Genomic DNA, 109615 nt, shown 5'->3' with positions numbered 1-109615 from the left:
ATATGGCTTTTACCGAACTTACTCCTTTGAACAATGTTTAGATAGTGTCGCCTTAATTAAGTACATTAATATGTAATGGCATTCATTACGATCAACAACTTTGCAAATGAATTTTGATCGGAAATAAAGTATGGTCCCAAATTTTATATTTTGTATAAGAGGCATGTATCCATAATCGAATTATCACCACATACATGTATTTCAAACTCAAATCCAAAATGGTACAAATAAATTCTTAGTGTCATTTATTTATACTATCAACAATAGACAAACTTTGTTAGTTACTTTTAGGTTAATGTGCATATGTTGTTTGAAGCATGTAACAGTGTTTCTCTAAAGAAGTTTCATCAACGTGAAGGGACAATTATTATAAGAAACAGTGTTTTACTTAAGAAACACAGTGCAAATTATAAGAAGCATCATCAACCTGATCAGACAATTATTCTATGATGGATAAGGAGTTTAAACGCTCCCTAAAATAACAAAATTCTCGAACTCCAAGAAAAATTCAAAACGGAAAGTCCTTAATAAAAGGATGAAACCAAAAACTCTAAGACATCAAACAAATGGAATACAGCGGTCATATATCTGATTTGGTACATACATTTATTTGTGTAGGAAATTGTAGATAAAACTAGAGAGCGAAGACTCGCAATTAAATTGACAGCAATGTGTGAGTAAAACAAAAAGTCCTGATAGATTAAAATGTCAAAAATTTGGGTACAACTGTCAAATATTGTATTATAGTCTGTGAAAACAAATAATCAAAACTCAAAATGACATAGAAACAAAGAACATGAACAAAGCAGAAAAGACAAGAATTTTAAATTGACCATAGCACAATATAAAGTTTTCTTTTCGTTGTCGTTCAACACACTAGAAACAAATACAAATGTATACATATCTATAAGAAGATGTGGTATGAGTGCCAATGAGACAACTCTACATCCAGAGTCACAATTTATAATAGTAAATCATTATAGGTCAAAGAACGGTCTTCAACACAAAGCCTTTGCTCAGACCGAACAGTATTAAAGCTATAACGGACCTAAAAAAAAATTACTAGTGTAAAAAAATTGAAACCCAACGGTCTAATTTATATAAAAACGAGAAATGAAAACGTTTATGAACCATATCAACAAACAACATGTTCAACTACTGAACATCAGATTTATGACTTAGGACAGGTGCAAACAATTAAAGCGGGTTTAAACATTTTAATAGTAGAAAACGTTCACCCTTATCTGAAACAAAGTGTAACATCACAGAATTAAAAGACACACTATAAATTATCAATTGAAATGGCTTAACTCAATCAAAAGACATAATTTTATAATAAAACACAAGACAACATACACTAAACGAATAAATTTAATCTATGAAATAATCGATAAAATAAAAGATATTTAATTAAAGTAACAGTATCATACCGGTGTATACATCCATATGTGAGTGATGTATATTAACTGCAACACAACGCTTACATTTTCGAAATCAATATGACGTCTTAGATCCTGTATATTACATAACCAAGAGTAAGAATATCAACACTGAGTGAGGATGTATGACAAACAACAATGTCTTCGAAGAGTACCATATTTATCAGTTTGACATATTATTGTAAGGTTTAAGTAAAACTAAATTTATGTTCAACGAAAGAGGGGTGACAGAAACCGGACTTATACCTTTTTTTACGTCTAACAGCAAACAATGGTACCGTCGTTCCTACTTTTGAAATCATTCGGTTCCCTCTGTTTTGATTTTTGTATTTTCTTGATATATTTCTGAGATTTACATCTGCAAATACTGTTGTTGTTAATCTAAGGTATTATCTCATGACAGATACAGCTATGGGTAAAACTAGGTTCAACAAATCCCCCATGGTTTTCAAATGTTTAGATTTGAGAGTTCTCAATGACTTTATATCCCAAACATCGCTTTTACTCTCGAAATCTATACAGTTTTATTTCAAATTATTGATTGTTACAACTTTTCGGTGCTTCTGAAGATAAATTTCACGTACAAGTACAATTACAAAAAATACCATCATGGGCGATAGGTATGTAATATTAATGTAGAAATAAAGTAAACAAGTAATCAACACCCATACCTCATCATTTCAATTTAAAAATTCAATTAGAAACATACAATCAAAAGCAACGTCCTGTATGCAGATAATTTCAACTTTGAAATTCATCAGAAGATTTTACTGACACGTAACTATCGTGATACATTGTGAAACGTGCCATGAGGTGCACATCAAAACAATGTGTTCTAAAATTCTGGTTTTTTTTTACATCAAATAATTAATAGACCAAAAACATTTTATATCATATTTTCAGAGACGACTTTTGTTTTTGTTTTTAGAGTTGTAAATGATTCATATGTTAGCCGACATTGAATACATCGATACATCTAGATTAGACACTAAAAGAAGGAAGTACTCTTTCAAACATTTGTAGGCTCATAATGTTATTGCTGGACAGAACACTGCTTTCACCAGAGCAATGGTTTACAAATTTAGGTAAATGAAAGAGAAATATTTGCTCTCATAGGGCATAACTAACACAGCTTAGTGTTGTTTCATCCTGGAAATCATTGCAAAACAATATTAAGTGAAGTACATCAAATTTACATGGTTTTTACAGAGTGTGTGCACTGACAATACTCATTTCACTAACATCGACATAAACTGAGAGCCACAAAACTCCCTACAGCAATACAATAAGACAAAAATATCCCGTAAAACACAGTATGTATTTGTTTTTTAGAAGAGTTTGCTTCAGTTATTCAAGTTAACATATACGTCAACATTGAGATAACGAATATTGTCTTCATGTCACTTCCACCACAATATTACCAGTTGTTTTCCATTTGTTAGATGTTTTTGAACTTTTAATTTTGACATTTAATAGTGAACTTTCCGATTTCAATTTTCTTTGGAGTCGGGTATTTTTATTATCTCCCCTTTTTGCCATAGTTTTGTACAGAATGCAATTCCGAAAGTGACCAATTCACGACTTTCTCAATACGCGAAAAAAATAAAAGAAACTAACTGTTTTCCTCAAGCACATCAAGTATTTTAAAATTGATGTATTTCGACAATTTTTACTGCACGCAAAAATAAAATATGAACATGTTATCTCTGACTTCACTTTTAGATCGTAACAGTAGATAAATGGCCAGAAAATTTAAAGTTTCTGCTCGTTTAAACAAAAGCGTTCATGATGTGCTTTATTCGGTAATCACAACTTCCGTTACAGATAATTGCTATTAACTTCAATGTAATTGTGTCGTTTTCCTTTAAACCTGTTATTTCTAAGACAATCAAGAGAGCCCAATGTCTTAAATTAAACGTTACATTGTGTTATAATCCATCTAACGATGGTCAACCAGTTTAATGACATTTTGATTATAGTAATTAGATTTCCCTGTATTGATTTTAGGAAATGTAATCAACAGATGAACAAGACTGTATTTCTCTACCGTTTTTCGACTGCCAAAATTGTTGACTATTTCCACTCAAATGCATGCATGGAAATTAATAATTATACCCAATAGTGATTAGGAATTTTCTTGCTAGACAAATAGGATTCCACCATTACTTTTCTCACAGGCTATGTTCAAAAGTCAAATACTTGTTCAATTTTCATATTTACTGCATGTTTATTCAGTTCTTGCCTAATAAACAAATTAAAACAGTACTTCCGTATTTTGTCTTTGAAATGATGATGGTACTGATAATTGATGTTGATCTATTACATTTTCACCTTCAAAATGTGTGGTCGTCTAAAGACAATGCCGAACCTTTCTATTTTCAACTTGTGTATAACAATGTTCATAAATCTTAACGTTACATGCTTTTCATAACGTCTCTTGTGAATAGCTGTCGCATTACATAAATTACTCCGCGTCTTTATTGTGTTCTAAACGACTGTAATACGAGTGAGATGTTTGGCTAGCTATGAAACCAAGTTTGATCCACAATTTCAACACAACAACATGCCTGTACCTCGCCAGAAATAGGAAGGTTGTTTCCATTCATTTGGTGTGTTTTAGGTTTTGATTTTGCTATTTGATAAGGGATTTTCTGTTTTGAATTTTTGTGTGTTTACTTTATAATATTTATTAAGCAACTATCAGAGTTTAAATGTGGAAATACAATTTGATACAGTTTATGATAAGTAACAAATAAGTAAAGAATGTCCGATACCATATGGGTTTGGGGATTCATAGATCAGGAACCAAAATAAAAGACAGACATCTGACAGACATCAAATTAGTATGGCGTTCATTATCACTGAACTAGTATATATTTGTTTAGGGGCCAGCTGAAGGATGCCTCCGGGTGCCGGAATTTCTCGCTACATTGAAGACCTGTTGGTGACCTTCTGTTGTTGTTTTTTTTTATGGTCGGGTTGTTGTCTCTTAGGCACATTCCCCATTTCCATTCTCAATTTTATCAACAAATTGCAAACAATAGTCCAAATTAATCTCTACCAAAAAAAGTTACCAGAATGAGCCTTCTCAAAAACATCAAATTCATCAAAACCAAAGTGTTTCACATGTTTAAATAGAACCTTTATTTTACTTATTTGATTTGAGCGTAACCGACTAGTTTGGTGTGGACAAAACAAGCTTCATGCGTTTAAACAATCATGGTTTCAATGATGATTTTTTTTTTGTAATGAATCTAAAGTAAACATTAATTCATTAAGGTTTATTTTGATTAGCCATCGACTTTTAGAATGTTCGCTTCGGTTTCTGATTTTTTGAAAGATTTTCAGAATTTTTTATCCTTGTATAGTGCCCATAAAAAATTTGCCAACCAACCCCCTGTTTTCTTTTGATATTTTTTTTACAGACAGTTAAAAAGCCATTTTTTGAAAATCTTAAATCTTGTTTTTTCATAGATTTGAAAGGTTCCAATGATAAATCTACGAATAATCAAGAGAAAATTATTTCCCACAAAATTTCCAATTACTTATATTTCGAAAACAAGCCCACGGACCCTTCATTTTTTTATTTCTTTATTTCTAAACTATAAATTTATTACATTCATTCAGAAAGGTGTGTTTGAGTGAGACAGAGTAGCGAACATCCTTAATACAAGTAGTTAAGTGCTCTAAAATCAGCACTTTCTAATCATTTCGTTTAAGTTGTATGTTTTTATTTATCTTTTTCTTTTCGCCATTGACTTTCATACCGTGCATTTTTGATACATACGTTACTTTTTTTTCCCATGATACCTACATACTTTCTTAAATTATCTGTTTCGGGGATACCATGGTTATTTTTTTCTGGATTATATGCGTTACAAATCTTGTCATGAAATTCGTGAAGACAAAAACATAAAACAAACATCATAATAAATAAAATATTATAGTCCTAATTTGTTGATGATTGTTGATTAACATCCTTCCCATCTCGAAATCTATTTTTAATCAAACTTGTTTCAGATTTAAGATTTAACTTATTCCTATGGAAAATCTGTAGGATGGTAATTTAATACCATTTCGATTAAAACCTTCAAATTCAGTTTTAACTGCATCCCAGTTGGTAAATTAGCCTCGATTTATATAAATCAAAGTAGCTAGAGTATCGTTATAAGGTCGTTTATTGATTGTCGTAACAGTTCAAAGTAAAATTAATACTAGCAGAGTAAACAATAGCAAATTAAAGCAATCGAGTGATCTTTAACAGTCTTATCGCTATTAAAGACCATGGAATTACTAACCTCTTCAAAGTTCTCTCTAATAAACGCTAATAAGTACATTATGCCTTATTTATAACCTACCCTAGAGCTAAATACTTCTAGGAAACTTTAATCATGAATGGTAAAGGGTTGGATATGTATTAAATGTACAAGTATAATTAACTTCACAATACATGTATTCTCATTAAGAAATTATTATTTAAAACAATTACAAAAAAGCTTTCTTTGAAATTCTAATTTAATTACTTCCCTATTTGAATCTAAGTACAATAAGTTCCACTTTTTCGATCAGCAGATCAAGTGTGTGTGTATTTTAAAAAGAGAACACCAGTTGGTGATGATCTAGGGAATATTGTACAAAACACACAAGAAGATTCCTACACCACGAAAACAACAGAAAAAGTATGACATATTAGAATAGAACTATGTAGTTTGATTGCTAGTGAAATATTAACATTAGCCCGATGGACGAGGCTGTTTACCTTTTTCTCTAATTTTGGAATTTTGGATCCTCAATGCTCTTCAACTTTGTACTTGTTTGGCTTTATAAATATTTTGGTATTAGCGTCACTGGTGAGTCTTATGTAGACGAAACGCGCGTCTGGTGTACAAAATTATATTCCTGGTACCTTTGATAACTATCTAACCCAATTTATCAATTTCTTTACGTGTTGATAAATTTTATGTAATCAACGTGTGGTTCGTTTGATCTCAGTTAAATTCATTGGTCAAAATTTGATTATGACGTTAAGTGTTCTTGCTTTCCTCTAAATTTTCTATTTTGGCGTCATGAAAAAAGGCGATCATGTCTGATAGCGTCGCATAAAAAGAACACTTCTCTTTTGCAGATCATTTAAAAAAAAGGAATAACTATGTCTCCATTTTGTATAAAATCATTAGAGAAACAGATTCAACCACCGAATTTCGTGTCATACAAAATTTATTCAAATGGTTGTGGCGGAATTCCACACAAACAGGTGCAAGGCGCAGTCTTCAACTAGGAGGGAGATGATAGTTTGTGGGTGTTTGTTTGTTTTTGCTACGTGTTGAAGGCCTCACTGGGACTTAAAGATGAAGAACAACAATAAAAGCATTGTTCCTTTGCTTTTGGTGTGTTTTGCTGATTGTGTGTGATTTTCTCGTATATGAAACCGTTTCGTGGAAACAGTTTCTTATAGTCCGGCGGCTACAATCATATTTCAGACGAATTGTGCACATCCTGCTACAAGCATGAAATTTGGCATAGACCTTCTTAATTATTACTCTATTATTTCAGATAGGGAGGCATTTGAAAAAAAATGTCTCACTTCCGGTAAAATCCAAAATGGCGGACATCATACTTGAATCAGCCCTATATCGAAGGCTAGTATGTGAAAAGGTGTTATTACCATACTATTACATAATATGTGTTACCAACCTTTGTTATATACTACTTTTGGATATATGATACAGATAATATTATACTTTAAAGTGAGTATACACAATTTTAGAGATCACGAGTTTAAAACTACCATATAATGAAATGATATACTTCTTACCATTTCCCTTCGACTTATATTGTCATTTAATTTTTACGGTTGTATGCAATTAAACAATTAAATTGTGTTCATTATTACTAATTAATGGAAGCAAAAATCTGTAAAAGTTAATAATATCGCATTGTATACTTACAAGTACAATGTACCTATTGTTTCATCTTTTTTTGTTTTATATCAACCATTATGTTTACGTGCTTCTTAAATTATATGCCTATGATCATGGGGTCTGAAGTGTATCGGCATAGGTCTAACATCTTCCTCGTTAAGTAATCTATAAAAGAAAAGGAAATGTATCAAGCCCTAGTTTGGAATGAAAATGAAACAAAAAGACTTTACAGGCAATATGTTTTAGATCGTTGTTGTGTTCAGTGTTTGGTTATTTTGATGTGTTTTAACTATATCCAATGTAAACGAATACATGGTATAAACTACTCACAGAAACTGATGCTTATTTTTTAATTTATAACAATATATTGAATCGTTCGATAACATATAATCCAGAAAAAAAGTGTACGCCCTTAACAATAAAGTTATTGATTGATTGTTTGTCGTTTAACGTCCAATGACAAATAGTGCATACGTGTTCAGGGCAAGTACAAATTGACAATATTATAAAAAGAAGGTTATGACATAGAGGCCGTCAGAGAGGAAATTACGATTTTTTTAATTGCCACTGGAGAATGAGGGTACAGGGTTTTTTTCTGTGCAAAAGGCCACCTACGGACTATTAATGAGTGAAGCAATAAAAAAATCCATAAATATAAGATATTAAAAAAAACAACAATACCAACTCTTTCAAATAACATGAAATGTTGTTACATTTTTTTATAGAAAACCCTGTTGTTTTTATAAGGTTTATGTTCATTCTGTTCCCAGGTATAAAACGTAAAAAGGTCGATACATCTTTGAACCCGATTTCACTGCTTTCAGTTATATCGCTCTGAACATGCATGAAATATGTGCCACTGCACGTTAAGTAAACATCAACCAATGATCTAGTATAATCATACTGTACAATTAATTTTGAAAACGACGTATCAAATCTGCTTTGAACCTCGGTTATATTTCTTGTTTACGAACGAACACAAGGACTAAATGTCCTTATTCGTTACTTTTTAGTAAAGAGATACAATTCACAGATCAAGGTTGCGTTTTTAAAATATTTCTTTTTGTACAAAGGATATTCTTTAATGATTACAATGTATTTTGTACCCTAACCACTTGTTGTCTTCACGATAAGACATAGTAATTTCCTAGCTTCGTTTCTTGTCAGTAATCAGCTAAAAATCAAAACATTTGGTCTTGTAAGAGACATATAAAATTGGATTTAAACAATACTGTTATCTCCATAATTGTTTTTTATTGCTATAATATTTGCATATCAATTTAGTTTTCTCCTTATTGGTCTCATGTTGATTTCTTTTGCCTCCTTAAAATGGATCAGACACAAAGTACATTACCCTGCCTGGTATTTTAATCAGATTCGACTGTATTTCCAATTTATACGAAAGTTCAAACGAGATAATTCGTCCAAAATAGCAGCTGTTCTGTACTATTTATTTTTTTAAATTTTAAATTGATATAATAGCCCATAGCATCATTCTTCTTCCTTCATTTTTTGTTTTTGTAAAAGATATAATGAGCAAGGTCAACACAATAAATATTGCAGAACTCATTGTTTTCCTCCCCGCAAGGCCCCACAGATGACATTCAGTAAGCCTAGTTTATCTGTTTTATTGAATGCCAACATCAATTAAGTTTAATTATTCTGAGAATCGTATGTATCAAACTGTCTGTTGACAAATATTGGCTTACTGTCATATCACCCGGGTTGTGACTTGGTATTGGTTTACTGTCACGTCACACATTTATCTCATTCAGATTGCATTTAGATAAAGGGTAATTTAGATGACGCATACTGATTCCGAAAGACCGGAACAAGTAATTTCTATACTCAAAATATTTGCAGTCTCTCTTTTTTTTTTAGAAAATTAAACATTTTTATTTATTTCAAATCAAATCTCTTTTCATTTGTAGATAAATTTTGGGTAGCAAATAATTTTCCTTAATGAAAATAATCAATTATCAATTAAAAAGTCTGCATTGACTATCATACCACATGTCCTTATTTTATGATATTTCCGGCCGGGTCTAGGTCTCATTCCTTTTAGAAAATAGCTCTCATTCAAGTTGGATATTTTTATGGAAACTTAGGATCTGATAAAACTTAAATATATATGACTTTTATATATGTATTGCAATTATACCTGACAACATAGAATAGACAAATTGCAAATCATACACCTATATTTTCAGTTTATATTTTAGTAGTCGCGACCTTGACCATGCAAGGGAAATTAAAGATTTCTTCCGCAAACCGTACGCGTCTGCATTTAAATGCGTTCGATTTTTAAGAACTATGACCATGATGTTGGACTTCAAAGAAGTTTAATTTAACAAGGTAATTTTTTTGTCAAAAACAAGGTAACTTAAGATTTCAATCGGAAATGGTTTTTTTTTTCTGATCCTCGGTCAGAAGGACTGACGAACGAATGAATAAAGCGTCAATTGTAGATACATGCTCCCTAAATTTTTTGGAATATATATGGAAAGGTGATTAATAAAGGAACCAAAGGACACAAAAATAATATAGGTCAATGTGCTTGTTTTCGAGATATTAGCTATTGATTTTTTTGCAGGAAAATTTTCTCTCTTGACTTTTCTTAGCTTTATTATTGACTAGTTTAAGTTCTCAAAACTATTAAAAATACGTCAAATTATATAAGACTTTTACAGATGGCTTAACATACATGTAAAAGATTTATAAATAGAAAAAAAAAGGGGGGGGCAATGGGCAATTTTTTTTTTTTAAGGCAATCAAATTGATAAAGCCAGAGGATTCCGAAAATCGGACAAAAATTCCATACATGACAAGAAAACATCCTTAAAACAGATAAATTATGTTAATCGTGATAAAATGAAGACTAACCATATCAAGAGCGAGGCGTCATGGATGGGCAAAATATGGGGGAAAAGACTCAATCCATTTATATTACAACTCGAATATAATAATATATTACGACTAAGCAGCTAAAAAAAAATATAAAAAAGATGTGAGCAGCAAGCTATGATAAACACGAAGGTAATTTCAAAGTACTTTTTTTTAAATATTCTGAATCATTTCAAAATCGGTTCCTGTCCTTTATATGGTCATAGACCGATAGCTTATTATTATGTTCCTACATGTTTAATATTAGTTCCTGTATGAAATATAACCTTCGTTCTCCACTGATGATAATTAAAAGGGGTTTCGATTAATATTCAAATTATAACTCCATCACATGTTCGCCTAGCACAAGTCAGAAACCTCGTCATGTTAAAAAGAGTTTTGGCTTTATTTTGTTTTTGTCTAGGATTTTGTGCTTGATTAAGGGGGTACAGAACACCTAAGAAAAGATAACTCTTACTCATGGTCTGATTCATTGCTACGTTTTAAAATCATGTGCAATATGCAAGCTTTTAAAAGATCATGATTAAAATGTTTACATTATTTCTAAGAGCAGGTGTACACCTATTGCTATTCATTTAATATTTTAATCCATTTAAAGTTACTCATTTTCCATGAATTAATCTCCAAAGAGACATAATAGGGAAATTTCAGTGAAATAACTTTACCAAAAGAAAACCAGGACGTTAAAAAAGGAGGGAAACAGAAAGGTCAAAGGTTCAGTTCAGTTCAGTTTCTTGTATATTCCTCCATTAATTGTGGAGCACTACCCAAAGGGTATAGTTTTAGTAACTATGTACACCTTAAAACACAAGGAAACAAATACATTGTAATTATATACAGATGACTGAATTTGGTTATAATAATCACTAAATGATAAATATCATAATTAATTCGTAGGATTGTCATCATAAAGTTTTAAAAGATATATAATAATTCATATATGCTGGGTTGTAAGAAAATGTTAAGAGACAACTGCATATATTTACAAATAAAAAAGGACCATAACTGTTTTCGTTTTTTACTTGCCAATGCCTAGGTTTTACATAAAATGAAATAAAGTACAAAAAGTGAAAAGTCTAAGGATAATACCATTTGATTTTATTGCGGGGGAGGGGGAGGGGGAGGGCTTGAATTAAAAATGGTGTCCCGATTTTTTTTTAGTTGTAATCATTGGGGAGGGGAGTTTTTTAAAGCTCAGGATTTCGGGAACCGGGATTTTTTTTTCGAATTTCGGGATGTCAGGATTTAGATTTATTTAAACTTTGGATTTCGTGTCGTTAAGCCCTGGATTTCGGGATCAGGACCTTCCTACCTCCTACCCTCGATCCCTTATCTGACGTCATTTTCCTGCATTTTTAGTATTCATTCTTTAGGGACCTACAATTTTCATTAGTTTATCCTGAAATTGTTTATAACTAAAAACCAGTTGTATCTAATTTTCATAACCTTGAGCTCTGCAGAAATATTTAAAAAGTTCTATGTTTAACGATCTTGATTTCACAGTATAAGGATTTTGCACAGTCAGATCTATTTGATCTCTCATGAGCCGTGGTTCTTTGAACGAATAGTTTTGTTCTTAAATTTTGAATTGTATATTTATGAATCTATGGACCAATAAAATGAAAATCTTGATCATGTAAACATGTAAAGCAACTACAAACTTTAAAGCTTCTCCTTATGTATCATATGTATTTTTGGCTTGTCATGCTTTCATTTTCAACAGCTCGTATCTCAAATCAAAAATCAGTTACATCCTTTTTGGGGGAGGAGGGGGGTATTGTTTTACCCCTATCCATATGTCCTTCCGTCCGTCCCATTATTGGTATTTTGCATAACTCCTCCTACTGTTTGATTCCTAGGAATTTTTCACTTTGCTGTCTGTTGAGTAGTTAAGTACGTACACTGCGCTTCAATAGAAACTATTTCTTTTTCAAACAATTTTATGTGACCACATGTCCATTATGAATTCCGTGTGCATAGAATGGGTTGACATGTCATAAAATATGTCTATATTTTTGTATGGTCGATTGAAGCTTGTGAAATATGATTTTTAAAATAAATATGAATTCATAATTACATAAAAGTCATGGCCCGTACACGTGTTTCTTATCAAAAAACACAATTATCGTCCTCGAGGTCAAAGTTCAAGGTCACATGAAGGTCAAACATTAGGAAGGCACATCACCTCATGATGATACATCCACATGCCAGAGATGTAAGGCCTAGGTCAAAAGGCAAAGAAGTTATGGTCTACATGATTGTGGTTTTCACGAAAAGAAACAGCATAAAGTTGACCTTGAGGTCACATTTGAAGGTCACAAAAAAGTCATTATGATGCAAGACACTTAACCCCGTGATGAAACATGTACATCCACATGCCAAATATCTAAGGCCTAGTTCAAAAGACGAAAAAAAATATGGCCATTATGTACTTTTGAATAGATTTTGCTCTTATTTAATGAACCAATTTGAGGGTGGGGGTATTTTAAACTTAAATGCCTAAAAATCTAACGGTTAAATTTTGAAAAAGATTTTGCAAGAACAACCGACTAGTATAACAATCCAAATGCTTAGTTTGTTTAAAAAATTAAACGACACATTTTTTTTCAAAAAAAAATTCTTTTTCAAATACTAGAAGCACAGCATTCACTTTTCGGGGCTGATTCTGATACCCCCTATTAAAGTTCGGGCAAAATTTTAAATCCGGAATAAAAAACTTACGAGAAAAGGTTATGAGTGATTTAATATTCACCTCAGCTATCAATATTAACTACATTTTGTTATTGTCAATTTAGGAATATTTTTTTGAATTTTTAACATATTTAACCCTATACCCATATTTCAGAAACTTCCAATTTTGGTCTATACTAGTATGTAAAAGATGCCATATTTGAGTTGCCAAATCTTTTAAACCTACGGTTCAAATCTTTTAAATTTTTTACAAGATATTTAGGTTGGTCTAGTTTATCAATGAAATAAAATTAAGAAAAATTAAACGACAGGATTTGTTTATGATATAGTGTTGGGTTCCCCCTTTAAATGCAGTTCAATTCATTCGTATTTTCTGACGATTTTTGTTTTAATAACGCACTTAGAATTCTAGAGACAAATGTCTGTTTATTCACACTATATATTAGTCGCTTAGATCCTTTCTGGTTGTTGTGCAGTTAAGTTGCTTTCTTATTGACGAAACTAAAACATCTCCTTTAATTATATTGTAACATTGATAGAAAACAATATTGATTTGATCCATTATATGCGTTAGCTATTTGAAACATAAATTTCGTCAGTGGTCTCATCAGTAGTGCTACTCGGATCTAGCAATAGGAAATTCAACAGAATCAATAGTTTTGAGCCCTACACTGTAATCGTACATACTACAAACAGAAAGTAAGCGCCGGATAGAGAAAACATATTCATCTGCGTCACTTTTATTCTGTATTTTTACTGTTTTGATATTACAATGTATACTCAACATAACTTTGTACAGACAAAAAATATGCCTCACATAATCATGTTTCAATTTAAGTAAGGGTGACTTTGGTTGTATGAATTACAAAGATTAGACGGTAAATACGCCACAGCGAAGTAATAAATTAAAAAAAATGTGATTTAAGGACCATTTTGACCATTTTGACTCAAAACTATAATCATACCAATTTCAATATAAGGTTTGAACAGGGTCGTGTATTTGGAAACCCAAAATAGAATCAAATAAATCTGATGTTCAGTGGCTGTCGTCTATTTATGTGGTTCATACACGTTTCTGGTTTTTATATAGATTGGACCATTAGTTTTTACCGTTTGAATGGTTTTACACTAGTAATCTTGGGGGGCCCAATATACATTTTTTTAACATTTGTATCTTGCTGTTCGGTGTGCGCTCCGTATTGAAGGCCGCACCTTGACCTACAATGGTTTACTTTTATAAAGTGTTGCTTGTATGTGGAGGTGTCTCATTGTCACTCATACCACATCTTCCTATATCTAATATTAATTTAACACAAAACATTTGAAAGACTCGAACCTCGCCCTTCCAAGTTCGAAGCATTACAAAACAGTGGATAATTGTCTGACATTAACCTATCAATATGGTTTATATATTTATGTAGAACTGTCTAAAGTGAACAATCTTAGTATGTGTACATAACAACTATTTCAGGATTAACATATATCAAATCGTTTAATTTGAAACATATATTTCTGTCGAAAACCGCAAATTAAATGATTAATGGTCAATTAAACATCTGTCCGTCCCCAGATAATAAAAGTATCTTGTTTGCTAATTTTTACTTAATTAGAAAGGAGAGAATTATATTATGATTGATATTTGTTGACCGGTAAATAATTAAATAGGAGAAAATATCAATTGATACTTAACCCCTTGAATACAATGGAAGGTAAATATCATTTAGTGGTATAGTGTTCAGCAAACATATTTCTAAAAGTAGCTGATTCGAACCATTTCCAACCTGAATTCACACAAGAACACATTTATATGATTTAATGTCGTTAGCCATCGGGGTTGACAGCTAGGACGACCTGCTAACATTTTACATAGTTACAGTGTTAACAGCGGTTACAATGACACTGAAAATATCATACGATCGTTCAATTAAGCAATTCTTACACTTCACTATCCGGTAAGGTGTGACTGAGGCTTCAATGTATGCACAGAGATGTCATAATTAGTATGAAGAAAATATAACCTTGTGCAATAATTGTCAAATTATGAATACTTACTTTTTTAAATGATTAGATATGTTATTGTTATTAATACCAATATTTTGAAATTGAGGGAAAATAATAAAACTCTTACAAAAAAATCAGGATTTATAAGGAATGTATAATTGCAGACTTTCTGGATACTTACATTCTATTCACCAACACCAAAATTAATGTAGAGATACGACGAATGACAGCAGGTTTATCTGGAGACTAGATTCGTAGTAATTATGGTCTGTAATATGTTTAATGGTAAAGCTCTGGCTTAGTCTCAATGGTCATTCTTACTGATCTGTTATTGATTATTCCTTACTTTAATGATTACTGAAATTAAGAATGGAAATCGGGGGAATTTAAAGAGACAACTACCCGACACCAAAGAACAGAAATCAGCCAAAATGCCACCAATGGGTCTTCAGTACAGCGTGGAAATCCCGTTTAATCCCGTTTAATGAAATTAAGTTCATTTTGATATATAATCTTAAAATTCGTCTGTAAGGTTCCACGGAACCCTCTATTTTGCTAGACTAAGTGAAAGCTACTGACAGTGTGTAGAGGTGTAACGTACTCCATTGTCAGTACAATACAGGAAAAAGAAAATTCTGCAAATGGTATTATTATACTAAAGAAGCTTCAACTTGTCCATTAACAAGTTTCTTGACATTCCAGGAAAGTTTCTCAAAATTATTGATAAAAAAAACTATATATATATATATATAAAACGAAAACAGATATTTATTTTCAAATAAGTGTTTCATATGTTAATTTTTAATAATAAAAATGGTTGCATCAAAGTTTCAAAATTAGCCATGAAAATTAGATTTCTGCCATCGTCCACCAGCAGTGGCATCGACCCAGTGGTGTAAATGGTTATCAAAGGTACCAGGATTATAATTTAATACGCCAGACACGCGTTTCGTCTTTATAAGACTCATCAGTGACGCTCAGATCTAAATAGTTATAAAGCCAAACAAAGTTGAAGAACATTGAGGACCCAAATTTTCCAAAAAGTTGTGCCAAATACGACCTAGTTAATCTATTACTGGGATAAAAAAAATCCTTAGTTTTACGAGAAATTTAAAGTTTTATCAACAGGAAATTTACTAAAATGACCATATAATTGATATTCATGTCAACACCGTAGTGCTGACTACTGGGATGGTAATACCCTCGAATATAGACAAAAGTATGAAATGAAATGAAAAACAAGACGGTAGATTTCATTAAGATTTTTTCTTCAATATTGTTTCACTTTATCTCTTTGTGTTCACCTTTACTGAGCATTTATGAGGCTTTCTAAATGTACTGCGTCAACAAAACTTAATGTTTTTGATTTATTTAAGACCCTGTTCTAATGACAAAAATACTTTAATTGTGTCTTTACCAAATACAAATAACACACTACAAAATTTAGTGCGTCCAAGTGCTCCATTGGAATTATACTCATATCTTTCTTGCATTACATGTATGTCAACTATATTTTTTTTAATTTATATGCGCGATTTTATATATGATAACGCAATAATGTTATTTATTTTTTTAAATGTGAACAAGTATATAGAAGTCATCTACAGATGCGGATCCAGGAATTTGAATAAGGTGGGTTTGGGGCAAACTAGTATACGTTTGTAGTGGCACATGTATATAAAAATAAAAGTCAAGACAGTACCTAGATATATATAAGGAAGGAACGATTCTAGGTGACCCTGCCAACCTCCACCCCATTTTTTTTTTTTTTTTTTCAAAGGACAGCTTAGGGCCGGAATTGTGTTTGAAATTCAACTTCTGCGATGAAAATCCTTTTAATATTTGAAATTTCTCACAAAAATGTGAGTCTATTATATTGTGTTAATTTTTTATGTGTGCTGTAAGGAGTAAAATAAAAATCGTAAACTTCAAGGAAAATTCAAAACGGAAAGTCCGTAATTTAAAAATGGCGGAGCCAAAAGCGCAAATCAATCACACGAATGGATAACAAATATCATGTTCATAATTTGGTAGTGGTATATTTTTTGTGTAGAAATGGTGAATTAAACCTGGTTTTGTAGCTAGCTAAACCTCTCCGTTGCATGACAGTTTCATAAAATTTCATTATACTGACAAAGGGATGTGAAAAAAAACAGACATAATAAAACCTTCAACAGTTCTATGTTGACAACTGTATGCCTGCTTATGACATTTTTTACTCATTACATGTATGTCTCGTTGATTAAAGTATCTTGTTATACCTCTGCCCAGTGTTTGAAGGCAGATAAATTAACACGTTTTGCCCCAAGACATCATTTTGACTGTCCCCCTCCCAGGTCAGGTTCCTATAATTCAGATATCATGGTTGGTACCAGTTTTACATACATGTTTCTTTTGTTGATATCTTATATTTCAGACCGTTGGTTTTATTGTTTCCTTGTTTGAATAGTTTCATTTTTGTCTTGTCGGGACCTTTTATAGCTGACTATATGGTGTGGGGTTTTCTACTTGTTAAAGGCATTACAGTGACCAATTACTTTTGCTAACATTCACTTAATTTTAGCTAATGTGTATGTCAGATAATTGTCTGTCATAGTACCATATCTCCTTAAAAAGTTTTGTTTCTGAGTCGACGGTAATTTTTTCCAAACAGAGCGATTACATTCGGAAAAAAATAACTCGACTCGAGAACACATTGTCAAAGAAGAAGTAGTAGGATAGCCAAATATCTAATATAATTCATTGTAACCGTTTATAATTAACATAACAAATTATGATGCGTTTTAAACACGTAAAGGGAAAACAAGTTATCTGAAATTTCAGCAAAATCTCAACAAATTACTCTGTGAGTATGTGCCTGCTCCAAGAAGCCCTTGATTCAGCCATTGGTCTTCGTTTGTTGTTGTCTTACATGTTTGTTTTTTGCTCATTATTTTGTAAATACATTAGGTCGTTAGTTTTCTCGTTTGAATTGTTTTACATACACTGTACCTTATGTGCTATGCATATTGTTGAAGTCCGTACGATAGCCGATAGTTGATTAATTCTGTGTCATTTGGTCTCTTGTGATAATTGGCAATCATACCACATCTTCTTTTTTATATGTACAATAGAACATTTATTACTTCTCCTAATTAATATATCGAGTTTCAAAACATATATGCGTTTTTAATGTATAGCAATATAATATTTCCCACAGAAAGTAACCAAAAGTTAGCGTGCAATAAATTCTATTATCATATACTTAGACTAAATAACATATGATTTTTACCGTATGATAATAGCTTTAAATTAACGTATTTTCCATATTTTTCGAATTTGTGCTTAGCGGGCTGATATGAAAAGTTTATCACATGCTTCGATTGTTATCACATGCCTTTCCGTAACGTTATCACATGGCATTCCGGTGAAACTCGGCAAATTCCGGAAACTACACCTCAATGCTACGTTTTCAGTGAAAAACATTACAAAGTAGTGTACAAAACAATTATTTGAATACTGGAAAGTATGTTGTGTAAAATAATTAAATTAAATTAAAAAAAAAAAAATTTTTAAAATATATTGAATAAATGCATTTTGAAGTTTTTCTGAAACATTATTTAGAAAGTTACTTTAAAAAAGTTGACTTTTCTAAACAATGCTCATTATGTTTATTGTTGAATTATTTTTTTTTGTCGATTTGTCTATATTAAAATGTTTTTTTTTTCTCTCTGTTGAGGCATATGATAGAAAGATTTCATATTGAATGAACCAAATTTTGGTCCGACGTCCCTAAACTTTTTACTCTTTCAACTTCTTTTCGGGAACCACGTAGAAGGATCAATATATGAATCTGTTATTTTTCTCTACTGTTGAAGCATATGATAAAAAGATCATAACATGTCATTTTCATATCGCATGTATTATCAGCCCTCGGTCAATATCAGCCCTCGAGCCATGCGGCTCTTGGGCTGATATTGAACCTAGGGCTGATAATACATGCGATATGAAAAATGCCATGTAATAATCTGATAATATTGAACTAGTGCAATAAATCTTCAAAATTCATGACGTCATCAACGTCAAAATCTTAGTTTAAACCAATTTTTCTTTCAAATATTATATTGCTATACAATAAAAGGGTTATTGCATGATTATTGGGGAATATTGTCCCTCGTAGAACATATATTGCACTCCCAAGCTCGTGCAATATAAAATTCTACTCGGGACAATATTCCCCAATATTCATGCAATAACCCTATATTATTATTGAACAAAATATTAATACTGAATTTCATTTAGTTCTAAAACTATGTATATATGTAGCTAGTTATAATGAAATTTAATATTAGAATAAATTTTTGAAACACTACTTTTGGCTATCCGCATCTCCTGGTAAACGGGAAATAACTCTACTGTAAAAAAGTGTTCTTGAAGTCACCCGTTAGGAAGAGCGTACCAGAAAGTAACCATTTAAAACAACATAAATCGGTCGTTTAATTGCATATTTCACTTGTTCAAAAACTTACCTGCAAATATTAGAACGAAATTATCAACACTCTTTTAGATTCGGAGACAAATGTACTCGGTTAGTTTAAAGTCTCATATAGTTACATTGAATAGAAACAAATAAATGAAAACATAAAAACGAATGAAGTTCGAAATGTAGTCTTTTCATATAGGAATTTTGGTCGTGCATTTAGATGAAGGGTCTATTTATTTTTCAAACAAATCACTGTATGCGTAGTATTTTTGATTGTTTAAGTACTTTTTATCGCTAGTGACATACTGCTGTTGGTGGTTTGTTGAATTGTGCAGAACAACTCCGGAAACACGTGCTTTCTGAATGGTTGAAATTGATGTTTCTTATGTAGAAAGCAATGGGATGAATTTATGGATATTCTAAGTAAAATTGCCATTACACAAAAGAATGTACCTGGCTAAACACGTTTTTCAGCTAAATAAGACCCACTAGTAACGCACATATCAAAAACAGTTGCTATTCAAACATAAAGTTGAAAACTAAAAGTTCAAACAGGTTGTTCCAAATACAACTGAGGATATCTATGTCTGTGATTATAAATCTTGGTATTTCGAAACAGTCAAAAAATAGTAACAAAACTACCGATCTGCATGGTATATTTACATTAATTGATCTTTTGGGAAGTATATCATGCACGAGTAAAATTGCTGATTACTGGTCCTGCAAATGCAAGCAGTAGCATCGAATAGAATTCTTGCTTTTTGATGGTGATAAAATCCTGGCTAATGTGTTTAAGATATTCATTTGTAATCATATGTTTTTTGTTCAACTTTTCTAATTACTTTGACCTAAAATTCCAATATGCGTTTAAAATGCGTATGAATATAGAGTTACTTAGTATATTATATAACCATTTCATCTCTAAATGTCTGATAAAGAATTTTTAGCTTACTATAAATCTAAAGGAGATAACAAATGAACAAAAATGCATTGTGAATTTCTTGCGTCCGAAGTTCTTTTTTTAATATATCTTCATAAGAAAAGGTCTAAGCAAAATACTTAACAGTCAATACTGTATCAGAACCGAAACAGTTTAAGATCTATTGCACCAAAAATGACGTAAGATATCAGCAAAAACATCTTATGTGTCCGAAGGAATCAAAACCTTTGTTTCTTTATAATCTATAAATTTTTAAACAGACAAGTTCAGTAAAAACAAAATTAATACATCATGCCAATACATACAGAAATACTGACTATTGACCTGGTGCTAATTCACCATCAGCGATATTGAGCGATGTTGTACGAAATAAAATCATTTTATGTTCCGAAAGTTCTAAGTTTACCTTTATCATGATCACTCAAAGTCAAATATTTGAAAGCCAAGGTGTATAAAATAGTTAAAGGGCTATAGAATAACTAAATCGGACCAAAGATAATAGCCAAAAAAAAAGCATTTAAGATCTGCCTCAGATTTTGATGGGATTCATGTTCCTCAGTGTTAAGTTTTCTATGTTGTGTTTTTGTTAACTGTTGTGTGACTAATGAGTTTGAATATCCCGTTGGTATCCTTCGCCTCTCTTTTACAGTAGTTTTCAAGACAAACCCTTAAAAACTCCTATTTTCACTGTCTACCGTTTGATACTATTGCCCAGGGATGATACAAATAAAGTAATGGAACATTACTATATATAAGTTATAAATAATATTTTATTCTTACGATTGCATTTGTATCTTTTTAGTCTAGTTTTAGAAAGTTTCTTGTTTTTCATTTTTTTTTTTGTTATTTTATTTTTCTTTTTTTTTTTTTTCTTTTTTCTGAAATGCTCACATTTGTTCTGCGTATATTTTTTTTTAGATTTTAATATTCATGAGTATACATACTGTCAAATGAATACACATTTAATAAAATGTTGATATTTGTTTTCGAGAAATACTCTAGTTGTATTCAACTGTATTTTTTTTTTGTATTAGCAATTTTATCGACGTTTTCTATTCGATATTGTTGCTTCAGGATGATGACAAGAAAAGAAACATATTTCATCCTTTTCAAGTCCATTTTTTATTTATGTTGTAACATTTATATCTTTAATAAGTGTGGTTAAATTTGTATGTTTTCTTCGTGTGGTTATATTTCTATATTCTATTCGTGTTTTTTGCAATATTGAGTTTAGCTTCAACTGGTAGTTTTTGTTATTGTTCTTTCATTATTTTGTATGTTTATTTTTTTCCTCCAATGGTTATTCTAATGTTTTATATTTCATCTGTATGTGTTAACACAATGTCAAAATGACGTATACCTTTAAGTTTCCTTCTTCATTCATACATGGATACTTTGTACAGGTCTTTTTTGTTGTGTATATTCTCTAGTGTCTCCGATCTGTTGTTCTTTGTGTTTCTAACAAACATGTACATGTATCATTATTTGAATTGTGTCATTGCGGTGGATTTTCATATGAACTCTTTTCATTTCACTCATAAAAAGAAATCTATTCAAAGGAAAATAATTTTATTGTAATAAAATGTCAGTCAAGATGTGTAAAAAAGGAAAAACATCTACAGTGCAAATATGTTTTTGACAAAATGTCCCTGATAATGACGAACCGCAAGTAAAACTGCCCAGCAGTCATTTTGTCCATTTCGAACTTTAACATGTACATAGTAGAAACTGAGTAATGCTGCACATCATAAGAGTAATTCAATTAGCACACAAGCAAAACATGCATCGAAGGAATACATTTATTGCTTTATTAATAAACATTGTAATATATTTAACACTTTAAAGATTTAATGCGCCATTAGAGTCATTTCCTTTCACCAGAAGAGAACAAAACCAACCATTTGAATTCCAAGTAGGGAAACAAAACTCTTTTGTAAAAATCTAAATGACTAAGATATTCATAAACATAATATCCAAAATCTGTCAAAGGTCAGGTCCGTGAGGGATTTGGAAATTAAGGTTTACCATTATTCACAAATTTATAATTGGTAATTTGAGAAAGGTATTTCAAATGTGTTCTATTCAAATCATCTACTACCTTAAACACTCTTGCATGACCTTTCCACTGCAAAAAACATTAGAAGTGTCAAGCAATTCCCTTACTTCAACCGGATATCACAATAAAAGTTTTATTATATCAAAATTTTCAAGCTACCAAAATTGAAAAAATCATCAAACATGTTTCATATGTCCGTATTGTCTTTTTCGAAGGCTCCTTTCTTTCCGACAATATCGCATAGTGAATAACACTGAACAAAAATCCGATAATTGTAAAAGGATTTCTACTATGTTGCAGTTGGTATCAAGGTAATGCATCCAGTTTACAAGTTTACAATTTTACCTATTTTTTCATTTGCATCAAAAATACAGTATCCAGTTTCTGATCTTAAAAAAAAGATCAAGTCTACAATTAAGTTACAGAACAAATAACAAAAACATCATTGTACATGTTAAATAAAGCACAACCAAATTGCCTCAAGTGGTAATATAATGATGCATAGTCTTCGCTTCAATAAGATTAAAATATTGAATTCTGCATAGTAAAAACATCAGTTGAATTTTGTACTTTAAAGTTTTGAGAGTTACATGTTAAGCTGGCACAGGATAATGAGTAGTCTTTAACGTTATAGTTGTAAATATAGTTGTTTATGAAAGACAAGAATCATGCATAATCCAGACGACATTTTGTTTGCAAATATAGAGAAATAAGTATGAGAAACAAAATTTGTTTGACTAAGATCTAAAGATTGGTATTATCTGACTATTTTTTGGATGAAGGGACGGACCAAAAAGTAGTTTGCTCATATCTTTTTTCTTTTAATAGAAAAAAAAAGGATTATGCAGATATTTTTGTGATATCAAATGTGGTTCTATTACGGATTTTTGTTTCATGATTTCAAACAAACTCTTGTTAGGGACAGTGTTATATCTGCCCGAGTGATAGTTCTAATTTGTGATAAACTTATTTGTGCATGAAATTCCAGATTGGACTCCTTTCGAGAATATGGTTTCGATTTTTTTTTATATCTGCAGTATAAAACTAAAACACACTTAAACAACACAGAACACAATACAAACATACAATATTTACATTGAATATATTACATGTACAATTTTATTTGCTAAAATGACCAGCATTTTATATAAAGGGAATCGTTCCATTACTAAATCACTGTACGAAAGATACATCACAATTGTATAATTATTGCCAAACATTTACACAATGAAACATTCTGAAAATGCTGACACGATTGTTATTGCTTAAGCTTTGAACTCCATCGGAGCATATAATGAGTAAAACAACACTATATGTCTGTTGAATAGAATTACTCGCCCGTTTTACTACATTTGAATGTTTAATGAAACCCAAAATATTGTCACAAACCCTAATAAGGTATGTATTCTTAAAATCGATCTTTAAAATTGAACTTAATTAAGTTTCAAGCTGACGTGAACAACTCTCTCTTCATTTGAACTACTTGTAACTTATTCAACAAATTAACATGATTATTACATAGCAATTTCCGCACCTAAACCCTACACTGGTATCTAGTTAAATAAGCTGACACAATAACAAACATTTGAACTAAGTTCCAATTTGATTAGAAACAAATATTTAATGTAAACTAGCTTACACCAAAAAACTTAACTTGATGATTTCACGTTAGCGGTTAACTTGTCTCTCTGTCACTATTTTGTTCTCATTTAATTGGGGAAAAAGAAATAATTAACTGTGAATTAAAACTTAAATGTCCTTTGTACTCTTCTGTTGTTGGTACAACAGTGAAAAAAAAAGGTATCATTAAAAAGGACAAGTATATCAAGGGAATTTGCCTCACCAACATTCTTTAAGTAACTGTTTGCAATATATTAATCAACATCATTTTCTATAGGACTAGTAAGGAGGTCATCTTCTTTATAATAATTTACTTTGGACATACAATTTTGGTAAAACGTCGTCATGAAACAATTAATAAATGATATAATGTTCCAGGTGACATCACTTATAACATATTTCGTCAATGGGACATCACTTTACTAACACAAAACAAAAACAAAACATATCCTGAATGAATAAAATACTAATGACATATGTATCTTGCAAACAAATACTTAGTATTAAACATATTTCAAAAATGATGATGCACAATAAAAAACGGTATAAAACTTAATACATTTAAACTATCGAAACATGAAAACATAAGGCAAAATAAAACAATGGTAAAGTTTACGACGTAATTCATAAAAATATATATACATAAATCGGGATAACTATAACATGTTCGATAAAAATAAATTAAGGAACAACAAGAAAAGTCCGATTACGATATAAATAAAATGTATATACATTTAACAAAGTTACTTGGTGAATATATATACATTGTGTATAGATATTTTATCAATTATTAAAATAAACTTATTAAATTAGATTAAAAAAAAATACTCATCGAAGACACAGGGCTAATGGTTTGTACACCAGCAATGTCTTTCGTATAAACAAGACTTATCAATATGCCAAAAAGTATTTTGAACAATTAAAACTTTTGCAAACACTATATTTATAAATTTGAGATAGTATGTCTATAGAGGAGATGAAGCATTGTCATCTATTTAGTTCATAGTTTGTGGTTTGTTTTCTTGTTTAGTGGTTGTTTTTTTAAAGATTGAACATAACCAACTACTAGTATAAATTACATGCGTCCGAAGTTATTTTTTTTTTTAAGCATTTTTTTTCATCGGGAAAGCATAAAACCTAATGTTTGAAAGCCTATGATGTATACATAATGAAAAAATTGAAGAGTTCATTTTCTTTTTTGAACTGCACCAGTCAGTCATACAGTAAACTGTGTACAAAAAATTTGAAGGGGGACAATAACATATCGGAATTAGTAGTATAAGTGGTAATTGAGGTCCGTATGAACATTAAACAGCCTGTTTATGGATAAAATAAATACATTAAATACGTAGAATAAACATAAAAGGTCTGAATTCGTAAGAAAGAAAAATAAAAGGAAACAAAGTAACATATAACAAATCACGTTTTTAAAACAATCATGTTTTCATTAGTCAACTTCTGAATGACACGATCAATGCTTCGTAGTTTGCTGTAATCAAATTTAATATGATAAACAAAACACTATCACAAGATTCACAGTCAAACTGTTGAAGTTAAACTTCTTGAACGTCATCAATACTGTCGTTTTCGTTGTGCTTTACAGAGTTCCCATTCATAAATTTGAGACCACGAAAATCCAAAGATGGAATTGACGGTCTCGGAGAAGATCTAGACGACGATGGCAAAGTCTCGTTTTCACTTATTAGACATAACGATGAGCTGTCTAATTTCATTTTGTTCTTTCTCTTTCCAAGCGTTGCTATAAATGATAAAATGATAACATTAAGTCAATACAGTTGTTCAGACTTTTTCTTTTATATTAGTAATTCACAAGCCAATCACAAAGGTGTTTATAAACACTGATACGTTTTTTCCAGTGATAAATTTGCTTGAGTATATGACACATAAAGTTGTTCATATAATCTTGTCTTCCAGTATAGCAGTATTACAAGTTGCTTTGCGCAGTATATTCATTTACACTTGACATATCAATTACACTTTATGCATTTTTACTTTAATCTAAAATGATTTCATACACTTGACTTCTAAATACTCCGCAAACTCTTGAAACAGTATGATAGGGTCAGTGGCGGATCCAGAGGGGGGGTTCCGGGGGTCCGCACCCCCCCTTTATTTTGGCCAATCAATGCATTTGAATCGGGACATATGTTTGCACCCCCCTGCACCCCCCCTTTGTCCTGGGCTAGCACCCCCCCTTTCGAAAATTCCTGCATCCGCCACTGAGGGTCAACAAAAATAGAATTGAGAATGAAAACTGGGGAAGACATCAAAGAGCAGGAAAACCCCAAAGGCAATCAATGTGTCTTTTGTGCAGCTATAAAATCCTGCAACAGCAGACAGGCTTCAGATGGACCCTAAGCAATATTGTTTACAAGTTCAGCAAAAGTTCGTCGGCTTTTTGAGACTTTTATTAATGACCTTTCGGTTAACTCTTTATCTTTTTTTTTAATTTATTTATCGTCAACTAATTAACAAAATTTTTAACCTTATGTTGCATTGACATCCAATATCAAAAATAAAACTTTTTTTTTTATAAATCTGAGTTTTATCGAAATTCATTTATTCACCCACAATTATTTGTAGTCCATATCAACAAAACAATTCCTTTATTTTTTCATTCAGCGTATCGGTTTAAATTTGTGGAATGAATCTGGGATCAGTTTACAAGACAATTTTGAGAGAACATATTTATTCATTACGCATAATCTATAATACATGAACATTTCGAATTTGCCTTAAAGTTTGGTACTTATGTAGTTCTTTTTGAGAGAAATAAATCAAAAAGAAAAGGAACACCGAACGTTTTTTTCTGTATTTCATCCTGTTATTATTTTGAATCAGCAGCAGCCGAAACCTCATTGAAGTCCTAAAAGAGACACATATACCGTAGGGATAATTAATTCAAGTCTAAAATGAATTAAAAATGTTATGGCAGATATTGAAAAACAACCAAAACACAACATAGAATACTTATGACTAAACAACTTGAACCCTACTAAAATCTATACCAACAACATGTTGAACAAAGTTATTGCTATATATATATACGTATCATCAATGTTAACAATATAAGACATTATTAAACGTACACACAAAAATATACTTACACTGGAACTTCTGTTCTGCTTTCAAACATTGATCAACCTTCCATTCATCAATACCTTCTGCTAAACATAATCTTCTTAAAGCATTGCACTGATACTGTAATATAACATAAGACATTCATACAAAGAAAGATAACTCTAAACACTTACAAATATAAACTGCTATCACATTTTTGAAATTTATGCGACTGTCCAGTGACCAATGAAAGTTTTCGCTAGCTATAAAACCTGGTTTAATCCACCATCTACATAAGAAAATGACTTAACAAGTCAGGTGTATTACAGTTGTTATCCATTCGTTCGATGCGTTTGAGCTTTTGATTTTGTCATTTGATTAGAGACTTTTCCGTTTTGAATTTTCCTCGGCGTTTAGTTTTTTTTTGTGATTTTACTTTTAAAAAGAGAAATAACTATATCCATAATTACCAAGTTTAAAATGTCCCAACTTTTATTGAAAAGTTGTTTTTCGCATGTAAACGTTTATACAATATAAGAATATATTTTCAGCATCTGTTCGAATAATAAATTGTTGTATTGTTGTAAATCGTCATTATTGCCGAGTATACACAGTGTAATAGGCACAGCTTTACGTTATGAACATTGTAAAAGAAGTGATGCAAAAACGTAGAAGTAAATATGCTTGATATGCAAATAAAACCATATGTTTTTTATTCCAATTTTATTTCTTAGTATCTTTAAGATATTTATGTGTTACCTTAAATATTTGAACTTTAACTTCAGTATCTCTAAGAGTATTCTGTATTTTCTTTTTACGTCCATACAAAAGTTTTAGTCTAAAATGTTCATGATCTTTCACTGCTACCACTAAACCTACAATGGTAAACATTCATCAACATCGTTTACCTCTCCCACTCCAACTTCAATGGTAAAACAATTCTTATGATTTTTCACTGATACAACTAAATCAAAAATAGTTAAACAATTTTCATGATCTTCCATTGCTTTCACTTAACTTACTAGTATTAAAATATATAGGCAAACGGTAACTGTATAAAATTTTGTCTTTGGTTGATCGTGCATTTAAAAAAGGTAAGGTATTTTTTTTCATGGCATATTCTTTCTTTATGTTTTCACATCAGTTTTTATTATTCTGAGGTAAAAACTCAATACTCCTAATTAAAAATAAGAGAATATTATTTCAATCATAAACCAGCGCTTTCTAACATGACTCAAGGACGATTATTCGAATTCATTAGTATCTGCTGGTCAATTGATGATCTTCAAAGTGGAAATATTATGTTACAATTACTCTAAAACAAATCTTCAAATGCTAGTTGTACTAACATGCACACACTACCATGATGAACATATTAACTACAGTTATTTCCCTTTTAATACAGTGACAGTTCCGTTCACAATAAAGTTTTAGATGAGATTTAGTGAAAAGGAAAAATTGAATTAGTTAAAACTTCCTTTATACATGACTTTAAACATAGACGGTAGATCCCAAAAAGACAAACAAGTGTACAAAACACAATAAAGAAAGAAAAAAGACTGGGCAACACGAACACGACTAGAAACTTATGAATATTTCTGATGCTTAATGAGAGTTAGCAGATTCCGCTCTCTTTGTGGCAGTCATGTGGCCCATGGTAAGAATTAATTCGACGAAAAACCTTAACTACTTTGGTGACTGAATTTTCACGATTTGTATTTTTATGGTACCGACTGAGGTTGAAAAGGTTTTTTCGACATTGTATTTGAATCAAACAAGTACGACATCACATTTAGCTGTATATTATATTGCCGTTGCTAAAATAAATTCCATAGATAAAATTTATATTAAAAAGTGTAAACAAGTTAAATTCGATAGAAAAAAGACAAAGATATAAAAAAGAAGATGTGGTATGATTGCCAATGAGACAACTGTCCACAAGAGACCAAAATGACACAGACATTAACAACTATAGGTCACCGTACGGCCTTCAACAATGAGCAAAGCCCATACCGAAAGAGTTCAGTTTGCGCGCACGATCAAGCAATAATAATGTTTATTAACTCTAACGAAGTAAATGATAATCTGTATTGATCATCCTGCATTAAATGGTAGTTTGCACAAAACAGCTGATAAGCAGTTGTCATATTCTTTTCTTGCTACAGACATTTTAAAGGAAAAGTAAAGGCACACGCTCATGTTAGGCCACATAGTCTTACTTAAGTATTCATGTTAACTTGTTGTCTTTCCATTGATAAAACAAATCAATTATAGATGAACTTACTATCAACGACTCGTATGACTCTCCATGGTAACAGAAAGGCCAATATAAACACAAAATCTCTTGTACTGTATGTTGGGAAAGCAACTAGTAAAACAGTATCTGCGACGAAGGAAATAGTAACAACAAATGCATCAAAAACCTGCAAAACAAAGAAGTTATATGTCGTAACGGATATATAAATTAGAGATTCTTACATTAATTCCAGTAATTAATAATTTAAAAAAAAAGAATTGAGTCAGAGTCTAGTCTAGTCGATATGGGAAGGTTAACTATGATGCCTAGCATCCAAAGAGGGGAACTACTTATATCCAAAGAAATAATTGCAAAAACTCTTTCCTTGGTCTGTACGTGACCTACGAGGATGTCTCTTTTTCTATTGACAGTCAAAATGTTTCCTTTCATCTTTGGGAATAAACATAACGTCGATTGTTCTAGTGGTCAATGTGCAAACTGGACATTTTATTTTCTATCACACAATAATCAATTAATAAGTAGTAGCAGGGTATTTATTATGTGATTTTTCTTTTAGATTTAATACGGAATCATTTTGCTAAAGGTACAAACTGGAATGTCAGGAAAGCGATCATACTTTTGTCTCCACTTCAAGATTTTTGGTGTAATGAAATGTTTTGTGCATTTAACACAAGTAAGAGGTTAAGCTACATGTATCTATCAAACCAGGTTTAATCAACCATTTTTTACGTAATAAATGCATGTTACAAGTAAGGCATGCATATGACAGGTGTTATCTATTCGTCTGAAGTGTTTGAGCTTTTGATTCTGCCTTTAATTAGGGTCTTTCCGTTTTGATTGTTCCTCGTAGTTCAATATTTTTGTTATTTTACTTCTTGTATACGTTCTTTCTTTACCAACCCAATTGAGGAGTGTTATTTTGTATCGAACAAAATCCTATACATGTCAGTTTTGGCAAAGAGTATGTGTTATCAAATACTCTGCGTACGTTTTTTTTTGGAAAATACTTGAGTGTATGACTGAGGCATGACTTGCGATGTCGACTGAATAAATCTTGATATAATCTAGTTTGATATGATTTACCATGCAATCAAATTTAACAGCATAAACACAGTGTGACATAACACTTGCATAACATGTATGTTTTTTTTTCTCTTTAAGTTAGATTTTAAATCTTTATAACTTACCTCTAAACGTCTATGGAAAAATAAGGAACCAGCACACAGTGCTTTTAAAATTGTCTGAAATTCAAAGAAATTTCACTTTCAGTAAAGATCATCAATCTACTCTCTTACCTTCATATTGTATAATGTTGTATACAATCCATGGAGATTTAAGCGTACAAGTATTATTTCATTTTACAATACAATATATCCTTGTATCTATTGTTACAACTAAACTGTTCGAACAGTTTTTTATAAGAGAGCTACCATTTGACTTTTATGAGGGATAAATTTTGAAACAAAGGCAGGACAGGAGTTTTGAGTGAAATGATGAGATTCTATGCAAAAAAAAAAGCAGGATAACATTTAATGTAAAAGAAAGTAAGGATTAACTATAAAGAAAGGCAGAACCAAATAGAAATGAAATGCAGGACTGCGATAACAACTTAAACAATTTTTCATCTTATCCCCACCCCCTCACAAAATTCAAAGGGTTCCCTAAGAATAAAAATAAGGTTATTATACATCCTGTCATTGTGTTATAGAGCAACACCTCTATAAGATGGGTGATACACATTTTAAGTGATGTGTCATAAGTTCAGATGACTTTTAATAACCTATATACTATTAATGAACCTAACCGGAATATTTGACTTTCTTTCAGGTAAACAAAAACATTTATATCTCATCTCTTATTTAAAATTTGTCGGTCGAAGATACTTTGTAACACTGTTATCTGATGAAGCTGTTACATCAAAAGAAAAATCAGAAATACTCTAGCTCAATTGTTTTTAAGATAAGAAATTCTCCATATAGAAATATGATTGGTTCATAAATATCTGCTGTCATCTAAGAAGACAACGTTTTTTTGTATGTCTGTTGAAATCAGTCAGACTGTAATTCTACGCATTTTTTAAATGTTTTTTTTTTGTCTTTTTTTTTGTGGATTTTTGCTGTTGAGATATGCTTGGCAGTTTGAATTTAGACCTTGTTATACATTGAATAAAATAGTTCAATTCTTCTAATGAGACAAAATTATTTTACTTTTATTGATAAATGGATACGGTGATTTTAATCTTCAAATTTCATCCATAAAAAATAGTGATATTTCCCGATGAAGATATATTCAGGAAAGCGCTTCTATTTTAAAGGTGGAGAGCTCTTCGCGTGTTTCGACAGTTATACATCCTTTGGTTTCCGAATATTTGGCATCAAGTGTCCCTGGTAAAATACAAATCACATTATGAAATTTGCAAATCAAAATCAAACAGTAAGAATGATACCAGTGATACATAAAAGTTATAAAGTGGGGCTTATTGGTATTAGTAGTTGAACTACTGTATCTCTAGCCTGTAAACACTGAGGTTGTCAGTTTGAATCAAGCAGGTGTCAGATGCGCTTGATTTTAATTTTAATTGACTACGATTGTCAGTTTTTATACCGGTTCTTTCGATGCAATCCGGGTTTTTCTGTCAATAAATTAGCATAAAGTGCGCAAAAGTGATGAAAGTGACGTAAATACAAATTAACCAATCATATCAAATAAAGTGACATAGTAATTAATATATGACATACCTCTATTGAAACAATACCTAAAATTGCAATGCTAGCAAAATGACAAATATGAGCAATTTCTTCCTCTATACTATATTCCTTATGAGAATGTATCACAGTCTTGATATCAAACATACTATCCATAGTTCGTACATCCGGGTTTATATCAGTCACAGGAAGAATTGTTGACATTGGTAATGTCCGTTTCACTCGGACTTTGTATTGTATAGAACTATTTGTGGAATTATTTATCACATCATGATCAGAATAAGAAATATTCCACTGAATTGTCGCCTGTAGAAGCATGTTAAATATTTCCTGAGTTTGTTTTCCTTTTAGGATTTGCTCGTTTGAATGTCGTATTAGTGCTAGAAAATATTGTGTACTATTGGTGAAGTTTTCTGTTTCTTCTAGGGTTACTAAAATGAAATGGTATATATATTTGAATAACGGTACGGTATCAAAACCATTGTTTGTATGCTTTTGTTATGTACGTCTTTTAATCTAAAAAAACAAACATTGTTAGAATAGGAGTTTCGAAGCGACAATATTTATCTGTACTCTAATGATCTACCGGCAGCCATCATTACGACTCTAACTCGATCACGCGACTGAGGCATTAAAATCAAAAAACTGTATACAATGAACCTTGCACACACAACTAATCAACCATATTCCTGTATTCAAAACGAAGTGTCAATAATTGAGTGCGACTTATGTCACAGGATGTGAGAATTGGAACAAGTTAAAAAAAAAAAAACAAAAAAAAAACAATAGCCTGATGATCTTACGTGTTACTTTTCTCAGGCAATGTCAATCATTATGACAGAAATATTACTCTACATTTTAATTATTAATTGAATTATAAAACATCACAAATGTCACGAAAACGTGTGATACATACATTTTGAAATGAAGTGCCGTATTGCCTGTACAATATTGTTTTATGATTTCTCCAGATAACCATACATCTGTTATACTAGGAACCTAGCCCATATATAAACAAACATACTTATTCAAAGGACAATTTTGGATCGTACACACATCAGTTGTTTCCGTGTAAAGTCTCATACAACAGCACTTGTCAAGAATCGATATCGTTAAATATAAGTCAACAAAACAATTAAAACAGATCTTTATGATTCTTCATAGAAAACTATCATTTTTTAAGTTATTTTGCACATAAGTAAGTTGCAATACTTTTGTGATAAAATGTCTTGTACATGTGCAGGAAGATTATTCGTAAACATGAAGTGAGACTCTCTATTGAACTGCTTACCTTTGACCTTGTACAAATCGAGAGTTAATTCCCCTAACACTAATGCACAGTCTAAAATGCATAGAATTACTAGTGTTAAAAGCATGTATTTGCTTTTGAAAAATTCATATCCCCGTCGACGGATCCTGAAAAATATAGATAGATATAGAACAAATGCACATTAAAATCATTTTATAAATAAAATCCTATCAGACAAACTGGGGTTATCGTTCGTAATAATAGTCAATGAAACACACAAGTACCTTACCGAATTAATGGAGCAACAGCAGAATTAAGATTCCATCTTAATTTTTTTTTAATCAGATCCTACTTACGGTTCTACGTATTTGGCTTTTAAATGTTTAGGTTCATCAAAATTCATAAATTGCTAACAGTACTGTAGGTTTTGCAATATTTTATTTGTTTATTTGATATAATTGGTCAAGGCAGCAGTACATTTTGTACGTTTGACTTTACGGTACAGCATGTATAAAACGTCTCTACTAATCCGGAAGTAAGATTCAATTTGAAATACAACGGATGCTACATGTGGAACATGATCTGATTACCTTCCAGAGCACCTGAGATCACAACAAGTTTTGGTGGAGTTCGTGTTGCTTAGTGTTTAGTTTTCTATGTTGTGTCTTGTGTACTTTTGTTTCTCTGTTTGTCTTTTTCTTTTTTAGCCATGGCGTTGTCAGTTTATTCTTTATCTATAGGTTTGAATGTCCTTCTCGTATCTTTCGTCTCTCTTTTATATACATTTGTACATGTATGTTTAAAAAATTGAGTGACGTAAAAAATGGCATGTTTGGTTTTCTCATTTTGATTGTTTTGCGTTTTGTCATTTCGGGCTCATTTTAAAATTATTACTTTGTGTAGTGGTTTTACTAATTTATGTGTGCTGTGGTCCGACTAATTTGCAGCAATATATATGTACCGCATACTCTTAATTCTATGTTTCAAATTATAAGGAAACGAAAGCAGACTATGCAGTTTAAAAATAAATTAAGGAAATATTAGTTTAGATATTAAAAGCAATTGAAACTCCAAATTGAAAACAATTTTAACTGCAACAACATTTTGTATTATATTTTGCCCATAACGTGCTATTTTTCTACGCACTGTATCTATTATCATCACTGTAATAATGTGAGGAATTGTTTAAAGGGAATTTTGCTTTCATGATCTTCAAATTTTTTTTCATATAGTGCTTAGAAACTAAAAGTCATTATATGCACACTGTAAAAATACATGACCCTTGTCCTCCTACACCTTGCCAATTATGGATAATTACCATTTAAACTACCGCGTAATGTTCAATTGACGTAAACTGTCGGAACTTCGCCTCAACGATGTAACCACTTGTTATCTCAAAATGATTTATATACCTTGGATCATGTAAGACTCCCTGATGACTCTACTTTATGTACAAGAAAATAGTGGTTCTTCAACAAAGAGATAGATAAGTCATTTCTTGTTGTTTGTGTAATTGATTTGTTCTTTGAAAGATAAGACCTAGACGTCCTATTTCCGTCCATCTCAAAAGCAAGATTTTTCCAACAAAGCATTACAGTGTAAGGTTGACTGAATTGAAATTGTGAAATGTTTGAATTTTTTTAGGTGAAAAGTTTGTCATGACGTTGTACTTTATAATCATTATATTGAATTAAATGTTTCATATATATTGATTGAGCTATCATTGATATGGCCATACTCATAAATTAACGGTTTTATTTTCGTTGATTGTTTTGCCATAGATAAGGCTGTTGTTCTTTCATTTAAATTGGTTCACATTTTGTGATATTGTTGTTTCACTGGCAACCATACTTAATATCCTAATTCACCATATCGTGATAGCGTGCTTGCTATCATGTCTATCATGTATGGGTTCGATCCCTAACCAGGTCAAACAAGAATCTGATAAATTAGTATTTCGTTATATTTCCAAAAGAGCAAGATATCATGTTCCTTTAAGATGTTCGCTTCTCTGGTTTGTCAGATATCAAAAAGCTTCTAGTTTTATCCATGAAGTGCAATTAATTAATTTTTCATCAAACCTCTATTTTTTCATATTTTTTATACAAATTATTTCAAATGGCAATTTTTGATAGCTTCATATCCCGAAAGCATACTGGATATATTGAAATGGGATCCAACCTAGGCGTGGGTGCAAAATATGCAGGATAAAAAAATATACAGCTACGTCCAGTTGAAATGAGTTGTTTGTTGAGGATATCCGCGTTTTGCATAAAAATCTTTCATAAATGTTTGAGCTGTCCATAGGTTTTCTCCTTGCAGAGAACAGTATTTGTTCCTACAAAACATTCTCCCCTGTTTTAAACGACAATTAAAAATTTCAATTTTAAACTGTAATGTATTTAAATTGACGGAAATAAGACGTGTATGTTTACCATTTTTTTAGACTCACAATATCGCGTTACTGTGTATGTTTTTGTTTTGTCCTACATGTAAGTATGCAAGACTAGATTTCAGCTGCATAATTATCAAACTACAATAGATTAATCATAAGTTAAAATTAAAAATAGCACCCCGCAAACAATATAAGCATGTAGTAGACGTTAACATGAAATGATGTTTAATTTTTACAACACATTTAGTGTGAAAACGGATCTACAAGAACAGTGATTGATTATAACATATCTTAATTGTTTTTTTTTTAAGCTTTCTTACTTTCCAAAATGTTCATGAAGGTGTAAAGAGTCTTGTTGGAGTTCCTCCTCGAGTTCGTTCTCTATCTTTTCCACGTATCCATGTGTCTTGGCGAGGACTAAAGTTTCTGCTACCAAAGTCTTCAAAAGATAACAAAAAAATAATTAGCAAAATATACAATGATATTGTCAATTAATTTCAAAATTATAAATGCATCTCTATTTTTCTTCAACAGTAACTGTTGACAAATATTTAAAGACATTTTATGTAATTTCATCATTAATTAGAAAGAATTTACGTCAATAAGACACCATATTGATACATAATAATAAATAAAACAATTTACAGAGCACGCTAGTCTTAAAACAATGACAAGTCTCTCCCAAATATCAATATTCATAAAAGGTGCACCATAATGTTCCTTTTAACTTTGAAGTGAAGCAGATATTAGTTGAACATTTTTAACAGATTGCTAACTCAAATGGCACATTAGTTCTAGAATACATAGCTTTTGTACTCTTATTATACATGCGTAATACATGTGTAATCAATCATTAAAATTAAAAACAAAAGCGATCGTCAAGAACCTGTTTAGATCTTTGTCATTTGTCATAAAACAAAAATCAGTCACTCAAACAAAACCATAACGAAAACCATATAATGCATCCAATGATTATCTTTGTAGATACAACATGAAAGTGTGTCCAAATGTTACAATACTCCACTCACACTGTTTCATTTTCCATATTCAGTCCACAAACCACATCAAACACAAAACTTCCATGTTCAGTGAACCCAAATTTGACAATTAACAGAATGGTGTTCTATATATCTTAATTGATATGACCACAAACTACCTTAAATCGAAACCTAGGACGGACAGACATACACACTGGCGCACAGACGGAACACATGAACTGTTATATTCGGTTCTTATTATAAGATAACTGTACTTTATGGAAATTATTTTTAACATATACATTGTATATTACCCTGATAGCACTTTCCCTCCTCTTTCCATATTTGGGTTTGTTTCCTCCGCCATCAGGAGTATGTCCATTCAGAGATGCACCAAAATTAGGGAACATCGATAAAATTCAGTTGTACTTTAGAGCTCATCGGATCCTGTTAAATCTTTGATACAGAACAAACTTCCCTATAAAATAAAAATATAGAACACCGATACACTAATGTTTAATTAAACCGATAATTGTTTCTTTTGATTAATATTTGATGTATTTATCGCGTCGACTATCAATTTTAATGTACCCCATTATCATAAACGATCACAGAACAAATATAACCTACATTTTATCTACAGAAATTAAAAATCTTGTTTAGAAACAGCTTGAATTACTGGTATGTACGATTCAATTAATTTGACAAGAAGGATTGTTGTAAAGTTCGTACATGATTTTTTTAGCAAATAGTACCATAATAGATTAACAGGACCGTGGTTCCATATGCCACTAATAGTTGGAGGCGGAACCCAAACAACAATTGAATATTGCATGCAAATTGTATAAAAACAAGAGTTAGTGCAACAGTGATTATAACTATTACTATTAAAACCGTTCATGGAGATCGTAGATAGACATGCACATTGGCATTCTTACTTTCCCACGTTTAAATATTTGCTGTTGTCTTGCGTGTTATGAGTAATGATATTTTAATAACATTACACACAAAATAACAAAAATACCGAACAATAAGTAACATTCAAAACTTAAAGCTCTTATCAAATGGCATAATCGAAAGCTCAAACCTATCAAACGAAAGAAAAACAACTTTCATATTCCTGACTTGGTGCAGTCTTTTCGTATGTAGAAAATGATGGATTAAAAATGGTGACTGATATATGCATGGAATAATAATTCTAATGCAACAAATGTGTAACGTTCATTTTGATTGGATAACGTCATATATTTACATGGCATCAATTGACAATTGATGCAATGGGACGAACGCGCAAGCGCAGACGGCATAAATGTCAAACTTTAAATACATGTTTTAACGTTGTTTTCAGTCAGTTTCATTAGAATGGAGATAACAATATTGTATTTTAAGCTCCGACGGCATCAATTGGGGATTTGATGGTCGCAAATACCCGTTTAATGTCTCCGCTAACGCGTCGCCAGTAAACTTAATTTGCGACCATCAAATCCCCAATTGATGCCGTCGGAGCTTAAAATACAATACAGTTATCTCCTAAATAACGATTATGAACTTATTAAAACGACTACATTAATATATTGATACTTGGGGGTAACTAAAGTGGTAATATGTGTATCAAACCTAAAAACAATTTTGTATCTATTTGTTATAAATTGTAGAGTGACAGAGGTTGGATTAAGTTTAAGTGGACGAGACTGAGGGACGAGATCTGTGGAGGCTGTTGATATATAAAAGTACAGATTTAAGTCATTAGCACTAAAACATTATAACAAATATTCGATTAAATCAAGTTAATATCCTCCTATAGTTATTAACAAAACACTTCAGTTTCCTATATTTTCTAAGACGAAGTTAATTACAAAACATGGGATGTCTTGTTTTCTTGTTTTTCAAGTTGTTGTTGTTTTTATTGATTATTAGAAGTTGGATTTTTTTTTGGTGGAAAGGGGACGGGGTTGATAAACCGGAAATATGAACAATACAATATTCGTATTTTCAGGAAAGTGTATACCAAGCTGTAATTGATGCTTGGCTACTGATACCCTCGGGGATTTAGCAGAGTCATTTAAAAAGTGGTAATCATAACATTAATGGTACAATGGCTTATGCACAATCATTGCATTTTGACTATTAATAACTCTTCAGTGATGCTCGCTCGATGTCAGAAAAAGGTGAAAATATGTACGTTCATGGAGTCAGATGTATTCCGAATGAATTCATATATATGCCATTCTCTTATTTAAAAACAGACGTATTATAAATATGGTGTCACATATTCCGTATAGTGGGTTATTTTCGCGGGGTGTAAGTTTTCGCTTACTTTCGCGGATAGAACAAAATCGTCAAAATAAATTCCGACAATATAAAAGTCCACATGCAAAGGTATTAACAAATGATCGAATCTGCCAAAATAATAACCGCCAAAATATTTTGTATACCTTATTCAATAAAAATCGTATATTTTTACACTCGCAAAGAAAACCCCGCTATACGGTATATAGTATACACCTATTGACTGGGTGTGAGGGTAATAGCAAGTTTGTTGTCCCTGAGGTACCAACTATTGCTCGAGGCAAAGCCGAGAGCAATAGTTGGTATGCGAAGGGACAACAAACTTGCTATTACCCGCCCAACCTGTCATTAGGTGTTTTATTATACTGAACAACACAGCCATTAAGTGTTTTTATATACCAAATAACTAATTTTCTAAAAGTGTATATATCTCATCTGAAAGAAAGAAAAACTGTCACATAACTTTACATGTACATGATGAACTTTACTTTTTTTATAATTCGTTTTGTATTTATAAATATTTCATTAATTTCAATCAAGACTACAAATACTTGTGTTAAACTTTCCGTGCTTATTATAAATCCTAGTTAAAGTACACCAAACGCAAATTCACTTTTAATATACGGAGAGCGAACCCATATTATGAATAAGGTACTATATTTTAGATCTTTTAAAAAATTTCCATGAAGATTTTCTTTCTCTTTTATAATTGCTTCTTGTAAGTGAAATTACAATCAAAACAAACAGATTCCACCGTTTACAATATAAGAGTGAGTTTGACGTTGCAAAGCATACGTAACCAAGCAGAGTAGTCAATGACATCATTATCGTCCAATGAAAAATAAGCATGGAAAACTACGGGAAAGATGATTATGAAACTATTAACCGGGGCAATAGTCTTTGAAACTATTGACTGGCAAATGGTTCTGTGAAATGAAATAGCACAACTATTTCATTACTTTTGATATAGAAAAAACATACTGAGGTATAATAATATACATTTGTGTATTCTTTTCAATTTTGATAACAGTAAAATAACATACCACAATATCTGTTTTTGTCACGTGTAACAAAGTACTGGCTATTTGGATAATGATTTAATGTATTGTCTTCTTTTGATAGATAATGAATGTGTTGGGAATATTCGTAAATCGTGAATTCAAAACTATAATCAATCAGTTATTATTCGAAAACTTTGAGCAGAATATGTCTACGGCACAAATATAGACTTTAATCATCAATTGTGTCACCAATTTACGTCCGTTGTGTCATATGGTTATTCTACTTATTTGCATTCGCATATATTTTTCTGAATTTGGCCTAAATGAATCAAATTAGTGATAAAAATGAGGAGAGAAGATAAGGAGATCAATGCAAAAATCAGCAGTAAAAGAAAAGCAGATAAAATATGACATAAATTCAAAAACGAAGAAAACAAACGTCAAAAAATAACTACACAGAAAACTAAAGCTTGAGTACCACAAACATATCTTGTCTTTATTAACACAAACACAATTTGTGTTTGTGTTACCCAAGCTTTAGTTTTCAGTGTCAAATACATAAACAAAATAAACATATCAATTTCTTTTAGATTCATTTCAAAGTTAAAATAAAGATCAATTAACAACACTCTAAAATAATGCTTTTATTAATTTACAAATGTAAGTATATATACATGATATATGTTTGTGTGAAATGTGAATGACGTCTGTATCAATTTATTGCAATCTACAATGTATATAAATTAATACTTGTCTTGCTGTGATCTGTTTTGTTCAAAACTCTGGTGTATAATCAAACGTTATTCCTTCTCCTTCAATACTTATTAATGAAATCGTCATTTTTATTAGTTTTTTACGTGACGTATTGAACTATGCAATTCATCATATTTACGTCAATAGATTAATGCTGATTCTGTAAAAACGAGGTTCTATTAGAACGCGAGGAACCTAAATGTCAAAAATTTATTTATGCCAATATATCTTTTTAAAGCAGACGTATTATAAAAATCGTGTCACATATATATAACAATATTTTATTCAATCGGCAGCTGAAAGAAACTTTACGTATTAATAACAATATCTTATCTTATTAGAAAAGTTCACGTCACCTCAAAGCATTGTATAGATGTTACCTATAAAATTAAGAAAGGAAATGGGGAATATGTCAAAGCAACAACAACCCGACCATGGAGCGGACAACAGCCGAAGGCCACCAATGGGTCTTCAATGTAGCGAGAAACTCTCGCACCCGGAGGCGTCTTTAAATTCATATAATTTTATAGCCACGGTGTTTAATCAATACCGTTTCATGTGTTATGAAAGTTTAACTGTTTAACTATTTAGTTTACGAAAATACGTTTTGTTTGTAATAAGAATCCCTCCTAACCTCCCTTCCAAACTCCATAAACTTTATAAAAACTAACGTGCGTAAGATGCCAAAAAGGACATTTAAAATTTATAAGTAGTAGAGAAACTCACATTGTCATGGCTAAAAAAAAGATCAAATGACACATGACAACACGTAGAAAACTACAGACTGAACAACAGGGGAAAGATTTACATATACGCAAAAGCGAATTGGTAACCTTTGTTTAAGCATTTACGCCAACACTAACTTGTGTATATTCATTTAAAAGGGTGTGAAAGAAAATAGAAGGAAACTCCCCCATTGGACCCCTAAAATGCCATGACTATAAATTAATAACGCTTGTCTTTTTGTAATTGCAACCTGAATTTACAACTTATTATGACTACTGAGCCGTTCTAAAACTAGTTTCTCTATTTCCGGTGTAATTTTCTCTATACTCGCTTTGTTATTATGAATGTGTTGTCAATACTAGCACGTCGTTTGGAATCATGGTATCATTTCTACAGAGGACAAGGAAAGACAATTTATAAAACCACGATCAAATTACGGTTCACTCATCCATATCGTATTCAATCAAAATATCTTATCTTTTTTACATTATATATGCAGATTAGTACTTTCCGTGACGAGTGAGCATTTGATGTCGCTTGATATAAACTTTATTTAATCTTAATATGATAATAAACCAGCCTTTTTATTGTTATCTATAACGTTATTATTGAAATCAAAAATCGCGAGTTGATATCAAGTTCTCAAGGGTTGTTATACCAGTTTTTCTTAAGGTAAAAAATCATTTATAGTATAAAATGATCTTTAAAAACATAACTCTTGTCTTTGGATACTTCATAAATCAGTTTGACGTAAAGGTCTGTCTCTGTTGTCGAACGTGAAGGGCTCGAACGCGTCAAAGCTGTTTGTAAACTTGAGAATGGAAACTTTGACAATATGGTGAAAAATGTTAGCGATATGTATAACATCTGGCAGTCATTGCTAGAGAAAAGGGACTTAGTTAATGTGTTTGTATTGTATTGTTTGGTAATAGAGCTATTCAAATTTACAGAAAACCGTATTCCTTCCCAATGCAAAGGAGTAGGACTAGTAAGACACTATTTTGCCCCAAAGTATAGTAGTTTTACAAAATTGTTCAAATGTAAAATTTTAGCTATTTATTCGAAATAAGAATACTTCTGTTACATATATTTAGGCTGTTTTTGACAATACAGTGCACATATATCGGGTACTAGTATCATTAAGTCATGCAATGTTACTGAAACCTTCACAATTTTAGCATTTGAAATTTAAAACAGTTTCCGTCTTAATGGAAGTGGCCGCATGTGTGTTCATTCTTAATATTTAAATGCAAGCTGTATTTGACGATAATACATAACAAATACAAAGGTTAAGAGTGAACGCGAATGTGCCCACTTTCATTTTTGACTAAAAACAAACATCTCAAAAGTGCATGAACGCTTGAATTAATGGTACTAGTACCCGACTTAATCAGTACATATCCTTTACATAAACTTATTTAACCGACTGAAGTAGACACTTAAAAGTGTTCAAAAAAAGTCCAAAATCTTTCATCAGATGAACCAGAAATTTGAGGCCAAAATCGGCCATTATCGGACCTACTCCTTTTTAAGCCGATAAATAAAAGAGTTTGGATTCACCAATACATAATCAATCTTTTTATCAATTCTTCTTTCTATTGATTTTTGTAACTGTTCGGATGATATTGTAAAATGTACTGTTTAGTTTTTCTCATTGTGAATGATGGAACAAATTATATAATGCAAATGAAAATATCATGACCCAATATTCACCTTTTATTTATACAAAGTCAAATAAAACGATGGGATAGGTTTCAAAAAATAACACTAGAATTTTAAATTGTTATGGCATTATATGTGTGTAGCATTCCTTGATATCGAAATTGATATAACTACATGTAGTTTTACATGTCTATTCATTGTTAAGAACCACAATAATAATAAATGCACACTCGAGCTCAAATGTTTGCATTCGCATAATTAGAAAATGAATATTGGGTCTTGATTAAAAAAAAAATTGCAGCTTACAATTTGTCTGTTACATTATTCAAATTTTTAAAACAAAATACTTTTCCAAAATCTAAAAGACCATATAAAAAGTTATGTTAAGCAGAGCTAGATTTTGTATATTACTTTATAAATCCTTACGAGTTGTATTTTTTTAAAACACAATCAACTGAAAATAAGGTGCGATTGAATACAAGATATTTTCGTATGTTTTTTTCAAGTAATAATGCACTTATTTTATGAGAAAAAAAAACAATGCATAATTCATAAAATAGATTAAAGTTACTGTAGTAAATGCATCTATAAATTTCCAACTAGCTTCATTAAGTTCTCATTGTTAACATTTACTACAATTCTACATTGAGTAATTTCCATGCGATAAATAATAACGTGCATCATTAATTATAGATTCATAATGCTTTTATGCATCTTCTATACTCGGTAAGATTCATGTACCAATATTCACAGTGGTTTGCAAAGAAAACTTGAAACGTTATCGAATAATTACGGCTTAATGTTTGTTTCTTTGACAATGTCTATGCATTTAAATATCTTTTAATTTGCTGCAATATAGTTTTTATCAGAATAAGATTTGCCCGGCGGACATACAAATATATTAGGCCACTAAATAAAAATATACATCATTCAAGTCATATGTCAAATTAGTTCGAATCTACACACTAAACACCTGTCATCTTCATCCTAGACTAATTCTACTAGAAGTCAAACAACCAGCTGATTGGTACTATTGAAATATCTATAATATATCTAGTTCGATCAATCATAGAATATGAATAGGTACTGATGGTGTGACAGAGAAGCACACACACTGTCCTTGAATTTGATATAAAATAATACTTCGAAAGTTTAGTAATTTTGATGTCAAAATTTATTAAATCATACTTCAGAAAATATATTTGCATTTATATAATACCGATAGCTAAATATATCATATGGCAAGGGGCGTTATATTTATGGTTTCTGAAAATTGGCCAATTTCTGCAAATTTATTGGGTTTTTTTTCAATGGGAATTAGAACAATCTTTGTTTCGGCTTAAATAAACAGATTTATTTCTGTTGCAGACAAACAGCCAATTCATCACAATTTAAAGCAATTATTTAGATCAAAGACGTTTCAGAACGATTATAGCATAATACTTTCATAGCGCTGAACGATTTGTTTTAAATATATCCCCATTAGGGAACATTTGATAATAAATCTCTAGGTTTTATAGAGAATAAACGGTGCGTCAGATTTCTACGAGATATGAACACTATTTATTCAAATGTCAGCAGTCAAGAAATTAAAAGCAGCGTCATATAATTTCAACACATGATTCAATAGAACATCCGGTATAAGAAAAAGGGTTGCCAACTTTATTCAAAGTACTAGAACATTTATGTTTTAATGAACCCTTTGCATATTTTATATCTGAACATTTCTTTCACGTTCACATGCATTTGCAAGCTTCAGCTGAACATTTTGTATCGGTAACGTAAAGAAAGCTTAAATGAAGAACGAAAGGAGAATGACCACCCGACCAAAGAACTGAAAACAACCCAAGGCAACAAATGAAGAATAAAGAATCAAGAACCCGATGACGTGTGCTTCAGCTTCCAACATAACAATCATGTATATACTATTTCAGTAAAATGGACGCAACACTACATTTAGAAAAATATAAATGAAACAAATCTTAAAAAATACATCACTGAAGACTTACAAAAAACCGAGGTTCTTGCATTGAAACAGTCTCAAAAATGTAGGCGGTTATACATGTTTTTTAACTCTCAACCTATCCCCCTACATAAAATATATGTTGCAATAAAACCATTCTTCGATTTTTTGTACTATCAATTTATGTCTTCTTATGGTTTATAAATTGATTCTTATCTATGTTCATAACTGATAAAAGAATATGGCAGCTTTCATGACCTTTGTTTATAACGTTTTTGATTGGAGAGTTAGACTGTCATTCACTAGATTGATAAGATAAGATTTTAGTACAATCGATTTATAATAAGTAAGGAGAACATCACCCGCAAGACAATTTCCCCTGAGAAAATATTGTTATATAAGATAAACTGCCAACTATGGGCAACTGGACTGTACATATAGCAACAAAATTATAGTCTAAAATGGTCAGCTATGCGGTTTAATTACCTTATCCTGTCACAAACAAATCTCTGGAGAAATATCAATATGATAAATGAGTCTAAGATATATTCATCTGGTATTGTCTATATAAAATCTGAAAATAAACATGTTCAATCTATGTGATTCCTATTACACAATTAAACCGTCTGCATTTTTTTCTAATGTCATTTGAAAACCTTGTTTGATTGCTTTCAAAAACTATAAGTATAAGAACAAAAAGGATTGAATGTAACATTATGCGCATGTTAATGCGCATTTTAATGATCTCAATCAAACAAAATGTTTCTTATTGTCCCAGTGTTCTCATTAATACATTCACAACAGTTATCCAAATCATACTCGGCTATTTTTCTTTTTTGTCCGAGATTATGCTTTATGTAGTATATTTGGCAGTAAAGAGTTATATTAGACTATACACAAACATCATGATGACGTCAGTGGTAAAGTTGAAATGTTCTTTCCTTGTTATTTTGGTGTTATTGGTTTAAGGGTTGTTGTTTGCATGTTTGTCTATCAACGTTTGTTCATCGCTATGGTGTTATCAGTCTTTTTGTATCCCTCCTTTTTTGTCTACTATCACATTTTTAGTAAACCTGCACAGTAGGATGGATGTTTGATGAACACATTTGCCATTTACATGAATTGAAACAATTACCAAAAAAGTTTAAACAACCTCTGCAACTTTCCTTAAGATTGATCATTGTTCACAGGTACAGTCCTCATTTTTGTATTTATATTGATATGTACTGAATGTATACTTTAAAATAGTACCATACACCTTTTCGTGCTTACATGTTTTTCGTCACAGATGTATGTTAAGGTAGTTCAGAAGTACCGGTATAGAAAAAAAAATTACAGATTGTTTTTTAACTTTGCCAAAATGGAGAGTTTACCTTGCTTTTTTCTTTAAATGATAAAAAGTATGAGTACAAGTCGTTAAAAATTGCAAAAATTTGCTTAGAATGTTATTACAAAAACTCATTTTTGTACATAGAACAAAATGTAGGTGACAGAATTTTAAAATTAGATATGAGAAGATAGGTTTTATCATATATTTTAAGAAAATAAAAAGACAAAATGGTGTCATCGAACTTGTTTCGTTGCTACACGTAAAAAATGAAAATTTCCCTACATGTGTAGTACAAATTCTGTACTAAAAGAGTTATCTCCCCTTAAATGGCTTATTTGAAAAAAAACTAATTCCAAAAAAACAAAAATATTTGGTGATGCAATGAATAACTAAGTTTTTTATATAAATAAACAGAGTAACCAATAAATTGAAATCAGTCTTCAAATTTGAAGATTTGGGCAAAATAATGTCACGACAGTCGATATGTTACATTGTTACTTTATATTCGTTTATTTTGACTTATACGACTGGTATTTTTGGCCAATGTTTATGCTGAACCAATATCACTAATAGTCGAGAAAAAATCAAATATACATAAATATAGATATAGAAATATTGCATCTGACTAATATATTCTCATATTTATATATTCTAATAAGATAATTTTGTGAAAATACAAAGTCAACATGATGCAAAGAGCATACGTAACAAGCATCTATTTATTTTCATCCATTTTATTGAAAAATAATTTTAAATGATTGATTGCTTTAATAGCTATCACCTTCTCTTCGTGGAAAACTTGTGTTGTGCAGTAGATATATCGATATTCTGAGATGTTAATATCATTTCATGTTATGCTTTTTTTAATGTAATTAATGTAGTTACTAATGCTACAAAGACTTTTTTCAATATTTTTGTTACATTTCATGCTTCCCTGATTTTAGATATAGTTCTATTATAAATACAGTTCCTCATAACTAACTAATTTGAAGATGTTTTTTTCATGTTATGATGTTTATTCATCAATGCATCAGAGTAGTGATTTGTTAATGCAGATAAGAATATAAATAAATGTTGTTAAAAACCACAACAATTATGTCGTAATGATATCTTACTACCCTGCAAATGTGTATTTTATTATATAATTTCTTTTCAATTATATATAGGTATCGTCAGGTAAAAATAAACATTTGGAAAATAAGTGAATTGCATAATTTTAACGTGATGAACCATGATATGTTCTGAGTTTGTACTGATGCAAGTATCAAAGGAAATCACACAAGTGGAAGACGTTGGCAGCTAAATCCAGTTATCTGTACGTATTTTGCTCATAGTTTGGTACGTTAGAGGCATGTTTCATTTACAGTAGAATCAAAACAAGTGAATGGCTAAATCAGACACGAAATCGTCGTTTTTTATGCTCTACGACTTCGTGTCTGATTTAGCCATTCACTTGTTTTGATTCAACTGTAAATAAAACATGCCTCTAACGTACCAAACTACGAACTTGGTAACGAAGATGCGTTTTACAACCCAAGTTAAAAGTAACGTTCTAGAATCACAAATAAGACATATCTTATTCTGTCTGATTTTTCAGTTTTAACTCCAACATAATTGTAACGACTCGTCATTCATGATCAAGTACTATAGAGGTAAATTCAGTAAATAAATATATGTCATAAGGGACCACCCATTTAGGGGAGAGCTTTCTGTATAACACTGAAGTCATATGCTCTTCTGATTGGTAGGTAATGTTTGTAACAAATATTTTTTGACAGATGGATCAAAACTAGATTTGAAAAAAATAAAAAAAATAAATGCTGAATGTACTATTTTTGTTTTACTACAGGGTTGTTTTTTACTACAGGGTCAGTATAGGAATTCAGTGCGAATCTACATTGTTTGTAAACAAGGCCATGTGAATGCCCAAAAATGCCGCATGACCCTATGTTTTTATTGTTGCAAAAGATAGGGCTACATTTGTACTTTCATGAATGTTAGTTGAAAGTTTCCAATTTTTAAAGGCAAATCAAGTATAAATTTAATTCCATACATAGATTAGCATTCAAGTCAATGGGAGATCTTTTACTGAATTTACCCCTATAGTATTCAAAGTTGACACCAATACATGCTTTGTTTACTTCCACTTTTAACTTTGATTGCGTATATCATTTGTAAATAAAAGTAGGAAAGTGAGGACAGAAATAGAGAATAGGATATGAATGTGTACGTCCTCAAATAATCGTAATCCTCTTAGAGTGTTGCATTTGATGTATCATAATCATTAACCGTCTCGAAGGGTAATAAGCTAAATAGGGACTGCTTACATATATGATATAATATAATACAGAACATGTATGGACACATTTTTAAATTTCTTAATTCTGTTCTGGATGATTTTTGCAATGATGAATTTGTTGCCATTTGCGAGTTAAATTTGGTATCCGACAAAATTGTTTTTATAAATACTAGTAAAGTATTGATAATTGGACACTATATGGTATTAGGTATGTAACCCTATAGGAAGATATTTTGTTTTGTCTAATTAAGTTCCCCTCTATGGGTGGATGATTTTTTAAAGACTAAAAAGTAAAATCACAAAAAGTCCCTAATCAAATAGCGAATCAAATGGCTTGAATACATGAAACGAACGGACAACAACTGTCATATTCCTGGCTTGGAGCAGGCATTTTATTATGTAAAAATTGGTGGATTAAATCTGATTGTATAGTTAGCTAAACCCTCACTTGTATGACAGTCGCATACAATTTTATTATTCAGACAACGATATGTAAACAAAACAATCGGACATACAAGGTTAAATTGTCAAAAATAGGAGTACAGCAATCAACAAAGTGTTATTATCTTAATTACTTTAAACACAAACAAAATTTTATTATTAAATATCACACTAACTGATGGTCATTTTGCTGTGTTCAAACTATTTCGGAAATAGTGAGGCTACAACAACATTCATTCTGAATAAACTCTTTTAATGACACACAATGACCATTAAAAAGAAACACTCAACAAACCAATCAACAGGGCCATAAGCGTTACATGAAGTTATAATAATGTGCAAAACCCATAAAAATTGATAACTAAAGAATTAAAAAAACGGAAAATCAATGGTATAGTTAAGTTCATTTGTTAATTGTAAATCACCAGGTTGATGTTCATCTAAAAAAAAAAAAATGCAACGATTGACTAAAGTAAACTCAGTTAATTTTATCAATAAATAAATTGTAAAGGGAAATGACGGGTGTGTCAAAGCGACAACCACCCGACCAAAGAGCAGAAATCAGACGAAGGCCACCAATGGGTTTTCATTACAGTGAGAACATTAGGCACCAAGAATCTTGCTTCAAATTGCCCCTAAATAGAAATGTGTACTAGTTAAATGAAGATGGACATCATATTAAACTCCAAAATATATAATAGTTATGAAAGGTACCAGGCTTAAATTTTAATATAAATAACCAAAATTGAAACTTATACAAGACTATCAAAGGTCAGAGGCTTTTGACTTGGGACAGCCTAAAAATGCCGACGGGTTTAACATATATTGTGTGATCTCAACCCCCCTCCCCCTTATACCTCTAGCCAAAACTAACACACTGCACCTACAATAAGAAAAACTCAGTTTAAAAGAGGTCCGAGTTCAATGTCAGAATAGATGACAAAAGAAACTAAGCAAAATTATAATGATACATATAAATATTCTTTACAAAGCACAAAACTATCAGTATTCACCTCAAAAGCTAACAAAATCTTTAAATAAACTTATTAAGAAGGGATATAGTTACGATACTGTTGTCATGTTATTAAACATAGCATATTTTGGCGTTAATATTGATTCACTTATAGGGTCTTTGCATCGGAACTAGACACACTAATTAAAAAAAAAGCAGTTGTTTGCATGACACTGGTTATGTTCTTCTCATATTTGTTATGATGGTATGATACTAAACCCCTCACGGGAAGGATTGTGTCTGATATTTATATGATGACGACATAATCATTCAATTAGTTAAATAGAAGTCTCGAGCTGGGATGTCATTTAACTGCTAGTAGTCTGATTTTATTTATGTATTATTGTCATTTTACTTTTCTGCATTGGCTAGAGGTATAGGGAGCAGTTGAGATCTCATAAACATGTTTAACCCCGCCGCATTATTTGCTGCATTGAAGACCTGTTGTTGGCCTTCTGCTGTTGTCTGCTCTTTGGTCGAGTTGTTGTCTCTTTGACACATTCCCCATTTCCATTCTCAATTTTATTAACAAAGGACTACTAAACGTAACTGACATGTCAATCACTAAAGTTAATTTTTGATTTTTTAACCCTGTTCACCACCATTCCCCATGTGAACTTGTACTTTCTTTTTAAAATACTTTGAACGACAAAATTATTACATTCTTCCTATGTGACGTTTATATTATCGGACGTCATACACACGAAGCAATGCTTGAGGTTTTTAAATTTGATATATGTTTTTTGTGCTTTTCAGTTAATTGTTTGTTTTCAGATTGTGACACTAAGATGACTGCTGAGACTATCTTACCTATTATGTCTTTTTTGTTCACACATCGTTGTGAATATAATTAAATTTAATGTGGCTGTCATACAAGGTAGAGGTTAAGCGCTATAAAACCAGGTTCAATCCACAAGTTTCTACATTTTAAAACGCCTGTACCAAGTCAGGAATATGACAGTTGCTGTTCATTCGTTTGATGTATTTTAACAATTGATTTTGGCATTTGATATGGGACTTTCCGTTTTGATTTCTTTTGTGATTTTAACTTTTAAATTTGTTATGCTAAACAAATAAAAAAGATTGATATGACAATTTACAGCTTATAACTTTATATATGCTATTCAATAATGATATGTCGATTAAGAAAACTTAAATCCGGGTCAAACTCCTATAAACCGGAAGAAACACATCAACTATAAGCTGAAAACAATGGAACAACAAAAACACTCAACTACAACAGCAAAAAAAAAAACACCAACAACATACATAGAAACAAACTGTTGATAACACTTGCTATATTTCTGACTTCCTTCATGGCATTTTAGGACAACATGGTGGAGTGAATCTGGTTTTATTGCTAGCCCAAACCTCTCGCTGATTTGACAATGATAAGACACCGCTAAAATGACAACACTACTTAACCGTCAAAATCATATTACATGTTACAACTGTTTATTTCAAATAGCATGTGAACCTATTGATAGCTGCATTTGTACAAAGAGAAATCTACCAAATTTGTGTTTTGAGATAAATTTAAACAAATGTTATTTTGACATTGGTTCCATGATATCTTTTTTCAGGTTTGATAATTGTCTGAAGCATAGATATAAATATCAAGGGAGATTTTCTATAATTGATGATATTTTTTTCAATTGGTTTTCTAAAATTAGAAGAAAGATATTTAAAAAAAATACAAGCTAACGACTGAGGCCAAGTGGTAGTGGGTTTATGATAAGGTGAGCTAATAATAACATTGTTTTTCTCGTTACGAATGTTATTTCAATATTTTATTACATGCAATGCATCAGCTACATCAAAGACTTATATACTTTTAGCATGTTAGCGTCATGTGGGGAATGTTGCTTCGATGCAGGTTTTTATTGTGTTATAATTTGTAATAAGGAGCTGAAAAGAAATGTTTATTATCACCTGATAAGAAAGGTCGGTGCACTTTCAAATATGTTTGACTGCTGTATGCAGGAATCTATTATAGGATAATAATATATGCCATGCATTCATTTTTAAATCATTATGCATAAAGTAGTAAAGTGATCTCTCTCCAAGGATCTGAATTAGATTAAATATAGGCTGGTAGAAGATGTAGCCAAATTCACAAACTTTTGGTATGATCGTAACCAAATACAGATCAATAAACCTTTTCAACGTTACTTTGTTTGTTTGTAACCTCAAGTTAAGAACAAAAACATTATAGATAATTCGGAAGTCAATGAACATTTATTATAACGCTACAAGTACCCATGTACTGCATTATATGGCTAGTGTTCATGGAGCATAGCGATCCTACAAATACGATAGTTGTAAAACTGATAGAAAAAACGTGGTCTTTATAAAGATACGTTAGTGTTATTGAGGGGCATAAGAGGTGTACCGATGTCTAAATCTCATAAATCTATTCCGAAAATACAATTCAAGGTCAAACAAAACAAAAGCAATAAATTCACAAGGGAAAAATTTATAGATGTGAAATTGTCGTTAATATATCAATAGAAACATTTAAAACATATGTAGTAGTTTTGAATTATTTAGTTTTAAAATAAATTGAACAGCCAACAATATGACAGTAGTAATTCAAATTATGTCACAATTCAAAGCACTCAGAACTAATATAACACTTCTCTCTTCGATGTTGACAGTTATTTGAATACAGTTTCAACTTTCGAATGCGGAAATGATATATAACAAATAACCATAAACAATTGTAATCAAATAAAAATAATTTTCAATAACAATGATAATTATAAAATTGACCTCTGAGAATTGTCAGTTTTAGGTTACATTTGTTAAAACATACATATGCCTACCTTAGAATATGCAATCCTCGTAATTATAATCCATTTACAATGAACATATTGATTGAAAAAAATCTTAAACATAAATGTGAGATTATTTGCACGTCATGCTCCTACGGTTCAATTTCGATATATATCAACTTAATTTAATCAATGACGTAATCAGAAATAAATCGTGTTATTATAACGGTTGAAGATGCATTGTTATTCCCAGGTGGATGATTGACGATAAAAAGATGCATTTCAATTTACAAAAATATATACAGAATAGTTATTTGAGTTTTATAAATCTATTATTTTCTGTTATTGTTACTATTCTTTTTATGACTTTGGTTCTTTATTATACATGTAACAATAAATCATGTTAAAAAGATTAAAAAATTAGATAAGCATTTTCTGAAAAGAAGGCACTAAATAATTAGAACAAAATTGAATAAAGTTGCGATAAAATCGTATCGTGCATCTTGGGAATTTAGTTAAAACGTTGTACTATTTAGCTTTTTATTGTGTTAATGTAATAATATAAAGATAACACTTAATACAGTTTGTGTGTCCAAACATATGGATGTTTTGCAATCATAAAATCGATTTAACCATTGCTTAATTAAACAGTACAAGTACGCACTTCTCTTGAAACATGAAAAAGATGTAGCGAAAGATTGCCTTTGTCTACTTATCTATTAGTAATGTTTTATAAATTAATTATAGTGAGAAACAAAAACGGGTGCGAGTCTTGTAGGACCGAGACTGTTCATATAATTGAAATTACTTAGTGTAGCCAGTAGATTGTCAACGATGAATTTCAACCTGTGAGAGCTTTTCGGAATTTTCAGACACTCAATTTTGTCACCATACCAGTGGGGGTAAGGGAAAACGGAAAACTGTAGTATGCATTCCTCTAAAAATACCAATACATACATATTCTAATTTTATCATTTTTTATGATAAAAACTTGGACAAAACAGTTACTTTTGGTTTAACTTTTGTATTAGAAATTAACACAAAAACAAGTACAACTTATTTTCACATTTAACTTTATTTATAGCATGTTATATGCAAGAAATTTTATCGATTCTTTACGATTCAGGAAATAACATGTAGCAAAACCCGAGTTAAAGCGACACACCTAAATAGAGTTAAGTAGACAGTTTGGTTAACTCAATGTTTCCTCTGAATAAGTTTGTAGCAATTAGATTGAAATTAGAAATGTTCTAACGCAAGGAATTCTACGTTAATTTAGCAATAAATTTATCTTTGATTACGTGGAAACATTTGCTGAAACTAGATGAATTGTTCATTAAACAAGTGTCGGGGTTGAAAATGTGAATAAATAAATAAGGCTCTACTATAGAAATAACTATGTATTGATTGTCCCATTTGTATCATGAATCCCTTTTTTTTCATATATACGACGGCTTTTTTATTCTTGTGTTACTGAATAGATATAAAGATTGAAATAAGTAAAAAAAAGAATAAGAAATGGATTTAGTAATGTCTATTCAGAGCCACATTACACAAAAAGGATCATAACTAGTTGTTGTTTAAAATTAATAAAAGCACAAAATCAATTATGAAACACGTGTAAAAATGTTTCAACATTCTTGTGAACATATAATCAAGCTCTCAATAACCATTTCAACTCTTGTAACCACCATAGAGACATATGTGTTATTCATTTAAGTGTTTGAAGTGGTAAGTTAATTATAAATACCATAAGATAGATATAGAACTGATATACAACGGTCATTGATCATTGAAAAGGAATACTTACATGTGTAAATGTTGGGGTTTTTTTTCTATAATTTTTCACAATTGTACATTCAGCAAACTGTTACAATCTATCTAAGGTTCAAAGTGTAAAACAAATCATTATGCCAGGTACATTATGATACAGAAGAAAGTATGCCCTCACATAGCCTTTACAGTTAGTAGTTTTAACATACATGTAGATGTAAATACAATAGAAACATATGATTTACAATCTGCGATCCTTTATTAACGCTAAGAAATATTCGAATCATTCCAATGCACAAGCAAAAGACACCTGCTATTCATGATACTGTATCCTATGCAAAGAATTAGAAAATATTGACATTAAGATCGTATGTCTAGATCTAAAAGAGCCAAAAACCTTTAACAGCAAAATATGTTTGATAAAGATTCCAATTTGTTTAAAATAACGTTTTGGTAAAAACTTTTCATCCTTTGTGTTTTGTCCAAAAGCTCTGTGTAAAATTACCACTTTTGTCCAAATAAATCAAATACAATTTGTTTATGATTATGAATGGCCTTTCTCACCACAAGTTCACAGAGTATTCAATATTAATCTGTTTTTTTTATTGATTCAATTAACGATATTACAAAAGTCGAGCAACTTTTACTCTACATGTAATTTCACTTACACATTATGTTGAATGTATTTTATGAATAGAAAATGACTGAAGAAACATCCTTTATATATCTATACCTATCTTAAATTTTGCATGAATAGTCAACTGAACCAAATTGTAGGCTTTTTTTATAATATCCTGCATGATTTTAATATTTAGTTCTCTCTTTAATAATCAATCATCATCTATCCAAATTATTTTTAAAACACACGTTTTATTAGTCAGGCAATCCTTAACATCACCAAATGACTATGGTGTTAAGGGGGTTGATGAATAAAACAACATTTAAATAATTGACTATCCAGGAAGATGATACATAAGCAGCACATTTGCACTTTTTGTATTATTTTACCAATAGATGTAGGTGATACATTATTAATCACCATGCACTTCAGTATTCATTATTAATAACCTACTAGTAAGTGGAAAAAGGCTTTTAATTGATAAAAAAAATAGATTTTGTTTATGACAAAATACCGCCTATGATTAATAGAAGACATGTGAACTGCTATTTTGTTGATATATTACGAGGTAGGAATCATTACCGTATGTTAAGACTGCCATTTGTGTATGTACACAATATCTAAAAGGGAAGGTTTAAGTCGTTATTTTCAAAGCAAGCACTGAATAAGAACATGTAGAAAGACGTATTATTACTTATTAGATATATAAACAACCTGTAACGAAGGTTTTGAACCACTGCGAAATAGGGAAATAAAAATAGTGACATCACGTTAGACTGCCGGAATGCCGTTAAAGTCAAGTTCACTTTAATAAAAGTAGGAGGTTTAGCTACCTATAAAACCAGGTTTCATCCATCTTTTTCCACATAAGAAAAAGCCTGTACCAATTGCAATTCAGAAATATGACAGTTGTTATCCAGTTTTTTGTCTGAGCTTTTGATTTTGACATTTGAGAAGGGACTTTCCGTTTGGAATTTTCCTCGGCGTTCATTCTTTTTATGATTTAACATTTTTCGATATATGAGATAAACGCTTCCTTAAAAGTAGATTATAAAGTGACAGCACTTATATCGAAGATCTTGACAAGATGCATACTTCGGTAAATGTTTTGAAAGAAATCCTTTTCATAAGAACAAAAAAGAAACAATTCAATCAGACAAGGGTGCACAATTAGTACCCATTGGAATAACTATTAGATGAATAACAATAAATCAAACTTAACAAATAAGTTGTCACTCAAAACATATATAAACATATTCAAAACATCGTTTTCTACTAAAATATTATTGTCATCTGTCTTGTTCTCCAATAAGGAAGACTTTTCGTAAAATTAACCTACAAGAGTATATCTAATCCGCTCATTTACTATCATTGGTAGTATGTTAACCTTTTTGCAACTTAACCGACGACAGTGGTGGTCGTACCTTTTTATAACGTAGTATTTGTGCCCTTTTTGTACTCGGGACGATGTTAATTACTGATGTTCTTTTATGTATGTTGCTCTCATGTTGCCTTTTTATGTTTATCTGTTTAATTTGTTTAGTTATCGTTCGTTCTTTGATTATGAGGTACCCAAATATCAGTATAAACATACACAGAAATCAGCAAACATGTAAGAGGTATACCCAACCAGAAAAACCAAAGCACACATATAGTCCGTTTGACTTCTATAAATCTTCAAAAAATAATTCTTAAAAATTCATTTTTAAAGATAAATATTTTTTTCTTCATGTATGTTAATGTATGATATATACGAACTCTGACTATGAATATCATAATTTTAAACCTATAATCAAGAAAGTTACTCATTAGGTCTCTATATTACTTCAATTTATTTTAATATAAAATACTCAATGGAGTACGTATGAGTAGTGTAACAGCCTTCCATTCAAAACAAAAACATTAGACATGTGCTCTTAACCCCTTTCACTGTACCATGTGGCTTTACTCATTTAAATAACTCTGGTCATGTGTGCATGCTTTTGTATTTCTCATTGAATACAGAAAGCTCAGTAATCAAATGACCAGAGTTATTTAAATGAGTAAAGTCACATGGTACAATAAAACAGGTTTAGAGCACATGTCTAATGTTTTTGTTTTGAATGGAAGGCTGTTACACTACTCATACGTACTCCATTGAGTATTATATATTAAAATAAATTGAAGTAACATAGAGACCTAATGAGTAACTTTTTTGATTATAGGTTTAAAATTATGATATGCATAGTCAGAGTTCGTATATATCACACATTAACATACATGAAGAAAAAAAATATTTATCTTTAAAAATGAAATTTTAAGAATTATTTTTTGAAGATTTATAGAAGTCAAACGGACTATACAACATTAGCTTACACAAGAGCATGAGAACTGTACTAATTAAATTTGTTGTAAATGAAACCACTAGCTTCACACCATAAAGTCATTTATGGGTATTTCAGTAACACAGCATGGATTACAGTAATGGCAAGCTAAACACAAAAACCACAAGTATTCATCAGACACCTATATTACAGAAATGATGTCTATAAAACAGGCAATATTCATTTACGAACTGCATGATTTTACAAATTATTGATTGAGATTGGAGAATATTATTTTTCCTACTTTGATTTAATTATAAAAATAGATGGAGAAAAGATAACACAAATGTTTTACGTGCATGCTGCACTAAAATATATCTAAAGAACCTGAAAGATCAAAGCTTTATCTAAAGAGAAATATGGATTGATTAAAACAATGCAAGCATGTAGAAAAATTACAATGAAAGTTTCGAACAGTCATTTACATTTAGCGTATTTTACTAATAAAGGAAAGCTTGTCTACTTATAATTTGAAAAACTTTTGGCTGCTATGTAAAATTATAACAAATGTACTAAAACAATTTCCCGATTTAAGACGTAGGACAACAAAGGAGTCAACGTTTTGTTGTTTAAATAATGAATAGACGAATTTAATCCTGAAACTTTAGAACAGACATGTACGATTGAATATCGCTATAATGTGAAGGACATGTTGGAATAGACATTCGAGACATATAATGACAATGTATTTGGACATTTTAGACATGCACAATGCAAATAGCCCAAACGAAATGCTACAGATATTGAAATTTGATGTTTTAAAAATTTTGAAATTGAAAGATTTATAAAAAAGGATGTATTATACAATTAACAATATGCTTTAACTTTACGTTCCGGTATATAGATGATGTTATCTCACTAAATAATACAAAATTTGGTGACTATGTTGAACGAATCTATCCCATCGAACTAGAGATAAAGGATACTACAGATACAGCTAAGTCTGCCTCATAACTTTACTTACATCGAGAAATTAACAATGAGGGTCGCTTGAAAACAAAACTTTCCGACAAAAGAGATGATTTCAGCGTCCCAATTGTGAACTTTCCATTTCTATGTAGCAACAGTCCAGCAGAGCCTGCAAACGGAGTATATATCTCTCTATTGATATGATATGCACGAGCTTGTATTTACTATCATGATGTCCTTGATAGAGGATTGCTACTCACAAGGAAGCTATTAAACCAACAATTCCAAATGGTAAAGTTGAAATCATCCCTTTATAAATTTTACGGACGCCATCACGAGTTGGTTGACCGTTATGGAATTACCGGATTTGTAATAACATACATTTGTAAGTAACACGACGGGTGCCACGTGTGGAGCAGGATCTGCTTACCCTTCCGGAGCAACTGAGATCACCCCATGTTTTTGTGGGGTTCGTGTTTCTTATTCCTTAGATTTATATTGTTTCTTCTGTACTATTATTTGTCTCTTTATTTTTAGCCATGGCGTTGTCAGTTTATTTTCTATCTATGAGTTTGACTCTTCCTGTGATATATTTCGTCCCTCTTTTAGAGTATTTGTACGAGGTTGATACAAGGATATGTTGACCTTAAAGAAGTATAATGACTGAGGATGAAGTGGCTATATCCTGTATTAAGGTAGATGTGGTGTATTCCTCCATCTTGGATTTTGAAATACTAGAAAATAATCGATCTAGATCTCTAAAAAATGTGAAAATTTTGAGAGTAGTGGGTAATTCATTTTGATATAGAAAATGACATGTTTTATCATATTTATGGGTTGTATTTTATTACAACATATTACCATTGTTTGATTCAATTTTTTCCAACTTTGCCACATGAGGAGAGGCAACTCAAATGTAAGGGCAGATAGTTCAGATAAAGTTACTTTTACAATAGAATGTGTTAAGAATTTGCCTATTTTATTATGTAGCAAGAAAACGGGTCCCGTCTTTTTCGTATCTGAAAGCACAATATTAGAGCTATCTTCCCATATTTTATCTGAAAATTTTATTGTGTTAAATGTTGTTTTCCATGCATGATCTATACAAAATGTGTCAATTTTGCACAACCTGTAGAGTGAAAATAATTCCCGTGACCCATTTGATTTATTCTTTTTTTTAAAGCATCTACCTTAACGAGTACAAAGGATACAGTTTTTATGTTATTAACTTCTAAACATAACTGTTTCATAATTTTTAGTGCATTACAGTCATGTTTTTTTTAATCGTTTAATTTTGTTGGAATTTTATAAATATCGTATTGTCTCTTTGACAATACCAATATATATGTTGATATTTCAATTATTTTTTTATGATTTGTTTTTGCAAAGTTATGATCCATGTTTTTTTTCTTCAAATAATCAATCATAACTATTAACGTTTTAAAATCTTTTGATTATATCATGAAATTCGTTAAATCAGGTCACAAAGTATATCGGTTTTTAGATATTCTAAGAATATTCATTTTCTATTCGCCGTCTTCAGTCGACCTTTGAAAATATAGTTTTGCATGCGACTAATTTTGAACGAATCAAATTAGTAAATATATTTGTACAACTTAACTATATGCAATATGATATATAACGCCTCTTTTGATTGGTTGACACTGTATTCATTTCTACTATTCACACACAGTTCTACAGGTCCTCATATATCAAATTCAACATGAGCATTAAAACAAGTTGACGAAGTCCCTCATTTCCTCTGAGTTCAGTATTTTCGTGATTTTACTTTTTTTCAGCTTGTGCTAGACAATGTTAATAAGAAATAAAAAACTGATGTCCTACAGACCGAATTCTCGTGAATACCAGATACATAGATTGATAGATTATAATACTGTTTAATTTTTCGAATTCATGGAGCAGAACGTAGCATCATAGAATCGCGTCCTTTCCACATGACATTTCCTATTTACATCTTATAATTTGTCAAAAGTGACAGCAGTACAAATGTATTAAAAACATGTAGATTACATATTAAGAAACATAGGAATAAATTCAGTAATCAAAAGTCAAAAACTGACTACTTGCTTGGATACGCTTTCACTATAGAGGATATCGTAAGAATATTTGAATTTAAACCAAGTAAGGAAAAAAAAAAAAACTTGTCAAAAAGTGGAAAGATTAAGATACACCAAAAATGTGCTCCTAAGGCTCATTCAATTTAATTGCAAACATCAAATGAAGTTTTTTTGTTTTCTTTAAGAATCCGAACAAGTTGCCGTGTTCTTATCACAATGTTATTCATCATTGTTATGAATAAACCTAACTACTATTGATTATACTAGAGTTATCAACGCTTGACGAAGGCAAGTGTTACATAACTGAATATTTATGTGTATTCTGTTATATTAAATCATGAAGGTACTGTTTGGATGAAATGGATCAAATCATAGCTCAAATAAGAAATGATTAATTAGAAACACAAGTGTACCTAAAAGTCGTTTGTATCAAATAAAGCTGGCATATCTGTTTACTCAATGGCATAGTTAACAGCTCTAAACATCAAGCACAAAGATTAATTCTAGAGAAAGGTGTGAAATAATTTGGGATGAGGCTTAAAAAAAGGCGGTAAACTCTTCTTGTATCTTTGATGAGTTTATGACTATTTAAACTGGTGAAGTATAAATTCGAACCCTATAATCATTATAGTTATGTAATGATCACGATCAATGAAATAAATTGCGTTGATAAGAAGGTAAGGTAATGAATTCCTTCCATAGTTTAGCTTGTTATGATGATTAGTTAGATAACGCTAAACGATGAGTGACTTTCATTTAGAATCTTCAATCTTGAAAAACCACACATTCTTTTAAAGCCATACCGTTAAATACATAAAAACTGTTGTTTTGTGTGAAGCCAAAAGTCAATATAACATGATCTACATAAATAGATATTTGTTTAATAATGACATTATATACAAATGTATAAACAATTTTGTTTTTGGTATCATGATTGCTCTGGTTACAAAGTGTCTATTATATACCAAAATAATGCTTGTTTTTTGTACCATCTGAACATGAACAAAGTAATAAAGGAGGTTATCACAAATACTTTTAGGCAAAGGATAAAGTATTATGGTCAAATGGTAAGCTCTAAAAAAACAGCTAAGCAAAAACAACAACATCCGCGAATGTCTTTGATTACGACGTGTTCTAGTACGTAGAAAGATAACTTGTAGTTTCGTGCATTCACCTTTTTATCAGTCGGATCTAAAAGATTCTTGGAATTTTATAATGACATAGTGTTATTATTATTTTGAATATAGTACAATAGTAGGAGGTGAACAATTGCATTTGTACTTGTTATATGGGTAGTCACTTATAAAAGAAACAAGAAATAAACGTTCTTTCTCAAAATTTATCATTTTCCAAGTCACCTGCAGTTTACTTCGATACGCGAATGTTAAACTGATACAATTTGATGATAAATTTTATGTTCGCAAATATGCAGATGTATAAATCAAAGATTGATAGCCTTTAATGAAGAATGTGTGTTTTATTTGTTCTGAAATAAATGTCACACATTTTGGCCGAAAAGCAAGTCGTACATCCCAATTCTTCCAACCACGTTCATATTGCTCAGAGCACGTGCCTGAATTCCACGGGGAACATTTATTTTCATCGTGTTTCATCATTCTATTTTTGCAGGTATTTTGGATTTCCGGTTCGTAACCCTTAACTTAATCTTGGATCAATTACGATTTCCTATTCTTTCAATTTGAACTGAAAATAGAAGTGTACATCAATTGTCCGATAATGTCAAATATAACCATAACTGCTTATAGTATTTCGATCGGTTCGTTTACAAAAGATCAAATGGTGTATTGTAATTCAATATTCAGGAACAAATAGTTTTAACAACTCATTTTAAAATCAAGAAATTTGATACAAAAAAACAAATTTCTAGAAACTTTAACGTATTAAGGGCATACGATACAGTTTTGATCCCGTCTTAAAATTTTGATGGAAATTTCCATATAGGCAATTTTTTGGCCTGATTAAATCAAATATGTAATAAAAAATATACCTTCATCTACTTTTTGAGTACAATGAGGTCGAAATTTCACATATTTACTCAAAATTAGGATTTGTGAACGTATTTTTCCTTTTGACAGAGTGTTATAATGTGTTTTACTACAGTGAAAACTTATAACATAAGTGTGTTTGGGACACACAAGACAAGAATAACTTCTCTCAAAGTTTTACATCTGTTTTTTTTTCATTCTCAATTTTAATTTTATACATTTTTTTTTTGTACTTTCTTATATAAAAATAAGATGTGGTATGATTGCCAATGAGACAACTCTCAACAAGAGGCCGAAATACACAGAAATAAACAACTTTAGTTCATCGTACGGCCTTCAACAATGAGCAAATCCCAAACCACATAGTCTGCTTGAAAAAAAAAACCGAAATTACAAATGTAAGGCAATTCAAACGAGTAAACTACATAATAACGAGCTAAAAAAATGGTGAAAAAGGCTCAACTCATCAGTTTGATACAAACATAAATACATATAACAAAACATAGAGTGGACGTGGTTTTGAATTTTAAAAGAATATCTCCAAAAGCTCCGACTCTTTCCAGCAAAGTTAAGCTAAATTGAGTTACTTGGTATTCTCGTCAAGACGTTAAGGATTGCATTTGACCTTGTTAAAATAAAAATGAGTGTTATCGTATTGAACAGTTGAGCAAAAAAACTTTGCATACATTTTGCACCAGAGACAAGCTCAAACTGTTATTACATAAGATTTTCAACGTACATATAATGGATTCTGCCAAAAAGTTCAAAGAAAATGCCAACACCCATATCAATCTACTGCATCAGTAAAAGGTTTTACAGAAAGGAATGCTCAGTAACGCGCTTATCAACAATTATAACGAGTTCATCTTCAACACACAAAAAATCATGCCAATCAAAAATTGAAATGGTATTGTTATAAATAGATTCATGATTATAAAGTAGAATATGGGTGAAGGGTAGTCTTTATTAATGATCTATTACATTTTAAGAAGGATAACGAAAGTCACGATGACATGAACATTCAGCTTAACGAAATCAAAACAAAATAAAACAAATCCAATAAGTCACGGAACTGAGCGAACTTATTTAAATAAGAAGACTTCTAACCTAGATCCCATCATGAATCTATTTTTATGTTTTGATATGGTGTAGTTTATGTTTATTTTATTTTGTGAACATTAATTGTAATGTGCTTTTAAAATAAGGTATCATAAGCTTATAATGGAGATTACGTAATTTCTATTTTTTCTTTTTTGTTTTATGTAAAGTACCGCTTTAGTAAACTGCTTAACAGGTAAGATGTTGAGATCTACAATTAGCCTAACTCTAATTCTGTTGCTTTTTTTGTTATATTTGGGAATAACGGGTTGATTTATTTTTTTTCTAGGCCCTGCTAGATTTATTCACAACTTTGTTTTTGGACTTGCAAAGAATGCTTTTTATTATGAACAAATTATTTGACATATTGATGGCATTTGCTCTTTGTTTATCAACTTGATTTGGCCTTCAATTTGTTTTTATCAGCGTCACTCATGGGACTTTTGTTGACGAAACGCACTTTTAGATTATAAATTGTTCAGCCTGAATTTTCATTTTTTTTTATATTTGTCTTACTGACGTATATTCATTTTTCTTCCAAACGAGAAATTCAGTGAAATGAAACAATGTAAATACACATATTAACAATAATAACACAAAAGAAAACGTAAGCCTAAGTTGTTTATGTATTTCAACTATTTTAGACGAAATACAATATCGGAAACGTAGCTATATCGGATACATAGTTGATATTGTATTTCATTTAATATTTGTTCTAATTTTTTACAGTAATTTAACAAGTAAACATCAAAATGATTAAAGGACAATTCACATAATGAGAGAATCAATAAATAAAACAAAAAAGATCTACAGAATTGTTTAAGTCAATCCATAACTAGAAACCTAAAGGTTAACAGCATTTGTCTAACATCCAGATAGATAGAACACTAGCTTCACTGCTGTTCTAGTTTGGGTTCCAGAAATATACTTCATAATGGTACAAAACCATCATGTAAGAACGTGCTCCTTCTACAGTGTACTTGAAATTCTGCAATAAATCTATTATTTTTCGATCAAATTTTCATTACAGTCTTTCAACAAGAATCAATGTTTGCAGACTTAGTGACGGGAAAGTAAATGAAAAGAAAATGTAAATAAACTATTTCACCGATAATCTCAAGCTGAGGAAAGATGAAATACAATGTTATTTTGTACTTTGAGTCAGCTTAGGTACATATGTAGCTCAGTTGCTTTTCTTTGTTACTTTGTTATACATGCATTGTGTAGAAGCGGGGGAGGGTGTAATTGAGGGATTTCATGGGTATATTCTTTGTATTTATTTGTCGCATAAATCTAATCTCTTCAATATATACGATAAAGAATGTTGTTGAGACAAGTATGTTTAAGTATGTAACGCTCTTTAACACCCTTAGTATAAAAGTTTAAAAAAAATGCAAATAAAAGAAAAGCATTCAAAAATATTTAATTTGACCTGGTCATTTTTTTTTTCTATTCGAGGGTCACTGGTTGATGAGGTGAGAATTTTGCAGACGAAGTTTTTTTTCTTTTTCTCTGGTGAGCAGTGAGTGTTTGACTTTACTGATTAAATTGTATTGATAGGTTTGTATCCCACTTGTGTCTAAATGTCTTACTACTCATGTTAGTTCAATACATCCGATTCCCTTAGTTTCTGTCTATTCCTTCGGTATGTCTCGTAATAGTCGATTAACAAGATCTGAACATCGGTTGACTACTGTCGTCTTAATTTAGTACTAGATAGTTTGAACTACCGAAAGTAGGTTATATCTGCACTTTTCTAAGAACTATAAAGTTTGAACCTAAACTTAGAAGTAACGAAAGTATGTTATATCTGCACTTTTCTTAAAACTAGAAAGTTTGAACCTAAAATTAGAACTACCGAAAGTATGTTATATCTGCTCTTGAATTAGTATTAGAAAGTGTGAACCTCAATCTAGAACTATCGAGTCTATTTCGTCTTAACGTACATGTATGTTGTTATAAAAAAGAAGATGTGGTATGATTGCCAATGAGACACAAAAGACCAAAATGTTGTTAGACTGTTTGTTATTAACGTTTAACTTATATATCCTTTTGAATGCGCACATGTTTCAATGATTCTAAGAAAACGTTATTACATTAAATTTAATGTATTGAGTGCTCAGATATAGGTTATATATCTTACAAGATTGCTAGTTGAACCGTGACGTATATATTGTTAGGTTAGGTATACTACCCTTCTGTAAGGGTAGAAAAGTCTGACATAAAACCGACCTTCTGTCTGTAGGACTAGACTACTCCGAAAGAAGGATAATTTCCTTACCAAATAATGACTTCAAGGTTCAGCTAGCAAGTAAGCTAGTACAAATGTCTACACATGAAATACATTTTGCTGTAACTCGTTATTAATCTTTTCTGTGTACCATTGCATTCACAAAAGGAATCATAGGTAACAGTTACAATATTCATATTTGCCTAGCTCATCAATCATAGCTTAAATCCACAAATTTCTAAATTGCTGACGACATTTTCGAGATACGTATGGTGTAACTGTATCAATTAATCCTGCATTGTGATACCAAAAATAGTAAAATAGAAACGAAGCGTCCATAAATATTGTGTAAATACGACTGAAACTTGAGATCTTAGTCACTGACTGTTATGATAATATCTGCACAGTAATAACACTAACCTATAGAAATCGATTTGCATATGTACTTTTTTAATCAAATAATAATATTAATACAAACTGGTTTATTCAAGTGTAAAGCTAGGCCTGATTGATAATTTAACGGTTTCAGATTTTTAAACGCAATAAAAAAACAACTAGTTATACGGTTGCCAATTATAAATCTAAGATATTAATTACAACTTTAGACAAAAACACCCTTAGATTGAAAGACGATAGCTGAGCAGCATAACAGATCAATCAATCTTGACTTTAGAAAGCTTAGGAATATTTATATTGATTTTAGATAACATTAAGTTGTTTAAAGTAGTAATGAAAGAACACTCCAACAGTTTGACATTACTTTTCTCAAAATGGATATGTTTTCTTTCACCATTCTGTTTGGATGAGTATTAATAACTGGTACGTGAGAGCAAAAATTGAAGGCTACGCAAGTTATTGATCAATGAAAAAGAAACTATTGGCTTGATTGATTGAGTATTTCTTTCCAATGTCATTTCTACTATTTAATTAAAGTTTATCTACTGATTATTACTTATTGAATAAATGGAAGTAACAGGTTATATCAAAACCGTATCAATTAAAACAGAATATTATAATCTAAACAAACAAGTTTAATACTACCAAGACATGTTAAACTGTCCCTCATTCTGTATGTGCCTGTCCAAAACAATATGGCATGTAACTCAGATGTTGTATTATACATACATCAATCCGTTGGTTTTCTCATTTGCTAGTGTTTGCAACTTTTAAAGCTTGTTTTTCTAATTGTTAAAGTGACATAAAGTTACTGACAACTACCTCATCTGTTCTTTGGTGGAAAGTTGTGTAATTGGCCATCATACCACATAGCCACCAATATAGTGTGAATGTTTTACTGTGCGTTCGATTTTATGGTTTGAACATCAAATGCTTCCACTGTCTGTGTTCAAATTAATCATGCCTTTACAAATAACCCTTGCAAGTATTTTAATAATTGATTGGCGGAGATAGACTTGAACTTGTTTCAAAATTCTATGAAATCAACATCGCACGTGTTGCCTTTTTTAAATAAAAAGCAGATGTTCTCATTTTGATGGTTTTCCTCAGTCAGACCTGTATTACAACTGTTCTGATTCAATTCTTTTTTCAATATCAACAAAAGGTCACCTCAATCGATATGTCGGAGACTAGGGTTTAAAAGATTAAATTGTTAAAAATCTGCAGATATCTAATTTAAATTTGAAAACAAATATATCTTCAATTTCAAAGAAAATAAAGCAACATATTTTGAATGTGTTTATTTGAATATATTTTTAGTTTCGAACGCAGCCATTTAGTTGAAACGAATAAAGAATGTGTGGTACATGTATATAGTTCAATGAGACAGAAACTCAGCATCACAACTAAAACATTGGAACAGTTTTACTCACTCTTTCTATATCGATAGACATTTATAAAAATTGATAACACCGTTTGGAAAAGTTATATAACTAAACACGGCTAATGATGCTTAAATCGGATGTTAATAGTGATACTAACAAGCACATTATAACAAAATCAATTGGAGTATCTTTTCTTCATAAATTGACAGGTTGAAAAACATATTTGATCAATAAAACTGAGATACATATAAACAAATAGCTAATCATCTGGATTTTCTTGAAATAAAACTTAGACTTAGAATCCAACGATATCGGAAGTAGAATTAGAAGAGATCGGAAGTATATAAAAAGTATCGCGAACGTATAAAGATCTCAGTAAAATCTTTTTACAGCGTGAATATCTTCCATTAATAAGAATTTAATAACAGTGCTGACCTGATCAATCCTTAGATAGTATAGTTTGATGGATTGTTTATAGTCCTAATAACAAACTCTGTCTATTTCTCAAAGACTTTATTTGGTGATTTGCCATTGATTCAATATTATTAATAATATTGATGACATTTACGTAGTTGTTTATTTTACGTGGTAGATACTGGTGGTGATGAAGTTAAACAATTCTATGCAATAGTTGAATAAATGGTATGCTTAGAAGTTTAGAATTAATGCAAGGCCGTAGCTACCATTGAGGCAAGTGAGGCAATTGCCTCACTAAAATTTCGACAGTGATTATTTTTTTTATACATATATATAAATATAATAGTCATTTGTTGTTCTGTCTCAACCTTAATTTCTATAACTTGTCATCATTAGTTTCAAACTATTCTTCCTGGATATAACTAAGCATCTCAACGGGTGATGTTTCTCGATTACATTAACCTATAGTAACGATAATCATCATTGATCTTGAGTTAAAAACAGGCTCTTGCAGAAAAAGGAAAAGCGGCACTGAAAGTAAAGAAGGAACAATTCTAGTAAACTATTTTTTTTAACAGAGTCTGAGTATAGCATATAACTTCATTAGAACAATCAAAAAACGATAAGTAGACTGACAAATACAGTACTGGTCTTCGGAAGGGGGCAGTCCTGTCTGCGTATTCATTTCTCCGTTTCACCAACTTTTGACAAATCAAGTACTGGGCATCGCAAGGGGGCAGTCCTGTCTGCGTATTCATTTCACGGACTTTAAACTTTCTCTTTACAGATAAATGAAATATAAATAATATGAAACATGAATGCATGGATTTGTTTTTATCCATGTTTCTTTAACCTTAAAAATTGAAAGAATATCCCATATTCCAATTTGATATTATTGAGGAATGGTAGAACCTTTAACACAGGATTTTGTCTTTACTTATTCGGGACTACGGAATTTCGTTTCTTTATATTCGGGGTTTCGGAATCGGACACCCCAAACCCTAACCCCTAAATTTATAGATTCTGGAACTAAAATACCACCAACTATTTCCAGAAATAATTTGAAATTACGGAACTACATGTACAAACGTCAAAAAATCCATTCCAATTCTCCTGTACCCATATATACTTACTCTATAGATAGAATCATATACATGTATCTTATCTCATTCTATCCCTAGTTTGTCTACTCTTTGTCAGCATAAAATCGAGTTTAATATTTTGTAACTGCGACTGTATGATGGTGCTTACAGGAAAGCTTATTTCCCTTTTGCAAACAAAACTGTTACTACCGATGCTGCTACCAGATTGCTGATGGAGAAGGAATTGGAAGAAGACATTGATCATTGTGTTGATGATGATGTGCTACCTTTAAAAACACAGACTGCCCTGAAACAACTGAAAACTTGGAAAAGAGCATGCATGAGTGGCGCGAGATTGTGCGGTCTTGCCATGCTCCATGTTCATCGCGATAAGGATATCAGCAGACCAAATAATGATTCTGAAACGTTTTGACTGAACCGGCCATGGAAAACTCTACTGAATCGATGTTTGTTCTATGTTCTGGCAGCAGACTCAAATCAGTGATATTTGGATGATTATCTTACATATAAATTTAAATAAAGTTGTTAAAAATTTGGTGTTAGAAAAAGCAAGGATTTGTATAGTAAACTATACAAATCCTTGGTAAAAGTCTAAAAAAATGAAAAATTTATATAAAAAGTGTCCAAATTCAAAACATTATCAAACTCTCTAAAAATGCCTAGAATGCAGGATTTTGCACCATTCATTACATACCCTCCAAAAAAAATTTCGCCTCGCTTCGCTCGGCTCAATTATTTTGCCTCACTAAAATAAGATGCCTAGCTACGGCCTTGTAATGAAGATGATAAAATAGAACTAGATAACACAAAAAAATCTATACAAAACATATACTATTATCCCATCCTTACCTTGATTCATATAAAGTTCAATAAAAAGAAAACCTTCTTCACCATGTTCACAACAAGGCAAGCATATTTTTCAAGACTGATTTATTTTAATTTTCAAAATACTGTTTGATGTTGTATCACTTTGTTTTCTTTTTCTGAGAGTACATGCGTGCTACAGTCAGAACTCACAATTAAATTGTAGCCGACAAAAGACACAAATCGATAATAAAATTTAACAAGATTTATTATACAAAAGTTTACAAGAAGTATTACACAAATATTACTGTCAACTTAACTGTCAAAATATGAGTCCAATCTTTTATCTTTATCTGTATCCGGAAATCTTCTCGGAATCCAATCTGAATATTACGTTCACTACTAAGGTCACAATCCAGTATAATGTTGTTTGTAGAATAAAAGTGTCAATCCAAATGCTGTGAATACTAATGTCTATCGATGTCTAAGTCTCAAAGTTTAACTTTAGTGTCTGTATATATAAAGTTGTCACGGAAATTTCTACAACATTGTGGAAAAGGAATATCCTAGTAAACTTCAACAGAAGTTTCTGGAAAAACGTAGAAGATAAAATAACGCATCTTTTATTAGGATCATTCTGGGATCGTTATATAAGTCAAATGGAAAGTTCCAATCATTCTATCAGTATCTGTGATTGTTCCAGTGATTTCTAAACTGCACAGTTATAAGAATATTTTGTAAACAACTATCAGGCCACATAACATAAATCAGGCCAACATAAATAGATGCAATATTAATTACAATACCATAACAGTACGTTTAACTAAACGTAAATTTGTTATCCAATGCTTTAGAAAATTTACTTTAAAAAAATGGACATTGTTTTGTTTTTGAAAACCCTGTGTTTTTGGTCATGTTCGTAGTTTTTGAAGAACCACATTAAATCAGAATATAAGATAGAACATAAAAGTTCCAGAGTTTTTATTACAACATTTTGTTTAGTTTTATTGTTTGATATTTTAACAGACAGTCGGTTTAAAATACATATATGACGTGACTTTGTACTTTTACGTCTTCGTGTTTTTGCGCTATATGGTAAATTTTTGTGTTCTTGTCTTTAATTTTTGCTAGTATGATTAGTCTGTATGCCATTTTGTACTTCTTTATTCCGTATTTGATTGGGTTTTTTTAGTGATTAAGATTATAACGCAATACTGACTGACGTACGCCTATTTTTGACATGTCTTTCTATTATGTCTTTGTTTTGTTTAGACATCGTTGTCAATATAATGGGATTTGATGCAACTGTCATACAAGTGAGAGATTTTGCTAGCTTTAAAACCAGGTTTAATCTACGATTATTTTCTACATAAGAAAATGCATGTACCAAGGTAGGAATATGACAGTTGTTATCTATTTGTTTTCTGTGTTTGAGTTTTTGATTTTGCCATTTGATTAGGGACTTTCCTTTTTGAATTGTCAACGGAGTTCAGTATTTTTGTAATTATACTTTTTCCTTGACACAGCATACTTATAAAGTTCCGGTTGATGCTAGGCCTATTATCCTAGTTTTATATAAAAAAAAATATCAGGGACAGAATTCTATCTATACACTGTTTGTTTAAGTTTTATCATTCTTTCGGGTTTGGTATTAGACACAGAGAGGAATTAGTTTATTTATTATTCGGGAATTTAGTTATATCTTCACGGTTTTGTAATTTTGGAAACTCTTTGACAGTCTTTATTTAAATAATTAGTTTTAACTTTTTTATTGTTACAAGAGATAGTTTAGAGGTTAATATATATATATATATATCTTAATGAGGTGTTGGTGCGTGATTGCCAATTACAGCTATTCGCATGATCCTAAAAGATGTAATTGATACTTTTGTCCGGGAGATTGTTATCTATTTATTAGGTAATTGACTTTGATAACTGAGAGTACTCTTATTTTAGTGCTTTATGTCTATTGTTTTATGTGAGTTCTTTTAGTTCATCGTACTGATCTTTTGAGTACAGTCAATTGCAACTGATTTATAAAGTTTATAGTGCTGTAACTACACTGTATCAGCTATGGGGAGGTCTGTTGGCTAATAAACATCGTTAACCCTGTCATAGTCTGTATGCGTCTTTCCCAAGGCAGAAGCTGGTAATTCAGTTGTTGTCGTAGTTTCATTTCTGTCATTTTTTTTTTTTCGTAAATTAATTTGCCCGAAAAAAATACCGTTAGCTGAATCCGTTTACATTTTAATTTTTACATGTACACATGTTAAATCAACGTATGGCATTGAACAATGGACGAAGCTCATACTGTACAGTAAGCTGTAAAAAGAATAATGACTTTTATTAAGTTCAGGATTAAAAATGGTAAGATGAGCTTTCAATAAATTATACTTTATAGATATTTGACGTCCATCGTTGAAACTGTAAACTGACCTTGATGTTGTACTGTTAAGGTTAAGGGAAGGGTTTGGGTCCCGTTAACATGTTTAACCCGTTTAATATTTATGTATATGCCTGTGCTAAGTCGGGAGCCTGTAAATAGTGGTTGTCGTTTGTTGTTACATATTTGTTTTTCGTTCATTTATTTTATATAAATAAGGCCGTTAGTTTTCTCGTTTGAATTGTTTTACATTGTCATATCTAGGCTTTTTATAGCTAACTATGCGGTATGGGCTTTGTTCATTGTTGAAGGCCGTACGGTGACCTATAATTGTTAATGTATGTGTCATTTTTGGTCTCTGGTGGACAGTTGTCTTATTGGCAATCATATCAAATCTTCTTTTTTATACTTAAAATGACTTTTATATGTTTGATCATTTGTTAAATGTGTCATTGACATATCCATATATCTTTGTTTGAAGTAAAAAAAAGGGTATGCGCAAATACGCTTACGTTATTGGCATAATATGTATTTAGGTATGAGCGGCAATAAGACAAATCTCCGTCAAAGTCACATTTAGTAAAAAGTGAACATTTTTAAGTCAAAGTATGGCCTTCAACACGGAGCCTTGGTTCACATCGAACAGCAAGTTAAAGGGCTCCTAAAATTACTATTGTTAAAAAAAATCAAAAGGAAACCAACCAACTGATCATTATAAAACACACGAGTAAAAAGATCAGTACAGTCAAAAAATTTACGTAGAATATTTACATGATACATGCATCGTTTATAACATAGTCTTTTCAATTTGTTTGGTTGTGAAATTTGCATTGTCTAACTTCATAATGATGAACGATACCAGGACGTTAGACGCACGTTTCGTCTACAAATATCTCATCAGTTATGTTCGTATCATAAAAGTCAATACGATATGCATAGTGAAAACTCTACATGCTGTTTAAAACTTTATTTTCATATTAAATGCATCAATCAAATTCTTGTTGTGTATAAACGTTTTGATTAAAATGGTATAAGCTAAGAAAATTGATCCATCGTATCAGAGAATTCATCAGATTCAATATCATCCTTCAAACATACAACAGACAACATGAAAGGCTCATACGGGAGTAATGGGATAATATATCAACTGGGATTAAAAACGAGGTATTATATCTAAATTATCTTTTCCAAAATTTGCTTTTAATTGTTATAACTATGTAAAAGTACGTAGATGAGGCATTAACCCGGAAAAAAAAACGTCAAGTTATACACGATTATCGTGCAAAGTACATGTATATCCTTATCAGAAAAAGTTGTATGTTTTTAGGTTTGATAAAAGTATATACATGTATTACCTTCAAACGTTATGTGACTGACCAGCAGATATGAAAACAACTAGCATGCTACGACTCGGTATCATACAGTGTGTGATCAATTATCAAATCATTCATTAGTACAGATTCTGAGTATTGTATAACAAAAAGAGTCGTCAAACAAGACTTAAATGTCCGGTTTATATCATAATCTATATGTTACAACCAAATATCAAAGCATTAAAGAGACTTGGTAACAGTAACGAAAAATACATTTTAATAGGGTACATATGAGAGAAATTCATATTTTCGTTACACAGGAAGCCAACCCGTTTCAACTCATAATATTTATGTTTTAGCTCAAATGTCGATTTTTTTAAAGTCAAGCTGTAAAATATGTTAAGAAAAGTTATAAACGGAAAAACTAGATGCAGTTAGACTCTAATTACGATATTAGTAATAAACGTAATATGCCATCAGATGGGAAACATATGGTCTTCCGCAATAGACAACTGACTGTCCATATACTGCATCTACTTTCATAATCGACCATTTATACCAACAACGATTGAAATCGGTATAACATTATTTAAAAGACCTGTTTATCCATATCAATGAGCTTATGTCTCGATCGGATTTTTCAATTTCTGTTCTTTACTTCATGTTTAGGGTTTTTTTTTCAAGAGGTGAAAATTATTAGTTAATTTTGTCCATAGTGATTGTGCCTAACGGACGAGTTCACATCAACTTGAGTGCTCAGAAATGGCAATTCGTCAGACAGTAATTTGTATTTGAGTGAGTTTTTGTATTGTCTTTCATTTTTACAAGTATGCCTTTTTATATTGCTTTGATCTACATATGACGTGACTCTGTACTTGAACTTCCCGTCATTGCGTTATTGTACTTTGGTAAATTTGTGTATTCTCGTCATTTTTTTTTTTTTTTTTTTGCTAAAATCCTTGATCTATATCCCATTTTTGTGATATTTTGTTACATATTTGTTTGTTTTTTTAGTGATTAAGATTATAACACAATGTTGACTGATATAACCCTATTGTGGACATTAAAATCTAGTATGTTTGTTTGTTTTGTTTACACATCGTTGTCAATATGATGATGCGACTGTCATTTAAGTGCGAGGTTTTGCTAGCTTTAAAACCAGGTTTAATCCACCATTTTCTACATTACAAAATGCCTGTACCAAGTCAGTAATATGACGGTTGTTATCCATTTGTTTGATATGTTTGAGCTTTTAAATTTGCCATTGGATGAGGGACTTTCCTAAACACAGTCATGTTTTTTTCGCTTAATTTGAAGTCAATCAAGCGAAGAAACCCTTTTACCATTAACGGACTTTAACAAGATATCAGCGACAAAACCATACCAATTTCGAGACGAATCTTTTTAATCGATACTTCAGCGAAATTGTTGATAAATCTTTACAATAAAGTTTAAGAAATTTGAATACATGAAAAAACTTAGCATCGCCCTAAAACAGAAACAAAATAAGTTATTTAAAGTTATTATTAACAGATTATAGATCAATTGATTCTTTTGTTTGTTGTTTTTGTGAATGAAATTTGTAAAATGTACATATTTATTAAATTGTCTATGATATGTCGATCTGTTTCTTGTTTATTAAAAAAAAAAAAGAAATAAAACCAAAGTGGTCGAATTGTGTGAGGAAATTAAAAGACCATTTGATAAACGCGTTTTAACTCCCAGTGTTGTATACAATATTGATATATCTACGATTCCTTACATTAAACGTCAATCAAATTTTACATTGCGATATCAAATTCCTTTTCTTTTGTTTACATGCCATTAAAACAATAGCATTATATGCTATGCTAATAGGATCAAACTGAGTACCGTTCAAATACCATCATTACGACTACTGCTATTTTGAAAACATATTACAGTATGCTAAAAACCATTAGAACCGATATTTGACTATAGCATGCATAGACAGTAAATACTCCATATTTTTTAGCATTGTCTATCGAAAACATTTGCAGTTTCTGTTTGAAAGGGTTCAAATAAAACAAAAAATGGGAATAGCAATTGCATGCAAGTTTGATATCGAAAAGTACCTTTATGGCACCCCACAACTTTAATAAACAAGAAAACACCAAATATATTTAAATATCCAATTTACAACAACAATAACGTCGTAGCTTTTAACGTTGATTACATCAAGTAAAAAAAGAAAGATTTGAACGAAAATGTCTTATTTTGTTTTGATTTATAAAGGATATTACCATACCATGTTGCATACAACATATTTATTCAATAAATCATTAGCGGGATCGCATATCCATAATTGTGTTCAATTCATAATATATATATAAATGGCGTAAAAGGGTTTCAATATTCAGAGAATAACATTTATGACGTCTGGACACTAAACACCTACACTAGTATCCATCATCTTTTAGAATATCAAATCCAGAGCAAAACATTGGATTGACCTTAACATTTTCTTCGTTTTTTATCGCCGCGATATAGCCTTTTTTGTGCTAATGCGGCGTAAAGCAACCACCAATCAATCAATCTTCAGTTTTTATTTTTCTATGCAAAACATTGCATCCACTAAATCCTCTAAAACTTTAAACTGAAAAAAAAACAAGTGCCGTACTTTTTGGCTTTAAATTTTTTTTATACGAGCGGTACTGATGAATCTTTTGAAGACGAAAGTCTGGCGTACAAAATTTAATGCCTTATTAACTACTTAAACTATTACAACAACTCTTATGGGCATGCTAGCTATCGATTCGTGTACTTTCTATACACTTGGAATAAATGTGTGCCATATATCTTACTTTCTGTTTTTTTTATTTACTGAATTTAGCGAACTAACATTTGTTGCATTACTATTATATTCGACGCAATACGATTTTACCAGGAAAACGGAAATCCATTTACTGAAACACAGTTAAAAAATTACCAATTTGATTAGATATACAAATTTCGTGTTTCATGAATGTCAAAGTAACTAGCTCAATAAGATGTATCAGACGTATGAAATCCTTTAAATTACTTATGCCATTAATTTTGTACATCATTTAAATGGTTACACCGAAACCAAAAGTTGAATTTTACTTCAAGAATATGTTTGTTCTATCTATAGGATTAATGAATACATTTTGAATATAAAATTACAGAATTATTGAAATATGAAAAGCATTTCTAGTAAAACTACGTAAAGGCAGTGAGGTTCTAGTTTTGTGTTTCATGTCTATAGCTGCGATGTGAATTATAGAAGAGACAAAGCTAAACAAATCATTGTTCCTTTGATTAAGAGTATTTATTGTTTGTCATATCCACATTGTAATTATGTGTCATAAAATGATACACCATATTTAGTATTTTTTTTAATTGTGTATAGTTTGTGGAGCAAGCCACTCATTGGATAATTGGAGTGCACTGCTTTAGTGTGAAATGAGTAGCTCGTAGTCGTTTTAACGTTTTAAAGATAAAATTGAGAATGGAAATTGGGAATGTGGCAAACATGCCAAAAAAGACAAAAGAGCTTTTAAGGGTCCCACATCAACTTTTGGGGTTCTTGTTCCGTTTCTTGGGCACATTTGCATTAGACAAAAGAGCTGTACTGTTACATATTATATATAAGTACCTTGGAATACACATAACGTTTACTCTATTGGGTAACATTAGATAATACTGATATCTTTAGGGGTTTTCCGACAGTTCTAAGAAACACCCTTAACGCGGATGAATATAAATATATTGACTGCAAGGACTGTAACATTATAGTCAGGTTTAAGTGAAACACAGACACATAGCATCTTAGTTAGGTTTAAGTGAAACACAGACACATAGCATCTTAGTCAGGTTTAAGTGAAACACAGACACATAGCATCTACCATCAATTCCTCTATACTGTGTATTTCTTGAAATCAAATATGGCTTTGTTTTCTCTCTATTTAAGTGTTAACTAACGTTTCCAATTATTTAGATTTTGTAGTTCTATAACTCAATTACTAGATGGCAAAATGTAATGTTGCTTGCATTTGTTAAGTCTGCTAAATAACCATAAAAGAACCCCAACAACTATTATATACACAAAATAAAACTAAACTTGAATAATATTGTTCATTTTGATTGATTTAGAAAAAAAAAGCAATAAACAGAAGTCGAAAAATCATAATTAGTAATTTCAGTTAAAAAGAAATGCCAATACTGTTTAAAACTTTCTATCAATAAAATATTTGTAGATGTCAATGTAAAAAGCTACTACAACTAGCGGGTTTAGAATATTGGTGGTGATCGCACCCGGATTCATGCTTATGCGAGATTTCTTAGTAACGTTTATCTTTTTAAAGTTCTAATGAAAAATCATGTTCGCCACCTCATTCACCGTTTTGGGGTTATGTGTCCGCTTTTTGGACACATTTGCATAAGATGAAATGTTTCGAACTAAAACCCAAAATGTGCTGAAAGCATACACACGTATTTAGTCTTGTAAAAATGATCAACTGTACATACAAAGAAATAAGACAAAGAAGTCATAATTTTCTTCACATTCCTTTTCAAACCTTGATAATCTGTTTTCATAAAGATATGGGCAAAATTATTGATGAGATATTGATGTTCTTCCTTACGATGATAATTCTAAATAGAAATATCATTAATATGTTTGCTTTCACAACATGTTCTCATCGCAATTAACTAGGTGATTAAAAATTACATCCATGAGATGTACTCACCTACGTCAAAGTTCACCTGTGTAACTAACATACACTAGCTTTAGTTTTAATTTGTCGTTTAATTGAATAATTTCAATTATGTGAACAAAAAAAAATGAATTTATTCCAGGGGTGGTGGTGGATTGTGGTAAGTATATTAAACCCTATAAATTCATATAAAAATGTTCCTTTGGTATCGTTCGCCTTTCTTCTACAGATTGGAGAATTTGTTTTGTGCATTTAAATCGTGTATTATAGCATTCCCTCTGTTTTTTTTAAATAATATTTCTTAAACAAATTGAAATTTTGATGATTTACATATAGTTATCAAAGGTACCAGGATTAAAACTTAGTACGCCAGACGCGCGTTTCGTCTACATAAGACTCATCAGTGACACTCATATCGAAATATTTATTCAGCCAAACTAGTAACATAAATAACATATATTGTTTCGTTTAATTAGCAAAATATAACTTTAAATTTATACATAATTGAAATGTAGAAAAAAAGAGACACTTACCTCAATAATGCTATGCTGCTATTTATCCATAACACTATAAAAATCAGTCAAAATATCCGTTAGTTCAAGCTTTTGCACAAATCAAATGAAAATTACACGTTTTTATAAGTTTCTTAAGCATATCCTGACAATTAAAACAAATAGTTGCGGTCCGATAACGATTCTAGTAATTAGTTACCTATACTTTTTACACCTTTATACTTGTTGCTCTTCCTTGATGAAAGCAAATTGATGCAATGCTTGTTAAATATATCAGTAACATGATAACAGATATGTATCGAATGGAGCTTGTCTTCGCCTGAAGTCAATGCTGAACAATTAACCAGCTTAGAGAGTATACATTGATATGAGGCTAACTTGTCCCATGCTGTTAGGACGTCGAGTGTAAAAATAAGAAAATATAAAAATTTGTTTATCGTCGCTGCTATGGTGCAATGAAATATCAGTTGTAAAAATCATTATTGAAATTGTCAGCTTAGGCATTGATTTTCATTTGTTGTTATATCGTGTGAAGCACTATAAATGTTTGACTCATGTCAGTTTCTCATAATTCCTACTTTTTATCATGTTTTAATTTCTTGTAAATTTTCCATTTTCTTTGTTCCATTGTAAATTTTTCCGTCCGAAGAAATTAAAACATGGTCCTCAAATAAGGTTTACGGGTTATTAAAATACTAAGCAATTATTGGATTTTATATTTTTCCTCAATATTAGTCTTTGATGCAAACGTTTCAAATAATTATAAGAGTAGAATGTTGCAAAACATAAAAAGCAATTGCAGGAAAATAATGAATTGAAATCCATAGGATTACAACGGGATGTCTCCGTGATGTACAAAACGTGACGTCAAATTATACAGCCAGATTCTTTAATATGAACTCCCACAGAGAATGTTTAAAAAGTAAAAAATAGGAAAAATAAGAAAAATCGGAACGTATAAACGCTACAGCAAATTATAAAACACAATTAGAAATTTTATTCTAATAGAAAAGCATAATTCATATACATTGTCAGCAGTTAGAAAACAGGCTTAGCAGTCTTTGGTAATGCATACAATGTAGGTTTAGGGCATTGTAAATTATTGTTTGTTTTAGCAGTATGTTAATCATTAAACTTTGATTGGGACTTGGCTGTTATTATCGCGCTTTGTGCAATTTTTCTGGTTCAAATTTTGTTTGAAGTGTTAAAGTGTTAAAAGTGAAAGACAGTGATCTTATCATAATAAAATGAAAACAATTAGATCAAAAGCAATGCAACATTTAATCAGTGATTGTTTTATGAGTAAGGTGAAATGACTGTCATCAGGACAGCACGTTATTATATATCCAAGCTCTAGATTCCGGACTTTGGTCAGGCACGAATGTATATGTTAAAGATATTGTTCGTAAAAAAATATATAACTACCTTATTGAATCACATTTAATATCAAATTTAAAAGTAAACAAAGTACTTTTTGGAAAATATGTGTATATTAATTGATTGTTGGTTGATAAATGTTCATTGGCAAATATTTCAAGCATGTTCGATGAAACAATCAACCTCAGAAGAAGCTCTAAATACCGGTATAGTTGATTCGAAACAAGCACAATTAGTATATATCATAATAACAAACTTCCATTAGTTTTTACGGAAGCGTTATATCGCAAAGGTTGTTTGCGTTACAACGCAAACATAGGAAGAAAAATAAAAAAAATGTGTGGCGCTAATACGCTTCCGTAAGTTTTCTCAATTGAATTGTTTCATATTTTTCATATCGAGGTCTTTTATATCCGACTTTTTTTTATTGGAAAAGGCCGTATAATTACTTCCATTTATTCCATTGGAACTTTGAATGATAGTTGTCTAATTAGTAATCAAACTTATTTATGTCTAGGTCATAACTTCATGTAGTTAAAACAAACTGTCAAAGAAGATTCAATTTTGGGTACCATCACATAAGGAATGAAACGAAATTTATATTTCTTTGCATAATTCAGGAGGCTAACACAAAGTGATAAAGTTTCGTTTTTTTTTAATACCAGTTCGATTGTTTTTCAAACGTGTTCATCCTTCGATCTTTCAGAAATGTAATTGTTAGAAAAGATACTTCGGTGATAGATATATTTGTACTATTAATCCATTATGAATCAGACATGTTATTACTTTTTGGGCTTCCAATGCAAATAGGAAAGCATAAATTTATTCAAAATAAGGATAAACACCAAATCATGTTATGATACTAAACCCAAAACATGACTTTCTATAAAATCATGTTAAATTGCTCAGTACAGGATGCCAATGTGCATCTCTGAAACTGTGTTTGTTAATCATAGAATGTTTTTTTTTCAAAATCAAAAGTATAGATTGTGTAAGTAAGATCTGCGTTAAACACCTATATTTTTGTATCTGTTATTACTTATTTACTAGTAAATGGTTTATATAGATTTCTCTTTTAAATTTTGAATGCCGCTGTATCCTGTTTTTCAATTGACTAGTGAAAATGTAAATACTATTGTGTGTTTGTTTATTCTACATTAGCTAGAGGCATAGGGAAGGGTTGAGATCTACAAAAAATGTGACAGCTTTCAATTAGAACGAAATATTTGTATAATCCTTATTAATTAAGACAAAGTCAAAGTCTTCGTTCAGTCAAAATGTGAGCCAAAACGCATGTGACAAAGTAGTTCTTTGAAGACTTGACTTTTCTATAAAAAGTGTGCCAAAGTACTAGAACCTTGCATCAAATAGTAGATACTGATGTGATTGCACGTTACTTATCTTCCCCACACGGATACTACCTAGTAAATAACAAACTTTTATATTGAGTTAAGGAAAATTTACAGATCCTGTTATATTCATTCTAACAAAATAAAATTACAGAGAAACGCAAGAATTAGAACAATGTGTCTCTTTTATAATATAACGCGGAAGTATGCATCAAGTCTTCCAGGAAAAGTGAACCGTCATAACACAATTATCATGGAAAGAATACGGGATGTATTGAAATCAAATTAAATTGACATATTGTGTGTGTATGTGTCGGTTGCAGTGTCAGTGCAGATCCGTAAGTGATATATCATTACAGCAAATTTAATGTAATGTTTTAGTAATTATTACAATATTAGTTTTATTGTCGACTGGTGGAAATTCAAATGTCTACCTCTCTATCTAATTGTTTTATAAAGAGTAAGTAAACAAATAAATTAATTCATGGGAAACTATGAAAAAATATAAAACAAAAAGAAGATTTGGTATGATTGCCAATGCGACAACTGTCCACAAGAGACAAAAATGATACAGAAATTAACAACAATATGTCACCGCCTTCAACAATTTGCAAAGCCCATACCGCATAGTCAGCTATAAAAGGCACCGAAATAACAATGCAAAACAATTCAAACGAGAAAACTAACGGCCTTATTTATATAACAAAAATGAACGAAAAACAAATATGTAACACATATACAAAAGACAACCATTGAATTACGGGCACCTACATACGTAATGTGGCGGGTATTAACATGTAAGCGGGATTCAAATCCTCTCTCTAACCTGGGAGAAAAAACATGGTTGTGGTACTCTATAAGATAAGACACACAGTACACCTTGATAATTACATAAGATGTATGTTTCATTACAATACTTTATTCTGATTGGCTAACTGCACATCACGTGTTATTCCTTCAGCAATTGTATTACTCAATAAAACGTATTATTCATGATAACACGTGTTCCCGCAATAAAGTGCACAGGTGATTTAAATTTAAAAAAAAATATATAGTTTGTGTTTTCACGATCCTAGCTGAAAAAATGTAATTATAAGAATTAAATGCTTCTTTATTTTTAACTTCAAAGGGTTGTAAAAAATTTGACCGTGCGCACATTTTTAGAATGAAGCGAAATGTACTTCGGTCAACGCTTTTACACCCACCCCTATGAAGTTACAAAAAAACATTCAATGCTTAAATAACAATGTTGCGTTTTTATTGGTTGAAACCCTATATGTATACATTTAAATATTCACGGTCTTTTCTTCGTATTGTCAAATTTACATGCCTTTTCATCCCTTCCAGGTAGAAATGCTTGGAATAATTATTTTCCAAAATCAAATACATGTATTCCTTTTTATCTCTTTTATCTCGCGAGTCTCGAATATGTATCACAAAAACCGTAATTTATCAATATACCACAAATGTCAGCTCTGTGTCAGATATGCTTAAATATCTACAGTGGTATAGAATACAAATGAGAAGCACAAAAAGTAGACAAGTAGTATTTTAGGAAACAAAATACATCCACATCAATTTCAATTAAAAAAAAAGCATCAACATAGCCGATATCCTTTCTGCCAAGTACAAACTAATAAAAACTTAAATTTGATCAGTTGAAAAAGTTACCCACCTTAACTGCCCTTTGTACAACAGTCGACAGCTTAAAATAACAGATTTATGTTTACGTTCCCTTACAAATATTTAATATTAACATATTCAGGTATCGCAGCTCAAATTTATTCCTTCATAGTGTGTTAATTTACGTTGTTTGATTAATTAAAGCCTTCCAATTGATATTTTTTCGTGTGTTTTTCTATGTTGTGATGTTATACTATTGTTTCCGAAAAAGGGAGAAGGTTTGGTACCATTAAAACGTTTAATCCCGCTGCAAATGTTTGCCCCTGTCCTAAGTCAAGAATCAGTAGTTTTCGTTTGTTTATGTAATTTTTACATGTTTCTCGTTTTTTTATATAGATTGGACGGTTGGTTGTCCCTTTTAAATGGTTTTACACTAGTAATTTTGAGGCCCTTTATAGCTTGTTGTTCGGTGTGAGCAAAGGCTCCGTGTTGAAGGTCGTACCTTGATTTATAATGGTTTACTTTTATAAATTGTTATTTGAATGGAGAGTTGTCTCATTGGCACTCATACCACATCTTCATATATCTATATATGTACATATTTTTACCAAAATTTAAAAAAAAATATGTACCATGTTAATATATAATGTATATTCTGCTCAACTAATGTAACTTACTATTTATTCTTTAATTTATATCAAATTGTGCATGTACATGTACATCTCACACCTGCAATGAAAGCAAAAGTAACCAAATGAGCCTTGCCTGTTGAATTTATTGTCTGTCAACTGGTATATATATATTTGTCTCTAGAAAGTAATCTTCGAAAACAATATGTGTCTTTGTAAAATACGAAAGTAAGATTTTTTACTATTAAAAAACCGTTTCTTGTCTGTTGATAAATTTATAAATTAGTAAGAACTACGGTTGTAACAACTGTCTCGGGCAAATGTTTGGTTTTTATGTATGTCTTTCACATTACAACTAATATATTGTCTCCGTACATATACATCCTTGGCTTTCAATTTTTTGGCTTCTATCGTGACTAATAAAAGTAGTTACTGACAAAACGCTTCGTACGCATAACATTTATTAAGTGAGAATTTGGTTTTTAAGATTAAAAAAAGACATTCTTAAATCGACAAGTAAAATCAATGTTTTTTACTTATTACAATACACAATTTACATAATGCGTGAACACTATTGAATTCCACCTCTAACATTAGCATTCATCTTTGAACCAATGCATACAATGGTTTAATCAGCTATCTCTATATATCTGTGATAAAGCTTTGTCTAAAGAATGAAACTGTGACAGATTATATCTTTATTTTATCCTTTAGATACATCCGTTTCCTTCTTGTAGCATCGTTTTATCTCGTCATGAATTCACATAATAACATATATCTAGAGTCAATGAGAACACGCTACAATCAAGGTTTCAAGTAATTTAATTTAGCTTGACGGCAACATTGATTTTTTTAACTGCTAAGCAAATTACAAATAATAAAACATATGTAAACCATTACAGTTTCTTATTAAAGACGGGAAAAAGAGGAGAAAATGCAAAAAACTGTAATAAGTTAAAAACTATAGATGCAAAAGTTGTAAGTGGTAAAAATCGATCTTTTAAAACCAAACATATATGATTTTGTTCATTCATATGGAAAATCTTTCTTATCATTATTGAAACTCATCTTACCATTAGCAGATTGTAAACCTGTATTTGATTTTCTAATTTCCTTTGATCGATTGCTAACGTTACAGAATTATAGAGATTATTGGTTTTAATCGGAAACTGTATGACGGATGTTGCACGTGGAGCAGGATATGCAATTCCTTCCGCAGCACCTGATAGATGTATCATTTCTAGTTTTGATGGAAATGCAATCTTATTGAATTTTAGATCATGTATTCACTATTCGCTTAGAAGCATTCGTCATCACTCAGTTCTACTTTATGTTTTTGGTACTTATAACATCGGCTCACTACATGTCAGCCTACATGTTTTATAATATCATTACGACAAAACTAAACGATTCCGAAAGATATCTAAACTAAAAGTAGAATGAAGCGCTATCATATTTTTAATCAGATTGGAATGAAATTCGTTGTCAATAGCATAGGTTTTGTTTTTTCCTTGTCGTATCTCGGTCAAATGTATACTTCTCACTGTTTCTTACGGGAATTTGAATAACACAGCACCTACATCTTCTCTGGAAAGGTTAAACGTTTCCGTCAAAAAGGATTCCGAATGCATTTTATTTTAAATACAATCATTATGCTTTAGATCTCCTTGATCTGATTAACAATGCCGTAAACAAAATACTAGTATGGTATTTAGGATAGGGATCTTTTCTAAAAGCAAATTTCTGCAATATTTTCTTTACCTGGCAATACTGTATGTGTCAAAGGTAGTCTTCAAAAACCAAACAGCCATAATGGCAGAGAAGTTAAATTTCTCAATAATGCAAGCGTTTATTTGAAGCCAAAAATATAATTTACAGCTCAAGTTGATATCATGGAATTTAAAGCTAAAAGATTTTAATGCCAAATAATTGCACCTAGAACTCTCTACCGAAGCAGTTTTAACTGTTTGACTGACAGGAGCAGATTTTCATACAATTTTTCGTATAATCAAATTTGTAAAAAGTACGTAACAAGGTCGACTGTTACAATTGTTTGATTGATTTAATTTGACATCTTAATGTCTGTACATTGCATTGGTACATATGCTTTGCAAAGAAGTGTGCATTAAAGGCACATTAGATCAACAAAACAAACTTGATGTTATCAGAATTAAGTGATTTAGCTTCATGTTTTCTTTTTTGTTTACATAATTACATCATTGGCGTTAGAAATAAAAAATATATATGTCATAAAACGCAGAAATGTTATGACTAATAGGAATCTCCAACACCTACACACAGAAAGGTTAAAGGTAACAGGAATCTCCAACCATATTCTACAGAACACACAGAAAGTTTATAGGGACCGGATTCTACAGCAATAGTGGACAGAACACCCAGTAAGGTTGTAGATGACAGTATTCTCCAACTATATTAGACAGGACAGAAAGATTATAGGGATCGGGAATCTCACACAATATTTGACAGAACACACAGAAGGGTTATGGGTGACAGAATTGGACAAAACAACAAACCAAACCATCGATAAATGATAGTCCGAAAAGAAATGTGGACAGTGCAACGGAACAAGACGCTTCATTAACACTGATTTTTTTCGAAACAGTCGTGAATAGTACAACGGTCAACAACAACCTTAAGCACCCAACTTTTCTCAAAAAATTAAATATAGAAAATTACATATAATCACGATGAATGTAAGTAAATAGGCATCATGGTACCATTGTTAGTCCCTACGTTAACACAATTGAGTCATATTTGAACTTGTACTTTACATGAATTTGATCGATGAGTTTTAATAAACAAAATACACAAACTGTTTTAAGCATTTCACAGTTTTCTAGCATTAGCTGACAGAAATGTGTAAATTTCAAGGTGAACTCCTATGTTATACATGCCTATGATTGATAGTCCAACGTGCACAATATGATACCGTACTATCTAGAAACTGCAGCATTAAAGTCGAAACTTGAAACGTTGATGAGAACAAATACATTAAAAATACATAACCCACCTGTCAGTATCATATTTGTTTAAACAACACATTTGTTACAATAAAATAGTTAATACATGCAGTGTTAGCTTCGACTGTCGTGCACAAAAATGCCAATATTGGTGCACTTTTATGAGTGGTTTTACTGATTGTATTCAACCAACACTATTGGCCTACTTCGTGTACTATCGTGCATTTAAACTATGTACATCCTTTTATTTCTTAACTCATGATACTGACCTTTCTGTTGGTAGATGCAGTTTTTTTAAGTTGTGTTTTGATTTTATTACATGTGGTCTAGATAACTAGTCAAATAGGGTGAGATTACCGTACGAAGAAAAAAACGGTTTTACAATTTGATATTTTCAGCTTGTACCAATTCAGGATATCTGGAGCATGCATTACGTGTTGAGGGAGGGTTTAGTCAGATATTCGTGGTTGGTGTGGCATGTCGTACTGCGTCGAATGCGTTTTGTAATTCCTGTTAACCTTATGTTTGAAGTCCGGTTTGTTGCTTTCTAAAAATATTGAATGATGTAAATTCGATATTATTCTGTTGCAATAAAGGCAATTACTGCGGTCGTTCAGCTTCAGTAGTTTACTACCGTAAATTACATCTGTCAAATTATTGCATTGTGCATTACCAATTAAATAACAAGTAGCCTATGAGTTTTTATGACAATTTTTTTTTCCTGATTTGGTGTTGTAATTTGTATCTATAAATAATATTAATGTATAATACGATTCGTTAGTTCATTTTTGTCAATACTTATTTTTCGTATATTGATATAGGAAGATGTGGTATAAGTGCCAATGAGACAACTCTCCATCCAAGTCACAATTTATAAAAGTAAACCATCATAGGTCAAGGCAAGGTCTTCAACACGGAGCCTAGGCTCACACCAAACAGCAAGCGATAAAGGTCCCAAAAAATATCTAGTGTAAAACCATTCAAACGGGAAAACCAACGGTCTAATCTACATAAAAAATTGTTGTTTTGTTATAACTTAGACCGTTTGTTTTCTCAATTGAAATGTTTCATATTATTCATTTCGAGGCCTTTTATAGCAAACTATGCGATATGGGGTTTTCTCATTGTAAAAGGAAGTTGCCTATGATGGATTGAATCTACTAAATTTGAACTTGATGGATACATGTAGTTGTCTCATTGTCAATCATACCACATCTCCCTTTTTCTATATGAATTGAAAGGAGATAGTTTGTCAATGATTCACAAACTCATGAGGGCCATGTATGCCACCATTATCTCATTCATGATTGTCATAACCTATTTCGGCAGCGTGTCTTGTGACCATAAGGAATCTTTGGAACAGTATATATATATATATATATATATACATGCAGAGTCTGTAGATAGTCAATGCTAAAGTTCTGTCTTTACAAATCTTTTTTCATTTGTAACACTGTAACATATTCCCCGCCTTGAATCCCGCGCGCGCTCAGTCCGTCTACGTTGAAGTGCCTATACTTGTTAAGTTTAGTTTATTGTACCTTAATAAGTTCGAGAAAAGACTGACTCTGAATTTTACATTGTATTTGCATAGGTGTTGTTTGGGTCTCAAAGAAAAACAACCTAGAATCTGCTTAAACTTTGATTAATGACCTATTATGCACTATTGAAATCTTACATGAAAAGCAAAATGGGTGTTAACATTTATGGGGCCAAATAGTTTACCCTGTATCGTAGGGAAAAAATCTGACACAAATTTCAAAACCTTACCTAAGTGTACACATAATTATGCTTTACCGTGTCATTGTTATATATTGTGATACATTGTATCGGGCATTTTCCATCGTTGAGCTGTAAAATTTAATGTGTACTCACCGTCCCTTTCCTGCTATGAATGTACGTGTATCAGATTGTTGTAGAGCTGCTATGAATGTACATGTATCAGATTGTTGTAGAGCTGCTATGAATGTACATGTATCAGATTGTTGTAGAGCTGCTATGAATGTACATGTTTCAGATTGTTGTAGAGCTGCTATGAATGTACGTATATCAGATTGTTGTAGAGCTGCTATGAATGTACGTGTATCAGATTATTGTAGAGCTGCTATGAATGTACATGTATCAGATTGTCGTAGAGCTGCTATGAATGTACGTGTATCAGATTGTCGTAGAGCTGAGCTCCTATGAATGTACGTGTATCAGATTGTTGTAGAGCTGCTATGAATGTACGTGTATCAGATTGTTGTAGAGCTGCTATGAATGTACGTGTATCAGATTGTTGTAGAGCTGCTATGAATGTACGTGTATCAGATTGTTGTAGAGCTGCTATGAATGTACATGTATCAGATTGTTGTAGAGCTGCTATGAATGTGCATGTTTCAGATTGTTGTAGAGCTGCTATGAATGTGCATGTATCAGATTGTTGTAGAGCTGCTATGAATGTGCATGTATCAGATTGTTGTAGAGCTGCTATGAATGTGCATGTATCAGATTGTTGTAGAGCTGCTATGAATGTGCATGTATCAGATTGTTGTAGAGCTGCTATGAATGTACATGTTTCAGATTGTTGTAGAGCTGCTATGAATGTAAAGGTCTCAGATTGTTGTAAAGCTTAAAATCTATAAACTGGGGAAAAATCGACAGTGTATACTGTGGAACAGAAGAATCGAATTTCCTTGAAAAAATAAACAAATATGTTATTGTAAATGTTCATGTCAAATCATACCATTTTGTTGCAAAACAATAGCTTGCATAAAAGAGTTATATTAATTTCTCACGATATAGCGGTTAACATAAATAAATAACACAATGCGTATTATTTGTTTTTGAATGAAAGTTCTATTTATGTTGCTAATTTATTATAAAGCTTTTTCATTGACGAATCATATCTCCTGTAGCGTTAAATGTTTCTATAAACATACTTGTCTGCGGTAAAAATAGACATAATTGCAAATAAACCTTTTTCATGTTCAAGAGATGTGTTTCATGAAGGGAACATACAGATGATTTTTATAACCATCATACAAGTTATCATTTTGTAATAAAAATGTTTGTTATAGTAATCAGTTTGATAACAGGTAAAATGTATATGATGTAGAGGCCACGTTTCAGAAAATACTACACAAGACGATGCAGCAAGTAGATTTCATACCACAACTATGCAAGAAACAAACAAAATATAAAACATTTCGTACCCTCTTTAGAAAGACGCGGTGCTCCTATTATCATTTTATTAATGGTTAAATGAAATACGTTGTCGTTTAATTAGGATGTACATACTGTTCTACTCGTGGTGGTTTTATTCGGACGTACATAATGTTCTATCCTTTTTTCGTGTCTGTATTATCTATTTACTGCATGTCTCGTTAATTATTTCTATAAACATCTTTTTGATATAGAAACGCATACACAAATATACATTTTATATCCACGATAATTACCACAAACAAGAAATTATTAGGATCATACAAATTGCCAGACTATTTCTAGTCTGTTTTTTCTGACTCATGACCTATTATATAACTTGAATTACATTGTAATGTTGTGGGGATTCTTTTCAATATTTTATTGAAAAACATGAATTATTAAGGTACAATAAACTTATTGTGTGGTCGTGCGATGACAATGTTTGGTCCACAGATAACACTGTTTGGACATACACATTGTATATTCTATTGGAATAAACATGAGGAACGGTTTAAGGGGAAAATTCGCGATATTTTACTTATGGTTTAAATATGTTCATTATGACATAATATATATATATTCACAAAGTTTTATTGCTATATGTGCAGTAATAAAGGAGAAATTCAATAATTAATGAAAAAATATTAACAACTTCCTGTAGGTCGTGACGTTTTCTCCTGGTTTTTGCATGCCGGGATTTAAAATACAATCATTAATAAAAAAAGTCTTGGTTTTTAATCATATTTTAACGTAATCGTAAGCGCGCCGATGACTTATGCTTTATCTAATAACCAGCCGATAATAAGAACATAAAACGCACAGACGTGCAATTGTACACATTCATGAGATAAATTTTCTATGTTAAACGTATATATTTGAATTATTTTTTTAGACAACACAAAAAGTTATAAATTTATTTGTAATTAATGCATTTTCGGACTGATAAGTTGAACAAATTAAAGTACAATAATCTGTTAAGACAATATGGTGGTGTACTCTTGACCTTTTACTGTCTCTGCTATGACTAGGTTTATACGATAATTCACGGTTATGTGGCAATACTCGTAGATGGCTTGTTGAAAGGGAAATTGTTATTTGCACTTCGGTATTTAACCAAGCCTCTAGGGCACACCTTGCCAGGTCGGATCAGTGGATTATAAAACAAGGGAGCATTTAATACACACATTTAAAATACATATTCAAGTTGGTGACAAATGAAAATAGATCGCCGTGGAATTATTTTATTATATTTGGTGCTATTATATATTTGAATTCAAATAAATTAATTTACTAAGAAATAAACAATTTTCGGTTAAAGACGGGAAACTTAATTCATGTGTCAGAATGAAATGAGATACACCTCTTGTCCTTGATTTATGTCTCATAAAAAAGGGGAACTTAGAAATTAGAAATAGATTTACCAAAGCATTTTGATTGTCTTTATTAGGCAAACAAATGTACGAGAACACTTACATTTAGACTTTTGAAACCCATGTATTAATCAATATCTGAAACTATCTGTTAAAAAAACTCTACCGAAGCAGAATATAATATGTACGAATAAAAAAAAATACTTTTGTTTTTAAATCTTTGCACATTTATGATTAATTATTGTTATCTATTCTTCATTTAATTACTTAATAAGTACTAAATATGTCTACCGCTTGGCATTAAATCTCGGTGTGGTAGGAAACGATTATTACATATAGATTAATATATTATTTGGATGAGGATTTGAGCTAGCCTATAAACACACATTAATTAGTTAACATGATTCGAGACCAAAGGATATTAACTTTGATAATTCAATTAACTTTTCCTCACATATTTTTCTCTTATGATTTGTGCGTGCTTGTTTCTATAAGACAGTGTATATATCGACCAAAAATTAATCATAAAATCATAACTAAAAAAATGTCTTGTTCGGAGAATGATAGTACTAACAGTGGTTCCAGTCCGTCAAGAGAGGCAGATTTTGACGTGTATGGTCAATTTGGGTACGCACTAGAGCCAGAGTATACCGAAGAAGAGCTCCATGAAATGGAAGCTGCAGAAAGTTCCCGAAATCAAGATATCTTTAGCAACCCTCGCCAGGTTAACACAGATTGGTGTTCGTGTACTAAATGCATAGTTAGCCGTTATTGACGGAATGTCTTTGTTGCCACGAATTTGTAATATTGAATTGGGTGAATGCATTAGTGACAATATCGATTTCAGAACAGTTTGTCTGAACCCGGTTGTTCTTGAAACCAGCCAAGAAAACAAACCACAACTTCTTATTTAATCAAATGACTTATCTTTTTGCGAAAGTTTGGTATGCAAAAGTACAAAGTTATAAATGGGTGTCTTGCAATATCGATGTGATAATCTATTTGTCAGATCGCTTATGACGCAACGTTAGATATTGCTACTACCACGAAAAATAGCGTTAAGTAAATATTTGACGGGAAAATTTTTATAGAAATGCTGAAATAAATATTTCAAATTATACATGAAAATAAAGATTGATTCTTAAATTTTCACATTATGATAGAGAAAGGATAAAAATATAATATTCATAGGCTTAGGAAGACACAGATTATCCGAAAAACGTTTACTTGGCGTTGTCCCATGTAACAAACTCGAAAGATGAAACTCGAAAAATTCGCGAAATGTTCACGCAACTCTTCGAAATTTTCCATGAACATTCTATGACGTGATATATTTCAGTATTGGTTAACATGGCTGTCTCCATTTAAAATTTTCATACATATTTTCAAAAGAATATGATGTACGGAAATGTCCCTTCGGAAATTTAATTTGGAAACTTGAAACATTTCAGTTCAAAAATAAAATTTTGACAGATAATTCATTAAATTGTAAGTACGATCGTTTTGTACTAAGTGTTAGCTCCCAAAATTCGAATCGAAAAATAAATTGAGCTACGTACTCAATTCAAAACAAAAGATTTGCAATGTCGTGCGGAAATGTCCGAGTTAAACTTTCATGCCTTCACAAAACTTTTACGGCCAAAAAAACAGAGATTTGATTTCGTGAAAATTATTTTTCGGCTTTGATAATTATACCAATAAAAAGTACTTTTAAAGTTGAAGTTGGTACACTAAATAGCATTAAGATTACAGGGTTATCGATAAAAAATACGGATTAATGAAAATGTCTTGCGAGTTTGTCCGTTATCATAATTTGACGTCGCAACAAGCGTAATATGCTAGGGACGGCATGAACTGCATTCGCGTGTTCCTTCCTCCACTAAATATAAATGTCCTGCTTTCAACAAAACGAAATGATGCACACATTACAAAAATACACATCTACAAGACGATCAAAAAGTAAGAAAACTTCAGTATCATAGGTATAAACTATTGTATGTCACTGCTTGAATAAAATCATACTCGGGTTGAATACATAATGCAGCAATATTCCTCCAATTACACATAATTACTGCCAGTAAAATTGAATATCCTATGTTAATTATAAAATCATATTGGATTATATTCTCACGGCATTTATACTTGTGTGTTATTCTTTGCATTTACCCAAAAAGGAAAGCAGGAAGAATTAGATAAAGCGCGTTTCCAATTTAACGTCATTTTTCTGTTGCACTAAATGGTAGCAATATCTGACGTTGCGTCTATATCTTTTGACGAAATCAAACCATCATGGTATATTCTGCTTTTGTATAGACTGAAGTGTACTAAATGATATTCATATTATACATGTTAAATGAATGAACAAATATTAAACCTATCTTTTTATTGTTTTTCGCCCATGTCTGCTCATCGCCAGAAATAAAGTTTCTCGCACGAAAAAATGGTATTAATTCCAGTCAAAATTTAAAGAACTTATTTTCCTTGTTTTCTGGTATTGTACGAAAGAGAATTGACCTAACAAAAGAATTGCTATCTTAGGCTGTTAGTAACACATGTAGAGCAGCGGGTCGTTGTTGGACATATAAATCTTAGAAAGTGTATCATCTGTTAAATTTGCAGGTCACTGAAAGGGGAAGTCCCATACGGAAGTAGGTGTTCAGGATGATTTTTTTTTATATCCAGTGACACATATTACATGTGTATTCTTGAACGTTTGATACATCATTTACTCTCAAATTGCAAAAAAGATAACTTCCACTTGTATTTATAGTATTTGTATTTTTATGCATCTGATGAGTTAAGCCTTTTTTCAACTGATTTGTATAGTTCGTTCATATGTTGTACTGTGACACCACTGTCCAAGGTTATGGGAGGGTTGGGATCCCACTAACATGTTTAACACGCCACATTATCTATGTATGTGCCTGTTCCAAGTCAGTGGTTTGTAATTCAGTGGTTGTCGTTTGTTAATGTGTTACCTATTTGTTTTTCGTTCATTTTCTCTTAAATATTTTAGGCTGTTTTTTTTTATTTTTTTGTTTGAATTGTTTTATATTGTCAATTAGCTGACTTTGCGGTAGGGGCTTTGCTTGTATTGGATGGTCGTACGATGCAATTATATAATTTAGTCCATCCAAAGCGATCTTTATTTAACTATTTAGGAATTAATGTTCTCATCAAAATATTTTAAATCTCACAACGCATGAATACTTCAGCTATTTGAAAAAAAAAGATATTTTAAAAAATTGACAGGAAATTTAAGGATCTTCTTGGAATGGAATCGAAAAATTACGAATATTCTTTTCAAGTGTGAAAAACGTCAACCAAATTTATTCATAATCGGGAACGTCCTTATTAAAATAGTCTTCGTCTCACAACGTATAATACTTTAGCTATTTGACCAACGATGTTTAAAAACAAAAGACAACGAATTTAATGTCATCTTTCCCTATTTTTGAATGTAATGATAAGTCTGTTCAACTGACAAGAATACCCCTAAAGCGGACAAGCAGTTTATTCTTTAAATTGCTGTCATTGAATATCAAGAAAGAAAATAAATCCCGAAATTGATTTGAAACTTTAATACTCAATAGTTTTCCTAGAAAATATTCACATCCCTTGGTGATTATTAGTGTAGTACGTCCAGTTGCATATATATCACATGAATATCGGAACAATTGTGATGATGACGAATGTCTTCCTTTATTCGAGAACAATCTAATTGATATATAAATCTGTGATTTAACTATGTTCATAACTTCGATGAACCAAAGCAAGTTATATATCGACCTGTATTTAAATCAAATTGGTTCTCTTCTTCTTCTTCTTCTTTTGGTATACAATAGTCTATCGAATTCGTTGATTACATACTGTTGGCATACGTGGACTAGTCTATTTACAAAACTATTACCCCAATTTACACAAAATGTATGTTTCTTTCTTATGTTCAATGTATACATGTATATATTTTAAATTTCGCTATAGTTCCGTAACTTTCTGTCCAGGCGTATAAAAGAATCGTCGACAAGTGCGTAAATTTTTTAAAATCAATATTTCTGGTATGTTCCAATCAGTCCTTTACTATTGTATATATTACATTTTCCCAAATTAACCCTTGGAAAAAATATGTAAATAGATTTTTATTTCTTCAATTTTTTTAATTTTTTTTTGGTATTATTTATAATTTTATAAATAATATTCTTTACACCAGAAATGTTATTTATAAACAAGCGTATGAGTTAAGTAATGACTAGTATATTATATCACTTCCGGACACGCAAGACAGAGATGTATATTACATACACCTGATAGTTCAAAATGGAGAGTTATAAGTTATCGGCCGTGTACACTGGTCAATACCTACAGAAGTGAAACGATGCATGAACTTGCAAGCCCGACAGGAAATCGCTTGAACACCTGGACGTGTCACCTCACACCCCTCACAATACCTTTGGGAGTAATACCTTTAGCCATGCTAGTGATCAGATGAGGGAAGATCCGAATTTATTTGAATAAAGTTTATTACTTTAAAGAATTATGAACGAATTAGATTTTCGAAAACAATTTTCACGGAACACTTATTTAAGATTTGAACTTTGACTTTTTAACTAATTCCAATATTAACAGTTTAAAAATAACAGACTATGGTTATATTGACAAGATATCGACACGCAATTACGACTACATCGGTTACTGTAGTCTTGGTCCTTTGTGGTTTATAGACATATCGTCATTTTTAATCGTAGAAGATGACAAAATGGCAGAACGCAGAGAATTGATACTCAAAATTTAAAATCGATGGTGATCTCTTATCTAGCGGATTAAACTTTAATATCTATAAATTTGAGAATTTTTATACAGAATGGACATAATATCATTTTTTGATTTTTTTGCGAAGTTTCCCTATCATCTTGTATTTCGGTGAAAGAATCGGGATGTTCATAAATTCTAAACTAGTGGAATTCAATATGTAGATCCTTTCAACAATTTACGACATATTTTAAAGATATTGGATATCATTTATTCCCATCAGTTGCTGTTGTAATTTCCGGTTTTACAGCTTTTATGTAAAAATGGTAGAGTACAAGGAAAAAGAAAATAGATTTACATTTAAAAGATTTTTATAGTTTTTTATTTTAAAGCTTAATTTTGATTACAATGAAGCGATAATTTTATTATTTATCTTTAAAAACAATGTTTCAAAATAAGCAAATGTATGTAAATTGCCGCTTTTAGTAATCATTTCTCTGAGCATAACTTTGTAGGAATTAAATATTGCTGTCAAAACTTCCAGAGACATTAGTGGAGTTAACGTCAATTCAAGCATAGATACAATAGAACTTTTGCGATTGACCCTGTGCTGTTGATATTTTCAGGGTACATCAACTCTCTATCTTTTCACCATTTGATTGGATTGATTCTCCAGCCAAACTCACACAATGGAGATAGGAAATAGAATTATTTCTAGGTTTGTGTAAACATATATTGCATTTTTAATTGAAAAAATCTTCACAGTGGAAATATTGTAACAAATGACACTGAATATACATTAATCAAATATTTCTGGCAGTTCAATGACACAGTTATATATCAAATACACAGAGAAGAAAGCCTGTAGAAACATCAAAGCTTTTTATGAAGAGAAAAAAGTTCAAGGCCTTGTCTGATAGTTAGTATGATTGATTACTTGATCAACCAGATTTGACATAATGTTACATCTACCATGCTGAGCCGTAATTGTGTAGTAAAATAAAAGAAAGATAAAACATAGATTAAAAAAAATGGGTTAACAAGACCAGTTGTCTTCAGATTTTTGGTGTTAATTCATTGTGGCATATTATGTATTCAGTGCTATATATGTCTGTCTGTCTTTTAATCAATCAATCGATTACAAAAACTTTAATTTTTCAATATTATATTTAATTCCAAAATAATTTGTCTGGTTTCATTACCGTTCTGTTCTTTAGACATATTTAATCAACAGTAACACTTTTTTACTTGATTTCTGGTTCTCTTTCCTCAATTAAGAAGGTTAGGATCACCAACCAAAACTGGATAACTGGGAAATATATTTATGTTGAAAAAACACATCACCCTAGCAAAAACATAATATTAATGGCAAGGTGCAAATACCGTTTGATATTATAAAAGTTTATGCGACTGACATACAAGTTAGCTGTTTAGCTAGCTATAAAACCAGATGTAATCCGTCAAGTCAGGAATATGACAAGTGCTTGTCAATCGTTTTCCATTCGTTTGATGTGTTTGAGCTTTTGATTTTGCTATTTGATAATGGGACTTTCCAATTTGAATATTCCTTGGAGTTCGGCATTATTGTTGTTGTACTTGTTATTTAGCAAATTTTCAGAATAATTTATTGTTTGTGAGATTTGTCCAATTTAAATCCCATTGGCATATTTAAGTCCAAAACTTTAATTTACACTTTTTGGCAATATAGCTAAAATGAGTCTAATGAGTGATTTGAAATTATAAATTTAATCTAAAAATTGATAAATGCTTAGCGAAAAGTCAAAAGATAAATGGCCCGGGATGAAGCGCATGACTCAGTATTTGTGCATCTGATATTGTAAATGGACGCTTCTTTTTAATATACATATGTTAAAGTGGTAGATTCACAAAATCCAGGTGACCATATTTCAATATCCTGGTCACCACTTGGGATTGCCATATTAAGTGTTCGTATACTGAAGGAAGGAGCGGGGTCTAGAAAGATATAATATACAAATAGGATGTAATAGAAGCATTGACGTTATACATGTATATTATTCTAGACAATTTGAACTCTTCGAAAAATCGAAAATATCAGACTAAAATTGAAATTAATTAAGAATTATGAGTAATAAATATTGCATTAGACGGAAGAACTCTCGTAGACGAGAGTGTATATGTCAATCAATAATTACTATTTTGGAAATTTCATGATTAAAAAGAAACATTCTGTCTCATTTTAGATGATGAATGGAATTTTTATTACTCATATATAACCTTTCTAAATTTAAATTCGTTTGAGATCTTAAAAAAGGCAAGACTATCTTTTGTGATGAGTAGTTGTTTGTTTTAATAGTAGTAATCAATGTCTGTATGAGCCGGTGATGACAAGAAACGACGGCGATCTTTTTTCTAGTTGTAATACGTGCTGTAACTAATGTTTTGAGAAACAAACTAATACCATGCACGTAAGAATAGTATACTTTAAGAAGAGAAAGAGCGTCATCTAATTTAAACCGTTGTAAATATACAGAAAAAAAAATATTTGCTAATGCTTTGGGAGAGGCTACAATGTGTCCCCATGTTAATTAATGGAAGGTTTGGGGGGTCGTTGGATGCAATCTCTTACTAGACTTATTTGTGATGTTTGTTTTTGTTGTTTTGTCTTTTTTTTTTTTTTTTTTTTTTTTTTGCTCTCGGTGAAGTCTGTGTTTATAGAACTAACAATTTTCGAATGCTCTCTTGATATATTCTCTTTCTTCGAAAACATATAAGAACATTCTCCTCCTACTCAGGGTAACCTTCACTGCTTTGTGTATCAAGGACACAAACTGAAATGTAACGAAGGATGGTTAATTACATAATGAACCAGTAAACATCGTAAAATCAATTAAAACATTAAAATATAATTTTGTAGATGCACTCGTCGCGTATAAACATTGTTTCAGTTGGGTTTTCATGAGCACTGACTACCATATGGATTATTCGGTGCAACAACATTTGTAAGGATCCTCCACGGAATCGGTTATCATAGAAAGCTGATTTATTAACAACATTGCTTGTCCTCCTACACATCAAGTAACTCATTAAATTGTAATAGCACTCTTCTCAAGGTTTTTTAACTTTTGATGTTCTTAATTTGATTCATCCTCAATAGTACCTTTTTTTTTCTCTCTTCCGAAAAAAACGTTTTTCTTCTCAGACTATTTGGTAGTTATGCTTTATAATTCAGTACAGGAGATGGTGATACAAAACATGTTTATCCGCTTTATTACGCCAACATTGCCTTTGTTAGTCGTGTATAATTTTTAAATTAAGTTCATTTATATGTTTTGGAGTTAAAAGTATGACGTCCATCATCACTGAACGTACCAGCTGAAGGACGCCTCCGGGTGCGAGAATTTCTCGTTGCATTGAAGACCTGTTGGTGACCTTCTGCTGTTGTCTGCTCTATGGTCGGGTTGTTGTCTCTTTGGTACATTCCCCATTTCCATTCTCAATTTTATAGTACATATTTATATCAACGGAACAGCTGAAGCACGTCTCCGGTTGCGGGATTTTCTCGGTGTTGAACCCCCATTCTTGGCCTTTGGCTGTTTTCTGCTCTATGAAAAGGTTGTTGTCTCTTTGGCACATTCACCATTTACATTCTCAACTTCATTAACTATATAAAACGTGCATTCTGAATTCATTATGAATATCTTTAAAATAGAGATTTATACAAATAGACTAAAAATAAATGACAAAAATATAAACCTCCACACTCCCCTAAAATCCACGAGAGAAAACGAAAGTCTAAAAAGAAGACAAATAATACGTACGGACATCATACTATTTTCATTCTCTATTCTATTATACCAATAAATTTGTCTGCAAACAGTTATGATTCAGTTTCTTGGTGTCTTTCTGCCACAAATCGCGTACAATTACTATAGTTATCACATCATGTCAATGTTATTTATTTCAACCATAAGTAAAATCTCCTCGGTGAAAATAGGTCCTTGAAGCAATTACAGAAAATGTAGTTTCCTACTGTTAATATGACGGCAGAGTTTATTTTGATGATCTACATGTATATGCTAGGTGGTATATTGGCGCACTTGTAAAAAAAACAACACATATATTCTATTACAGTGTTCATCTGCCAAAAATTAAAGAATTGAATACGATCCATTTAATTTGTTGGTGCTGCGGTGTAACTGCATGTAATCTGCCTTTATTCAATAATTGCTGGAACGATTCTTTGTCAAACTCCATTCGTGAAAAATCTTGGATATAATTTTACATTCTATCCCGTTATATCCCGCTGATACGACAAAAAACTGTCCAGCAATCTGCTACCGGCGACTATGGGGTAGATTGCATACACTAATTCAGTGAGTAATTGGATAAACAGTCTTTTATTACACAGGTATGTATTATTCTAAAAGTAGAGGGACATTATGTTTTCTGGTCCGTCCGTGCGTCCGTTCGTCCCGTTTCAGGTTAAAGTTTTTGGTCAAGGTAGTTTTTGATGAAGCTGAAGTTCAATCAACTTGAAACTTAGTACACTTGTTGCTTATGATATGATCTTTCTATTTTTTTTAGCCAAATTAGACTTTTGACCCCCATTTCATTATTTTTTTCCTTTGCATCATAATTTGTTTCCAAAGACGGATCAAACCAAATAATAATTTTAGTCAGTTTCATAGTATTTGAGATTAGTAAATGATATAAGTCTTAAATATATTTCAGACATAATGATCGAAAAAAAGTTTTCTTAAAACCTTTACCTCGAAGATTGCCCAAAAAAGAAAGTACAGTTCATGATCTTCTTCTCTATAGATAAACAAATGGGTTTTTTTTATAAATAAAACAAGAATGTGTCCAAAGTACACGGATGCCCCCTTTGCACTATCATTTTCCATGTGCAATGGACTGTGAAATTGGGTAAAAAATCCAATTTGGCATTAAAATTAGAAATATTATACCATAGGGAACATGCGTACTAAGTTTCAAGTTGATTGGACTTCAACTTCATCAAAAACTACCATGACCAAAAACTTTAACCTGAAACTCCCATTTCATTTTCTATGTTCAGTGGACCATGAAATTGGGGTCAAAAGTCTAATTTGGCTAAAAAAAATAGAAAGATCATATCATAAACAACAAGTGTACTAAGTTTCAAGTTGATTGAACTTCAGCTTCATCAAAAACTACCTTGACCAAAAACTTTAACCTGAAGCGGGACGAACGGACGAACGGACGCACGAACGGTACAACGAACAGACGGACGGACGTACAGACCAGAAAACATAATGCCCTCTACTATCGTAGGTGGGGCATAAAAACCTTAGTGTAAAATATTTTTATAATTAAATTTTTACAGGTGTAACAATCCATCCATCATAAAAATCTATATTTGTTAATAATGTTAATGATCGATGTGATAGATTGATGATAGTGTTACCATCGCCAGTGGTTTATATATTATTGCAGTGCAATAAGGTGTAATGGAGATAAAAATATGACACTGGCTTTTTACAACACAGTTAATACAGATAATTCCAGTTTACACGTTTAAAAGACTCTTGAAATGAAAGTTAATAAACTGTAAGGCTGGATAAATATTGTAACTAAAGTGTATACCGACAATTTTGAAATACAAAATCGTGTAATGAACAAAGTTATCAGAGGCTTGCCAGAATCTGATTATACAGATGACAATACCTTAGTTTAAGATATTTTTGCTATGTATGGATAGACGTTAAAACTACAACATAGTCAATAACTAGATATGGTTTAAACCCATATGTGTCTAATTTACCTGAAACTGTAAAGGTTTCTTTACAAATGACATTGAAAATGTTAACACAGCTGTACAAACCGGACCTTAAAAAGTGGTATTCTGTTCTGCTGTAGTTGGATAAGTCGTTTTATACTGCAATCAGCTATTTTACTATACAGATAAAGCTATACGTATAAACGTTAGCTTTATACGTCAATGACCTCACTCACCTATAAGCCCCGCCTACTTACAACGTCACGTCACAACCATGACAACGTGTAGTAACAATGGTCAAACTTTTATGAATTTAAACCTGTTATGTCTTCAAATTGGTAATTTATATACCATGTTTATCAAATGTTATTAATTAAATTCATTTTCCCTTTCTAATTCTTTAAATTGTCAATGCTTACCGCCTAGACTACGCTCATAGGGAAATACCCCAAAATGGTACCCCAAGGGGGAAATTCCAAACACTTTTTTTTAATAATATTTGTTTCATATTTTTTATTATTTTTTCATTTTTTTTTATCGATTTCAGTATAAAAACAATATACGTATAGTGTCTTGAAATATGAAATTTATTTGTATTCGGCACGAAACGGGAAAATGCTCGGTAGAACCTCGCATTTTCCCGTTTCTAAGCCTCATACAAATAAATTTCATATTTCAAGACACTATACGTATAATTGTCTAATTATCTTAAACTTCATTATCGACTCCTAGAATTGTTATTGACTCCTGGGAGTCGATATTAAGAATTGAACGATGGACAGTCAGTGCGTGAATTTTTCTTGCTACCTGATTGGAAGATATTACGAGACGCGAATAATCAAACTTTATTGATTGGTTAGGACAATCCAAACCTAGTAAATGTCCTTCAATCCCGTAGAGTATCGGATTTGTCCTCTCTATTTTAGCAATTAGATTTTGCCTGGTCATTAATCATGCATATTCATTATATTGGTACACAGGTAACTTTTATCTATAAATAGTCGAATCTTCTGTAGTTTCGTAAACAACAACGTTAAACGATATATACTACTTCATAACGTGTGACCTCACGTGTGTGGTAAAATTTGTTGATTGATGCACGGGGCTATTCTATTAAATGAATAAATCTACAAAGCGAGAGCACTTTCCATTTTCATCAGCTAAGAGTCGACTAGCCCTTTTTGAAAGGCTAATGCTTGTGATCAAGAATGCTATTGATGTTAGTTTTAATCCTGTATTTAACAAATGTTTAACACTGTATATATAAGTTCTGACTAAAATAACTTGGAAAGAGAAAATGAAATTTAATTTAGAAAAGAGCTTGCCAAAAATAACACGTGTGCATGATATCAAAACTGGTGTAAATGTATGTGTTGAAAAACAACCGTTAAGGACCGGTTATAGGAGAATCGAACGAGGATCACCAATAAATGTAACATAAAATAAAATAGAATGTAAACCATTGTATATATTTTGCTTTATTGTCCAAAATTTAATGTGACGTGTTTACAGTTTCAAGACTTGTTGCGATCGGTTGATGTTTAAGAAATATGGGCAGATACATTACTTAATTTGAACTCAATTGATACACTGTATTTCGTCAGTATAGATACCTTAATTTCTATACAGATATCACTGATTCACAAAGAATTTGTGGTAGAAATTTACTATTAATTCAAAGATGACTTTAAAAATCCTTTATATTTAAGCATGCATTTGTTGTGTTAACATTACACCTCATGGGAAAATCAATACATTGTAATTGGTTCATGTCATATGATACTTTATGAGATATATGAAAATATTACAGTTCATAGAAAATGTGATTGTATAAAAATAAGGAGATGTGGTATGATTGTAATTTAATGCAATGAAACAACTCTTTACACGCTAAGATCTGGGTCACCGTACGACCTTCGACATGAGCAAAGACCATACCGCAAAGATGCTAGTAATTTAATTCTGAAGGATTTTGACTTTTATGAATTACACAAATTAATAGGCATAACAATGAAGCTTAAGCAGTATCAACAGAAACGTTTTAAACACCATTTAAGACAACGTACTTACTGAAATAGATGACAAACTTTACGTGAACACAAAACTTAAGATTAAGCCATTCAATCTTTGTAGAGGATTGTCAAGTTGATTAGACTTTTGGTTGAAGTGTTAATACATTGTGAGTCCGATAACTTGTCTATGCGTTTTCCTGATGTTACTCTAGACACCGTATCTTGAAAAGTTGATATGTATTCTGAAAATAAAAAAGAAGATGTGGTATGATTGCCAATGAGACAACTGTCCACAAGAGACCAAAATGACACAGACATTAACAACTATAGGTACCGTACGGCCTCCAACAATGAGCAAAGCCCATACCGCATAAAAAGGTATAAAAGGCCCTGATATGACAATGTAAAACAATTCAAACGAGAAAACTAACGGCCTTATTTGTATAAAAAAACTAACGAAAAACAAATATGTAAGGCGTTTATGGTTCCTAAAATTAAAGGATGAATTAAATCAGAAAAATAGGAAGAATTATTTGACATAAATATGTCAAGACTTGTTGAAAAATATACTTACAAAAGAATAACTTCTCGTTTGATTTACCTGTCATTTGACATTGTTATGGGTAGCTTATGTAATTCACCATATTCTGTGTAAATTAAGAATGCTAAAATCGAGTGGGTAAGCTTTTGCGTATACTGTTTTGTACCTATTAGTTTAAACATGTGAGAACTAAAACGTATTCCACATCACCAGTGTAATGCAGCCATTTTTCACCAGGGTAAATTTGGGATCATTGCCATTCTTCTCCTTTGGAAAGTTAACAATACGTATTCAAATAACAACACTATGGATTTCACTACATATTTACGTCGAAATTGCACGGCCATTATAGTTGTTTTTATTTTTCAAATACAGCTACGGTAAAAATGTAACCTTATCAATCTAACTTTTTTAAACAGCTACTATACGTAAAAGAGAGACGGAAGTAATCAAGGGATTTAAACTAATAAGTCGACACCAAACGAAAGAAATCAAGAGATTTAAAATAATAAGTCGACACCAAACGGAAGTAATCAAGGGATTTAAACTAATAAGTCGACACCAAACGGAAGTAATCAAGGGATTTAAACTAATACGTCGACACCAAACGGAAGTAATCAAAGGATTTAAACTAATAAGTCGACACCAAACGGAAGTAATCAAAGGATTTAAACTAATAAGTCGACACCAAACGGAATTTATCAAGGGATTTAAACTAGTAAGTCGACACCAAACGGAATTTATCAAGGGATTTAAACTAATAAGTCGACACCAAACGGACAATATCATGGCAGAAATTGAATAACGACATAAAACTAACAACATTCTGAAAACTCAAAAACTAAAGACTGAGCAACATTAACTCCGCTAATCCCGGAGTCGATATCAGGGGCCGAGGAAGGGTAAACATATGTGAAACCCATCGTGTTAAACATTACTTCTACAAGATTTATTAATAAGCTATGTCAAGTCATTAGGTATCACACAGTAGCGATTTAGTCGTTGACTTCACAAATTCGAAAAGTATCGACCATGCGAACGCAGATTATATCAGGTTGGCAGGTGTATGTAGTTCGGTGGTTGTCGTTGATTCGTGTCTCTTACTTTCTTTTTTTATGCCTCATTTATAGACATTATGTTTTTCGGTCTGTGCGTCCGTTCGTTCGTCTGTCCGTCTGTTCTGCTTTATGTTAAAGTTTTTGGTTGAAGATTTTGGCTAAAGTTTTTTTTTGTTAAAGTTTTTGGTTTAAATTTTTGATGAAGTTGATGTCCAATCAACTTTAAACATAGTACACATGTTCCCTATGAGATGACCTTTCTTATCGTAATGCCAAATTAGAGTTTGACGCCAATTTCACTGTACACTGAACAAAGAAAATGATAGTGCGAGTTGGGAATCAGTGTACTATGAACACATTCTTGTTTAAATTGTTGTAGATTAGACCGTTAGTTTTGTCTATTAAATTTTGTTTCATATTTTTTGTCCGGGCTTTTTTTAGCTGACTATACGGTATGGTGGTTTCTAACTGTTGAAGGCAATACGGTTGTCTATAATTGTTCACTTCCAATTTTGCTTTTAACTTTGGTAGATGTTTGTCTTAATCAAAATCATTCTACACCTCCTCATTTTTATGTTTCTAAATGCCTTTTTTGTTGTTTGTTTTTACCAGTACTCGAAAGCTTGCGTCTTTATCATGTTCTATAAAATGATTTTCAGACGGAAAAATTGCTTGGAATGTCATACAATCTCAAAAGAAGTCAGTTCAAGGTCATACAAATATATGATTTAATTTCCTGATGAACAAGATTAATCTTATGCAGAAGATCCATAAAACATTTGGTAAAGCGACAATATTACAAGTCTCACGATAGTTTAATCAAGTGATAATATTTTGAATCAAAACAAGAATCGATATTAGACGAATAAAACACAAGTTTTTATAATCAAAATTTGTGAATATGTCAGCGGCAATACATCAATCAAACAATAATCTGATACCTTAATCATTTGACTATTGTCTTTGCCTTAATGATCATGTCTATATGTTTGAAGGCATTAGTAATGATATTAAGACACAGCTTTAAATCCTTAATGAATAATTCAAGTTTATTTTATAAAATGTACAGAACCTTGAACTAATGGTCAAGGTTAAATATATGTTTTGTTACATTGTATATTTGAAAAAACCTTTCGAGGTGTAACTCGACTAAATAATCTATAGAACTCATTTCTACAGCTAGTAGTCTGTAGACCCATAAGCTTGCAAAAATAATGTTTTTTTTTTTTTTTTTACGTAAGGAATGGCATGATATATCTTAGTGACTTTGGTGATACCATACGGTGGTACGATGAAATACAGAAGGAAACCGCATGACTAACCATACAAATAAAAAGTAAAATAACAAAAATTTCGACTCTCCGAGAAAATAAACTCATCATAGATACCAGGATTGAAATTTTGCATTTGGGCCAGACGAGAGTTTGTCTCCAAAAGACTCATCAGTGACGCTAAAATAAGAAAAAAGGCCAAATGATGTACGAAGTGATCATCCCAATTTTCGCTTGGGTTCGTGTTAATTAGCCAAAATCAAAAGCACACACACTTTAAACGAACGAATAACAACTGTCATATTGCTGACTTGGGTGCTGGCATTTTATTAGATAGAAAACGGTGGATTAATATAAAAAAGAAGATGTGGTATGATTGCCAATGAGACAACTGTCCAAAAAAAGAGACCAAAATGACACAGACATTAACAACTATAACACAGACATTAACAACTAGGTCACCGTACGGCCCTCAACAATGACCAAAGCCCATACCGCATAGTCAGCTATAAAAGGCCCCGATAAGACAATGTTAAACAGTTCAAACGAGAAAACTAACGGCCTTATTTATATAAAAAATGAACGAAAAACAAATATGTAACACATAAACAAACGACAACCACTGAATTACAGGCTCTTGACTACGGATAGGCACATACTTAAGTAATATGGCAGGGTGAACATGTGAGCGGAATCACAGCCATCTCCCTAACCTGGGACAGTGATATAACAGTGCAACATAAGAACGAACTGGGTTAAACCTGGTTGTATAGCTAGCTAATCATCTCACTTGTATGACAGTCGCGAAAATGAAATTATATTAACAACGATGTGTGAACAAATCAAACAGACATACATTTGTAAAAAATAACCATTTGATAAATAGAGATACATCAGTCAGCATTGTATTATAATCTAAATCACTATAAAAACAAACGCTTATGAAACAAAGACAGAACAGTCGTCGTTTACATTACACAAAAGAAAGAGCATTTGATACAGGTTGTACACTCAAGGGTTGTAAAGGGTGAACAGTTCGTCGTCAAATAGTTGCATCCTTAGTGTTGTTTCTGACATGTTCAAATCTAGTGATAAACAGTAATTATTGATAAATTTACTGCTAGTATAGCTATCATAATTCATGTCAACTATTTACAGACAGACAAGGGAGATAACTACTGAAAAAGAACAGAACGACATTGTATCTATCTTAGAAGATGAAACATATCCGCATTCAAACTTGACACACATATTCAAATTATCAAATAAGTCAAAATTTAGGCAACGTAGTTGTTAACTAATAGTTCGTTTCTATGTATTTTGTATTGTCGTCTGTTTTTGTTTTACTTCGATGTTTCTCTTGCTTCGTTGTTTTCCTCTTATAGTTGATGTGTTTCTCTCAATTTTAGTTTGAAACCTTGATTTGTTTTCTCTCAATCGATTGGTGACTGTTAATAGCGGAATACTACTGTTGCATTTATGTATATGTCAAACATTCGAATTTTATAAGCACTTGCAGTGATACTCTCCGTACGGTACTATGTAACGAATTCATCTTACCGACTATCTTAACGTGTACAATTCAGACTAGTGACCTATCAAAATGAGCAAGTCTTCAATACAGTAAGCATTAACATGATTAAGAAACTACTTCCTTTGATCCTACAAAAACAGATGCCAACAATGACAACTTGTTAGATTTAAATGTGTTTTATGAATTTATTTCACTTCATCGTCACTTTCTTCGTCTGTTGAAACCTTTAAGATTTTTTCTCACTACTGTTTTGTTTTTCTAAAGGGACGCAACACCACTACTAACCGTGTATCAAATAAGCCCCGCATCCTTATTACCTTTTATGGATTATAAAGGGCATATTAACTCCACTACTAACCGTATATCAAATTAAAAGATGCACAAGTAATACATCTGTAAAAAAAAATAAAACACTCTAGATAAAGGAAACTATAGATCTTTGAAGTATATTGCCCATGATTTCAAAATAAAATTGAGAGGTTTATCGAAAATCAACTTGTGGAATATTTTAATTCATTTTTCCACATTTTTCTGTCAGCTTTTCGAAAAGAATACGGATGTCAAACCGTTTTATTAAAAATAGGCAGTTGCTATTTGTCCGGCTAGCCGGACGAATGTAACCAGTACTATTTGTCCGGCTAATACAATGCGCATGTCACTATTTGTGTGTAATATTATCTTCAGCAGCACCAGGGGGTAGCACATGTTTGTAATCTTTATTGTTAGGGCCTAATCTTGTTACTAGTAATGGAAATTGTTGTCTTCTTCATACCAGAATAAAGTCCAATGTGGATGACGAATAATTATAAAAAAATCATGTATTTTCCATATTTTTTAAATAAGTAGAAAGAATAAATTACTAGTAAAACAAACTTAAGTATTGTTTGACTCAGTAGTGCATTTTAAGTTAACGTTAAGGATTTTGTGTAGCTGAAAAAGGTACAAAATTATTATGTCTGTGGCTGTAAAATAACATTATAGACCCCTTGACATAAAGTTATCCATATTTTGAGTGAGAGATGGGAGATTTTTCTATAATGCCCCCCCCCACCCTCCCCCCAAAAAAAGTGAACAACACTGTTAAAATCTTGTTCAGAAATTCTAGGTTGGATTTTATTTTATATACGTGAGGGGTCGGGGTGAAACAGTGTGCTTCTTTTCCCA

General features: G+C 31.2%; 1 protein-coding gene across 1 annotated transcript; it reads right to left on the bottom strand.

Annotated features, from left to right (window-relative positions):
- Positions 1-25123: 25123 nt before the first annotated feature.
- On the bottom strand, positions 25124-79384 carry LOC143082435 (uncharacterized). Its single transcript, XM_076258092.1, has 10 exons — positions 79053-79384; positions 37013-37176; positions 36042-36160; positions 33369-33493; positions 32111-32508; positions 30560-30613; positions 29400-29538; positions 27875-27990; positions 27163-27256; positions 25124-25793 (listed from the first exon to the last, which is right to left on the bottom strand). Exons 2-10 carry the CDS (start codon positions 37106-37108, stop codon positions 25588-25590), a joined length of 1347 nt encoding a protein of 448 aa, XP_076114207.1. The 5' UTR covers positions 37109-37176; positions 79053-79384; the 3' UTR covers positions 25124-25587.
- Positions 79385-109615: the final 30231 nt, after the last annotated feature.

This window comes from Mytilus galloprovincialis, chromosome 7 (assembly GCF_965363235.1).
Source record: "Mytilus galloprovincialis chromosome 7, xbMytGall1.hap1.1, whole genome shotgun sequence".
Taxonomy (NCBI): Eukaryota; Metazoa; Mollusca; class Bivalvia; order Mytilida; family Mytilidae; genus Mytilus; species Mytilus galloprovincialis.
This window is presented reverse-complemented; position numbering and strand designations above follow the sequence as displayed.

Coding starts and splice junctions, on each gene's coding strand:
- LOC143082435 (XM_076258092.1), bottom strand. CDS start 37,108: ATGTTCCCTAATTTTGGTGCATCTCTGAATGGACATACTCCTGATGGC. Junction 36,161..37,012: donor GGAGGGAAAGTGCTATCAGG/GTAATATACAAT, acceptor TATCTTTTGAAG/ACTTTGGTAGCAGAAACTTT. Junction 33,494..36,041: donor CTTCATGAACATTTTGGAAA/GTAAGAAAGCTT, acceptor TATATTTTTCAG/GATCCGTCGACGGGGATATG.